Here is a 144,179-nt window from a genome sequence, read left to right on the forward strand (position 1 = left end):
GAAGTGGGAAGAGAAAAAGGACAGAGGTACTGTACAGGTATGGAACTGTACTGCAGTACAGTCCTGAACATAAAGTCCCGGTGAGCTAGGCCAGATACCACCGCAGTTGGGAGATACAGAGGTAAAATATATTGATGAGCCTACCACAGCTTCTGGAAAGAGGGATGTCTGCTGAACTTGCTGTTCCCAGCAGAGTACTCTAGGCAATGTCCTGATTTACCTTGAGCCCATTTGCTTCTCAGTGATTATTCTGACTCTGTGGGTTCTAACATTTGCTTCCCGCTTTGTCTTGTAGCACACGGTGCAGACATACCATGAAAGTTATAATATGTGGCATGATCAGCATTGAGTCACTGGCTTCCTTAGCTTATTCTATGACCTGCAAAGTTTCTCAGGATTTCTGCAGAGCTTTGCCCTGAAATAGTAGCATCAGTGCATTTCTTATGCTCAGAACCTGGAAAGAATTTTTCAGACAGCAATTAAACTGTGGTCTTGTCTGGAACACTTCACTAAATACCCCACCAACCATTAAAACTTGTAGCCTATGGATTAAGGGGCAGTTTACCCAGTTTTGAGGGATCAGAAAAGGGGTGAAAGTCTCACCAGATTCTCCGTAACTGACACAGCTAAGCATAAAAGGCCAGCCTCATTAAAAGCATGACACACAAATATTTAGAAAAGAATTAACAGAAATAAACAATAAGACATCCACCTATCTCTGCCATTTTATTTTGTATACAATCCTAAACTAGGGCCAACAGATAGCATTAACTTCTGCTCTTTGAGAACAGAAACAGATAAAAATGTGTGGAGTGTTTGAGTTCATGCTGCTTTTTCCCCATCATTTAACTCTACAGTTCAGCGTTGTATTGACTTGTAATTGTGTCAGTGTACCCCTTACAAATCCTTCTCAGTCAACATATTGAATAAAACCTGGAGGACCTGGTACCATTATTAACCTTGCCAGAACCTTTCATCTTTCATGACCATAGAGGTTTGCATGAGTAGTGAGAAGATTATTAATCAGAGTGCCTCTAACATCTTGCCCCCCAACCCTGATCAGATCAGCAAGGACAACTACTCAGCACTGATTTTTTTCTATTTCAGCTATTTTACAGACACTTTTCAGAAGTCACAGGTGTGACAATACCAGTCTTTAAGATGGAAAGAAGTCTTAAAGTTTATTAAAATAATATTTCTATATTTTCTACTTACAAGTGAACTTAATACTAAGAACTGTACCAAAACAAATCACTTTCACTAACATATCTCATGTGTGACCTCTACAGCAGTTCCATAATTCAAGTCATGCATCTCCCTGAAGCACAATTTGTTCACCATGCTTATTCTGAACCAAGATCATATATTTATTGATCGCCAGCTCCAATTCCTAGGTGAAATGATCAAAGCCTATTTAACATCGTGGCAGTGAGGAAAAATTAATAAAATAGCATGGAGTTTCATGGATTCTTTTGAAGACTATTAATCCAGGATAATTAAAATGGTTTTTTACATGGATTCTTTTGAAGACTATTAATCCAGGATAATTAAAATAGCCTAAAACATTATCTCACTCCATAGAAAAATCAAACCCCGAAAGCTTTCACAGAGTCCTCAATAGAGACATTCAACAACTTAGATTGTCTTCTAGTAGTGTGTATGTGGATGTATGTACTCATGCACAGGTGAAGAGGAAGAAGTTTTGTTTGACAAAGCTCTTAGCAGACCATTTAGATAGTAAATACATGTAATAGGGATGAATAGAATTTTTAGGAATATATTTCGAAAACCATTTTCTTAGAAGAGAATTATTATAGTAGGGTTTGAATTTCTTGCTGTTTTAATATTCATACCATAAAATTTGTTTTTAAAATGCATCGACATTTACAGCTCTGCTGCCTACTGGAACAATACCTGCAGGAAATAGACCTTTATGAATGATCACTGTCATATGTTCATGTTTTTAGTGATATTGATTAGTTTCAGCAATCAGATAGGTTGGCTTCAGAACTCAAAAAAGATCATTTAGTCTAGCCAAACAATGCTCATCAATTATAAAGATAAATAAATGTACATTGATTGCAAACCTTAGTGTATTGTGGATGCGTTATTTTACAATGTGTATTTTTCTGTGTTGAGTTAATATAGTAACATTCTCCCTTTGGGAATCAAATAGTAAGAATGAGTTACATCCTGCACCTACCATGCAGTAAAAGATAACGAAGCCAGCCAGTAGTCACTCACCAACATATATCCATCTCCTTACTGTTTTATACTCTCATGTAAGACATGCTGCATGACAGCAGTCCAAGAAGAGTCTGCCCTCCTCCTTCCTCCAGTGATGAACATCAGTTTAAAAAAACAATTTAAACCCCCCCCCACTATAAGTAAGGAGACTCTTTGGCTATAGATTCACACACACTTTAAAGGCAGCACTGCCCTCACAAAAAGCAGTCTTACTCAAGAGCTGCTTCTTCCTGTCCTTCACCACCCCATTTCTCATCCCAGCAAAATCATTTGTACAGCACCATGGCAAAACAGACTGGGTAACAGATGCAGAATAAGAACTGACCAGTCAAAAAGAGCACTTAATTTTAACTTAGACTAGGTTCCACTAGTAAACTCCAGCTAAGAGTGCATATGAAATGACAGCCTCAGTCTTCTCCTAGCTAAATCATATCAAGAAGACACAGACAGTTCTTACAAGCATTTCTCATGAGCTAAGGCTTTTAAGGGAAGGAAGCAGACAAGGAATAGAGAAAAAATGATGCTGATTCTGTTCATTAGAGTGGTCCCTGTCCCCTGTACTGAATCTAAGTTATATCCCTAAAGCTGTACAGAAGAGATCACTTCCAGCTCCATGCTCTGAGGACACTGCATCTCATGACCTGGGGATTTTACACTAAGGTAACTGATTTCAGTGCCAGAGTTAAGAGCTTAAACCCCCCAAGCTGTTCGTAAGCCTCCAAAGTTATTTCAGGGAACATGAATACATGAGTATACAATGAGCTCTTGAGATTCTGTACCTATATAGAATAGGTAGGCTCCCAACTCAGGCCCCAAAGTCAGAGTTGTAAGGAATATGCATGTACATCCATCCAAGTTAACACGCACAGACTAGAGACTATATATAGCTTGAAAAAACACCTTGGACAATCCCAAAAGAAAAGCCAGCTTGTCTAGAGGGCAATTCAAAGCTCAATTGAAAGATTTGCCCTGCCACACTGGTGTCACTTAGAAGTTTCCTTCAAGCCTTTTCGTATAAACCATTGCTGTCTTTCTCCTTTCCTTAATTGCTCTGTAACATTCTCCTGGAAAGGGTCATCTCACTATAATGTTTACCAGCCTAGCCGTGAATGCCTTTGTTTTTTGAACCCTTTAATCTTTATATCCCCTCACTCTCCCTCTTTATAATACTTTGGAACATTTATTAATACCCTAAATGCACTTGGTTCTGCTGTTTGCTTGCCCAATCTCCCATCTATCAGCTCACACATTCTTTAATTCAGCTACACATTCTCTCATCATTCATCAGTCCATTTACACATTCTTCTATCCATCCTCACGTTCTCTCTCTTCTTCTCACTTGCCATTCTGTCATCTCTGTCATTTTTACAGAGCTCTACTGCCTGTCTCCTGTGGGCTCTGCAACCCTGGCTCTACCAGAGTATGAAACAGTGTGTCATTGTATACCATCTTGCACTCAAAATTACCATGAAGCATTTCACAGCTAATCATACCTGCAAATCCAAGTATGTTTTATACATTCAGTGGTCCTGATTCTGATTTCATTCACTTAACAGTAAATTAAAGCAATGCTAGTGGGAATATACAGGTGTAAAATTAGTTTAAGTAAGATGAAAAAGAACTCATATTTTCTACCAACATCATCAGTATTAAAGGGCTAAAAAAGGAAGTTGGATAAGTCAAAATCCAGCAACTGATCTTTTGAGAAGAATGAAAGTACTGGAAAATTGGAGGATTGTTGTGTTCTTAGCAGAAGTGTCATAAAGAAACACTCCCTGAGCTCATGTTATTTAGTCCCAGAGACTATAATACAATGGAATATGTCTTGCTGAGTATAAAAGACATGAGAAAAACACATTAAAAATTTGTACAAAATCCAGCACAAATACAATTGACTCCACAGAGATCCCTCTCAAGGTTCACACACGAACACCCTAACTAATGGAACTAACAGGCAGTAGCAGTGCTTGTAACAAACATGAGAATCCATGGAAACAATGAAAAAACAGAAGCAACATGGACAACTTCAGTTACCTGCACAGGCCTTGCTTTGTTAGCAGTCAGGCAAGGCATAAAAAGGTGAGGCAGATTCTTCCCACATACAAACACAGATAAGAGCTCTTGAGACTGAGTTGATGGACTTAAGGTATCCACAAGATGTAAGAGACCAGATGAAGATTTAATTTGGACCTATGGAATCAGATTTGAAATGGGCCGATCTAACAGTCTTCAGCAGAGATAGTCACTCAACTCTGTTTGTACCAATAAAATTAACCAGGGACAAGATGATTCACTGAAAAGGTGAAAAGAAAAGAGAGGGTTCTGCATGTCACCATCAGACAGGACAAAGAAATATCTTTTAAAGAGGCGGCTAGAGACGTAGCTGGAGTGCAACAACGAGACAGTCACCAGACAATATGGCACAAATGGGAATGATGGCAAATGAAAATCCAAGAAGGAGGAGAATGAAATGCCTACACACAGAGACTAACAACACACAGGAGGAGGACCGAGAGATTAAAACCACAACACAGTCTTAGTTTAAGAAAATGACCAAGGAACAGGGTGAGAGAAAGACATGAAAAACCCATTCAGTTCCAATTCCCAAATGTAGAAAGGAAGAAAATCCCTCAAACTACCAGGAAACAAAAATTTCTTATTAAAAAGCCATGGAATATACAAGATGGTCATGGAAAAAAGGAGATAGATCTAGAGGTAATGTCAACACTACATAATCACTTATCATCAGCTTAAGAAAAGAGTATGATGAATGGATATTGCAAATCAAACTCCAAACACTGACCATAACATCATGCAGAAGTTCTGTCTGTCATCTTCTGTTTTACTTGTGTCAATAGTTTCACTGAATTGAACAGAATTTGGCAAGACAGAAAAATAAAATCAAAGCGGTTCTTTCATATAAAGAATTGAAAAAAGAAACTCATCAATACCAGGAAAACTGAATGAGGAAAATCAAGACTACAGACAGACTAAAAGACCTGACAGAAAACACTCAAGAAGCCAGCCATTATCACAAAAGAAGAAATAGCATGATTTCGCTTCCACAAATAGCTACCACATCTTGGAGAGTTTGAAATTCATTGAAGTGGAACCCAGTGGAGGCCACAGAGAGGAAGAGAGGGCAGTGGAGGTTATTTGAACCCAGAAATATGCATCTTAACTGAGATACAGTCATGTTGAGCAAATGTTTTGGAGGTAATGGAATGCAGATTTAAAGATCATAGAAGTAGTAAAGGGCAAATGAGTTCAAAGAGACCTCATTGACTCTGCCATTCATTCTTGACCTCTGAAATACTTGCAGCTTATGATGAAAGCAGTGACACAGGCTTTGTCATAGCCTTGTTAATTAACTAATTATCTAAGTCCACAATCATAATGAGAGCTACACAAACAGCATTCAGAACACATCGTCATTCACCAGATCAAGTTACAGTTAAGGAAAACTATTTTTGTGGTTTATTTTCTCCCTTTCAGACTCCTACAGAATTATGATGATGTGTTAATGGCTTAAAAGTATCTTTAGCAAGTTGGTACAAGGCTCAGCTTTCACTGATAATCAGCATTTTGAATGAGCCCATAATGATGCTTTAAATTCAGTTCTGAGTGGCTTAGTGCCTTTCCCCTCTTCAGAGCATTCATATGGTTTTGATCTTGTTGCCTTCTCCAGAGGAGACTACCAATAGTTTGCAGGAATGGGGGAGAAGGGGTTTAAGAGTGTCATTTACATTTCTGGGGGGTAGTTTTCTGAACTGAATGTTTTAGAAGCCTGCACTTGCCTAATGCAGTTCAACATGTGAACAGAAATTACTGGGGTTTAAAGTAACTGTAACCACTCAGGAAGGAAACAAAAATCAAACACCGATGTATTGATGGATACCTCTGCAATGTGCATGAGTGTTTCAGAAAGCAAACTTGAGGCTGGCTAAGGGATGGTAGGGATATGAGTACTAAAAATATTGCAAATTGCATCAGTTACCATTAACTTTTACTGTGGAATACTCAGATATGTTCTGATTATGCTATGGAATAAACAGAAATAAAAGTATTGCAAAGACAGTGATGGGCATAACCACAGATATGAACAGGTTTCTAAAAGATCAAAGCAACTGGAGCTACCCATATCCATCCCTCCAGTGCAGCTGTTTCCTATTGCATTGCCAGACAAAAGCTGTATGAAGGCCCACAGGGTGAGAATCCCTTCTCCATGAGCATCCTACCAGCTCAGACACCACTTACACAGCACAACAGACACTTAGCCATGTCCTTGTGGACTGCTGAGTGAAAAAGTCACAGCACTGAGCTGGAAAGCTTAAACTCAAACAGGGAGCAAATAAATGCGCACTGAAAGAAATGAAGAAATAATTAATAAACCTGAGAGACCAAGGGGGACTGGTAGAGAGGTTTTTTGCCGTCTACAAAACAACTGAAATGAGTTAAAATAAGCATAGAAGCAAGGATCTACCTTCCACCACCATGGCAGAAGTGGAAAGGGGCAAGGAGTGAAGAACATGACTGTTTAAACAAACCTCTTTTATTTACATCCTGGCTGACTTGGACATTATGATTTTTTTTTATTTTAAAAGTATCCTAGCTTATTTTGTAATAGAAATTGGGGTTTTTTTGTTGTTAGCCTTTGTTTTTGTTTGGGAAGAGAAGATTATGAGAGAAGGTCCTGGCACGTTGCTCTCAAAGCTTTTGCCAACTTGGGGTCTTGTCTCTTCCCTTTAAGAGACAAGGGAACTTCCCTTTAAGTAACAGGATGTCTGCAAGCCCACTCCATAAGGTCTATGGTATTTCATTTTCTGCACCTATTCTATAATTGATGTCTCATTAAAAATGTTCTTTTGTGCTGTATTTCATGGCACAGGCTAAAGGGGCGACATTTTCCTAGAATTATGTTTGAAAACCAGTCTCAGATTTCTATTGCTGCATGTGACAGACGGAATAACAGAGATGAAAGGAGACCATGGAAATTTTGACTAATGAGGAGAACATGAAATGTAGTTAGCCTTTGGAAATACCTTAAAGCAGTAAGTCTATATATTACCTTGTGTACTTTCCTAGTTACACACACAGTTTTTATATAGGATTTACCACTGAATTACCTAAGCATTTCAAATACATCATTTCCACAGCGCTTTTCTGGGCACACCTCACTTTATTTGTCCATGCACACCTTGGACATGGGCGTGTTCTAGAAACAGAGTTTGGTCAATGTTTCTGAAGAAAAGTCCACAACTGCTCCATTGATTCCCACTGGAACACCATCAGGGTGCTGCAGAGCATTGCTCACAATGCCTCTCTCCAAGAGACCCACATACTTGCTTTGGGACACATAGCAAGTACAAAGCAATGCTAGAAATAAAACTCCAACAGATTTAATTAGAGGCTGATGTTTTAACTCCTTTTTTCCTACCATCTTCCCTGACCAAAGGCTGAAATCTGGCACTGGCAGAGCTTGAAACTGGTTGCAGGAGACAATTAACAAACTATCACACTGCTATCTCTCTGCATGGCTAAACAGACATATCAGCAACATAAAGCTATCCAGATCTCAGGCTCTGTTTATGAAACAACTTGCCTTAAGCTACTCAAGTCACCTTAGGAAGAAGGCATGTTTTTTAAAAAAAAAAAAAAAAAAAAAAGGCGGCCAGACAAAATCCTCAGTTGCTTTCTACACTCTACATCCAAGAACATTAATACTAAATTTCACGTTTCTCCTCACACAGGCCACTCCTTATATGACTAGCAGCATGACACATAAAACAAGGAGTAATTTAACAATGTCCACTTCTGAAAAGAAGAAAAACTTTCATCATTTTTTCCTCACACTGTTGGTAGAAACTTAAAGGAATAGCTAGAATTTTCTCTCCAAGATGAGAACTCCTTCAGGAGAGTCAGCAAAAACATGGACTGTTTGAGGGGAACAAGTAGTTTCTCACTCTATTGCTTTACTTTTCTAATTGACTTCCAGAATCTTTCTCATCGTGACTGTTCTTCTAGGCTACCAAAAGGTGTGTTTCATCTCTGTCACACACTTCTTTCGTTTCTGAAAGAGAGCACTGTATGTGCACCCTGTACTGCCACGATTAAACATGAATCTTTCACATCTGGAGACCTGTGATGTGACTTTGAATCCTTGCCACACCAACTGAGAATACAGAGCCAAAATTATACAAAAATATTAAGCATGCAGACAACGAGAGATAACACTCACAATGTGGGTATAATACAACAACAACTGAACTGGTCTCTACGAACATTTTTCTTTCATTTGTTCTGTTGTGAAATTTGTATTTTTGTCACTCAACTTCCTTGACAGATTTGGGGACTGCATGTTAGTTGTACTGAATTTCCAGCTCCCACAGCTCAACCCAGGGCTGTTGCATGTCAGAGTTTAGAATTAAACATGCAGAATGCAGAGAACAGTTACAATACATCCCCTATGATGAGAATGAAAACGTAAATAAGGAAATTAAAAATCCCACGTCTAAAATAAAAATAGCAGTCACCACCATAGAGACTGTATGAGGCAAAATGAGAACTACATTTCAGCAAAACTGCACACACTCCTGTAGCCAGAAAAGAAAAACCTTCTCCTTTTCTCAGTGGGATATTAAAGTTTATAGCTGTACTTCTTATTTTTAGATAGTTCTTTGAATGCATAGCTTCTGGCTTCCTTAATTTCTTTTGTATGTAATATGTTTTGATTTTTTTTTTTTTTTTTTTTTTAGAGCTGAACAGATGTAAATCAGTGCAGGCTGTGGAGGTCTTAAAAAGTGTAACAGTCAAAACCGTAACATTCATAAATACTTTTATTATCCTTTGTGGAATGGCTTGACATTCATGTCTCCAACTTGGCACAATAACCAGCATAATTTTGGACATGAGCAAACACACTAACACCATCTCATTTCAGGCTGTTTAAGAAAGTAGAAGAGCCTATGCACACTCCTTATGTGCAGCAAGGGTTGTTAGTGCTATAAAGTGTGTGTGACATAAAGCAGTAAAGGAATCTCACACTCATTTTTCACAGAGAAGAATCACAATTGTTAAAGACTGATTCATGTTGCTGACAGACATACACTGCACAGCTACGTGCAATCTGGTTGCTACTTCCAAAGAGTACAGGCATGCTGGGGAACCTTGCTGAGTGAGTGCTAATGAACCTCTAGAAGAGGCACCATCACGATTCTCATAATGAGTTGGCTGATCATCTTTCAGTTCCACCAACCAAAGAAATTAAAATAAGTCCAAGTACAGGAGCTGTGATCCATATCCAAAGATCCAAGTGGGGGGCAGAGGGAACGACCAGTTGTCTGAAGACGTAGCATTATAATTGATGGCTCTGTTTTAGCTGTGAATGAAGATCTGAATCATTGTAATACACAGGATTTGCAAGTCATTCTCAGAAAACTGGTACTAAGCCCCCTTAGGAAATTTCACTGAGTGCAGCCATTGGTTTTTCTCAAATGTCATCTTCTCCATTGGACACATGTAAGCACAGGAATGTGTTTATACCACAGCAAGGTGAGTATCTCAGCCATGCTTTCTATTAAATGTTAACCTTCAGATGTAAAACAGGCTCATGCCACAAACCCACATGTAGTTCTAATCCTTATTTAGATTAGACAATTATCCTTTTATTGCTTCTAAACTAAACATCGCGCTAGATTTCAATCAAGTTCATTTGGTTCAAATGAATGCTCTCCAGTTGTGAGAAATATCTGAAAGAATTAGTGGTTGTTTTGTAGGAAGAACAACTCAGAAGAAACATTATGCATGTGGTCCTTTGAGGCTGTCACACAGCAAAGGCTGGGGGGGGGGGGGGGGGGGAAACCACAATAAAAAACCCCACAAAAACAGAAAAGAAAAGTCTGTGTTCACACATGATGCAAGGTGTGTTGGCTACTTCAAGACGGGGGGGGGGGGGGGGCAACAATCAGGTCTAGCAAACAGAGCTAGGATTAGCCAGAGAAAAAACCAAACACTACATACAACATTTGGAGAAACAACTGAAACACAGTTCCCAAGTACACAATGTAGAAATTGAACATGACACATACATTGCCACCAGCTATCCCTTTAAATCAAAAGAGTTGAAGATCTAAGTCTGGATTTGATTGCAGCTACAGTTCCTGAGCCAATTCAGGGCTAGTGCTTTGATTCAGTTCTAATAATACCAATTTAAGTTACTTCCGTGACATTTGAGCACCAAAGAACAGAAGTCTTGATATTATCTATTCTTATGAGCTGACTCAATTAATTACAGAAGACATCCTTGATTTAGAGCTTATGTGGATTCCCCCAAAATTAACATTTCCTACTGCAAAAGTTGTAAATGCCACTGAGGAGGCATGAGACACTTAACTATCCTGAGAATGCTTTTGCAACATAATACCAATTATATCAAGACTCCTATGACACAAGTGGTGTTAGTGCATATAAGACATTCTAAAAAAGAATGATATAGAATCAGGAAAAAAAAAAATTAGATTACAGTTCCCAGTCTTCGCTGTATTTGCAATCGTGCCAAATATGTTCACTGTCAAGCTGTCATTTTATATTAGAAGTTAATTTTCTGCTATCGATCCTCTCTCTGCTTATTCTTCTTCTCATTCTTCAGCTGCCAGGATTTTAGAAGAGCAATAACAACCAAAACTATAACAAAGGACTTGAAGTCCCAAATAAATTTAGCACACAATCATTCCATAACCATCACCTAGACTGACTACTACAGCCTCATGCAAATTTTCATTAAAGCTGCCATGCATTTGAATAATGAGTCACTGTTTAAAGAGAAAAGAGTAGAAAAGGCATCTTGCTTTCATCTTGAAGAGAAAGCTAAAATCAAATAAAGGTACTTCACAGCGTAGGTGTATATAATATAGTAGTTGCTACACAGAACACACCTTGTTTCTGAAAACAAAATCAGACAAGGACAGAAACACAGCCCACAAATCAGGTGTTAGATTTCAGTAAGAAATTAATGAAATATACCATGTAGGATAGATTGTTACATAAACAGAAAAGGATAAATAATTGTGATAGGTACAATTGCCCCAGTGCACTCAAGCTGCATTCTATGCTCATTAACAGGTCTTGTCAGTATGGATATTCCTGAAAGTTAAGTGAAAGAGCCATACATATAGTCTTTCCATCAGCCTTTTCAAACACATTGCTCTTTCATTAAGATTTACTGTCTTTGCACTTCTCCAAGCTGTTTTTAGCTGAGAGATAATATGGGAAAAAGTAGACCAAAGTATGTATACGCCCTGAGCATGTAAGATCTTTCTGGCCCGCAGTGATGGGACACCCTCTCCTGGAGAAACAGAAACACTTTCCCCGCTCTATTGGTTTAAGAATAGGAAAGTAGTGATATTCCTGGCGTCTGGAGCCAAACAGCCACAACAAATCTTGATATAATGACAATAACTAGGAATGTTTCCCCTTGATATACATAAGATTCTTCCCAGGACTGGCAAAGACACTGTTAGATTCAGTAGTCTTCAGAAAAATCACTCATTCACATTTAAACAATTAACAGTGTTAGGCTATAATAGAATCTCAGCAGAAGAGAAGACTCACTAGATGAAATCAGTCATGAAATCAATTGGCTCAAATTCAGATCTTCCACAAGAGGGATCCCATTGGTTGACCAACTCTCTACATTTCAAAATATGTCACTTTGAACCTGGCAGCATATCACCCTTCAGGTGGTTAAGTCCTAAAGTTAAAAATTAAGACAGCTCAGACTGAAACACAGGGTCATTGTGTTTGGCTAGAAGTCTGAGTCCTCACTTCTTTAAAATGACATGGTTTCACACCTTTATGGATTATGGTAATTCTCACTGATCCATTCATATTTGCTTAGAATGTCATCTGAAACTTCCGTGAAACTTCTTAAAGGGATGCCTGCAAGAGGCAACCTGAAAATAATAATCAATATGCCTGTGGATGAATTGTCTTTTAAAAGGTGGCGAATAGAGCAGGGATTTGTGGTGCCAGTAACCAGGACTAACTGTGACAGAACGTAAGTTCCTGACTGATTGTAGCCTTCAAAAATGAAAGAACTGTACAAGTACATGGCTACCAGACGAGCAGCCTGGCCTCCAACATGGCATATTTACATTGGCAGCAATATCTTATATGATACTCTGGAACAAACACTTAGGCGATTAATTTTTGCACCCTGAGGTGGCTGGCTGCTAATCTGTATGCAGAAAGTGGGACAGCACTCTCAGTGAAGTTTCTGACCTGGACACTGCTGATTTTTATCTTATTTAGAGGTAAGAAAGATTGGGAGAAGGAAGACAAGATGTCACAGCTCAGTGTGGCCACTGATGTGAATTTTGAATTTCATTTGACATTGGTAACATATTTCTCTCATTTGGAGAGCATCTAACCACAGCCTCCTGTGCTATGTCAAGTTTTTAATAAAAAACAAATGATCAAACTCCAGGTACCTCTCAGTTTACAGCTCAATTTAGAAACAGTCAGCAGAAGAACAGAGAAGTAGCACACTGCTCAGGCTATGTCTGATCAAAGGGGAATTATTCCTCACAGTTTAAGGAGCACTCACTTACTGTTTACCTCACGGCAGGAATGAATAGCAAGGGTAAGGCATTGCAGCCCCTAGGAAGTCCCTGCAGCCCTTAGAAAGTCTGCAGAGAGAATTTCTAAGATGCTTTAAAGCACAAAGGTTCTCAGTGCCCACGGCAAACTGGAAGAATATTCCTCCCCTCAAGTTACTTCAACACTAAATCATCACCTGCAGGCTGAAGCTGTCATTTCATGCTGAATAGCATCTTACAGTGTCAGGACTTCTACTCAAATCATTTACTCTCCCCCTCCCCACCCCAAAACACATAGTGGTTTCTTACACAAGCATTAACAGAATACTGAATTACTTTCAGGAAGGAGTGAGTTTTACATTAATATGTAACATACGTTAAAGTCCTGATTAAATTCAGCAGCTGCCATCCAGTCACTTCAAACAGTTCTACATTCAATTACAGTTTGGGGTTTATAAAAAAAATAATAAAGATCTTAGCATTTCCTTGCGTAAGTGCTAGCTTAAGAGTAAGTGGTTTGGTCTATAAACAGTAAGAATGGAGCTTAATGACGAGATACCACTGGTGCAAGAATCAGAGAGGCAAGATGCAAATTAAATACAACCATTTCAAAGATGCTGCTGTACTGTAGACTTTATAGCACCAAACTGTCACTAGGGGAAATGGCTGAGGTTCTGGTGAGGATCAGACAGACAAGACGTTTTTCATTCACTGTCTAGTCAAAGCACTTTGTCCATTCATTTTGGTAAAAGGGTCATCTCTCAGAGTATACGCACTGGCATTATGGCAGTGGGATCTAATTTCATCTGCCAGTCTCATGACTAAAACTAAAAGTACGTATATTTAAAAAGGCAATCATAAGTAGGAAACTCAAATTACCATTCTTAAGACATGCGAGTTGGATTAATGGAGAAGAACCAACAGAATAAACCACTATCAGTCTAGGGCAACAGGAAATTTTTTCAGTTACACACAAGAATTTAATGCAGTCTGTAATGTTTTACATAAAGCCAAAACTCGGGCTATAGATGTTGGAAGTCCCGTGCATCTCTGTGTTAGGAGCAGTGTTCAATTTGTAAATCCCTATGCACAGAACAGTGCACACTTACTTAAAAGGAAAGTAATGCAAATCTTTTAACTCTGCTGCACCATAAATCACAAACTGGCTCCTTGAATACAAATCCTCCAAAAACACCTGTAAAGAGCTGGTAAAGCCAAACAGCCTTTCAGCAATCCCCCATGCAGACCAGCCCTCTTATACCACAACCTACAGAACTGTAGATACTGAGTAATGCCTTCATTTACAAAAATACTAATGAGAGATGGCACATGCTTGACATTACCCAACTGCACATTACCTCTTTTTTCACTGTCTTTTCTCAAAATAGAGGATTAAAGCCTTTCTATTCAAGATAATTGTACAATGGGAACACATCCTTTCAGAGCTCATACACACCCAACCAGCAAACAGAACTCAGCAATCGCTCCTAAACGAGTAGCACAGATTCTTTGTTCAATCAATAAGACTTTTACAAGGAGAGTCAACCTAAATTCTGGGACACTGAACTGAAGCATGTATATACCTATCATATGTATAGTGTATTTATGGTTTTATTTTTAGCAAAACACACAATTCAGCACAAAAATTTATCATCCTCAAAAAGTTAACTCATCAACCAGGTTGCTAAAAAGTCTCTCTTCAAATAATATCTCATTTCTGCTGTGTATTTCATCCTAAGGAATCTTGAAGGGGCTTTGAAAAATGCAACAAAGCACTGTATAAGTGATATACATTATGTTATCATTTTCCTCTCCAATGAACTCTAGCACCTGTTTGACACTGAGCAGCATAGCTGCACAGCAGGCTACAGCTTGAAGCAAAACAGCTTTTTATATTAAAACTGCAGGTGGAGTTCAGAGCCAATGTAATTACAGAGTCTGGAATTTCATCAGAACGCTAAGGTTAAAACTCCTTTCACTACTTCTTGTAAAAGTCTGTAGAACTTGAATTAATAAAAAGATTTCCCTCTAGCTACTCTTATTTTGAATTGACACCTCTTCACTCAACTGGCAACTTCAGTGGTCAGTAAAATCACAGAGGAATCTCAGTTAGAGCTTCCCAACAGATATTGTATGTTGGAATGAGTTCAGGATTTTCAACTGGGGTGCAGGTGAGCCTTTTCAAAGTTTGGTTCACAGCTGTGAAGGGGCCATGCTCTTTTGTCTATACTGTTAGTGTCCATCAGGTAGACGGCATGTACCAATTTTTAATGCAAACACCATGCTAATGCTTCCAGCAAGATTTGTCTGAAATTGCTTCTTTTCTTGACACCAAGAAAGCAGACTGGCATGTCAAAAAAATAATTTGGAACTTACCCACCTGCTCTCTCTACAGACTCTCTTCAGAGCAGATCAGCTATCTGAGACTACAGGCACAAATCTGGAAAAGCTTAATTGCACTACCTTTATGGACAAATGTCTATTGATAGAGAACCATGAAGAAAAAAGTAGGTTCAGTATTTAAGAAGCCTGGAGCCTGTGCATTTTTATCTAATCTCTGATCAACTTCAGTGTCTTCAGAACACGCTTTAACTTTCCCTACAGATGGAGCAATTGGAGGACTTCTTTCCTCTGCCTGGTCATATATTGTCACAAAATCTGTAGAACTTGGCAACTTCTACATTTCTGTCAAATGTTAAAATCAACCCAGGTTCAAAAGTTACCAAGGGGAGACCTCTCCCTAAACCAGTGCCGGGTGTGATTACAAAAAAAAAAAAAAAAGCCCTCACATTTAGAAGGGCCTGAGGAAAGAGAACAGTACATGCAGAGCAAAGTGTACCATTCAAGCCTGATTCTGACTTGACAGACTTGAGAGCCGGAGACAAAGCTTTTTCCCCCATGTACTTAATAAGAATCCCCTATAAAAATCTATTTATATGCAGACACACAAGCAAATGCACATGAACTCACAGGCACCATTTGGATTCTGGAAAATCCAAACTTTGCAACAAGTATAAATACAAAGTTTAAAATAAGAAGTTTAAAAATTTCTAAAAACAGTGGATCAGACATGCAATAAGTCTTTGTAAATTCTGTGTATGGAAAAGAAGCCCCCATACACACGCCAATATTCCGAAGTTGCCTGAGCTGTCACTGATTTAACAGAAAAATATTTCAACTTCTTTAGAAAGAGAGAAAATGGGGGGCAAGGGTGAAAGAGTAATGAAAGGTAACAGGTTAAGATGATACGAATTTGTCCCTGAAGAGGTTTTTGGCAGGAACTCAAGAACGAAATCTATATTTGCAAACACCAGTGGGAACTGAGAGAAACCCCAGCCCTGCCAAATTCTGTGGCTTCATTTTGATGGATGAGAAGTCATCATATAGCTAGCCATATATGACTTGAAGACTTTGAAGAAATGTACAACTTCCAAATGTCCAAATTCATGAGTAGTTTGCCAGGAGACTACCTTGAATAGATGCCAGCAGTATTTTATGTGGTGGACATAAGGAACATATTTCCATAGAAGCAAAGAAAAATAAAGGATGAAAGAGCCTTGGAAGTCACCTGTTCATCTAGTTGCAAAAGAAAATCAACACACACTCCCAGGGAGATGTTTGTATCTCCTGTTCCTAAAGACAGTGAAGGCCTGTGACTTCAGTCCCACTCCCACCAGTTCATTCCACCATTCCTTTAGGCTTACTCCTACAATTTTTTTCTTAGATGTCCAACTTCAGTCTTTTTTACTACAATTACTTCTTGTCCTAGCCATAAGGAAGAAGAGATTATTTCCTTCCATTTCACAGTAACCATATTTGCATTTGATTAAATCCTCTCCCCCTTCAGTTTTTGTCTTCTGGAGCCTCTCTCACTCTAAGTAGTTCAACCATATTTTTGAGCTCTCTCATTGTTCTTGCGCTTCTGTGTCCAAAACTGAACATGCCACTTGAGTTAAGTGCTTCACCAGCACTGAAAAAGTGGAAGGGTTACTCCATGCATTTTGTAGGCCATACTACTTCTTTAGTATACCATCCTTTGCTCCTTAGACTCTCCCTCATGCAGTTCAGAGACAGTAACATCACTTGGCTCTGGTTCTCCTTCTCTCACACAACTCTCATGGTCCTCAATGCAGCCCCATCCCTGCTCTGCTAAAGACCCCCCTTCCTCCCAAACTGTCCTTGTCAATTTTATTGCTGAAGATTCGTATTTTGGCTTAATTAGTATCATCTGCAGAGCACTTAGTCCAAGGTAGCCTTAGAGTTATTTTTAATATAAATGAGAGAAATTTTCAAAAATTGCACCACCTATTTTAACACCATTTCATGCTGATAAAATAATACATTTAAATATGCTCAGGAGCTTCGAGAGGGAAGAGGAATTGTGACTGTTTCCATGACAAATTGAAAGCTTATGAGAATGAGGATGAAACTACAGCCATGTTTCATCCTATCTATATTCATTATTTAAAAGCACATAGGACTGAGAAAACATGAGCTGGATTCTCTACTGATGAAACAGAATGTCATTTTAAAAAGAAAATAAAGCAACATTACATCTCCTATTCCAGAGTAGTAAGTAGATTGCTCATAGTATATTCGTGGTCAGAAGCATTCACAGTGAACAAATTTATTAACCCATCATCTTTCCATCCACAAATTAACCACAATCCAACTTCGTATTTTAATTTGCGTGCAACAACCAGAAGTATTCAAAGAAATTTCATGACATATTTCAGTTTTGAGCTTTCATGCAAACTGTTCCCTGCACCTGCTGTTTCCAGTTTTTAATATATGACATTCTCTAGCTTTCTCATCCCATTCACATGCTAATGGTATTTCTGTTCCCTGATCAGACAGGTTTCAAGCCTTCCATACAACTACCAAAATACCTTCATGATGGCCCAAGTTGGATGAAATCTATACCCATATTTACAGGGAAATATGCATTTGTACAAAAGCTGATGACCTTCTGTCAAAGCGTGCCAGTGCTGGTTTAATCCCTCTACAGATACAGCGTAAATACTCTCCAGCAATACAAAAAACACATTTGAAGTTGGGGTACAACATCAGCATAGACACAAACTCAAACTGCATCCAGATTTTTTGGATGAAGCAAAAGGTTGATTGGGGTAGCATTCAAGTTACTTGGAAGAAATATTTTCTGGGGATTTGCTGATAGGGAGAGGAGATCCTCTCTCACCAGATAAATCCCTGGTTTATCCACTTCATCACAAATTATTGCTGCTAAGATTTTGCTCGCACAGTAAGTGAGCAAACGCAAATACACAGGACTGCAAATACACCCGAAAGGAACACACATCTTAGTCCATCATTCACTCACACAATCACATTCCATGATTTCTTTACTGTCACAACTTTGCTAGCAACTTTTTAATGTGCTCTATCAAGACATTGTTTCACTACCATTTTCATACCTAAAACTTAAACACTTGTTGACCTTTGCTTTTTTGCCAATTAGTTTTTTTGGCAAAGCTGTGTCAATCTCTACAGTGGTACTCAAAGCCCCATGCCAATCTCTAAGTGATGCTCAAAGCCCAGAGGAGAGGCAGGAGCAGACCAGGGGGTCTCACAGCTCACCTTGGCCCATGGCAGCAGCGCTGGGGGCTGGCACCGCCAGGCACAGTGAGGACTTGCACATCTGCCCAGGCCCACCTCCCACTTCACTCTCTCACATTTTAGCAACAACTGGCCATGCTCCCCGTGACTTTGCCTTTTGAGTGGCCATCATCCTATTATATGTCCTTATCAAAAACATAGCAGGAGGAAGGACTTCATTTTATTCTCATACTTACTTTCTCCACATATTCTCCATGCCAAGTAACTGCCGTCTCCTCGCAGACGGAGCTCCCTGCCCAGCAGACATGGCACTGCAGTGGTGGGCAGGTGCCAGTAGCTGTGGTTCACCAGGGGGTTGCCACCTTCCTGCTCTCTCCTCTCCAATTTCCTCAGGACTTTCAAGTCAGCACCTGCAGGGCCTGAGGTACTGGCTGGGAGACATGGATCATGACAACCAAGGTGGTGACAGCCAGCAGTGGGGCCGTGTTATGGAGGCTCTCAAATAAACCACCAACCAACCACCAAAAATTAAAAATTTATTATTAACACAATTAACTAGCTCTATGTAAATTACAGGTTCGAATGTCTGTGAGAGGAGAACAGAACTTCCTAGGGTTTAAGGACAACCCAAAATGCAAAACAAAGCACAACTCCTTACGGTTTAACGACAACCCAAAACACAGAACAAAGCCCCACTCCCTAGGGTTTAGCGACAACCCAAAACGCTCTATCACTCACCTAATAAGTGAGGACTCTCAACCTCGAGGACCTGCTCAGGGCAGCATCCCGACCCAAGTCACCTTGAGGAGTTTCCTTGGGCAGCGTCCCGACCCAAGGGGAGAGTCCTCAACCGCAGTGTGCTGCTCCAGGGGACGAGCTCAAAATGGCTGCCCAGGGGGCTCCATTTATACCCGGGCCAAATCTGACCTGTAGTCAACAGCGGCTCCCATTGGCCAAAGGTCCCAACTGCTGTGAAGCCCTGAAAACTACACTTCAGCTGCCAAGAAGCCCTATTTTCATTGGGCGGGTGCACCTGCCACAGGCCGGGCAGGCACCGCAAGGGCCCTGCAGTCAAGAGGCCTCTGTCCTGCTCTGGCGGTGCCTGCCATGTCCCCTCACAGCACTGCTGGCAAGCTGTCCCGTGAGGCAGAAATTCCTCACCCCTGCCAGCCAAGGGGCACAGAGCAAAGCCTCCCAACCGAACAGCTCTGGGGCTGCCTTTGTTTGAATGGAAAATCTCAGTTTTAAAAGACAGAAGCAGCCAGCATCTGCTGCAATTACAAAGTCCACAGGTAGCATTTTTCAAGCACCCACGCAAACATCAGAGAATGACAGAAATGGAAAGAACAGTTACAAAAATAAGCAGGAGCAAATAAGCTGGATTTTAACTTGTCACCAGCAGGAGCGTGGCAACAGGAACGCAGGGACTCAGCAGGGTAAATGCAGGGCTAGATCCCCAGCAGCTGCTGCAGATTACAGCTCCAGTGGCTTCAGCAGCAGATCAGACCTGTGGCATGGAAAACCACCCTGCCAAAGAGTGATCAAGAACAGAAAAATGCTGTTTTCCCTCCTGCCACGTGATTCCAGGAATTGCAGCAATTTTTCCTCCTAGCAGGCTGCTGGCCCAACATACAGAAATGAAGGTCTGCATCCCAACGGAGTGCTCTACAAAAATTAAGGATGGCAAGCAGTCAGTCCTTCACAAATAGGCAAGATTCAATCAAATCCTGCAGTTTCACATGGATATCAGGACACATGGATACTGCCGTGACAATTAACTCCCATTCTATGCCAGTCAGAATAAGCACTGTCAGAAGTAGCACAGACACAAACAAGCCCTTACAGTTAATGAGACCCTGTCTATTTCTATGTGTTTAAGCTGGCTGCCTTCCTCCTTATAACCACCACTTCAGAGCATGACTGGCTGACTCCAGTCCCCTATTAAAAGCAAAAATATTTTTATCACTCCTCTGCAAGCTGATGCATTTCAGTGTTCCTTCTTACCAAAAACCCAATTACCACATCACAGACTGAAGTAGTAGGTAATTATTAACAGGTAAAACTTTCCATAAACCTACTTAACTGTGGGTTCACATATAAAGGATTAGGAATACAGCTGAGAGCACAATAATTGGTGACAAATGTCATCTTACACCAGCTCTATTACATAGTAATGGACATCATTTAAACCTCTATGGAAGAGCTTTAAAGCAAAAAGATACTTTTCTGGCACTTGAGATAGGAATAAGAACACTCTCAAGACATTATTGTTGCCCACTTGACAGCTAGTCACGTTAGTAGCCATTAATTATCCTTCTGATGTCTGAACTATGCGTGTATGAATGTAGCAGAAAAGCACTATAGCCTGTTATTTACAAAGGTTTTTTAGTTTATTTTTTTTAATGAAAAAGAGACACTGAATTGGTCAAAAGCCTGTTATAACAAGCATTGTCAAAGGAGAACATTAAGTATGTGACCAGTTCAAAAAGAAGAATGAAATTAGCAACCAGTGGGCCAATAGCAGTTCATCAGAAATTCTCTGTTGCTCACCATTTTTGGGGTGGACAAACTTTTTCAAGGAAGATACAGTTTTACCCATATTACAGTTATCCCTCCCATCATCTAAATCTGCAGAACCCACTTTTAGATCAGTCTGTTTCTGATGACAGAGTTGTCTTGAGCTGCCAAATCCAGCAGCCCTACAGAAGCAAGACTGCTGCAGTTCTGTCTGGTCCAGCCAGCCACAAGACAGCACTCAATCTATGCAGTAGCTGGCCCTGGACCCTTTAATCTTCCAGTTACCTCACACACTCACGCGTACCTGCCAGCACTCACACACACACACACACACTACAGATACCTCTGCAACTGCCCTTAGACATTCATTCTCTCCCGTAGCTAGTCCTGGATCCTCAGTCTCCTGACTAGTATGCTTAAACAGCTGTCTCTTTGTACCTGCTCCAGGGAAGATTCATGCAAGAATTTGCAGAGGCCACATTTTCTATTTCTGTTATCTACTTTTCTTCTTTCATCTTGTGTGCTGCTTTGCAAGGACCTTCAACAGCAACAACTTCAGCTCATAACCTTTTCCTCCTCACATTCTCCAATAACCATTTTTCTATGGCATATTAAAGACTGATGAACAGGTGGTGTTTTTTTATCCTCTACCATAAAGACTTTACTTAAGAATGAGATCTGGACTACTTTACATTTCCAATTACATCACTCTTTTCTCACCTTTCTTTTTTACTTTCAATAGAACAAAAACTTTTTATGTTGATTTTTTGTTAGAGGATCCTAAAGGAATAGCGTAAGAGTAGTTCTAAATCACTTTTGAAAATGGTTATCCATTAGGACTTTTGGAAACAAAGGGCTTAATGGTACTTGTTTTCAATTTGAGGGAACTTTGCAAATTTCAGAGCCTGTCCTATACCAGCTACTTGAATGACAACATAGTACACACATGTGGCATAGCTCCTTCAAGTGGAAAAGGGAAAGAAACCAAACCACAAGGCAAGCGAACTACCTAAGGCCAAACCAACAAACTGACAAGGAAATAAATACTCTGCTTTATAATTCCATATACTATAGGATTTAGCTTCAAAAATTGTTCTGTTGAAAAGAGTACGACTGAATTAAGTACAGAGGATAGGAAAGTTGTAGTGACCTGGATAATACACCTGTCTTCAGCAATATGAACAACTTGCTTCAAAATAACCATCACAGGTATCATTATTCCTACTTCACCCCACAAGGTTTTGAGCATCTTCTAAAAATAAACAACCACTCAGTTAAACCAGGGAGAATGAGGCCTCTTTTTGAGACTGCAGGATGAAATCCATCTACAACTTACCTGGTTTTAACTCTACACACAGTGTCACAATTTCAGAGCAAAGGCATGTATTTTTACAGTTTAATTCACACAAACCCACTTTTGTACAAAAGAAAACCGCCACGAGAGGGCATCATTCCTTCTGTCTTTAAATCTCTTACTCCCAGAATTGCCAGAGAACCTTCTTTTCTGTATACTTTGCATGTGAATATTTTGCATATAGATGCCTTCTCAACCACTCCCAAATACAAAAATAGAATAGGACAGCTCAAACCAAGCCATTTGGCATTCATAATGATCAAGGAGCATTTGAAACTAAAGCTATTGTAACTATCAGAACTGAAACAAATGGGGAGTGGGGGGGAGAGAGACTGCACATCAGCACTGCGCTGCAAAATAAACTGAATTTTATGAGGAAACATTTCACTCGCACTACAAGTACTCAACATGTTTAAACATCTGTTTCTAAATCCTGTTTTTAGCACACAAACAAAACATCTCACTCCTACATCAATTTCAAGGCAACAAGATCTCAAAACAGCATTCCTTAAAACAGAAGCTTTTATTTCTGCTCTATCATTTGATTGAACTGTGCAACTGCACCAGTCAATGTTTCCCAGATGGTAGGTCTAATTCATCAGTGCATCCATATAAAAAGAGTATTCATCAATTCTAGGAAAATTCCCACCACTTCCTCTTTCCATTGTTCAGGTGGTTAAATTTATTAGTTTAGTCCAAATATAAATCCATTCACAATTGCAAATTGAATCACAAATTAGGTAAAACTTTAAAACCCAATAATTACTCAAATTTGATAATGCAGTTTGCTTATCATTTTGTCTCCATAGCCAAGTCAGAGGTTTGCAAGAAGGATCTCAGCCCTGCAGCTCTTTATCTCTTAAGAGTGACACTGGAGATGTATTAAGTCTTTCATCGCTGCAGATCCTCCGAGTATGTAGCTTAGAAGAGATGAGCACACCTTAATGAACTATGCATATACAGAAGAACAATCAGCTTTGCTTTTTCTTTTTCGTACCTTAGAGATTTGGTAATGCACATCCACTGACCCTCAGATATACAGGTAAGCAGGTGCTACCAACACGGTAAATTAGTTCTCCACACTGACTGGTAGAGGAAAAAAGGAACGTGATTTATGACATTAGCCTGAACACATGAAAAGACAGGGAAAAATACCTTTTGCTGTAGCCGATTTGCATCTTCAGCCATCTAAATGATATGAAGAATCTGACCCTTCTGCACCTTTGAAAATTTTGTTCCAGATTCTCCTTTAACTCCCCAATCCAGGTTTTTTACCACTGCCCTGACCATAGTGGAAGGCTATTTTGGCTTAAACAGTTATCATGCTCTTTATCGTGCCCAGTACAAGAGAGATGGAGCTACTGTAGAGTCCCCGCTGAAGGGCCGTGATGATTAAGGGACAGGAGAATCTCTTATGTGAGGTAGGCTGGGAGAGCTGGGACTGATTAGCCCAGACAAGAGAAGACTCAGGGGGACTCTCATCAACGCATACAAGTATCTGAAGGAAGGATGTAAACAAAAGGGATATTTTCAGTGGTGCCCAGTGACAGGACAAGAGGCAGTGGGCACAAACAGAAACACAGGAGATTCCACCCGAACATAAAGGAATTTTTTTTTTTTTTTTTTTTTTTTTAACACTATGAGGGTCACTGAGTACTGGCACAGGTTGCCAAGGGAGGTTGTGGGGTCTCTATCTTTGGAGATACACAAAAGCTGTCTGGACACCCAAGATACTGGAATATTATAAAGGTATTAATTCTTGTTGGAGTTCTGGAGAAGTTTCATTAACAGCAAAGCGTAAATATGTTTAATGTAAGCAAACCATAAGAATACACCACAGTTATCTGCATTTCTCCTAGAAACAGGAAAAGTTACTTGTTAATTTTCACATAACCTTTTTTCTTCTTCAAAGAAGGGACAAAAGCATGCAGGAAGAGCAATGACTGGAAACAGTCAAAATAACGTAGGTGCCTTGTCACTATACTGCATGCCCATGGCCCTGATTATACAAACTGCTATAGACTAGATGCCACAAGAAAAAGTGACGAAGACAAGACATCAACAACTATTATGTGCACTCCTTTCACCTTGTTACATTCCCTTATGGCCACACACCTCTCTTCTTACACATTTCTCTATACAAAAGGGTTATATTCAGCCTGTGCTCCTCCATTTATATACTGTATACTTGTTTGTTCTTTGTAAGTCACTCAACACCACACTGACTTTCTTAAAAACATTATATTAAGGATCATTCCTTTATTCAGAGACTGTGCAGTAAGGAGTGACAACAGGGGGAGTGGTTGGCACAAACAGTGCTGGAAAGACCATGAAGTACTCCCACACCCACATTTCCACCCTCCTTAAACACAACAGAAGTTTACAGGTAACGGTGAAGCAAAGGCTGAGGAAGACAGAACAGAAATGAGAAATGAAATACCAGTTCCCGTACCTCTCTAAGCATAAAAAGAACTCTGGCTAGAGAACAGCAATACTTCGCATTCACCATTATCACCACTATTAGGGACAGCCTTCAACATAGCAACACTGATTGAGATTAGATACCCAGAAGGGACAAACATTTGACATGTAGAGCAATTTGAGGAACTGCAGCTACTAATAGAATCTGATCTTTCTGCATCTGTTTCACTTTTTCTTCATGTATGACCACACATATGAACACATTTCCTGGCATGCAATTTAACTGATTTACCTAGGGGGATTAAGCCTGAGGTCTACTTGAGACTTCAAGCAGAATGCTTATTAGTTGACCAGCCACCAAAGGTCCATAAAATCAGTACATTTTTACTGCTTTACAAAAAACTTAAGCTGTAAGTTTGGAATACCCGCTGCAATACCCATTAATATCTGAGATCTCAATGCTTCTTTGAGCCCAACAAATGAGAAATCCATCCCAATTCACAACTCCTCAAATTCATGGCTGCATCTCAAAACCCCTACGACAGACAAAGCGGGTCTTTCTGTACAAGCAAATCAAAACAAAACAATTCTATGGTCTGTCTTCAGAAGAAGATGCAAGGTTAGATGCGATTTCTAGCACAGGCTTTTGAAGACTGGCATTTGCAGAAGCTGTTAAGGGTTCAAAGTTTCTAAATAACACACTTGAAACACCAATAATACGCCCATGGTAATGTTTTCTGCACTTCAGCATCATTCCTGCAAATGGTCACCAAACAGTATCATAGCTCTGACAGATAACACTCTGAAGAGCTATAGCTTCCTTTTGCTGATAGCTCAGCAGCTCTTTGGAATATTTGGTACTTACATTGGACAAACGGTCCAGTTCTCATAATTTATACAAAGTGAGCTCAGCGTTCAGATTCTCTCTTCCTGTTTGCCCTCCAGCACAAAAACATGTATGATGACTAACAGAGCTAGTCTCTTAGAAAGAAAACATTTCCAAAAGTTACACATTCTAATGTGTAAAGCCCCAAATTTTCTATCATGATTTCTGCTTGAAATGTTTACCCGCTCCTTGTCAGATAGGAAACCAGAACATATTAACTGCAGAAATTACTAATGCAACAAGCAGCTTAACAATACACACTTACCTTGTTACTGCAAACAGCTAAGGAAGTCAGAATAAACATAACACACAAGTATACAAAGAGTCCCCAAAATTTTATTTAAAGAAACATGTTCAAATGCAGCATTGAAAGCAGAGAGAGTGGAATGCCAATAGTCAGAGAACTTATGCTGAGTTACGTTTTCTTTGATAAACTAGCACCATTGAATCACAAGTCACAGACTAAATTATTTCTAGAGGTATAAAAAGCCTCCACCATTATAAAATTTCTGTGAGTTCTATTAAAAATTTGTTCTCAATGTACTACTCCTAAAGAGATGAAAGCAGTTTGAAGTACAAGTTTTCAAATCTACTCATTGTTCATGTTACCCATAAAAGAGTTTATTCTTAAGTCTAAACATCCTGATCAAGGGGAAAAAATGTCTAAAAGTGAGCTTCACAAGTCTTTACAAACTAAACAAGTAAGAAAGATCTACTGTGTTATAAATACACACAGTACGATATGTACAAGTCTGATCTTACAAAATAAGACCTTCCTAATCGATAAAAACACTAACTTAACTACAAAATTTTCTTAGTGTTTAGTCAAGCTGTCTCAGGCAATCACTCTATCAAATTCCTATAACACTGATCTGTTCCGTAGCACAGCAGCTTGAACACATTCACAATGGGAAAAAGCCCAACAGTTCACCATAAAACTGATTTCTAATCCTAATTTCTCACTCAAGTTTAGTGGTAATGTTAGTGTTTGCTATCTATTTTAACGTCAACAGACCTTTACATATTTCTAGACTGTGTCTGAACTATTCAAAGTGCTGAAAGTGCAATCAAAGAATAGAGTTTTGTATCCATTTTCCAGTACACCCTTCTCCGGCACTGGCAACAATAGCAGAGTATTTATAGGTCTGTGAGGTCAATAAAGGCACACGCTCATTCGTACATGCTCAGGTAAGTATGCACAGATACACACATGCACTTTGCTTTAAAGACCAGCCCCTAAACATTAAAAGGCTTCTTTTTGAGTAAGGAGCTTCAAGAATTCCTTAGAAATGTTTTAATGCAGATGCCTGGAATTCATAAAGACCTTGATACAAACTGCTTTAAATGACTGTGAAATGATTTTGGTTTTAAACTTATGGTATCCAAGTATTGCTCTGGAATACAGAGAAACAAAGTGTATTCTCAGTCTTTATCAAGCGATGTCCAGGTTACAGTAGCCCATGTGATTTATCATTACAGTTAACACGGCATACATGAGCATACACATACACATAACACTCCCTCAGTATTTGTTCTTCTATTGGAGATCATCTGCAGCCTGAATGAAAATAAAACTATTTCAAGAATGTTCCAAGCAATACCCTTTTGTACTTACACATACAAGTACAAGAAATAACAAAACTGAACTGCACCTCAACCAGAATACAGACTTTCAGTGATACACAAGTTAACACGGCTTCCTTTTCAATTTCCTTCCCTACAGTGGTCTTCTACGACATGCATCATAATAACTAGTGCTGTTAAAAATTAAGAACATATCCCTCTTGACAAAGTTGACAAATTTTTCTAGTGGGCACATTGGCTTGATGGAACGTTTATAATAATCCTTGCAAAATGAGGTCTGGAATGTGACATCAGCGCCATTATACAGGATGCGGATAAAGTGTTCTTTGGGTCTCTTCCCATCCTGCCACAGCTCAAAAACTAATCTGGCAGCAAATCTAGGAAATCTGGCCTCTGTAATGCCCAAGGCACTAAGAACAGGTGACAACGTGACATCATGCGCAGAGTAAAGAACAAATACTTCTTCTTTCTTGCCTTCTGCAATACGCTGCAGCCGATTAACAGTCTGGTTGAGGAGAGGATGAGTAGCCAGCAGTGCATACAAGAAATAAAGTTTCTTTTCCTGCCTTTCTCTCTCATCCTCCAACTGATGTCTTTTGATTACTTTGAAGTGTTCCATACCAATGCAGCCAGTTTTGGTACATGGAAAACTCACATTGTGGCAAAAATAGCACAGGAGAGAATCTATTGGGTTAGAAGCTCTCAATTGCCTGGTGGGAATGCCTACAATCTTTGCCATATCCACATATATTTTCTCCAAATCGTTGTTTTTCACCCGTAAACTGTACTGTCTGCGCTGTTCCTCTTCTAGGTAGTGGTTTCGCATAGGACAGTCACAGCTTCCAGAGCAAAAAATGGTGCTCCACTGATGCCTCATGTTAATTTTCTTCCAGTCAAAATCTGGCAAAAAGGTGTAGAGCAGTGCCAATGCACTCTGCAGGGTTCGGCTTTTTCCTGTTGTCTCCAAGTAGAGCTGTTTTGCTGTCCAGTCACTCAGAAGCAATTTATGCTTGTTTATATAAATTTCTCGTAATAGTTGTCCATTTCGCAAGTGTTGTACAACCCCTGAAAAGAGAATTTTTAAAGAAATTACAATACATGATTAGAATCTTCGTAAGTTTGGAGAAAAACTCAAAACCAGCTAGCAGTCTTACTGATAAATGAAGAATTACTTAAAAGGTTATGAACTTCAAAACTGAACTTCACCTATGCTAACTATTAAGAAAATTGCAGGACATGAGAGATATTTGCTATTCTTCAGTATCTCTCAGATTCTAAGAGCTAAACTGAGATATAGCTAGTAAAAGCTGGTTCCATAAAATTTGTTTAAAACCTTAGTGGTTCAGTATTAGTTCTTTGGACTAGAGACACAGACTGAACGAGTATAACATGACTATAAAAGTAAGGTGGTTACGAAGATGGATCTAGACTGCACCTGAGTCAGGTTTTCAGACAGTGAATGCTGTGCTTCATGCAAATTTATGGCAGCCAGTAAAACTACCAGCAGTCAGGAAATGAATACACAGAATGTAAACTAGTGTGTAAACTCACAAAACAGAGTGGTAGGGCGATTGCATCAAACTTCCTTCTCCATCTTCCTTCAGTAAGTGCTCAAACTGCTTGGTAATTCTACACTAATGTTCTGCCTTTATCAGGTTGGAAAGGAAGAGAGTGAATATCCTTCTCACACACCAAAACCTTTACTCCAGAATCCACCTTACTTGTGTAACCCTCCCACAGCAGCAAAGCAACAGTCATGAACCCTTTACGCACTAGAACATCTATATAACTTGCTACAGGCAATAGGAGTCAGTCACAAGCTGTGTGCAATGACGAACCCAGTTTCACACACAGCATGCTGTGTTAGGAAGAGTTCCTTGGTAACTTGACTAGATTTCTCCTGATGTCACTTGGCAAGACTTGACCTGCCTAACACAAATATTTCTTCTGATGGGATTCCAAAACATACATGAATTTGACTGGCAAGTTTTGGACTGAAAAACACAGGAGATTCCTTGAAAGACAGTTGGCAAGAGGAAATTGGTGCTAACTCCCCAAATGTTCAACACTCTTCATTCTCTCCAGTCAGTCTCCAAACCTACTCAGATCCACTACTACTCAGATTCACTGTGATATGCTCTTTCAGTCATTAGTATTTAAGATAAAAAGAACAACACAGTTAAAAGCAAGGTGTGGGAATAAAACGGAATGGATCAGTGTTAACATTTGAGAAGACACAGAACAGAAAAATATCATTAATGTGAATTTTCAAAATAAATTTATGGATGTTGAAGTGAAAAATCCACATGTGACTAACCCTTTTCACAATCACATTTCTACCCAGTTGTGCAACAGCATGTTTCCACATGTTTGTGAGAAAGAAGTTCTGTATTTTTGTTTTTGACGCACTGACATGAACACACACAGATAAGTAAGTGCAGCAAGCACAGTCTTCAGTTCATATCACTTCAGCTGGCTATTCTGGGTGGAGAACACAATTCCAAGAGCTATGGAATCAGCAAAATCTGCTTCTTCAAATTGGCAACTTGTTCTATACTTCTGTCTTCTTACCATTTGTCCCCTCATATTTTCTATTGCCTGCTGACAGCAGTCCCAGATCTTTTCCAAATGGCCCTTTTATCACTGCTCTGATTCAGCACTACCTCCAGTCTCCCTCTCCAATCCCAAACCCTTTGTCTCTTTCTAATATTCCCAATGACCCCAGCAGCACAATACTCCCAGCTCCCCACGTACTTTCTTCTACATAGTCAAATCCCTGACCTCAATACTTCCAGTTACCTCCTGTCTCCCCTACTCTTTTGGTACAGATAAACTAAACAATGCGTTCACTAGCAGAGTTCAGCAGCCCTTCTCTCAGTGGTAGCATCAATGAAGTCTCAAAACTTCATTTTTTAAAAAAGTTGTTTGGAATTTAATTGCTGATATTTCCACCTTTTCTCCCAATAACTAGCTCAGCAGAACTGATGGATGAAATAAGAACATAAACTTGTCTCCCTGTAGTGGAAATATACATAAATATGCCATGAAGCATGCTCTTGGAACTTCATTACAAAGCAGGGGGAAAGAGGGGGGGAAGCACCAGATGTACACAGTTTTTCTATTTCCATAATAGAAGCATCAAACGTGTCTGTTGCATGTGAATCTCTTGCAGACGACACAGTAGTTACACCACAGGTAAAAAGCGGTAACTAAGTGCTCCTCAGTTCCAGGGCCATTCTGAATTACAAACCAATCAGTAACAGAGTACCAGATCTTCTTCAGGAGGAATTCAGCAATGTTGTTTTTCACAAGGGTGACAAAGCAGTTTTGTGGTGTAGAGCAACATCAAGGAAAGGTGCTTTGACTTGTTACAAAGAAAGTTGAAAGAGATGCCTAACATGATCAATCTGTAACAGAACTGACAAGCATGGTTTCTAGAACTGTTACCACTTTTACGGTAGTCTAATACTTTAGTCATATCCCAGCATAACCTCGGCTATGACCAACATTATAAGCTTCCCATAAAAAAGCATTTATTTCAATATAAAGAAAAATAGAAGATCCCTTTTCATGCAGACTGTATTTAACAGAGCAGCAGAAAAGATAAAGCTGCTAAGGAAACTCACCTGTCTGTGTAAGCTCACCCATTTCGCACAAAGAATGACTAGGGTAACGAGCCAGGCTGCTTAGGGAACCATCCATTTGGGCTGCAGAGCCTTTGGACATATGTTTAATGAAAGCTTCAAGCTGAGGATGAGACGGTTTCCTAGAGAGGTAAACCAAAATGTGAAAACTTCCAAAAGCATATGAGAAAACAGCTCAAGAGAGTCAAATATTCTAAGTATGTCAGCTCAGAAATTTCATGGTGTGAGGTTATTTCCCACTGAGACAACATCTGCTCTTACTCAGGACTTCTACAAGTATGCAAAAGAAATCTAACTACTTACTAACTACCAAAGAGCTGTAGGGAAACTGATGTCTTCTCGTGTTAAGATTATGATACCTTTTGGTACGTAATTTGAAAATATTTTTGTTTATTTGAATGCAGTCACTAATACTGTTGTGAATTTAAGAAAAAAAAAATCCTTACCAAAAAAATACTCTTCAGTTTCTGAAATACCATTGCACTTTAACACCACAGCCAAAGGCACTGACTATCTAAAGGCATTCAAATCACCAGTATTTTAAGTAGATGATCTTGAAGGAATTCTCACGTTTTGTAATGTACAATACTGACTACAATCTTGGCCTTTATTTCTAATTACTTCAGGCTTCAAATCAAATAGCTCATGTAGCCTCAATTAAGAGGTACCCCAAAAGTAGTATTCAGTGGCCCCATTAAAATTGGAAGTCATTGGTTTGGGTATTGTACTATTACCCAGGAAGAAAGAGTCCAACACTGCTGGACACTTAAACAGGTAAGATACCTCCACAATGCAAGTAATTAATACAACTGTAAGAGATATACACAAAAAAGTCTAGGTTAACTCACTGAAGTAAAATTCAAGTCAGTGAAAGAATGCTTAGATCTTCTAAAGTGTTCTGCAGATTGCAAATACACTATACAATCACAGTCCACTGTTGTACTGCTGTGCTGAAAACTACATATACAAAAAAAGTCCACAATGTAATCAAAAGGGATTTAAACTTTAAAAAAAAAAAAAAAAAACTATGATCACAATTCTACAACAGAAATACATTACCTAAGTAGGGATTTATTTGTTAAATGTCAACATTCAACAAATGTCACCTCACTACTTTTGTGCAGAACTAAGTCAAAAACTGTTTGGCAACCCACTCTGCCCCGGATGGTCCTCATTTTAACTGGACTTTCAGCCTGAATACGTTGGGGTTTTTTTATGTTGCTCACATAAAAAAAAAAAAAATATAAAAAAGATAAATTTCTTCTGAGAACTTTCACAGAAGTCTGAGTTTTGGGTTTATTGTTCATATTTACACTTTAGAATCATCAACTGTTTAGATACAAAAACCTCAGGTCTAAAAAAACCTTCCAGAGTTGCAGGAACCACAAGAGGGAGCAATAACACTACTCAAGTATGAGTAAGTGCCTGCGATCGAAGTTTGCTAGGACAAAGACATTCGTGCTTACACAGAAGAGCTAAAGCACCTCTTGCAGAGCTAAGCAGGAGCTCTCATAAGAATCAGTGTCTCCGTCAACAGAAAGGGAGCTCATTGTCATATCATTTTATAAAACTTGAATTTTCCAGTATTTGATTCAAAAGAAAAAAATCTTGGGAGGAAAATGTTATGATAAATTATTGTACAACTGCCAGTAAGAAAAAATGCAAAATGAGACAAAAAGCAAAGTAAGAGAAAAATATCAAAAGAATTTTTTCATTTTTACTTCAAATTGAAAGGAAAACGAGCTAATTTTTGACATTCTACATCCACAGCTGCTTCTGTATATTAGAATTTTAACAATGCAAATGAAGATTAGTATTTGAGAAGCAGAGGTACATAAAAAAGGCTTTGTTCCTTTAAGCAGTGGAGGTTTCCTGTTGTACTACGCATACATTAGAAAGCTTAATCCAGCTCCAGATGTTAATTTCAAATAGAACTTTTCCTATGTTTCACTATTTTCACAGCCCAGCAGTGCAATCTAAAAATGGAAGAATTCAGTTGAAAATTAAACCCATTAGCAAATAGCTTTTTAAGCTTATTACAGATGAAGGAGGCTGAACTACCAATTTTCTAAATTTTGCACTTTATGACTGACAATTTATTCATATTTAGAGCTTTTCAATTTTCCTTAAACCTTGTTTATTTAATTAGCAAGTTCTGAAAATATATGTTCAAGAAAACTAAAAGAACTGCATTATCCATTCTGCTTCTTTTGCTGTTTTGCTTACAATATCTGAATTCTAATGGAATCAAACTTATACTGAAAAAACTGTCAGCAATCACTTGCAGGAAGGAAGAAAATAAGACAGACAAGGATCTATCAGTGCTTTGTAAAAAGATTTATCTAAAAAATGTCTGGCAAGATAAACTAACATCCAAGATGAAATAATAAAATTTATGATAATTGATAAAATTATACTCCAATGTATTGATAAAGCTTTTCATACACATATATAGATGCAAGTTACTTAACTTTGGATTACATTCATTTTTCAAGTGAGCACAAGTTAAACACATGCTTGCAGAAGGGAATTATGAAATATGACTGTTAGACATATTTCTAAATATGAATTCAAATCTCACTGTTCGTTAAATATATTCCAGGGGAAGAAAAAAATAAAAATCAAACAATAGAAATAAGAGTCATTCGGCCTGAAGGGGACAGACAGCTCAGGCTACAATATACTCTTATCCTGGATGTAATCCTCATGTACGCAACCAAATTCTGAACATACCAGCAATTCTCCTGATTAACCCCGTAGAACTGAGCAAATAAAAACTTATTTTTCTCAACCGAAAAATTTACAGCACCACTCAGGCTACTAGCTAACAAATGATTCTCCCTCCCTGCCCCAAGATTTCTCTTTTATTTAGAATATGAATCCTCCTGTTGAATTGGCCAATTTACAGATGCCGCAGGAGATTGAGTATCTAGGCAACAGAGCTAAGACTGCTGGGACTGTCTGAGCAGGAAGCAAAGAAAATTACTCAGTTGTATAGTTGAAAAGACAGAAATATCCTTAATATTTCCCTAAGAGTAACAAGAAAATATAAATGGACTAAAGAGATATCCTTCCATAATTTGCTGGACATCATGATGGTTAGCTACCAACATTTGTGAAATGTATTAACACAATAAATTTCAAGTCAGAACGTGGAGTGGTAACACCACTAGTAATAGCCATTCTTTCTCCTAATTTTGAACATTTATTTCCCATTTTTAATGTCTGTTAATTTGCTTTTAATGACTTGATTTTTGTAAAATAAAATAACTTTTATCTGTAACAAAACTGAGGATGCCTCTTTTCCCTCAAGCTTATCTTTTTGTTATTTACAAACTAAACACTGGGATAATAGATCCCTAGATTTAATAGTGTAGTTTTCATGTACTAGCATTAAAATGGACCAACATTTAAACCATTATTCAATATTTAAATATCTTATTTCTAAAGGTCTTGAAAAGCTTTAATACCAAAATGTCATCTCTCTGTTGCTACACTGTAACCAGCGTATAAAGAAATCTGTGCAACCATTTCAACTATATGTTTATTTCTGCCAGCAACTGAGCTGATATCCTTCAATAAAAATTTCCTTTTTTTTTTTAGGAGTTTAGATACAAAAAACTAGAGGTTAGTTTGGTTGTTTTTTTTTTTTTTTTTTTTTTTTTTTTTATGAGAAGCAAACATTAACTTGCTGGTTGTTCTGAATTAGCACAGCAAAGTGAGAAATACAGTTAGTACCTGAGTGAGCATATGCACATGACACCTCAGAAAACCTGCTGATAGGTTTTGGATGGTTTAGCTGTCGTGGCACAAAATACTGCGTCAGAAACATGCATGAATGTACATTTATTGAATCTATTACATATATGCAAAAGTATAAAATATAACTCATGCAGCCTAACATTAAGTTCAAACATCTTATACAACAAAGCCTCAAATCTTGCGCAGCAGCACAGAAACTGTTACAGGACATTTTTGCACCACACCCCCTGTGAGACTAACTGAATTCAAGACTTCAGTGTCAGTATTTAGGAACTGCTATGGGAGACAGTGGGGCTCTCCACCCCCGGGTAAAGTGATGCTCAGACTGTTTGAGTGCATGAAAGCCTCTTTTGGTAAGAGGCTCGCTCTTTGAGCTAATTGCCTTTGTTTAAAAAAAAAAATTAGTAATAATAGTAATAATAAAGAATCACAGCATGAAGACCATTGCTAGACTTGATAGCTAATTTACAAAGCAAGAAGAAAATCATCTTTATTTCTCAGGGCTACTTGTCTCAGGATCACTCAGGAAAATATTACTATGATTTATACTGTCTACTTGTGAAACATTTTCTTCCCTAGTGATCCCTGCGAGCAGGAATTGTTTCTATTAAAGAATTAAAACATAAATAGAAATCAGATCTAGAGCAGTGTTTTGTTCCTCCTTTATACCTTAGCTGTAAATCAGACCCAACAAGGTCAATTTTGGTAAAAATTCCCCATCCCTTAATCTTTATATTTATTAATTTTATGACTACTTTTGACCAAAATTAATTTCTTGATAGGAACAGGCCAAGATTCCCTTAACATTCTTTCCTACCAAAGCTACTGGACCACTGAACTACTGCATTATTTCTACTATGTATACTGTAACATGAAGTACAGTGTAAGCCTTGTTTCGTCAACAAACCTGATGGTCAACAAATCACCACATTCAATCTGTCCGCCAACTCATTAAACTGAACGCTCTTTTGAACCACCTACAAATTTGAGACTACATACCTATAAAAATTGCAAAGTTAATCTAATTAAGATGAAGTACGGAATTTAAGAAACAGATGTGGAAAGCCATTATCTTGACAAGACTACATGCAACTACAGTTTATTTAATGATTTACATGTTCATAAAAATTCAGGAGTGGCATAAATAACATACCTTCACCACCACATAAGATGCTGCAGACAAAAGATATGTTGGTCAAGGTTATGATTAAAAAAGAAACTGTGATGGAAGAAATACTTTAATTATTGAGATGAATTACTAAGAGTCATTTATTTAAAGGCTAGAACTGAATAGTTAATCAAGTAGAAAACTAACAGCAGATTATAGTTGCTTCTCAGAATTAAGGAGGGGTAAACTTTTTACTCATCTTACCTCTGTTACTGCACAGTGCTGTCCTCTCACAGCACTATACTCCAGAGTTCTGCAGGAGATCTATATGCCTCAAGAAAGAATTTGGAGGCAGACATTGATACAAATGAGATATTGATTTTTTTTTTTCCTTCCCAAAAAGCATTTATCTATGCAAATGTCACTTCTGTTAGTAAATGCAGAATTTGCAAAAGCCAAGAGGTCCAAACTTCTTACAAGGAAATGCAGAACCCTCAGCACGTCACTCCGCAAGTAAACATGACCACGCCAGACACACACCAAAGTTCTGACAAATGAACATTACTTTTTTGTAATTGTGTAACATCAGATTCTGTCTGTTAACTGCACCAAAAGCAAGTCCCTTTTCTCTTTACTTAAAATGCTAAAAATGATTTTATAACTTCAAGCAAAAATAACATTTGTTTTCTGTAAAGTTTCAAGAAGACAAAAAGTGTTAGATCAAAGGACTAGACTGTTTCTTTTTTAGAACACAAATAAATGGAAAGAGCTACTAAAAACAATAGAATATTGTAGTCTACAAAATAGATTCTTAAAACAACATTAGTACTGTTGATGCTTATTTATTCATAAAGGTCTTACAGCTTTTACATTTTTATAACAATCTCTATAGTGATCCAGTCCACTGTTCTTCTGAGTCTTTAGAGAAGTCAAAAGAGGCCTCAAGAGACCTTTCTTCAACTAATTCTGATCTGGATCATGCATTGACCTCACTCCAAGTCAAATCCACACCTCCTTTAGCTCAGTATGACACTTGCCTCTCCCACAGTTTTCTCTCTCATTTTTCTGGCAGTTTCAAGACATGTGCATATTGAACCCAAAATTCAAATATTTGTTACTAAACTGCTTAGGATTAACATCAACACCTCTCAAATGCCTTAAAGCATATGCTAATTAACTCAGTGTACTATCAAACTATAGCAGTCTCTGAAATCATTGTAGCATCTTCCAAAAAGTCTTTCTTCTCTATCTCGCATACAAACTCAATGAAGAAATATTGCATATTTATTTACTTTTGACACTATAAATGTAAGATACAAAGGGAAAAAGAAGTGGGAGATGAATTTATTCCACCCATAAACAAACACCACAATAAAAGGATTTTTATAACAACATTCAATTAATTTTCTTGAGGGGAAAAAAGTATGTATTATTCAGTTCCCTTTGGAAATTTGCATCCAGCAATGAAAACAATAATAATATTAATTGAAGTTTTAGATTCTTATATTCATTCCACATTTATATGTCACAGTCCATAATTCACAAAACCGAAGCATGACCTCAAGGCTATTTCACATACCCATTACAAGTCCACAGGACTGTAGCTTAATTAATGAATTCCATCAGCTGAATGCCAATCAAATAAAGAACAGACTGAATATGAGCATCATACTTATCTGAAACTAAAGTCCAGAAAGCTTAAACAAGCCAAACTTTCAATCAGGTATCTCAGCTTATTTATACATCATCAACAAACTTCCAGTTCAAAGGTAGCAATTATATACCTTGTAATACTCTCAATATCAACGTTTACGATTGAGCACCAAACTTACATCACAAAGGAATACAAGCCTGACAGTCAATTGCAGCAAATGGCTTCCTGATGTTAAAGTAATAAATGTTCCGTTCAAAACAATGGCAGAAACAGTAACAATTCTAGCTTTGTTCAGAAAGGCCAGCTTTAACACATGTGGACAGAAGGGAACAGAGCCAACTCCTTTAATTCTTTCTGCTGCCCTTTCAAAGTTGGCCAGGAGATTCTATTTTACATGAACTTTGTTCTCAAGGAGACAAGGTCTTTTTGGTTCTCCTTTTATTTTTAGTAGCTGTGAATGGTAACGGATGTATCATCTACACACTGATGTTCTAATGCTTCACAGATCAGTAACAGCCAAGGGTATCTAAACTGCTGGCCTCCTCACATCCTGACACTATGCCCTCTCAACTGCTTGACTTGGTCATTCTGTTGGCAGTGTCAAAAGCTGCACTACCTCCTCGCTTTTTATGGATAGTTTTCCTGACTCCAGGGCCTTCATGTTGCATTCCCTGTCTGAAACTGAAGTGGTATTAGCTATAAAAGCTTCTCTGACAAATACAAAACTAAGGCCTCACGTGGTGCTGTTAATACTGAGAAATACAGCTACTCATCCAACACTGTCACTTGCAGTTAACATCTTTGCAATAAAGTTCTCTCACATACATTCCAACGTGACAGATATTGAGCAAGATCAGCAGAACGGAGCCTTTAAGAACTCCAAAAGGAACCTGGATCATATTTCTTTACTTAGTATATCATGCTGAAAATAATTTCACCCTTTAAATGCAGGTCATTAAAAATGTTATCATAGCTATTAGCAAATGATTCATTTTTCATCTTGTTAAAGAAATTAATTGCCCACTCAACTCTACGGCAGAGATATCTGGAGTTTGATCTCCTGTCTGCAATCTCAGGGCTGCATATCTAATTTCAGAAATCCAGACAGCTTGCAGCAGGCACAGAACACAATTGGGGTTGGGCACCTCTCAAAAGTATTCAAAATTCTCTTGGAGGATGTCAGATAAGACCACTGAATGCCACTTCTTGACAAAACAAGCGTTTTGGTAGAAGTTGAAGTATGACAAAGAAAAGAAGCAGCCAACATGAGAACAAAGGAAAGTGGTTTTTTTTAAAAAAACTGCACTATCTAAAAGGTCCCAGACCACTATCACTTATTTGTTCAGTATAGTCAGAAAATCAGGTATTTTGGCTTGTATTCATAGACAGGCATTTCAGAAGAGTAGACTCCTTTCAATAAAGGAGGATATGGTTTTGTTCAATTTCTGATTTTGATACTTCTAGCAAGCAGCTAAGAAAGATGTAAGTACACTATAAAACCAGTGAAATTCGAAGCAATTTCAATCTTCTAAATTCCAATGCCATGTTAGCTATAAAAAGCAGATTTCTCATGTATATTTTTCCTCCCATTTTACTCTTAAAAAATGCATACCCACATTTTTGTAGGTATACTTGTATATATTCTAGACAAAACTGTATATATGTGGAATATTGTATTTTTCCTCTATTTAGAGGAAGAAAAATTGTGAATTTTCCTCTGGTTAGATTCTCATACAAAATGTAGGAAGATAGATAGGATAGCCTAAATATAACTTACAAGCCCTGAATCTCTTTCCTACAAACACACAGACACACAGATGGGCTAAAACTGATGATGGTTTCAAACTTTCATAGGGTTATCCCATAGCAGTAGCTTGATTCAGCAATAACTGTTACTTTTCAATTACTTATGCCAGAAGAGTATTACAACACTGACTACAGCTGAAGACAGCGTTGCAAACCTTGAGAATTTCAGGACAATAACAAGGGCAATTTCTTTTATGCAGCCAGATATCTTAAAAGAAAAGCAACATATTTCAACTTTTTCCAAAGAAAAATCCAATTCGCTGATCTTTTTCTGCCAACCTTTGTGTCCACTACTGTATGTATCTAGTTAGCAAGCCTCTTCAATCAAGCTTCCCATCACCTTTATAAGCATGAGATGAAGCTATACCTAATAATTAGTTTCCGGTATTCTTTCATGTCACTTCAGCATATTTTAGCAACATTCCTACTGTGTAATATTACTACTATAATTACTACTGTGTTTGGTTTCCAATATACTTAAGCCAGAAACTGACAGAAGACCAGATATGAAAACCGGTTCATTTTCTTAAGTGTAAGTGCCATAGAGTAGCTAATCACAAACCTAGGAGTGTACCATAACCCATCTTCTCCTTCAGACAGATTCTTTTGTTAAAAGCTCACTGAAGAAAAGCTGAAAGGACAGAGTATTTCAGATATAAAAGATAAAATCATAAATGCTGCTGATGACAGGAAGCTACTAAAATTTTAAGGAACACAGCCATCAATCTATCAAAACAAGAAACACACGTTTGATGTATCTAAATCAGAAATGCACTTTCAGAGTGTCGTTAACACTTTCAGCATGACAGTTTAAAGTCAGTTCTGAATAATTCTACACCAGAAAAGCAAGAACAGTATTTCCTTAAAGACAGAAGATTCCATGCTGTTCTGGAAAAAGGTATTTCTGGTATACCTATAATATTTTGTATACCAGTAGATCAGGAGACCTATTATGCCTCTTTTCCTGAGTAACGTATGCAGGTACACAAAGCAGATGCAGCTGCCAGTCACTGAAATCTCCACACCAGCCACTGCTGACTGCACAGCAGCACAGAGGTACAGATTAGCCTCGAGGTTTTGCCAACATATCTGATAGTTTGCCTTGATCCTTTTCTTTTAACTGTAAGAATTCAGTAGGTGCACTGGGAAGTCCTCAGTTGGAAAAAAAAACCAAATACCACAGATCCTACTTAAAAGGAGAAAAAACGCTTGTAATCAAGCAAGCTAAGACCAAGGGTGGCGATTTACACCATCACGGTTTGTTTATACTGCTATACACTATATTTCATCTTTATCAATGAGTAAACTAAACAAGGAAGAAAGGTTCTTCCACAAGGAAGAGAAGTAATTCAGACCATATCTACAGCTCAAACTGGTTCAGGTATGAAGGCAAGCATCAGCAACCTACAAAGACAAGATGTTAGACAGAAGCACACTATACTGAAACAGAAACGTAAATGACATCTTAATGGCAGTCAGACATAAATAACTTATGTGTCACAGTTTTAACAGCAAGCGTAACTACAGGAAAATGGTAGTTTTCAAGCAGCAAACAAGTGCACTTGGTTTAACTGGTATTTTAATAGTTAAATGTACAACCACCTTTTTTCTTAACTTTGACACAAATCATTAATCTAAGAGAACTCTGATAGCCTATATTTCTGAAAAGTAAAAATAATAATATAAAATACAAGTGTTAATTTTCCTATGGTAGTGACCTTTTTGTATTCACACAATGTACTTCAAGCTGCAAAAGTTATTTCCTGAAGAGGAACAACATAATTATGAAGCACAACACACACTTAGTAACAACAAAAGCCAAGAATTTTACCTGCTAGGCAGCAACATACAGTCAATATCAGGTCTCTTTGTCTTGGGAATGGCATATAGCGGGTACCTGTCACCATGTCGAATCAACACTTGAACTGACACTAGCTTAAAATAATGAGGTGCATGTCCTAAAGTAAAAGACAAACAAACAAAAAAAAAAACAAGAGGGAAAAAAAATGTAAAGAGTTAAGTATATGTTACCTTAATCTTTCCCCTGCACATCTTTTCTTTAAGAAAAAAGAACAGGTACAATTAGCTGGATAGCTTTGATATTTCAATGAAAGAAAACCCTCATAAGAAATGATAACTTACCATCCCAAGGAAGATTTCACTTTCAATTGCAAGACAACTTATACAAGTTGCAGATGCTTCGCACATTTTCCATAGTACATCTACAGTCCAACAACCATACAAGACATTATTCAAGCACTGAACTCTGCCACCACAATAAGATTACCACGCTTTTATGATGCCTCTCTTCCAGACCCCTATCACAATAACAGATTTTGCAGTATGCCTAATTTGAAGCTTTTTGACAGTTTGTGGTTGCACTGGGTTTGTGTGGCAAGGTTTGGTAGTGGGGAAGCTACAGGGGTGGCTTCTGTGAGAAGCTGCTGGAAGCTTCCCCCATGTCCCACAGAGCCAATGCCAGCCGGCTCCAGGACGGACCCGCCGCTGGCCCAGGCCGAGCCCATCAGCCACCGTGGTAGCGTCTCTGGGATAATGTATTTAAGGAGAGCAAAAAAAACAACTGAGCAATTGCAGCCAGGAGAGAGGAGTCAGAATATGTGAGAAACAACTCTGCAGACCCCAAGGGCAGTGCAGCAGGAGGAGCAGGAGGTGCTCCAGGTGCTGGAGCAGAGATTCCGGTGCAGCCCATGGTGCAGCCCATGGTGCAGCCCATGGTGCAGCCCATGGTGCAGCCCATGGTGCAGCCCATGGTGCAGCCCATGGTGCAGCCCATGGTGCAGCCCATGGTGCAGCCCATGGTGCAGCCCATGGTGCAGCCCATGGTGCAGCCCATGGTGCAGCCCATGGTGCAGCCCATGGTGCAGCCCATGGTGCAGCCCATGGTGCAGCCCATGGTGCAGCCCATGGTGCAGCCCATGGTGCAGCCCATGGTGCAGCCCATGGTGCAGCCCATGGTGCAGCCCATGGTGCAGCCCATGGTGCAGCCCATGGTGCAGCCCATGGTGCAGCCCATGGTGCAGCCCATGGTGCAGCCCATGGTGCAGCCCATGGTGCAGCCCATGGTGCAGCCCATGGTGCAGCCCATGGTGCAGCCCATGGTGCAGCCCATGGTGCAGCCCATGGTGCAGCCCATGGTGCAGCCCATGGTGCAGCCCATGGTGCAGCCCATGGTGCAGCCCATGGTGCAGCCCATGGTGCAGCCCATGGTGCAGCCCATGGTGCAGCCCATGGTGCAGCCCATGGTGCAGCCCATGGTGCAGCCCATGGTGCAGCCCATGGTGCAGCCCATGGTGCAGCCCATGGTGCAGCCCATGGTGCAGCCCATGGTGCGGCAGCTGTGCCCTGCACCCAGGGAGGTCCACGGGGGAGCAGAGACCCACCTGCAGCCCCTGGAGGACCCCACACCAGAGCAGGTGGGTGCCCAAAGGAGGCTGTGACCCTGTGGGAAGCCCGCAGTGGAGCAGACTCCTGGCAGGACCTGTGGCCCCGTGGAGAGAGGAGCCCACGCTGGATCAGGTTTGCTGGCAGGACTGGTGACCCCGGGGGGGACCCACGCTGGAGCAGTCTGTGCCTCAAGGGCTGCACCCCATGGGAGGGACCCACGCTGGAGCAGTTCATGAAGAGCCTTCTGTGGGAAGGACTCACATTGGAGAAGTTTGTGGAGGACTGTCTCCCGTGGGAGGGACCCCACGCTGGAACAGGGGAAGGGTGTGAGGAGTCCTCCCCCTGAGGAAGAAGCAGCAGCAGAGACAAAGGGTGATGAACTGACCTCAACACCCATCCTTCATTCTCCTGTGCTGCTGGGGGCGAGAAGGTGGAAAAATTGTGAGTGAAGTTAAGTCAGGGAAGAAGGGAGGGGTAGGGGGAAGGTGTTTTAAGATTTAGTTTTTATTTCTAATTATTCTAGTCTGATCTGATTGGTAATAAATTAAACTAATTTCCCCAAGTTGAGTCTGGTTTGCCCATGACGGTAACCAGTGAGTGATCTCTCCCTGTCCTTATCTTGACCCACAAGACTTGTGTCATATTTTCTCTCCCCTGTCCAGCTGAGAAGTGATAGAGCAACTTTGGCAGGCACCTAGCGTCCAGCCAGGGTCGACCCACCACAGTGGTTTATTTTATATGCGTTAGTGGGATATGCTGATGAAAGAATTCATTCAGGCTAACTTGCTGGTGCAGCTGCTATAGACTGAAGAATGCAACTGTGCCTTCTATCTGACTACATCTAATGGTTTGGAGTTCCAAAATTAATTACTTCTGGGGTTTTTTTTCAGAACTCCAAGTCAACTGTTTTTCTGATGTTAATAATAGTCTGCAATACAGCTCACTTGTAATAAGAATTACAATTTAAATATTAAATATCTGCATCACTCCCATCCCTTACAGTTTTAGGCTTTCAATTGACCACTGACTGGAAACAGAACCACTTCCAAAAAATCAAGACAACAGAGAGGAAACAAAGGGAAGGAAAGAACAGCATATTTTGTATAATTTAACATCATTCAGCAACGAGATGGCACTTGCTGCACCTTCTCCAAGCACCAAAGAATTGACAATGCACAGAGTTATAATTTCCAGTGACAGCACGTAGAAACAAGCAGCTAAACTATTGTTTGCGTTCACAAAGCTTACCTTCCATGCTGCGTTCAGCAATGGTGGGAATATTGCAGTAAACATGAGCTTCATAAACAGGATCTATTGCAGGAGGCTCAGTCAGCAAATCAGGCATTATTCTCTTTCGGCTCTTAGGATTCAACCCATCTTCCCTGACAGGGTTTACTGGGATTAAATGCACTGAAAGATACAAAACATACACCACATACATTTAAGAGGTTTTAAGAACATGTAGGACTATGGTGGTTTGGGGAGGTTTTTAAAAGCAATTATACACAAGACTATGGTTTCCACAAAAGGATGCCACTCTACAGTACAGATCTTTGTTGTGAATTTTTCATGATTTACAGAGTCAAGAAGGCAAGCCCAGGATACTCTTTAGGAAAGTCAATGCTTGGCTAAGACTGCAGAAATACAGGTGGATGTAGAACAGCTCTGCTTTTTGCACTCTTCTTGAAGCTGCTTTTCCTGTCAGTCTCTCATTAAGCTCTAAGAGCACAAATAGGAAGAAAAGGGCCATAACGTGCCCAGCTGTCTCTCATCATTTTAACTTAACTACTGACATTGAAGGAAATCAGCAAAAGACAGCACAGTTATGATGATGGTACTACAAACTACTGGGAAAACAAAGCAGTCAAGATTTCAAGGCACTGGATTGTTCATCATTTTCCCTACTAATCCCTGCCTTACATGGCTACCTTACCAGCATTAAATAGTCTGACTTATCTAAAGAAAACACACAAAAATATATTTGTTGGAATGTAACTGAGACTACCACAAAAAAATGTTAAATACAAAGAAGTGCAGTTAGTGCTTACACACAGCAGGGAAATTAACAGAAATACCACCACTAAGTCTTCCAACATGTATGTTAACATCTTTCTTATTAGAGCTTCTCAGGCTGCGCAGTTAACATACACATATAACGCAGAAGCATGTTGAAGCATATCTGAATTTAAGACCAGAGTTGTACTGACAAGTTGTATTGACCTTGTCTTGATGTGAAAGCACTAGTTAATTTATAAGCCTTCAAAGACTACACTTGTGATAACAAATGCACTTTTTTTTCCCCCATTAGTATTTTCTGGTATTTGAACGAGAAGATTTAGAGGTGAAAACGAGGAGGTAAAGTGTTCATATTTTTACCCCTATTAGTCTTCTGTGGTGAGAGAAAAAAAGCAAAAAAAGAATGAAAGAAAAGACGAGAGAACAAATTTCAAAGCAAAACTTTACTAATTCTTCTGGTTAGTTCCTCAGTTTCATCTCGATTCCCAGTCCTAATTTTATTGCGGATTAAATTCACCTCTAGAGTTGTGCAGACAGAGAAAAGCAATGAAGACAGTAAACTGATGTGAAACACACCAAGATTTTAAGAGCACATAGCCATTAATGTAACACAGACTCTTCATTCTTACACTACAATACACTACACTTGAAATAATTTTATGTGGTTTCCTCTTTGCCTGCCAAAACCAGAATTCAAGCATTTTCCATACCCTTGCTAGAGCTGTTGACATGGCTAATACCCACAAAGTGCAGCGATTTTAAACTTTTTCTTAAGCTGTTTCAGATTTTGCATGCGACTGCCCACAGGACTGTGCTTGGAAAGAATATTAAACTCTGACTTTGGCCACATAAACTGCAGAGCTCAGCTGCCATTCCAGCATTTATCTATCAGATTCATTTTTCAGCTCCTTCCCTGCTAAGGCTCACATTACTGTGAGTCATTGCAAACCACTGACCAAGAAACTCTAGCAGTAACACAGAACATTGGCACTATCAGTTGACAACTCTGGCTTGAACGGGCGCTTGCAGCAAATTTGTATTTGGTATATAAATCCCAAACCTCTGAATGTGTTACAACAGTTGCTGGTCTTTGCAAATAAGCAGCATTACAAGACAGTAATTGCCTGAAGAGTATAAACGGGAAGTTACAACAGTTACATTGTTCAAGTTTCCTAGTCAGAAAAGGTTAGGAGTAACAGCTTTCTGTTAACAATTTTCTTCAGAGCAACCCACATCGCTACTGCTCACTTAATGTCACAAAAAACATACAGATTTGGCTTAAGTACTCAGGGAGGTAATGTAACTCAATTCAGCTTTGACCCATGAGTGTTTCAGAAGACGGGGGAAACTGTACCTCAACAGCAATAGCTACACACTCTGGTGCTAAAATTTAGTTAGGAAATTAAGGCAAATAGGTCAAAAAATCAGGTTCCTTATTTTGCTTAAGACAGTTTTAATTGCAGAAAACAACCTGAACAGATCACATGTTTGTATTGAGACTATTAACCCTATTCACAGATGCATACATAATCTTATTAAGATCAACTGCCTATGATTCATGGGGCCAAACACTTTATTTACAGATACCAAGTCTCATTTCTAATCAAAGTAGTTGAAGAAATACTTTAACACTGCCAGACAAATTTAAGAACAAGGAAAAGCACTAAATCTTTAAGAGAAGAATCTACTCTATTTAAAATATTAAAAATAAAATTGAATATTAAAAATAGCACCTAGATGACATGGTTGAAGTTTACAAAAGCCATTTTCAAAACACCCTTAAAGAAGACTCTTCAGTCAACACAGCATTTATAAGTACAACATAAGGCTATCTTGTGAACTGGAAATCGACTCCGAGATTAGAAATAACACTAGTTCACATCATTAATTTAAGAAAGGTTATTAAAACCTATCCTAGATTTCTAAATGCTGCTAACTATATTTAGTAATAGCTGGTCAATATTGCCGTTATCATATCGTGAATAAGGCTTGCCTTATACCAGAGAAGAAGGGACACAGCATTTCCATGCTAAACTGCTATCACCCTGTCCACTTCTAAGTATCTCTGATAGGGACTGGGCTAAAGGAGCTTTTAACTTTGAACCCATCTGGGACATAACCATGTTGTCTGGATTTCTGAACATATTTGAGCAACCTGATCTAGTGAAAAATGTCCCTGCCTATGGCAGGGGAATTGGACTAGATATTCTTTAAAAAGTCTCTTCCAACCCAAACCATTCTATGATTTAACTTAAATGATTCAAATTGTTTGTAGGGTTGCCAAACAAAATTACCAAGGTCAAAAAACCTCCAGTCACCTAAATAAACACTGTCACAAATAAGCACTTTAACCAACGCAAAATGACACATATGGGGGGAAAAAAAGCAAACAAATGAACAACAAACCACCACCGAACTATCTATGCAAATACCTGGGTCTTCATAACATAGTTAAGTAGAAAAAGCAAAAAAATCATATGATCTGGGCACCAGTCTAGGCAGTACACTGAATTTATACATATAAAAATAGCAAGTATTTCAGAAGAGGGGGGAAACATGACCAAAGAGAGATGAATTTCAGTTGGAAAGCTGCCTTCTGTTTGCTTAGCCTTATCAGCACAAGGAATGTCAAGGGCCAGTCCAGCAAGACTGGTGTCTCCTCTTGTTAAGGCTCCTCACAACCTGTAATAATCCTGCAGTTTTTGTGCTCTGAGATGAGGACCCCAAGTAACAGCGCCTCAATTTGTACTTCTGCCTGGTCCAAATAATGACCCATACCAACAGCTAAAGTCTCAGTTATCTCACAACTGTTTTCTCATGACCACTCCCTGGACACTGTTAGTACCTCATGTATTTATGTTTTCTCCTTTCTCCCTGCCTTTTCAAGTACTTGGGCTTCATGCTCCCTTGCTGTCTTCATTTATCTTTTTTACTTGCTGCTGAGCCCTTCTTTGAATGCCTCATACTGTACAGGGGGCTCAATTTGTTTCTCCATTTTGGTACCCTTTATGCCACATGGAGCAATTTTAAAGCTCTCTGAAGAGCTGAATATGTCTCTGTATCCAAGTATTTAACTATTGAAAGTCCACCTCTGCAGTGTCAGTTACACTTTTGTCTCCCAAGTGGGGTTTCTGGTCCATATGTAACCAGCAAACCTACAAAAAGAATTGGACAGACACAGCTCAGAGAAAGAAAGGAAAAAAGAAAAAAAAGTCCCTCATATGGAGTTCAAATTAATCTTCTTACCCAAACTCTGTTCTGCTCTTTCCTCTGTAAATCATTATAAGATCTGAATTCTATTACATAGTTTTCACATGACTTCTTATAGCTTCACACTATTTTATATGACTTGTTCTATTAGTTCACAGTAACATGCACTTGCCCAAAACAGAAGTCTGCCAGTGTATATACAGTCATACTTAAATCGTTGATTAAGGGAGTCTTTGAACAAGATTTCCACACTGCTGTGCCTTTCAAAGCTCATTTTTTACTATGACTGGAATACAACAATTGAAAACAGAAATTAAATAGATGATTTTGATGTGCCTATCCCACAGCCAGGGCTGTTAATACAATAGATCTGAAACATATTTGGTGATCTAACTAGAAACTTTGCCAACACTGGAAATGTAAAGAATACATACATCTTATTAGAGAAGTAGTTTGACAACAAAAAGGGAAAGAAAGTATATTTTCTCTCCCAACATTCATAAACTTATTTTTTAAACTGAAGAAGGTATATAGAAACTACTTTGAAACACTAATTTTGAAAAATCTATGTCTAGGTAAAAAAGTAGAAGGCTTACAGAAACAATAAAATGAAAGAGACCTCAGTGAAACACTGCTCAGTATCCCACCAAGTTAAAATTGTTTGAAACATGAAGTAACTAAACACATGGGCTTGTATCAGACAAAAGTAAGACCTGACCAAAGAATCAAACAGCAAATTGTGTCCTGTGAGAGACAGAGGGGCACTGGTCACACAGTAGAATAGCTAAATATTGCTGTAAAAATCATTCCTTCGAGAATTTTTGCAGGTCCAAACTGAGCTATGATTTTAAGTCGACAAAACTCAGATGACCTAAAATCCAAACTCAGATACTAAGTTTAATTAAACCAAAAATTAACAAAAATTAAACAAAAAAACCCCAGTAATTTTTTTTTTTAAATCAAACCACAAAACCTGAAGACCAAATTTTAAAATGAAGTTAACAGCTTAAGAAATGTCTTTATGAACAAAACCAATGGCATCTGAAATATGATGGTTTTATTCTCAGTGTACTTTAAATGACCTATTTAAAGAGCAACAAGCTAATTCCATCTGAATTCCATACCCCTCCCAGTTCCTGAATGCCAGAAAATATACCAAAAAAGACAAATATTAGACAAGTAGTTTCTAAGAGAGAGAGACAATCATTCAAAAGTGCTTTCAGTATGATTGTAACAATTACTACATAGCAACTAATCCTCTCTGAAAGAATGTCAAGTTTATCAAATCAACTATTGTACTCAGAAGCCCAAGCAGGGAGCCAGTGTGATATGAATTAGGACTACAAAACTGACATGAATTTGACAGAATTCAGTACAGCAGAAAAACAAACACAAAGAAAAGTGTAGTTCATGTAGAAGAAACACCAAATTAAATTCTAAATTACTCCATTACCAGTCTCTCTCCCTCCTGCAGTCCTAGTTTCAGCTTGAAAAACAAAAGGATTTTCTGTTTACCAAGAAGAAAACGGTTTATCCATTAAAAAAATTTACCTAAAACCAGAAAGGTAGGCAATAAAACCATTTTCCACATCTGTTTTCCCTTGTAGCTCCAACCAGCCTGAGAAGCAGCAGCCCAAGTAGCCATGTTAGTCTCAATTTTCTGACTAAACAGAGACCTGAAGTTTTCATCTTTTATAAAACAGAAGGTTCTTTCAGCCCCATGCAAACATACTATTTAGAACAGTCACATGGAAATTAAGCCACACAGCAGAAATACAAATAAAAAACCAACCCACTCTAGGTAACCTTATGCCAATGGCTAAAGAAAAGCAAACGCGCATGTCAGAGAGCACAAGAAGTTATTTATCCCTCTTCCACCTTCCCCCCCCCCCCCTTTTTCTGCTTCTAGCAGGGCACTAACAAGGCTGCCTAGCACTGAGGAGAACACTTGGGCTTCTGAAATTCTGTTGATGAACACATACTTCTCTCCTAGTTGCTCTCTCTCTGAAAAAAATGGAAGCTAGAGAAGGAGCAATGTAGGGAAGAACAACCAGAAAGAGGCAGGAATGCTTCAAAACAAGTGAGATCGGGGAGGGGGGCGGGGGGGGGGGGAAGGTGAAGATGTGTGCAGCAAGAAAACCAATCTGGAAATAATAGGTAAGGTGCACATGGGCTGAAGAGCCTGAAGGCGCCCACTGCCCGTTTGGAAGGGAGGCAGCCTGGGCACAGCACTGCTGAGTGCCACGTCCTGCTGCCCCCGGCCTGAGCCCCGCCACCCCGCACCCACACCTCAGGAGAACATCCCTGGGGTCACTTTAGAGCTCTGCTTGGGACTACAGATGTAAAATGAGAAATTCAAACGTGTGACACACAATCCACTCTTATCACTTGATTCTTTCATACAGCTAAATCAAGGCTTTGCAAGTCTCAAAGGTAAGATCCGTATGAACAGTGAGGGGCTTCGTCCATAATGCCCAGTGCCACAACGCGCTGTAGTTGCATGCTGAGTAATCGCACAAACAGAAAAGACTTACTAGCCTCGCACTGGTCAAACTATCAAGTACTATTAAGAAAAACAACCATGAAATTCTATAAAAAGGATTTCTAAGCCTGTGAACATAAGCTTCTAAGCTTCAGATTTTATATTTATAGAAAACATAAATGGAGCTACTAAACATTTACATAAGTTTGTCTTGACTTTTCACTGTCTTTATTAAGAATGTGCAGTTTAACTAAAAAACCCGCAGTCATTTTTATTTTAAATCAAAAAATTTTCACTGTCTTTTAATTTATTAAGAACATGCAGTTTAATTAAACAAAAAAGCTGCAGTAATTTTTATTTTTAGTCAAATCACTTGCCCTACGGAACCTGATGATAAATTTTATATTTATATAAAATCTGTCCACACTGAACATATGAAGAAGTGACCATCCTCAGGATCTCTGCAGTCTCTATCCCTTAACCATCCACATCTGAACCTACTTCTTTCACCACATCCCCGCTTCCCCTAGCCTTTGCCCTGCCATTTTCTCCATGCCTGCCATGCTTTCTGCCTGTCCAGGAGCAAGTGGTGCAGGGGGCTCCTGAAGCCTGGATGTACTCCCCACAGACAGCTCCCTAAGCAACTGCTGCCCTTTCTACTGCAGAGCAGGCTCCGAGCGTCCCTTCCCACTGTGCTGCTAACTTCTCTGAGCACCACTCCAAAGAAAAAAAAAAAAAGAGTGAAGGGAGCTATGAGGGCGGTGGATAACAGAAAAAAACAACAGCGGGGGGCTGGGGAGGACACACCTAAATTTAACCTAGAATAGCAACAACTCCGACTTGACAAGTCCCTGACAAGCTAAAGAGGTTCCTTGGATTGTAATTTCTACACAGTACCTCAACCTAGCAATACTATTGTGCTTCAAGGTCACACAGGTACAGCTTTCAGACTGCAAATGTAGCTGGGCAGCAGAGGTAAGCACTTGTCTTCTTACTTACAAATGTTATCAAACCAAAGGTCTGAAAATGGATGACCCAAAGTGCAAATTCATCAACCTCATTACAGAAGCTGACAGGAATTTCCAACCTCCTGGTATTCACTGAGCAGTCAAATGGGAGCAAACAGTGAATAGAAACTACAGATCCCTTTCTCGGAGTTTCCAAGAATTTGCAAACATTCAGCACTAGTGGTGAGTTATGAACTGAGACGTGCCCAGACACATACACTTATTTGACATACATTCAGTTTCTGGATTGCTGCTGTTGCTCTTCCTCATGTAAGAGAGATCAGAGCAGTTTAGAGAATGTTCAAGGAGTCTGTTGACTTACAGCACAATTTTATTGCCAGCACCCTATGTTTTAAGTTCTAAGACTGACTTTAAAAAAAAAAAAAAATCATGAAAATTATAAGTGTGGTAACCAAGTAGTAGGTGAGATGGAATAAGTGTTCTTTTCAAGCCAGTGCTTTAATCAAAAGCGCTTGCTATGGCAGCCTTGAATACATGCACGAACCACAGATTTCTGCAATAGCCTTCATTACAGCATATTTTGACACCAGAAATTAAAGCCCTCTAGAATAGTTCTATTGATCCTACGAGGTAAACATAGACATCTCCCTTCCTACAGTAAAAATATCAATTACTTTTGAAGACAATGAGGAATGCTGCTGGAACAGAACATCACATTTTGAATTCTTACATATAAACACTAGTCTGCCAAAAGAAATTGATTAAATTCACAAAGTTGGGGTTTTTTTCCATTTTGATGCACTGATCCTTGTAGGGTCAATTTTTGCATTACCTGGGTCAGTATTAGAAAAGCGTTGCTTTTAAAATTCTGTTCTTTAGTGCTATGTTTGTATTTCCTCATGTTCCTTAAACTACATCTTCTGTTTCAAAGTGACAACACAGAAGTTATAGTCCCATTGACTTCCCAAATTACTTCTTGTGATTTAATAGAAGACAAGAGGTGGATTTCCTTTTTCTTTTACTCTTGCAGACTCAGTCATCACAGAGCCTGAAGCACCAGTTCCCTCGCTGCCCTCCCTCCACCTGGAGAACTCAGCCACAGTCAGTCTTAAACCCCCAAACCTGGTGGGGAAGGGAGCAGGGCAGGCAATGTGAGGAGCCACTCTCCTCCAACTGGAAAAACACTCATGGGAAATGCAAATTTAGGATAAACAGATATTGGTTTTTCATGGCCAAATAAAGAACTTCAGTGTTGCCTCAACTGTTCTTCAGCAAAAAAAGCATTCTGCAGCCCCTGGCTGTTCCCCCAACTGTTCCCCAAAACTTCACCTGAAGCCTTCCTTCTTATTTTAATGAAGCAAGACACAAGTAGCAGTCATAGTCCTCCCTTGGGCAGTCTCACTACGGAAGCACAGTATGCACTCCAGGAATGGCAAAACCTAGACAGCAGCTTGTCCAATTCTGCGCTGCCCACTGGAGTGAGTGCATTATTACTGTGCTAACAGTACTCAACTTCAGCATTAACTTATCATCAAGTTGACCGCTAGAAAAAAAATGAGCCCAAGCCACCTTTGCTGTCAATAAGTACTTAAAAGATGTTTCAGCTATCTTTTAAAGACTGTCAAAGACATCATTAGAAGAAAAATTGCATCAGACAATACAACTAACAAGACCAACAGCTATAGCAACGCCCTATTACTCAACTCACAGTGAAAACAAAACAAACCCCTCTTTTTGGTTTGCCTGCTATATTTTGATTTGTAACCCAAGGAAAACCACCCATCCAAGGCTGAGATGGACCTATCTAGTGGAAATAAGAAATTTAAAGAAATGCTACCTAAAGTTTTCTATTTTCGATTACTTTTTTCTAGTTCCTTAAACTTTTTTTTTTTTTTGCAATAACTTACCTGTACTACAGGGCAATTTTCCCCCTAGAAGTCTGAGCCACTTTTAATTATTTAAGTCAATAAAAATAGTGTTTCCCTGTTTAAAATGTAGAAAAAATAAGTTTTCAGAAGCATCCTGTATATCACAGGTTTACTGACAGAAAAGGGAAACTCAAGAAGGCTAGGAGGTTACAGATGTACCTCAGCTAATCTAGTGGAAATCAGATCTGATTGAGGGAGAACAAGTATGAGCACTGAAGTGTTTAGTTTTTTTAATGTGCATGTTTTTAAGAAAACCTCATTTATACTAGGCTATGAGGAAAAAAACTAAAGACTTCACAATGGTCTCCTGCCATGCACAAGCTCAAATACAAGATAAGCTAAATTTTAGCTGAGCAAAATGGAAGTTTATACATACGCTCCAGCACAAGCTTTCACACCACAGTCCCTTCTTTATCCCTGAAACAATCATAATATGATTGTAGCTGCAACTTGCAAGTGCATCTTAAGTTTCTTTATCAATATTGACATAATTTTACTGCAAGAAATGCAACCAAAAGCTTATTCTTCAGCGTAACACTAGATGAGTTTTCAGCTTTCTTGGTTTTCAGATCCCTAGAGTTTTCCACTGGAGATGCAAATCTCCCTATGGACAATTGCGAACTCCTATAAATCGGCTGCTTTTCTTAGCTGTTTTTCACAGACTTGGACAGAAATAGCCAGATCCCCTCCCCCTTTCCAGAAGTGGGTCAAGGCCTATTTGTCTGCCTATTTTCTGGGTCACAAGTTGCGAACTTCTTCAAAGTTCTTCCTCATCTTGGGGCAGTTGCCTAACATAGCCTTCTGTCCACAGAGCCACAGCTCACAGGTATTGACACAGGGCCTTATCCCTTATCAGACTCAAGGGAAAGGCCAGATTGCCTTGTCTGTGTATTCATGTTCAAAAATAAATAGAACAATTATACATGACCACCATGCACAGTAACTCTACCAGCTTTACACAACTCACACCAGGATTTCTGAGAACACGTTCCTTATTTCCAGCTGCATTAGCTGCATGCTTTGTTGATTTTTTTACAGGGTCCCAATCTGACTTACACAAGGAAAATAAATATGTTAAGAAAATCTTTTTTGCACCAAAGCACAATATGGCAGGCCTTGTAGTGTTATGCTTTTGAGACCAAATTTAATCAGACATGTTAAATTATACAATGGGTGCTTGTATTTATTGAGTCCAGATGTGGCTTGGAAAAGAGCTTTGTAGTTTTAGGGGTTTCCCCCCCCCCCTCCAATTGTTTTTCAATCGGCAATTCAGAAGGGCATATGGCACTGCTTAAAGAGCTTCCAGGATTTTCAGTTTGACAGCAATAACACAGCAATGCTGACTGCAAATCCAATCCTTTTCAAGTTCTAGAGAAGACAGTCATTTTCCACTTCTCCCAAAGTGAAAAATTACTCTCTATATTTTATTCTATTTTCCTACTACACTGAAACATTACACTGTTTAACAGGGAAAAGATTTATATTTCCATCAATTAAATGTACTCCTTTTTTTTAAATAAATATATATACATAACAAAGCTCTTCCTTACCAGCTTCTCACTAATTACCTCACTGCTTGGCTCTCCAGTCGATTTGAAGGGAGTGGGGGAAGTTCCTACAAGACATTAGACAAGCAGACAGATTTCCTGCTCTATAAACACATTACTCAACTCGGATATTGCTCATGCTCCAGGTTATTTAGTGACAAGATGCAAAAAAAGCCCTACTACTGCTTAAGATGAAGCAGTTATGTTGGTCCCTTGCCTACCACAGGCTCGTTAGGATTCACGAATGAGAAGTGTTACATAAACTGCACCACAATGCTATAAATTAAGCCACTCCTATCGATGTATCTGCATAGCTGTCACACCTTACCAGGTTGTGAAATTATTTCAACTACACCAAACCAGTGTCCTGAGGGCCACCACAAAAATCTTAAGTATACAAAGACTAAGTGGGTTTTTTTTATGGCCTGAAAGCATGATTTTTATAAACACAGTAGATCCAGCCATTGTTACTTATCTAACAAGATTCATGAGCACTACAGTAGGATTTTAAAGCTCTGTCCTGCTTCTGTCTACAGAACTCTGAGACTGGTAAATGAACTAATCCAGTGGAATCATCCTGGAAAAGATTTTCAAAGCAGCTTCATCAGCTGTGTTTAGAAACTGTTGGCAACTATTGCCATTTCCATAGTATTGTCTTAAAATAAATGTCAACATGAAAGAGTAGCTGCAGGACACAATATATGAATGCTACTGCCACAATTTACCTGTGGGGGGGTGACCTTTGTTTTTTTCTTTTTGTCCTATATATTTTTTGAATCTCACAAATACTGGAGTGGGAAGCTGTGCAGCAGTGATTACATCACAGCTGAAAAAGATGCTTGGCAGATTTCACATTGTGAACTGAACGCAAACATAGAGGCCAACTACACTAACTGTTCAACATAGCAGAAGAAAACATGGCAAAAAGTATTTTCTCAGGAACATAGACTGCAAATCCTCTGGCTTCAGTGATCTTCTCAACCACAGCAGCTGAGAACGCTACAAAAATATGCCCCATAGAGTTCAAGATGGTTCAGCAGTTGCTCCTGTTCTGTTATCCAGCAACCTGTCATTAACAATTTCCAACTTTGACACCAGCTCTCTGCTGCTGAAACACATATGCCCCCCCACACTTACTCTTTAAGGAATTGACTAACTCTTGCTACTAAGCTCTCACTCCTCACATGGATATGAAAAGGAAGTGCGCACGATTGTTTTCTGTCATCCTAGATGAAATGTGGTTTTCCCCCATTTAAAAGATCAAATGATAGGAGCACATATTCATCTAGAGCTTCAAGTGCACATCGTTGCCTCTTTTCCTTAGGGCTCTCCTTAGATGGCATCCCAAAATACTCAGCATGGCCTCTGAAATTCAAGTCAACTTTTATTAGGGCGTACACTGGAACATCCAGCTATTGAAATAGAAATCACAAAATACATAGGTAAAACCAAATAAATAAAAGGACTTAAAAGCACGACTTTGCTCTGCCTGTTACATCTTTACAAGCATTGCTCCCCTGGTTTCAGAACACCAAGTCAGCGGCTTTTTGGGCTGCAACAAATTCTGTATTATCTGCTCACTGGTAAAAGCATCTTTCTGTCACCTCTCAACAGAGCTGCTTTTCGCGCTTCTCAGCAGTATCTCTGTGTCTGCACACCTGGGTCAGATACAGCAATCTCTCTTTCTCTCAAAGGGCTACCACCCAAAACGCAGGAAAACCCACCATGTCCACAGTTCAGCCAGAGCCTCTGCAAAGGCACAGGACGCAAACTGTTTAATATGTTAATGTCATCAGTCAAACACAATCCACAGACATCTGGCACTTCCCTACATCAGTGTCCTTCCAAGATAAAAAGCCTTACTCATTCAAATCAATATTTTAACTACTGCATTAAATTAGCACCTTTCTGTTTCACATCTAATCCCAACTGTTTTCCACCCATGAACTGACCTGCTTAGGAAAGTGATCTCAACACCATATGCCACCGCTTACCCAAGCCAAGCCAGCTCACTTGTTTGGCCTTGTCAACAACAGGGCACAGAAAGCTGCCATGGATTTGCTTGCAGCAAACCCCAAAACAACATATTTAATACAGTAGAGCCTGACAGATTTTTGTGCTGGGGAAGCCTGTAACGACAGACGTAGTCATTTATCTCAGAAATTTGTAACAGTGTTCTCTGGATCAGAGAATTATTGATATCTTTAGGACATTTGCCGTAAACCACCTTAAAGGAAGATGGTGAATCTTATTTCTTGTCTTCATCTAGTATTAATGTGCATAGTTGGTAAACCCAAAGTTACACCACATACCTAGGGTTTCCAGCTTTTTTAATCCAATCATCTCACAAAAATTGAAAAGGGAGATCTCTTCCACTTTCCAAGACTTCATATTTCACTGCAGCAAGTCCGCAAAAGCCTCAGTCTTTTAAATACAAACTACTTAGACCCCACCTCATTAACAAATAAACCACAACACCATTTAGTATGTGCAAGCACTGCATTTGTCTCAGTGAGTGAGCTCTGAAGGTTTAAAAGGGAAGTTACTTCAGGAACAGAGATTAATCTTATTTTTAAAAAAATAAAAGCAATAAAAAACTACCTGCAGGCATTAGAATCTTCAAAATCAGTACAGCTTAATAAACCTTATTAATCACAGAAGATACACAAGCCCAGGAACACACAATAAGTTTTTCAAAAATCTTCACAGTCAAATGACGAAATGCCTTGGATTGAGTAAGTCACTATCTTTTCAGCAATGAAAGCACAGATAAAAGACAAAACTGCCTGGAAGACAAATTGCAAGAGGAAAATTAAGAGGACTAAGAAGAAACATGAACAACAACTATCTGAAGAATATTAAGTATATCTGAAACAGATACATGAAGAACTACTAGCACATCCATAAAACCGATGGTTTTCAACTCAATTTGCAGCAGCACAGGGGGCACAATCTGCAGGCATAAAGGACAGCTCAGAAAAACCAAGGCATCATCAAATCTAAAGTTTAAATAGTCACTCATGCTTTCCTGAAGACTGCACATAGCCTATAAACAAGGGGAACACAACTGCATTATACCCACTGATGTTAGGATTATTTTCCTGGTACTCTCCAATTCAGACTCTGTGTCTACACTCGAAACAAGGTGGGAAGGGAGTTTTGGGTCAGAACATTCCTCTGATGAAGAGACAGAACACAAATCTCAAAGGACAGCAAACAATTAATGTATGAGAAATCCATTTGCGATTAATAGATAGCATTGTCCTAAAAGCTCTGATAAAAGTGAAGAGGAATAAAGCTAATAGACTGTGAATTGATTATGATTTCTCAGAAAACTGGTCTAACATCAGAGTGGTCAACAAAAGATTAACAAAGTGCTTATACTAAAATAAAGCAGAGTGACAAGGCTGTCTTTACCTGCTTAGTTTAAGACACACAGGTTTTGTTTTGATGCCATCATCTCTGTAATGAAACATGAAAAAAACAAAGGTACAAAGGAAGGCAGCCTGTAGCAAGGGGATGAGCAGCTGAGAAATTGCACATGGAAAAGAAAAAACCCTCAGGGATAAGAATCCTTTCCCAGTGCCCAGCCAGCCAAAACAGGAGAGCACAGCAGGGAGAGCAGAAGAGTGTGGCAGAATCAGACACGGGCAATCTCTGCCTCCACCACCTTGCCCACAGGTGAGCGAAGACTAAAACTGCCCAAAGCACATCTCCCAGCCAGCCCTGGCTGCCAGCAGCTGTGGGGACTAGATCCGCACAGCTCCCGCTGCAACACTGAAATCTGTTGTCCTGAAAGTCCCAAGCAAGAGCTTGAATGCAAACCCCATGCAGAGAGGCCGTATTCTTGTGAGAATCGAGGGCTTCTGTTGTGCAGACTTCACCTCCTTGAACAAACCTTAATCACCAAACCAAATTTAACATTTACAAGAATATAACATCTGCACATTAGAAACAAAACCCTCTCTCTTTACTATTTCTACAAACAAAATAAGGTGTATTTCAGAATTTAAAAACTGTTACAGGTGTTAAAACACAGTTCAGGTCAGTACACAACTAACCTATGGAAAAATCCTAGGAGCAATTTTTTTGGCTTTAAAAGACAAGACATGCCAATCCAAACACATCTGCAGTGATCTGTAAGGCAGCCTGACTCAGCATTAGCAAGCTACGAAAAACGAACAGCAGAGAAATGGATTAATGAGCGTTTGTTGAGCTGAGAAGGGTAACATCCTGAAATTTTAAACAACAAAAAAGAATTTGCTAAAAATAAGTAAATAATTCACCTGATCTACTGCTACAGATTTGTCCTGGTTTTAGTTGGGATAGAGCTAATTTTCTTTTAGTAGCTGATACAGTGTGTTTTGGATTTAGTGTGGGAGTAACGCTGATAACACACTGATGTTTTAGTTGTTGCTAAGTAGCACTTATCCTAAATTGAGGATTTTTCAGTTTCCCATGCTCTGCCAGCAAGCAGGTGCACGAGAAGCTGGAGGGAGCATGACCAGGACAGCTGACCCAAGCCAGCCAAAGGGATAGTGCATAGCAGAGGACCTCATGCTCAGTACATAAACTGGGGAGTTGACTGGCAGGGCAAATTGCTGCTTGGGGTCTGGCGGGGCATCAGTCAGCAGGTCGTGAGCAACTGCACTGTGCATCACCTGGGGTTTTTTTCCCTTTGGTTTTATTTCTCTCTCTTTTGAGTCTACCCCTTTTCATTTGAATTATTATTATTATATTTTATTATTACTATTGTTATTATATTTTATTTTAGTGCAAGGTCCTGCACACAGGTCAGGGCAATCCCAACCACAAACACAAGCTGGGTGATGAGTGGATTGAGAGCAGCCCTGAGGAGAAGCACTTGGGGGTATTAGTGGATGGAAAACTGACTATGAGCCAGCAATGTGTGCTCGCAGCCCAGAAAGCCAACTGTGTCCTGGGCTGCATCAAGTGTGGCCAGCAGGGTGAGGGAGGGGATTCTCCCCCTCTACTCTGCTCTCGTGAGACCGTAGAAGGAAAAAAAAGAAGAAAAAGTGGCATAGGAATAAGAGAACAAGAGGTATACTCTATATATTTTTTAAAAAGTGTTTCTTAAAGCTCTACAGAAATTTTGAGCTAAATAATTTATGTACTGTATCTCAAACTGTCTGCAACTGCAATGCCAGACAGTCCCAAGCAATGGTTCCAAAAAAACCACTACTGAATTCATAATAGACTAATACAACGTAAACAAGCTCACAGGACTGTAAAATGACTGCAATATCTGAAGAGGTAGGAAAAAACCCACAGAAAATTGTGAGTCACCAGAAGAAAACACTGCACAATCATCTTCAATTAGCTCCCCCAACAGTCTTCCACAGACTTTCATGCAGGGAAACTATCTACACACATGGTTATAAGAGTTCAACTGCAACAGAGCTGCTAGCAGTCACACTGGCACATCACTGATTGCAAAAACCCAAATAGTTCTGGTCACTAAGGAATACACCCACTCCTTGGCGAGCCTCTTGGTCTAGAGATAATTCCACCTTCTGGGCCTCCACAAGAACAAGATACAAGGGGAGGACTGGTGTCTGAAGAGTGCTTAAGAGTTGCTTCTCCTTTGTGGCCTGACACATCTTCACAGAACAAACCTATAGGTCTCTCTCACACAGTCACAATGAATAAAGTTTAAATCCTTCCTCATTTAATATTTTAACCTCATTTACTTTTACAGCCCCATTCTGGTGATAAACCCAAGTATCTCAAGATAGCAGGACTCCATGGTATGTAGAAAGACAGAGGCATTACCCACATTCTTGAAAGAAACGTAGGTCAAATTTGTTTAAATAACATATCACTATATATAACATACAAGTCATGTTCTGGAGGAACCTATTTGTGGCATTATTTGCAACTAGTGCAAGAGTCCACTTTGGCCAGAAGCAGGACCAGGAAGGATTTACCTACAGCGCAGGTATTCCAGCAAAGATAGCTTAACTATTAGCAACAAAACAGAGTTTACTCCTAAATTAAATATAGAGAGAGGGAATTAAGATCAATGCATTAGTCTAGGTAAAGACTGACAGAAATATTAATTACTGCAAGCATAACCTTTTCCCTCTTACTGAGAATATTAATTTTCCTTTGCCGTTTACCATCCATTCAAAACTCAAACAATTAAGGACAGGTACATACCTATAAGACTGTCCCTACAAAGAGTCACTGACCCTTGAACATGTTTAAAATAATTGCAATATGTATCACTGTAATTATTAAAAGACTGAAGCACAAATTTCAACACTTTCAAACTTTCTTGCAGGTATTAGGACCAAAGATTTTAGTTGGATTTTGAGAGAAATTATGTTAAAATGCTTACTATTTTCTAGTCATTTCCTTCTCTCTAGAATTTAACCCAACACTGTAGTATAGTAAGGATTTGTAGAAGCCTAAATAATAACTTGCTGTTAGTTTTTGCAGAGTATCAGGCTTTATTTACAGTAGCCTTCAATCATATATTTTAACAGCTCTCACTAATCTCTGCTTAAATACAGTTCAACTAACCATCACAGATGAAACCAAAGTACATACTTAAAGGAGATTTATGAAGTTCTGTAGCCTGCCAAGTAACTTCTACTGGTCAAATCCTGCCTGAAACAAGTTAACCTGACCTATATTTAAAACAGATATTAAAAATGATTGCTCTATTTTTGTGTGAGAAAATAAGACTGTCCCATAGTATCATTCTCAGGTATTCATCATGTCTCCTCCCCCTTCAAGGGTTCATTTCTGGACCGGTACATTACACCACCACTTTCAAGAATCACAAAAAGTTATTTAAATCTCCAATAACAACATAAAAAGCATCTTTAACAAGTATATTTACAAGTAAACTGTATATTTACAGTTAGTTTTCTTCATTCACCACTAAAATGTACACAGCCTTGGATATATTATTTGTGGGTTGTTTTTCCCTTTAATCCTAAATTCAGATCAAATTAGTACTTTCAAAAAACCCAGAGAGACTTCTCATTAGTGGAAAATCTGACATGCTTATGAGCTTGAAGGCAAAATTCAGGAAGGTCTCCTTTTGATTTTGTATGCTGGTAACACATGACAAAAACAAGCTCTGCATCAAGAATTCTAAAGTTGCGTCTTTTCGCATATAGTTAGTTGTATAAATCAGAAAAATGCAGTACTCTAATTTTTTTTTTCTTCCACTGAAGAAATTATATTCTTAAAATATGAAACATGAGCAGTTACTGTTTGTTGGTAAGGAACAGTAAGAGATGGTAAGGAATTCCGAGAGATGGTAAGGGTATGTATTCTGTCCAGAAACAGCCAGAAGCTTATATTATCTTTTCACTGAATAACCTGGGGTTTTTTCCTGCTTCTCTTCAGAAATTAAGTTCTGGAAAAACCAAACTCGCCCATTTTTTCCAAAGACTTCACATATCCCAGCTCCTCTCAACATCCCACTGGCAGTCTCTGGGCAAGGGGCTGCGGGTGCAGCTCACCCCCAGTTCTGCTTCGCGGTGGAGACAGGGGGACGGTGGCAGCTCTGTGCTGCCACAGCTACAGCATTGTAAGTTGAGGAAGCACATCCTGCTGCGCAAGTGGAAGGGCTGAACAGGGATGCTACACCCTCGTGGCTCCCACCTCTGTTCCACCTGCACATCCCTGCTGAGCATTCAGCACTGGCACAAGGTCCCTGGAGACCCCTCCCCGACCAACCCAGCACCCACAGCACTGCAGCTTGTCTGGAGCGAGGGGCCGAAGCCAGCGGTGGCAAGGATACCGAGCTAAACCCCAGACACTTGTACAGCTGTATTGGGCCACCAAGCAGGGATGCAAACAGCAGCAACCACACCAGAGGGGCTGGCATTATTAAAGCAAACAGGCTTCCAAGAGGGGCTATGCAGCAACACCGCAATCACCTCCTGCAGGCCATCCTCATAAAATAAGAGCTGCCCATGGCACTCAAGCCAATAAAATAAAACTCTACTGATTTGCCTTGTGGAGAATCCTGACTTCTGTTTCCTGTGACTCATCTGTAAAACCAAAAGCTCCAGTGCAAAACAAGATGACAGAAAGCAGAAGGAAATTATTACTGGAAAAGCGAAATGTCATCTCCAGACATGCTGAAATACCAACACCCAAGCCTGAACCATGAAGGCAGAGAAAGTATTTAAGAGGAAAAAAAAAAACAACTCCCCACACCTTACACAGAACCAGCACCCTGCCAGGAGAGCAGCTGACATCCTAAAAAGCAGTGGCAGATATCAAAATTATTTTTATTGAAAGACAAGCCTGAGGCACTGACCAAAGTATCAAAGTATTTAGGGAGGGAAACTTCAAACCAGAAGAGAAGCTCTGTGTTCAGGGTCTGCCTGAGAGCCAGGGACTTCATGATTCTGCAAAATGCCTGAAACAGGCAGGCTCAAAAGAAAGTCTGTAATTTATGCTTGCCACAGGGTTAAACAGCCAGTAGAAAGAGATGCTTTCCCACTGTAGTTTTAGTCCTCTTCTGTTGACTGTTTCTTTCCTTAGGCTTTCAATAAACAGAAACAAAAATAAAATGAAATAAAGGTATTTAATTTGTTGAAAAAAAATTATTGTTCACATGCATTCAATTAAAAAATAAAAGCCCACAGTTATTGTTAAGTAAACTTTACAGAGATTACACATGGCATCTTAACTGCCAACTTTTAAATCTCCTTTTAATTTAGTTTATTCAAGGTAATTTCAAAAGATAAATCCTTGAGGCACCCTGGGGAGTCCCACCTTCAGGCTTCTGCAGTCAGACACAGCGGTTCTAACACACTGGAAATCCTGTGCTTGCCCAGTAATTGGGTTCTCATGTATTACACCAATTTTCCGGGAAAAAAAGAAAGAAGTTCTTCAGGCATACTTGCAATCTCCTGTTCCTGAGCTGACCTAAGGGCTAAGCAAGATAATTAACTTTGACAAGGTCCTAAATTATGCCTTTTCCCCTCAGTGTGAGACTGCAGGACCACAGCTAGATTCTGACACATCCGCTACAACACGCTTCAACCTAGCTGCAGTGACATCCTCCGCCTCTGTACTACAGGAACTCCCCCAACCACTGCATTTACAATCCCTTTGCACTGCTCTGGGCATTTTACACCGCACATAGTAAGAAGGAAGACCCCAACCACTGCAATCTTCTCCCCTGTCAAAAAAGAATAAAGTATCCCAACTTGCATTCACTCTGTTTGTACAGAAGTAAACTGTCTAGTTTTAGTCAACAGCATTACAGATAATATTTACAGAGACCAGAAATAGAGTCCACAATCTAGTACAGGTCATTTTTCCATTCTGCGGTTTTTCTGACAAAGCAAAACACTGAAGTCTTTTAAGAGGAAAACCAACATAATTCCATTTTAGAACACTTGAACTGAAGTCTATCAAAACCAGTTCTCCTTTTGTCCCTAGTTCTTAAGTTTTAAATTGTTTTAGAACCATGACCATTTACATAAACAGACAAAGAGGGGAGAAATAAAAACATGTGTGGAGTGATAAATACTATAAGGAAAACACTTCTTCACTCTTTTGCATAGATCTGGCCCCAAACATGAAACAAGAGGGAAACAATGACAATTCCCAATAAAACTTAAAGCTGCCAGTCATATCTGGTTTGGAAATCAACCACTCACCCTACCCGATGAGCTTCCCAAACAAAAACTCTCTTCACTATAATTATCCACCAGAGACATCGTAGTATGCTTTTAGTAAGCAATGGAACATTTCTGGAGTTTTAATTTTTAGCGCTGTTTTCTATACTATTTAAAAATTAAAACACATAAAACATTTGAAGGCATTTGCCATTGAAGAGTTTCTCTCTATTGCTGATCTGGTTCAGGTTTCAAACTGTACAATTTATCAATAGCTAAACTGAATTTGAGAACACAGCTGGCTCCCAGTCTTTTGCTTCAAAGTCCAGACCACACAGTTATATAAAAGATACCTAGAACAATTAAGACTTGCACTTTTTCATCAAGTATAAACTTCTTTTAAAATGTCTTCTACGTGCCTGTTAGAAATGGTAAACAACCCTGACAAAACTATGAACAGGTTTTGGAATATTCTAGTAAGTTTTCAAACATGTCTCAAATATCATTCTCCTGTCACCCACCAGGTATGTTCAGAAACAAATCCTGACACATTATTTATGTAAATAAATACCCATAGCTTCAGTAAAGCTTCTTGAAGAAGGTTCCCTTACCCTACTGCTCCAAGTGAAATAGCCAGGCAGCTGGCTGGCACCCCAGGCCAACAAGCCTGGCACCTGAAGCAGTGGGAAGCAGCATAGGAAAAGACCATACTCAGACCCCATGCCTTCTGCTCCTGTACAAGGGCATGAAGAGCAGAACTGGTCAAGTCCCCCATTGCCCAAAACCTACATGACAGAGGACTCCAGCAGCAGGAAGGAAGGTATCTTAACAGATCCACAGCAACTACATCATTTTGAAGAATGACTATTACAATTAAAAAAAGTCCTTTCTCCAACTGTTTGGCAAAGTGCAGACTGCTTATATGTCTCCCTCTTCTCAGGATAAGGAAATGAAGAAGATGCAGCTGGCACCCGATCCAGCAAGCCAATCCAGCACACATTGTTTCACAAACGTACGCTGACTGCTCCACAGAGCTGCCTTCTGTATCTCTGGTACCACGGCACTGCAGACACAAGGCAGAGGGTAGCTTCTGCTCTGGTAAAGTGATCCTTGCCACCAGTCCACGTCCATCCACTGCAACTGTTGGTGGGACAGAATACTTTTAGCACTCAGAGATGTTGGTTACTGCCAAGAGAGATTTTGGGGGAAACTTTCTTAGTGATTTACCCTGTAAGTTAAACAGTGTTAGTATCCATGTAAAGCACCAGCCTTGGGAGGAAAAAACAACACAGGAAAGCAGACTAGTTTAGATCAGAACTCAGAAACCACAACAGAAAAGAAAGGGACCAAGAACAAACATCAAAACAGGACACAGTTTTCTATCGGTCCTGGGTCCATCCCCAGCCTACCAATACTGCAGATTCTGAGGTCCAATACTGGCTGTTTTCCCCCAGCATCTCTGCTTGTGTCTAAACCCAAGATGTGACAACTATTAGCTCTAAAACAATTGCCTTGGGACTTTGTCTTACAGGGAAGGATGTACTTACATTAGGACTGCTGACACTTACAACACCCATCACCTCCACTTCATCGTGGCTGCAGAAATCACTGCTCATAAAGCAGCTGCAGACCCTTTACAGCACAGTCTATTAAAGTAAACCAGCATCGATTTCTGCTTGACTGGGCTGCAAACTCTGCTGCAAGCAATTCCTGAACCTCACAGCTCAAACATGGGACAGACTGTAATCTTGTCAGCCATTCCAGCGTGGGCTGTTTGTAATATGGGGTCAGAACCTACGGAAAACCAGCTGAACTTAGCTTTCACTATTCCATTCACTTCAGAATCAGCTACAACTCACCAGTCTGGCTTCAAACTGCTTCAGTTCCATGTGTGGACAAGAGGGGATAAAATATCAAACATTTACAGAGCGATGTTCTGCCCTAAAGCAGAAGTTTAAAAAAGGAAGATAGGTACCATTATGCATTTCATGCTACTGTTTCACTTTTCTAAACAAATTTAGCACAGAAAGGAAAACACATTTTCAGCATTCACTGCTTAGACAAGCAGTAGTATGTTTTAAAATGACCAGCCATCCTCCAAAACTGTGTGCTGCTTGCTAACAGAAAATCAATCTCACAACAGCATAAAACATCCACTTCCACTCCAAATGCTTCAAGAGGTAACTCCCATCAAACAAAACAAAAAACAAAAAAAAAAATGAAAAGAAAAAACCAACTCAGTGGCTTGGGCATTTTCCTGAGTCTAAATGTATAAACTCTCATTTTCATATTGCATGATCTGACACAAATTAGAAAGCAGTGTAAACAAAATTTTTCTCCAGGCAGCTCAGAAGGGATCAAAATTGGAAACCAAGTTTTACAGTCTGAAGGAAAAGAGAAGCAGCATATTGCTCTCAGAAAAAAGCTTTATACATGAAACAAGACAACATCACTACCACTTTGTGCAATGGTGAGAATAAAATCGCAAGGGATGTGTGCCTCTGAACTATGTCATGTGCTAAAAGGAACAGATTCAGTTCAAGGAAGGACCTTCAACACAGCAACAGGAAACAGTAAATAGAGATCTACTAAGTACATAGTGTCTATCTCCTGGGGAGATGGACACTTAAATTTTCTGTTCTTCAATGCTCTATGCAGTACAGTGCTCCATATCATGCAGTATCAGAGGGGCTCACAGACCTTTTCTGAAGGATGTTCTGTAATTCCTCAAGTGGGGGTTACTGCCTTACTGAGTCAGCTTGTGGTTCACCATGTGCTAGTACTTGGTCCACTTTTATCAAAACAGCATTTTTATGTATTTATATTACTCATGGACACTGACCAAAGATTCTGCTCTAAGACAGTACTGAAACTACACTCCCATTGACACTGCATTGCAAATATATCTTTAAATTTTTGCATGCTTGTTTCATTAAAAGCTCAAGTTCAGAACCAAGTGTTTTCTTAGTTTAACGTTAAGCTAGTCAGGAGAAGACTAAAAATTTACACCTGTGTTTAATTTGAAAGCATCTCATCAAGCACTTGTAGACTCAGGTAGCAGATTGTTTTGCAGATAGAGGGGAAAAATTGGTTTTGGCTTTTAGACTTTGGTTTGGTTTTTAAATTCTTCAAACTCCAGCTGGTTTCCATAATAGTTTTATATGGTGATAGAAAAGAGTTTTGTCTTTGCTTTGGAGATGGTCTTCGGTCTGAGTTTGAACTAGGCTGTCTACAAGCTGAAGCTGGTAGTTGTTAAAATATCAGGCTTCCTGTATGTCAAACTCCTCAGTTCCTGCTAGCCTGTATTGCAGTTCTCATTATGTAAAAATTTTTATATGTATTTTGGTATTGGCACTAAGTTTCATGATGGCTACTTGCTGCAGCTTAAGTGCTTTTTAAAACACCCCCTCAAGCATCTTTACCTCCCGGAATTCCTCTTGCACAAATGTTATCTTCTAATTAAGTGGAAAATAACTTCCTCTTCTGATGAAATGTGATTCACTCTCCTGTATGCCTACCTCCTCATCTCTAAATAAAGCTCATTTTTGTTAACAACTCCGTTTCATATTTCTGCTGAAGTTCCTCTAGGACCTTAACCCTATACACAATTCATAACCAACCATGTAACGTCAAGGGCAGAGACATAAAGAGCCTAACAGGCAAAACAAGCTGCAGTCAGACCCACTGGCATGTACCCATAGGAGACTGAGAAAGCAGTTCAGAGCCACAGGTCCATGTATTACATGAACATGAGTTTAAACACACAAAAAATAACAACACAGAACCACAAAGTTTCTTTTCCCTTTCTCCTCCCCCCCTCATTTTAAGTTGTCCATCATATGAAAAAGACACATTCTAAATCTAAAGTAATTCTCTGGTTTTGGTGTTTTCTTTTTTTTTTAACTATGCAAAAAAAGCACAGATCGGAAGGGCCACACTCTTACATTAAAACGTGATGCAAGACAACAACAACAAAGAATGTTATCCTATACTACGGATAGGCATTTTTCCCTGCCGTCTAACAGCAACTAATTACATCCGTGTGTATCAATACGTATTAGATTTACCCAAAACATCACTTTACCTAGCAAATGTTATCATTGATGAACCAGGTGATACCATCATGTGGCACAATGCTCATTTGTCAACACACACTAACCTGCATTCAGCACCACCTTCCTGCTTCGTCATCAGTAAATTATGGCCCTCTGGATTAACCCATGAAGCACAACCTAATTTATCTTTTCCTAAACAAACCAGCCACTTGTGATGAGCAAATTCAACTGTTTAAAATTTCCTCATGTGCAGGTACAAATAAGGAGAAGTGCCAACACTCAACTCTCTCACAGCAGTTTTCTCAATCCCGTCTGGTCTGGTCTGATGCAGTGTAAAATACCAATTGCAGCAGTTTTTACTCAAATGTGTTTTGTCTGCTTTCATGGAAGGATTCAATCACATTCAATTACTTAACTGTGCTACAAAATTAAGATTTTTTTTCTGAGATAGCCTGATTTGAAAAGTCTCTAGATTGTATAAATCCCTATATGGCACACAAAACTATTTTTATTTTTACATTTATTTTCCTATTTTTGAAAAGGAAACACCACACACCAAAAAACCCAACAAATATTTAAATACAGAAAGAATGCTTAAACAACATGCAAGCATGGCCATTTTTAAACACACCTATAGACTACTATACATAGAAAACAAAGGGGGAGGACACTTACAGAATTGTAGACTGAGGCTCAAAAAGGCTAATAAGGCTGCCAAAGCCAGCAAGAACAGAAAACGGTTTCGGAAAAGCATTATTATTCGTTCTGCTTTCTCTTCATGGTTTCATCTTCATATATCAATGGTTCCTGAAAACAACAAAACATTGGCAAATACATTTCAGAGGTGGCAGCATCAGCTATAGCAAAGAAAATTCAACTACCCTTTTGACAGTGTCAAGTTATTTTTTAAGGGCAAGCATAGGCAATTCAAATTGGCAACAACAGTAACAATAAACTGTCCTCATGCTAGTTACGAAATTAACTGTATTTCCACAAGACAGAACTTTCAAGTAAATAAAAAAAATGCGATTTCCCATAAAATTTTCTCCTGCTAACACAGGGTTAATGATCACGTCATAACATGGTCAATAGTTCTTTAACAAAAGTCTCTTGCCCCTGTGCAAAGGAAATCACAAGATTATTACTACTTAAAGGCTCTCAAGAGCAATTTAGGAAATCAACCCTAGAAACAAAATGATCCTGTAACATGTTAAAAAGGTACACACACACACTTAAACCCGTGTTAAAAAATAGTTTCTCTAATTGGTAAAACTAAAGAACTGGTAGTCCTTTTACTGATACAAAGTTCACAAGTCTTATTTAAGAGAGTAAAGCGTAAGAAAAACTACCAATACCACTGCAGAGAATGGAAAAGTATATTGATTTAAGATTAACACCTGGAATAATTCTGTGTAACAATATTTTTAAACAACTCTTGATGAGGATCAGAACAATATATTTCAAATCAATAGCATTTAATAAAACGTCAGAACTCAAGTAACTCATTGCAAAAGTTTAAAAAAAAAAACCAACAAAAAGACAAAAAAAATCCCCAGCCCTCTCCTGAAAATACCCAAAACAAGAAGCATGCTGTTAGTAAAAACCACACTTTTCCTTGCAAAATGACATTCCGAAGTGTATAGAATTTTCTCAAGTGCCCTGTTTTCACAGATGTGCATTTCCCATTGGAAAATGGCTCTATATAAGGGATGGGGAGAATATTCTCCCCCAACACTTTTTTTTTTTTTTAACCACCAGCTGCTCTTATGTGCAAGAGATGCCTTTTCCCAGCACTGACAGCATGTTGCAGGAAATTGGTTAGTCTTGAAAGAAATCTTCTGAGATTCCCAGATCCTTTGAACTGAGCTCTGACAGCCTATCTAAACATGTTGACTGAATAACTTTTTTCCCCACCAATGTGTCTTTTTGCCCCAGTGCTTATTTGCTATTTCCACTCAGGAAAAAAGATCTCTCTTGCTTCTTTCCCGATTTTAAGAAATAAAAGTCTTACATTTACATGTAATTAATACATACCTGTTTATCAAAACTCTTCTGTGCTAAAAGACTAACCATCTTAGCAAGATTTTAATCTCTATCTCTGAGCGCTGACAAAAGAAATAAAATCACTATCTCAAAATTTAGATTTTTTTCCCCCAATTAATTTTCTCATTAGTATTTGAAAGTCTCATGAATCACTGAATTTCTTATTTTATCTACTGCATTTAGTCTTAAGAAGAGTGGTAGGATAGACCAATTGGCCCAAGGTGACTTCCATAGTACGAAGCAGTGGGACTCAGAGCATAAGTGCTGATCTTCCAGAAACAAAAGCAGTGGGGCTTGCAGTAAGTGAAATGTATTATGCATCTACATTTTGCAGGTCTTTCCATCTCATTTTACTTACAAAATTACCTTTACAGCTTTTGGAAACTGTGGAAAAATGGAAAGAACGGGAGAATCTGAGAAGCAAGAAGCCAGAGCTATTACAGTATTTTTCCAAAATGCCAGTAGCACCATAAATGGCATGTGCAAGCAGTAATCGGGTTAAATAAAGAGACAGAAGAAACGATTTTAACAGTCTTAGTTTCACAAAATCACAGCTCATCCTGGAACATTTTAGTGAAATGTATGCTGAAAGGAAACTGAATTAAACCACTGAAACTAAACAAAGCTCTGAAGGGTAGAAGGTATAAGGATTAGTGTACACAAAACACCAGGAGAGAGTAAAGCAGTTAAACCAAACAGATGGAAGAACAGAAGGGGAACCACAGGAAAAAGCAAAATTAGACTTAGCAGGGAGAAGAAGGTAAAATCTATTAAAAAGCTCTCAGGAACAAGAGGTCTTGTGCACAGTCTACAATCATTAATACTGTTGCTGTATAAAAAAAGAAATGCCACAAAAAAGGAAAAATTACAGGACTGGAAAAAAGATCATACGCACCTCATATTAGCAAAATGTTTTAGAGAAAAATCTTAATTAGCTTTAAACCTTAATTGCAAGATCAGAAGTTTTATAACATTTAGTTTTAAATGTAACATTCAAGAAATTATAAACAAGGTGGATTTTTCTTTTAAATATACTTTGGCCTGTTAACAAATCAAAAGTTGCTGTGTTACAACTTATGAGGCACAGGAATAGCTCCTGTTGAGTAGCTGTTACAGCAAAGCCTCTCAATACAATTTGTCACCAGCTCCCACTGGACACCAGGCTGCCAGGAATCAGGTGAACGTCTGCAGGATGGAGTAGGGGAGTCTCTGCTCCTCTGTGCTGGCACACGAGGTACGCCCAGGGAAAAGCAGCACTTTGCCAGCACATATTAAGTGAAGACAGGACAATAAGCATTGTGAGCACTCACTGAAGTGAGCATTTGTAAGCTAAAAACGATAAAACTGAGCCGGGGAGGGGGGAAATAAAAAGCTAACCAACCTTATCTCCCCACAAATCTATTTTTATATGCAGACGGATCATAAATCAAACCACACAGCAAAACACATTTTGGGTGTTCAGAATATACCACCACACAGCAAAAGGCTGCAGGGTTGCAGAGCGTCTGCTGCTAACATGACATTTAGAGAATATCGAGCTTTATCTATTTACTCTGCGGATGGGCCAGAGTGCAGGTCATGCCCCAGCCTCGTCACCTCCACGCTGTAAGCTCTCAGTACTCAAAGGTCAATCCTATCAACAGCTGACCACACCACGTCACTAGTCTCCAGGTATGGGCCTTAGTTCTTTGCTTCAGAAATAAGTAAGTAGTTATTGCTTTTAAAGGTGAGTAAGCACCACACCACTGCAGAAGAGGCAGAACTCAGCCCTGGGAGCAGCAGTGTTTTGGCAGCAGCTCCTGACGTGTGCCAGAAAAGCAGTGATTTATGCTCATCCCTGAGAACAGGGCTTTTGCTCAAGACCGAAATGGGCTCAAGTTGTGCCAAAGGAGGTTAGATTGGATTGTTAGGAAAAATTTATTCACTGAAACGGTTGTCAAGCATTGGAACAGGCTGCCCAGGGAAGTGGTGGAGTCACCGTCCCTGGAGATATTTAAAAGACATGTAGATGTGGCACTTAGGGACATGGGTTAGTAGCAGGCTTGGCAGTGCTAGGTTAACAGTTGGACTCAATGATTCTAAAGGTCTTTTCCAGCCTAAATGATTCTATGATTCTAAGCTTCTATGAATGCAGGACTTGATAAAGACAATGTACAGAACCCCTAAACTTATTTCAGCAACACTAATTATAAGCATAACACACATAAGCAGTCTAGGTATTCTGAAGGATAGTGAATAAAGCACCCTATATCGAAATGCAGATAATTGAAAGGCTACGTGAGCCACCTTTTGCAGCATACCCACCTACCGACTCACTGAACATCTTTTTCTTTTAAACGCGACCCAAATGTCTCAACTCATCAAAACACACCAGAATGACTCACAACATTTAGAGCACCCTCAGCTCTTACCTGATCTCACAAGACAGTGACAACACCTGCCAGTGTAAGGTGCTAGGCTACTGCATGCTCACACAAGGGTAAAAACAGTCTTAACGACTGCAGGCCAGGCGAGGGAGTCAGGAGACTAGCCAAGCCTCTGCTAGGCTCTTGGAAAAATTTGGTCAAGTCACATTCTCTGCTTTAGGCCATTTCACTGGAAAAGTTAGTAATTACCTGGAAATGCTGGGAGCGCGGCATGTCTGCTAGGAGCCTAGGCTAAGCACGCAGCTCCCAGCAGACCAGCTGGCATGACTAACCTACTTTTTGTTCCACACTAGCTGGGTATTGCCAGTTAGTGCTCCACATGGAACCTCTCCCCCAGCAACCCCTCCTCCTGTGCAAAACAAAGACGACATTTTTTGCAGGGTTGACTAACTAAACTATTTCTTTTCATTATTTTAAGTCAGGCCCTGAAAATAACTTGACATCAATGCTTTCAAAGCACTTGTGAGGTTAAACTTGACACTAAACCACAACTGCCAAATTTCTGTGCCAATTGACTGATACTGTTATATCCTCTAAATCACCCATATCCATCTAGAATACAGACCTACTATCTAGCATGAAGCGTAAGCACATTATTACACTTACCATGACAGCTTAAATGAATTTACTTGATTAAAATAGCACGTCTCCATAAATAATCAATAGTACTCTTCAAAGTCTGCCTTAATAAAATTACTGTATTTATCTGGTTTGGTACATCAAAATGACATTGTCTACTGAAATACAAGCGAGCAAAAGTGGTCGCAATGAAACAAAGAAAAAATGGTGACTCTGCTCAAAAAGGAAGGTAGAACTAAGTCTGTACTTAACTATAGGCCAAAAACTGATAGAAGTATATTTTGTAGCAAGCTTATAGAGCCCAGAGCAAAAAGCCTACAGACAACATAAGGTTGATTTGGAGTAACATTCATATTTCAGAAAAAGTCATGGAAGAACACAGGGACCGACTTACTAGTCTGATGTCTCTACACTGCAGAATAGAGGTTTTAATTGTAATTGCTTTTTGATGCATCTTTTATCTTTCATCTATATCTGAGGGCTTATTTCTGACAAAACCAGTTTTGAAGACATCTGAAATGAAGGTGACAGCTCCTGATACAATTATAATGAAGACTTCTGTCTTTACTTGCATTTTAACTCATGATGCTCTATCAATCATTCCCCAGCCATTTGGCAAGAGACTACCAGGCAGTACATTTTTCATCTACTAAAACCCACCATTCCAGCATCCAGACATCCTCAGACAGCTGAAGAACTTCATACTCTTGAATTGGAAATTACAGAAAATAGTTGTGTCAGGAAGTCATGCAAGCCAAACCTTTTCTTTGGTGCTTCAAAGGATTTGCTTTTTTTCCTGCACAAATGAAAAATAGTGGCTGGGATCTTGTGGTTTTGACCAAATCGATCAGTGCTACAAAGGTCTATGGCAAGCACTAGAGCAGAGAGGAAAGAGGAGCACTCAGCAGAACCAATTCTCTGGTCAGCATGACCTGCTTAGTTACTCATGCCTGTAATCGTTACGTTGAGGAAACCCTCACAAAACCCCTGCAGCTCACTGTAATGTCAGCAATTTAAACTGGACATATTATTCCTGCAACACTAAAGTTGCATCTTGCATGGCATCACAAAGTAACAAAGCTAGCATCTGCAATATTGTTAATCATAATTCTTCATTTTCCCATCAGAAACAAGCTTTCTTTTTTTTTTAAAAAAAAGCATTTATGAGAAATAGGTCACATCACTTGGCATAAAAAACAGCATTTCTAAAAAACTAAAACCAGCTCATCATTGAAAACATTAAATAAAACCTGTTCAGTAATGTTACTCCTGTTAGCTCACCCCATGACTTATGCTGGAAGTTCGTAACCACAGGAAACACAGAAGCTGACTGACAGTATAAACAGGTCAGCAGCCTCATTAAAAAAAAAGTGAAGATTAGGAAAGCCATGGTTAAAAAAGGCAACGTGTACCACTCCATGGTAATCATGCATGGAAACAGCAGGAAGCAGCACCTACCCAGTAGGGCATAGCTACATGTTGCTATGTAAAAACTAGTAATAAAGCTGGTGAAGGGTCTGGAGCACAGGTCTTATGAGGAACGGCTGAGGGAACTGGGGTTGTTTAGTCTGGAGAAGAGGAGGCTGAGGGGAGACCTCATCGCCCTTTACCTGAAAGGAAGCTGCAAAGAGCTTGGGATGAGTCTCTTTAACAAAGTAAGAAGGGATAGGACAATGGGTAATGGCCACAAGTTGCACCAGGGAAGGTTTAGACTAGATATTAGGAAGCATTTCTTTACAGAACGAGTTGTTAGGCGTTGGAATGGGCTGCCCAGGGAGGTGGTGGAGTCCCCATCCCTGGGGGTGTTTAAGAGTCAGGCTGACATAGAGTTGAGGGATAGGGTGGAGTTGGGAACTGTCAGTGCCAGGTTGATGGTTGGACTAGGTGATCTTCAATGTCTTTTCCAACCTAGATGATTCTGTGATTCTGTAATAGCTACTTACAAGATAATTTTATTTTCGAATTACTTAACATTTTAGCAGCAAGCATCTGATTTTTAAAAAAATACCAAAAACCTAACAGCTAAGTTACTAGAGTTAGTATTTAGAACATTAAAATATCTACATCTAAATTTCTCTTGTCTCCTATTCCAAGTTTCTTCCTTATCTAGTCAGTTCTAAAATCCTCATACTGGCATAGCTGGTCTTGAGATGTGCAAAAGCTATTGAAAATGCCACAGCAGTATTGCCTAGTCTGCCAAAGCAACCAACACAAGCTCTCACTTCATTAAAGCTAAGAGAATAAACGGAGCTCTTAAACAATTTTGTCCCTCTTTACAGCACTCATTATTTTCACTGTGCAGCAAACTTAGCACTAGATTTAATAAGTAAAGGTGAAGAGTTGCTTAGCAGCCAGAAGTGATGAAGGGACCATTAGCCGTACTGAAATCTGACCACACCTTGAAGATAATCTGCTGTTCTCAAAATAAAACCTCTGCTTGACTCTGAGATCTTAGCTTTTAAATCTCAAGGTGGGCAAGCAGATAACATGGTGAATATTTTAAATATCTTTCTCCTAACCAGCTTTCAGGTTTGAGCAGCACTGTCATACAGTTTTATGCTGGAAATTCTAGGAAAGCAGTCTTCAGCTTACAACTTCAGCTTACTTCCTTCAAGGGACAGTTTCCAGCTTTTCCATTCTGTCCTACTCAAATCATCGTTATGAGTTGCTGTCTTTCCGAGATCAGCAGCTAAGGGACACAAGCAGAACAAGTTTTTACACAGTTAGGTTTGCATTTGATTTTTGTCAGTCCAAGTCCTTTAGAGTATATTTCTTTTATTTAAATTAGAACCTACAAGTCTATGAATCTTTTAAAATTGGTCAATAAACAGTCATGCAGAGACATCTAGATTAAAGTTATGTTTAGTGCATTAATGTTGTAGTTAATGTAATGTAACATTATAACATTACAACTACCCTGTATGGGTTTCCCAGCATTGGAAGTTGGCTTATTTTGCAGCCAGAGATCTCCCTGTTTCTGGATTTTCCTTGGACTTACATCAGTTTTCTGATTAAATTATACCCATGTTTTCTTGAATAAAGATAAGGGGGGGGGGGGGGGGGGGGAACACAGGACAGGACCAGAGGTGTGGGAGCTGTTAAAAAGCATGAAAAGATCATTAAATGTTTGAATCTTTAATCTTTTTCACGCTTCCACAGAACACCATTTAGGTGTATTAGCTTACCCCCCCCGTACTCTGACCACTAATCACCTGTCAAGGAACCACTTCTAAATGCAAATGCTTCTGACAATTCAAACAAGAACTTTTGAAAGAAATACCATAATTGTGACCTCTAAATATCCTTTTTATTCATAACATTTCAAAAGCAGACTTAAACACTTGAACACCAAACCAGTATTTTTTTAGAGACGAAGCACAGTAATTTTGACGTCTAGTCATTAAAGGGTATCAGTACCGTAGTTATTTCTACATAATCAATAGTTCCTAGGACTATAAGAGAATCACAAGTAAGTGCATGAACTAACTTAGAGATGAAGGAAACTATAGTGCCAAAACATAAGGTACTGCAAACATCTGCTTCCTTTGGGACGATGCCATTGCCCTAGACCCCTTTTCCATCTCCAGTCTCTCTGCTATTCCTGAAATTATCAGTACATGCAAGACAAGTTGTGAATAGCTGCAATTCAAATATAACTTCTACGTCCTGCACATCCTTCCCGTAAAGATAAATAAATAAATAAAAACATTTTAAATTTCATCTCCTTTCCCTTTCTTCCCACAGCACCTTCCCCTTTAGAGATTCACCCTGGAGACAGATTGCTGCCTTCATGCCCAGGCTCTGGCACCATTCTGACAGCAGAGGCATTTTTCTTCCTACCAGCTTCACCAGTCTATTTATAAAGAACAAGTGTTCCCATCAGCCAGGACACAGAGACGACATGCCCCTGCCCTGCAAGAGTCTAAATTAGCTCTGACTGCAAAGAGGAAAAGCAGGATTGCACATAGAAACAATTATGAAATGTTTAACGCAATCCATCTGTAGTCTCCTTTATGTTCTACTTGGTGCCAGACATCTGTTTAGACCAGAGGACAGAGTGATGGTCAGCATCAAAATACACATTTGCTAGCTCATGCATTCTCTCTTTTGTTTAGTACTTTTAGTCATACTTGTTAGTCACTGATGCTCTGCCATATCACTTCACTCCGCAGGACTCAGAGCCAAGGCAAGAACTTCTGCTGAATTCTGCTCCACATTAAGGGAAACACCCAGGTAAAGCTCCACACTGCACCCACGGGAACCTGTACACCCCAGTCCTTCAGCAGAGATCTACGTTGGCAAGGACTGACTGAGTACTGACTTCTCCAATGACAAACGTTTGCCCTTCCACAAGGCTTCTGGGTTCCAAAGGGCAGCTGGTCCCGCTTGCCATCAGCTGTAGAGAAGTATTCCTTTACTTTTAATAGGTGCCACACAGTGCTTCCCCTCGTTGCTGTTTTCCAGTGGAAAAGAGGATGACTTACTCTGTTATCTGTCACTGCAAGCCATCTCCACCCTTTAATCTGGTCCCTTTTACAGAGTCTTTACCTCTACGTATTTTCAAGTTCCACCTACTCAACTGATTACTTTTTCTCACCCTTCCTAGTAGGTCTTGGATGATCTTAATTCTGTCAGTAAGTGTATATTTAAAAAAAAAAAAAAAACACACCACAAAAAAACCCCAAAACCTCTACATAATTCATATATACAAGTTCCTATGCCAAAGGTATGTATAACACACACAGTATTTCTCTTTCCTTGGTTATTCGCCAAAATTGCTGTAGGTGCACAAGTTGGAAACAAATCTTAATCTCTTTTGGTCAGCAAAATATTTTTATTTAAGTCTGTATTTATGTCACTGCTTGCAAGCATTAAATATGACCCAAGTTTTAATTCTGCTAGTGCTAGTTGCATCCAGCATAGGATCCATAGTATTGCATTTATAGGATGCAGCCAGGGGAGGAATGGCAACGGATGCTGTGATGCCACTCAGTGTATCTGGGTTATCTTGCTGGGCTTGTTTCTAAACCAGTCTGTTGCCCAGGAAGCCACCAAAGCATAGGAACGAAGACACACTAGAGCAAATTTCCATTGGGTTTTCCTGCTTCAGAGTTTACAGAGATCAAGTGTAATGCCCAAACACACCCTCACTACAGCTCTTGTTACAATCAGTTTACACTGCTGCTGTTATTTTTTTAAGTTGTAATGGATGTATAATCAATTTCTACAAACATGAGAGCACAACATGAGCCTTCATACACCCTTGGGTTTCATACCTGTGCACTTTAACAGAAACAAAAATCTAGACTCGATGTGCAGTACCTTTCAGTTTTTCTAATTATGAATACATAATAAAGATTTGTTATACTCCTATTAGATAAAAAAAGAACATAAAGTCTACCAAATAATAGGAAAAGGCATCACTGAAAGCTGATTAATGGCATCCCCTTGTATAGCAAACAAAAAAAACCAACTGGAAACAAATTGGAGTATTTTGAACAAGTATTTTTGTTTTGTCTGACAATACAGAGAAGCTGCATGTAAAATACAAAATTTTGCATTTTCTAGGTAGCACATTAGTCTACCTTTGACCACTGCTTTGAGAACAGAGTTTCTGCAGAAACATATTTGCTGCAGATTGATTCTCTGCTATAGGTAAAATGTGTCCTTGCACCTCACTAAGAAAAAAAGCCCCATGAAAGTTCTACTACCAATAGCATTAACAACAAGCACATGCTGCTGCCATGTGCATTTTTGTAACGTTTAAAAGAACCAAAGTTTCTCTCGCTGTTCCCTTCCCAAACACCTTTTCCCTCATACTGCGCCTGCTACAAACACACTCAAATGCATCAAAAAGCTAAAAAAAGAGTCCCCAACTCTAAGGAACCTACACATTTTAGATTACCAAAATGAAGACTGAGAAGGACCACTTCATTCAGCAGGAAGAAACCCACAGATCTACCACTGCTGTAAGGTCTCTCAGAGCGCAGCAGATACTCTGAAGATGGATGCGGTTTTGAACCTGAAGCTGCATTTTGAACAGAACATGATATAGCATTGACTACTTCCTTTCAAACCACAGACAAGCTTCACTGTTGTGTTAAGTCTGACAATAAAATCCAGTTTATAACAAAATCTGTCAAATTACAAAGCTTTAGACAGTCTTTAGGTAACTTTGGATCACAAGCCAGTCCCCTCATGGCATACTCAAATCATAAGTACTGAAAAGACTACCACAATTCCTTTGCTACCTTAATATCTCTTCCTTAATTTTCATATTCCTTTTAGGAATTGTTGAAAGCTTCCATGCTTTGGACTTTGGTTTTCCAACTATGATGATTTTATAGGTCTCATTAGGTTTACTTGTTTGAACAGCAAATGTACGAGAGGATGAAATATTTTAAGGGGTAGGTGTCCTTAACTTTGGTTTCTTTTGGTCTATTTAAATCCTCAGTTGAAGAGATCCTTCCATTCAGACAAACTTCTCAGTAAGTGCTTTGATCTGCCCGTGACTACCTCTTTTTAGTTGGAAATAAGGTTACTCTGTAGAAATTTGAAAAAAGTCGAAATCTGTAACAACTCACCAGTCCCGCATGTCATTTTGGTGGCCCTGTGGAAAGAAAATGTTAATATCTAGGAAAATCTGTTACGAGCCCAACTCTTTGTCACCCACTTCAGGAACGTCACCATATTCCTACTCCTTTTCCTATGCAATGATCCGTCACACACAGCTCTGAACTGCAGGGAAAGTAAAAACAAAAACAAAGGAAGTGCTTTTACTTCCTTAAAGGAAACTGAGCAACTCTTTTTTAACATTATTAAGAAACTTGAAAGAAACCTTATGATTTGATGGCTCCAGGCCAGAACTGAATCTCAATTGGCAGCAAAACCATCCCAGAACATACAGACAATTAAATAATTCTTAAAAAACAGCACCAGAATGTAATTATTTTAAACTTAGCATTTTAAAACGGTATACCATATGCTCGTAACTGTATGAGCACAGATCCTAATCACACACAGGTCACAGCCACTGGTTGATCAGATAACATCACAGCTCCAAAAAGCATGCAAAGGCAAAGCAGTTAATGTGCTTGAATTGTTACACTTTTTTTATAGTTAAGCTTTTACTTTTTACAGTTTTAATTGTTTGAATGACTCCCTCTCCTACTCTAACACTCCCCACTGCATGCATTTCCAATACAGACCTGCCTCCCTCTGCTCCACTGTCAAGGGGTGTATTCACCGGCAAATACCTTCTTCTGGCACTAACTTTGAAAGCAAACATTGTAGGGATGCACTAAAAGCTAGCTGCGATCAACCAGATCAGTAAAGAAAGCTCATAAATGCAGGAAAACGTCTATTTCTCACACCAGGTCTAATTTATCCTATCCGATGTCTGAGATTATGTTAGTATGAAGAACAGTTATTTTCCTCTGCACAGCTGCCCTTCCACTCAGGTTAGATGAATTTGAGAACAGGACCTGAGCTCCCAAATCTGTCCTTACTCTTTTCATTCCAGATGATCCTATACCAGGTCTGTTTATAACCTGACTGCACACGTGTATGTTCTAATGCGGAAAGGTCACACACCCACAGTTCTCAGGGATTCACACAGTGAGGTTGATTTGCTCACAGGATTCAGACTGAATGGATTTGGGGAGATTCTAGTTAAGTCGTAACAGCTCACTGACTTCATTACTCCAAGCTCTTTAGCCTACTTGCCATCCCACCTTGCAACTCCTCTTCAGCTAGTCCTTTATCCCTCACCCTCTGGAAAACTGCTAGAATCTGAATCCACCAAGTTCTCCTGGCAACTCACCCGCAACTCCACCTTAACCATTAGCTAGACATGCCTTCAGCTTACCCTAAAACATAGCATTTTACATCTGGTGATTTGGCCATTACTGAAAGCTCCCCATGAAGTAAAACACAATTTTACTAACTTATCTAAATTATACCTGTGAAAAATGGCAGTGCAACAGCCTGATGTTAGAAGTGTTTGTGCAAGAGGGATGGAAGAGCTGACATTTCATTCTATCCTTGTGCTCAAGCTGTATTTTGACCCTCATTCCAAAATATTTTTTCTCCTGACTATGGCCCTGCTATGAGATCTGTTCCATCTTATCCTCATATGCCAAGTCACCCAACACTTCCATATTCAACCACCTCTATACAATCACGAGGATTCAAAATTAAGGGGTAGACACACACTTCCATTTCCTGTCTTCCAAATGGAGAACTTCTGTTTCTCTCTGCAGGTTATGCTATTACCCATTGCATCACCAACAGCTGGCAGCTCATACTGGAGTGGGGAAGGAAAGGAAAAAAAAAAAAGGCTAAAAAGACTGTATCAGCAATTTTGTCATCTTCCTGCAATCTAACCCCAGAATGGTGATTACACAGATGGATTAGCAGACAGTCAGCATTTTCTACTGCCCTTTCCTTCCCACAACACTTCATACAACTGCCAACTTGCCTGGCTGCTGAATGGGGAATAAGAGGCAACATACTGGGAGAACTGCCCTGCTGCTGGCAAAAAGTCATGCCTGGTTTTTTCCTTGATCCTCACGGCAGCAGTACAAGGTAACCTCTAGAAACATGCCGTCTTACAGACAACCTGACCACAAAGGTGCAAGCAGTCAAGTTACTTCTTCAAAAGGAAAAATAAAAATAGGTTTAGGTAAACAGCGCTGGCATTAAACACGATGTCCTGGCATTTCATTTGAAAGGCCTATTGCCCACATTTTTGTTGCTTAGTTCCACAAAGTTGCTTTCACAATTTATTGGCCCAACAGAAGCTCCTCACGAAGGTACCCAAAAGTCTTCATAGACAGAAATGCAAGCCTGTGTTCAGACTTCTACTTCAGGGGCAATCAGTAAACGAACATCATCACCATAGGCGTGAGGAAGATGAACAAAGCATGAAAAATATGGCAAAGATCAGGTGTCAGCATTGCTTCGTCCTTTCAAAATCATCATTAACAACAGAGTGTACCAGGTATTCACAGGGCCTCCCTTTATCAGCAGAGACTATCAGCATTAGGAAAACATAGTACGGTTATTATAGAATTTATAGCAGGCATTGAGACAAAGTTATGGTGTTTATTTTTTCATTTTCACAAGGGAAGCCATGAATCCTGTGACAACTTTCCAGGGGAAACAGACTTCATTCTTGGTACATGAGTTTAAGGTGGCAGTAGAAACTATGGATGAAACTGCTGGAAAACAGTCACTGACTAGTATTTCCAAACAGCATTTCTGAGCAATGTCTTTACACAAACAACTAAGCCTAATTATTTCAGCTTACAAAAATGTTGTTTTTAAGAAATATGCCAGCTATCTAGCTTTTCAATGCCCCGTGTACCTCTAATCAATATGAAATAGCCTGTCAATCTTGCTCTGAACCCCTTGCCTGTCACAACCACTTAGCACATAATCGCACAGTTACCATCCACCTTTGTAGCCCTCCTGACAAATGTTCCTATTATCATCTTCCACAATGAAAAAAATGCTCTTTCTTGCTGTTTAGGATGAACCATTACATTTACGATTCAGGTATTATTTGAACACAGTGAGACGACATTATTTGATTTTTTTAAAAGAATCATAAACACTGTCACAGTGTACTCTTCATTTCTTAACTGAGTAAGAAAATCTCTCAACCTGCTGTAATCAGAGACCACCTAATAGTTTCAAGACAAACAAGATAGTAATTCTGAATTCTAACCTAAATCCAATGTGACAAAGCAAGCGTGCTCCTGCGAAGACATAAGTCAAGACTCATGTATCCTCCGCTACAATTTTTAGACAATAAAATCCCCAAAACTGTCTGCCCTAAATGGTTTGCAAAACCAAATGCTTGCTTAAGGGGACTCCATTTGGGATTCACCAAAGTGCAGTCTGATTTTAACAGAATATGAAGCGTGTCATGGTCTGTGCAACATTTCTAGTATCCTTCTGGAAAGCTGCTACATAAACCTTCAGTCTTCATCATCCTATATGTAGCTTTATGATCAACTGTTCCATTTCTATTTCTATGTAATTTATACCACACATTGGCCTGCATTCGTTATGGAAAGCATTCTGGAAAGCATTTCAAAGAAGAAAAAAAAGATGTATTTTAAAACACAATCTTTTTATCGGTACTGCAATATTTTAGTACAATTCCAGTAAAATTACCGTGACACTAAAACCCGTGTAAGTAGAAATCTTGCATGAAATTTCAAGTCTCCTCCAAGGCATTTAGCATTTCTTCCCTTTTTGCTACACAAATTAAGTTCTTATTTTTATATATAATTTCCCACCGAAGCTAGAGTATTTTTAAGTACAACCTTCTGAATGTGAATCAATGCATAGCTCGCTTACGGACTCCCTCTCCCAGCGAGTCAAGATTAAAGGCTATGTTCAAACACTTCCCAACTGCGATCCACCACTTGAACAGCTCTGCCCCAAAGCAAATCTTTCCTCGCCCTTCAGGCTGCTGTCTAGCAGCATTTGTGTGTGCTAGTCCAGTGCTTGCCAGCACAGCTGAGCTGCCATGTTGTCTTTTCGGGCACCTTATCAGTAACTCCCCAAAACTTCCTGTAGTACCTATAACAAATTCCACCTTCTTTAATCCTCTCATACTTCCTTCACCAAATGATTCCTTTAACACCTAAGGCAACAGCTGCATGTTTTGTGTGCACTTCGCCATAGTCCTGGAGAGCACCTTCAGCATTTCGGTCGAGTCAGACTTGAAGACTCCACCCTCTTGAACAATTAAGGTACCACCACCTCCTTTGTAGCATCCCTTATAAACCATAAACTTAATCATATCTAAATCATAAAGCATATGTTAGTAGGTGGCGTAACATTTAATTCCTACACTCATTTGACGTATGTTTGTAAGCAACACAAGTCTCACAGTGGGTTTTTTGCATATTAATTGCCAAATTTTTTTTATTAGTTAAAAGAGAATAAAAACCTTGGGGAGGAGAAGAAGAGAATATACAACTAGAACTGACCATAAATCCAGATAAAAGCCACACTTAAGACCACATGAATTCATCATTCATCTTTCAGGCAATAATATGTAAATACACCTAAGATACAACTCTTTTATAACTAAAAAAATAAATACATTTTTAAAATAATCTGCAACTTCAGTAGAAAAAGCATCCAGAAAAATTCAACTGAAGTCTAGTTTCAAAGGTCTCCTGTGAGATTATGGAAATGAACAAAGACCTACATAAGAAACCTCACAGGACACTTAAGGTTTCATCTAAGGAGATCACGATGAAAGATAATATGTAAAAATACACACCCCATCGTAAAACCGCTTGGAGGAAACAGACTTCACGGGGGACAGTAGCTTTGCACACCCTGAAGCATTGCTTTTTGTGTGCGTTCATTCCAAGACACCCGCTTTTTAAACTAAAAAAGCCCAAAAGCAAATGAAGGCTGTTAAAGAAAAGCAAGTTCACAATTCTAAAACTGAAATATGTAACACGAGGCCTGAAGTCCAACCAGAGGTACACCTCTGTTGGGGTACATCGGTACAGATACATAGGGTTAGTCACACCAGTGCAGTTTTATAGCTCTGTTTTTGTCAGACCTTCACACGAGACCCTGCTATTCCTCAGTACTTCCTTTTTTTGCAGAACAGGGAGCTTGTTTAGCATGTATTGAATCTTATAAAAATTAATGTTTCAGCACTACTGAGTTTACATAAAATATTTAAGAGACTACAATTAAAAGCCATTAGAGAGAAGAACATATGTGTTTGAACCATGTGCTCTACTTTTAGTTACCTTTTTGAGAAGATTAAAATTAAGCAGCTTTTGCTTTCATCCCACTCACACCCTCCCACTACAAATTCTGTCTGAGCTAATCCTCCTTCTACAGACGTCAAAACAGGGCATAAGTATTACAGCTACTTACTGCCAAAATGTGTTGGTTTAATATCCCATTACTATTGTAATACTGGCACAATAACTTATCATATGTGACAGCTTTTGCAGTTAGTCAAGGATAGAGCCACTTACTCTGTAGTTTTTTTTCACACACATGAAACTATATTTGTAAAACTTGTAAAAGAGAACATTTAAGGTCTGAACTAGATGCTCATCTCAGACTATAATGCCAGACAAAATAAAAGGCTTATAAGGTCACTGCACACACTCTCCCCACTCTGTCATTTCCATGGTGCCAGCTTTTATGTCAAGGGATCTGTCCAGAAATTCAGGTTACAGTATTTACAAACACATTGATAAGTCCCTTACTTCCTTCCATTTAAAAAAACACTTTCATAGGCTTGGGTTTTTTTAAGGGCAACTTTCTGCATGAAGGCCCAGACGATCTCCATGCCAGAGCACAGGTCTGATGAAAAGTCCGTGCTTGTCAAAAGATTCAGGCTCAATCTTCAGGAACCCACAGCGCAGAAATACACCAAGAAGTCCGTTCAAGACTCCAAAAATATTTAGGTTAAAGTATACACAATGAAAGGGACTGCTAGCAGACACGCTAAAGGCAACAGGCATCAAAAAGAAAGATAAATTCAAGTTCCGCCACTGCAGCCACCGTGTACCAGCCCGGGGCAGAGGAGCGGGTACCAGCCCACCGGAGCGCCCCGCGGCGTTCCCAGCCAAGGCGGCACGTACCGGCTCTGTCACCCCGGGGGCTCGGGGGGCCCGGCGGCCCCTCTCGGGCTCCTGCCCCGCACGGCGGGGCACGCGCCCACGGCCCGAAGCCGCGGAACTGCGCGGACCGCTCACACACGCGGAACGAAGCCTGAGAGCACCGAGACCCGGGTGTCCGCCTCGCGGGTCCCGTCCCGGCGGCAAAGTTCGCCCCGCCGAGGCGGCCAGGCGGGGCGCGGGGGCGGCCCCCCCTCCCCGCCCGCCGGGCCGGTTCCGGCAGTCCGGCCGAGGCCGCCACCGCCCCCCGGCTGCCCCAGGACTGACTCCCCGGAGCGCGGGACCGGCGGGGCCGCAGCCCCGCTCCTACCCGCCCCTCGCAGCCGGGCGCGGGGCAGCCGCTCCCGCCGCGCCCGCTTTCTCCCCGGGCGCCGGCAGCGACCGCCCGCGGGTGTTTACCGGGGGCAGGGCAGCACCGCGGACGCAGCCGGCTGTACCGGGGCACCAAGCCCGAGCGCTGCCCGGCGGCGCACGCCGGGCGCCGTCCCACCTGCCCGCCCGCAGCGCCGCCCCGCCCTGCCCTACCGTGCCGTGCTCGGCGCCCCGGCCGGAGCTGGAGCCGCTGCCCGCCGCCACGCCACGGCCACGGCTGCGGCTCGGCCGCCCGCCCCGCGCCCGGCTCGGCCAGCGCCGCCCCCCTGCCGGCCGCCACGGCGCCCCCTGCCGGCCGCCGCCCGCCCCGCCCCGCCCCCGGCTGCCCGCGCGCGGCCCGCGGTCCCCCCAGCCCGGCGGGGGGGGCGGGTCCCCCGGTGCTGCCCGCGGCACAGGCCGTCCCCGGCCGCCCGCCCCCAGCCCGCCCGGGGCGGCGGCAGAGGCTGCGGGACCCCCGGCGGGCGCTGGTCGGCGTTGGCCCGCATCAGAGCGCGGCTCTTGGTGCTCCCCGCGTTGGAGGAGATGGCCGTGAATCCCGGGAGACACGGCACGGACAGCTAACGCAGCTGAGCGAAATGGTTACTGCGGGTGACCCCGGGCGAATTCTTCTCCTAGTTAACTTACCGGGAAGCACCGCTGCGAGTTGTCGTGGCCCTAAGGAACGCCAATTTCAAGTCCTTGTCTGAGGACAATCCCACGAATTTCAATAAAAAGAGAAACCAAACATACTGTATAGCTGATGCAAGCGAAGTCATTTCATAACTCGCAAAGTATTCGCCAGGATTTGTTGCCAACAAAGAAGCTCCCGGCTCATCAGCCAGATTTCCCCTCCCAGGGGCTCATGCTGCTCTACCAGCGGGAGTGCTTGTTTCATCCTACCAGCTGATCAGCTCCCAAATACACCGGTTTTTCCATGTGTCCCTAAAACAGGTTCTAAAATTAATTCTGCAGATTTGGGGAATGCCTTCATTCCCTTCACACACCTACTTTGACATGTCTAGGCAGAACCTGTGCAAATACTGGGTGATCAAAGTCGATGCACTGACACTAAACATTTGGCGCTAGTGTTTATGGCAAAAGGCTCTAGGGGGTTTTGTTGCAGTCTGGAGGCACCTCAAAGAGCATGTGTGGTTCACGTACTCCTGCAGTTCCATTTGCAATCCCGGATGCTTCTGCCAGCATCCAACTGCCTTGGCACGCTGCTCTGCAGGCCAAGCTCCTTATCTGCGTGGCATCTACTCCGGGGTCATGGTGACCGGTGGTCACTGCCCCGTAAATAGCAGCACGGAGCCAGATTTGCTTGCTTTGATACTGCACATCCACAGAGTCAACATACCTACCAAAAAGACTGGGCATGTTTTTCTAGCTAGACTAGTACTTTTGCCTGACTGGTATGATCTCACCTGGAAATGTGCTGAGGTTCTCAGTCTTCTTTCCTTTTGGGATAAGAAGTAGGAATTAATCTATTGTTAACCAACAGACTGCACAGTGGTGTGGTTGTCCAGCTGCAGATCAGAAGGCTGGAGCCTTTACCAACTGCTGATCTTTAAAAACCGTACCCAGAGATGCTCAGCAGCACGGTGCTTGGCCTGCCAGCTGACGGCTGCACATCAAATACACAGAAGCTGCTGTTCTTCCCACCTACCAGCATCATAGATTAGAGGTAATCAATCTTAATGATTTTCTTATTTATTAGAAAAGCAGTGCTGACCATCTGAAAAAGAATGGTTTGCAGAAGGGTAAGAGACAAATTATGAGACCCTACATGTGGAACAGTGTAGATTTCTGACTGCCATTCACTAGATCACTTTAGGGCATTTTAGGCTTACATAATGCCCGACATCAACACAAAGAAATCTGGCCTTTCCCTACCCAGAAAACAGAATACACACTTTACAGAAAAATCATCTCCATATGGAAACAATGATTTACCATGACAGCAAATGCTTGCCAGGGCAGTTACATTTCTACCTCCATCCAGAACAAAGTGCAATTCACGAAGGACTTGGGATTCAGAAACTGTCAGTCTGTTCTCCATGTAATGAAAGGATTTAATTTTCTTCACAGAATGTTTTTGCTTTCGAGAATAAAACACGGTTGTCTATACACACAAAAGAAATCAACTTTGTTAAAGTTGTTATGATATTTATAATCCAAAAGACTATGTACTCAGAAGTTGCTAATAGACTGAAAACGTCTCTGCAGAAACCCCGTGCACTTGGATTTTAAAGATTAAATTAGAGGAAACAAACTGAATACTTGCAGGGCAGAGCAACTGCAGCTACTGTCTTTGGAGAAGACTTGGAGTTATGCACCGTCCCCCTATATCACCTCACTTGGTATTCTTGTCAATTGGATCTACTTTCTCCTATATCTACTCTTATGCATCCAATGAACTTCTCATAGTGCAAATACTACTTCGTATGATCAGAATGTTCTCTTCCAGCAAGTATTGTAAGGATGTCCTTACGGCAGAGTGAATTAGCTATAAACTAACAGAAATTCTATTGCATTAACCAAACAGTAGCCAGGAGCATGTATGGACACTAAAACTGTGAGCTCACTCACTAGCATTCACCAGCTGCTACTGAGACAATCCACGATTATATGTGGTCAAAACACTGTAGGTTCCTCTGTCTGACCTCAATCCCAAGAGCTAAACTGACAAACTGAATTGTAGAGGATAGGTCATGGTGAAACGCATCCCCGTCATCCAGGGAGGACAGTTTTAATTTTATAGTTTACTTAGATTTCCAAGCTCCTGGTCCTAATCCTGTTTGAGTTTTAGGTTTGGTTTGTTGGTTTGGTTTTTTTTTTTTTTTCATTTTCCCCATCCTGCCTTTTTTTTTTTTTTAAAAAGGAAAAAACCCTAACATTTCCAATTGGGTGGTGGTGGTTTTTTTCCTCCCCCTCCTTCGTTTCTAGTCACAGAGTCGGAGCAACTACACACCCTTCTGTTTGACAGTTTTTGAATAGAAGATTCTTGGGAGAAGGTAAGGGTTGGATCAGGACTCTCCTGCAGACAAATTCTAACACGTTGTACAAGATCAGCTACGTTTTACAGTACAAATTAATTCAATTTTCTGTATAATCCAACACCTAATACTTTTGCAAGAAAGGAGAATCAGGAAGTAAACCAAAAGACTTTACCCAAAATACCAGCTAGATCCCAGCTACTGCTCCTAAAAGCCATGACAGCAATGGAGTGCAGCACATAGCACAAGTGAGTGGGAAGAGAGAAGCGAGTCACTGCTCTACAGACAAGTTTACAGTAAGTTTTGCTCATAAGGGAGGGTTTCAGGCACTTCTAAGCATTGTACATTTGAACTATGTGAGTATTTTATACGAAGTAATATTTGAATAAGGTATTTCCATTCTAGGGTTACTTCTTCACTCTAACAGTTTCAGGCCCTAGACGTTTGTAGGGGATTTTTTTTTCTTCTTTTAAGAACACATGAGTTTCAGCGGTCTGAATCGTTCTTTCACTTCCATTGCTTGACTTCAGCTGGATTTCTCAGCTACATGCCTGAATGCTTTAGAGAGTCCTTACTCTTTATCTAGCAAAAGGTCACTTCTGACAACACCCCATTCTTAGCAAGCACTTTTTCAGTTTGTTAATTACTGACTGAGATGCTTTGTGTCTCAGTCCTACTGCTTTTAAGTATTTAAAGAAACTGATGACAGTTCCAGAAGGAAACCCCTTTGAAAACAGTTATTTATGCCTGCTTTTGCCACCACATACCTGAAGTCTGATGTCACCTCTTTCAGTTGCTTTGTGCCTGTTGCATTGCTGCGTCATTCCAAGTGTCATGTGGCGTATCTATCCAATGTCTGACAAAGTTAGCCCTGGTTTTATAGCTTTGAGTGCCGTGATGACTCATGTATATTTCAAGATTATATTCCTATAATGTCCTATAGTGCCACAGCCACTCACCCAGATTTCTGTAACTCCACTATTGTATTACAGCCACTTCTGTTTTCTTCAGACGCTGCCTGTTAATCTTATTCTGTAGCATTTCTACATATATGGCTTTACAGCATTTAAATTATCTCTGCAGGGAGTCACACAACTCAACCCTCAAACATGCTATTTTGCAGTATATCATGTTCACGTTAAATGTTATGTTTTCATCTCTTGCTCTCAGGCTTAGCTTCCTGATAATATCATCACACTCGGCCTCATCAGTTTCAGCAGTAATCAAGCAATCAGCAATTAAAGTACATACTAGGAATATTACCACATATTTCATTATTTTCCTCTACCCTTTCATGGGTTGATTAAATCCCAAATAATAATTACAAATTCTACATTGTTTCTAGGTGGTATTAGACACAGCAGAAGATGCCTTATCTGGCTGTACTTGCCAATATTACCCTTTCTTCTAGATAGCATCATAGAAAACCCTGGTTATTTTTCAGACTGAACAGAAGACTGCTGTTTGTACATGACTCTGTCCTGCGATATAAACAGGTATATAATACTCCTTCATTTGGAAAATCATCTGATTTAGTTGCAAGATTTTCAAAAATAGATTAGGACCTCTGAATAAATGTAACTTGAACAGTTAGTTTGGCCCATTACTTCCTCCTCCTTCCTTTTTGAAGCTGCGCTGTGGTGCAGCTGGATGCATACCAACCCTGGGATTAAAATACAGGCATCTCATCCCAGTAGGTCCACATTTTAAACCAGCAGGACGCTACATGGTCACAAGAGGATTGCCAGTGCATGTCAGAATAACAAAGACCAGTTAATCAAGTCATTCAACAGCAATGCAGTCAGCTACCTACAAAGGTAGTTTTAATGGGGTAGGTAGCACCAAACGGCAATATTGCACATCACATTCCAATTGGGCTTTTTCTAAATGTGAAAACGGGGTGTCATATTTTGAAGAAAAGAGCTTGTTGTCACTTCTTTATGGAGAAATTACTGCAAGCAGCAGAAACCACAAACTAAATTTCAGGCTGAAGTTTTTGAAAGAGGAAGTCAGTGTGGGACCACACTCATGGAGGCACGTGTGCAATATAAATAGACTTTATAAGTCTATGCTAAGAAAATACCTGTATCATGCATTGCTGATTTTCCCCAACAGAAAACCAAACACCTGTTTCCACTTTGCAAAGGTTCAGCAGTAGTCTTTGTAGCCAACTTTCTTCAGCACGGACATGCTAGCATAAGACACAGCATGGGAACCATAGCTCTCATTTTGCTCAGTGCCGCTGGAAAGGAAGCTTAAGTGACTTCTTTTTTCTGGCATAATGCCTTATGACACATCATACATCAGTTCTGATCAAAGAGCTCCTGTTCATAATTCAGACTCCAAAGCACTTTTAAATAAGATTCTACACTCATTTGAGAGCATAAACAAGTGACTCAAACTCTAGCTTTTGTTACCATCTAAGATCTCTTTTAATGAGTATTGGTTACACTGATAATCAGTTACTCTATTCATAGATTTTTATCCAGCTGTTATTCTGAACACCTATCTAAGTTTGAACAGCACATATAATGAGATGTGACAGACAGCTTCTTGAACAACAGGCTTAAACCAGAATTAAATGTTAAGGAACTTTGCTCTTAAATCACCTCGCTTCGCCTCTCCAAATACTCGTCAGCAATGTAGGGCTATGACATGGAAACCGACCTGGAGAGATCACCAACCTTTGCCACTCTAATAGGTGCACTGTTTGGCTAGCTTATTATTTCACCTATTTAAAGCTCCATTTGGTAATTTTCCACTAGGATTAGCTTGTGAAAAGGAACTCCACAAAGGGTTTCGCATAGTCCTTGGAAACACAGGTCTCAGATTGTCTGAATATGTATTATTGCTTTTATTTGCATTTCAAACAACTCAGATGAAAGTACAAATGCCCAAAAAGGCAGCAGGTGCTTAGAAAAAGCCTCAAAAACAACCCTTAAAATAACTGCATACATACACAACTACTCTCCAGTGTCATTTAGGATCCCAAACAGCTCCTTCTGTCTCCCGAGTATAAGGCAAGTCATTCTTACAGCACATAATTCGTTCTAGGGGTAACCAAGTCCAGCTGCTCTGTCTAGCAAAGCAGCACAGCTGCCTTCTCTCAGTCCAGAGGAGCTGAGGAGAGGGGAAAAAATGGAAAGTACCCACCACTTCAAGAGCTCCATTCCCAGGGTCTCATAAACCTGACTAGAATCTGGATCAGAATTTTAAACAGATCCCTTAGGAGCAGCAATCAGCTTCCTAGGCAACCAGGGTGGCCGCATTGCTGCGCTGCTTACATGGAGATAGGAAGAAGGGGAGGGGATGTGGAAATATATATATAATTGCCCTTGTACGCTCACAGGAGGGTTTCCTAGTTCATAAATATTCTTGCTGCAAGCTGCGATTTTAGTTAAATTCAGACTTGACTTGCCAAAGTGGTAGGCAGTAAAGTTATTCAGAGTGACAGCTTTTAGCCCTTCTGTTGCTGGGTGAGTTGGGACCAGATGGTTGGATGCCAGCAAAACTATCTTTAGAGTATCTGAGTGCTTCCTGGTGCCTGAGGAATGCCCAGGTACCTTGCTGGGGAAGATTCTGACCCTTCTAGTGGGAGGAACTCAAGAGTTGTCCATGAAGCTAGGTGTATTTTAAGCACATTACATTATTTCCCTGTTGTATTTAGTTCTCAGGGAAACTGCCAACTTTAAAAGTCTAATTAGGGAAACCTACATAGAAAAAAAGCCCTCAGACCTGACATTATCCCTGCCAGCTTCCGTATTACCCCATTCTCTGATACTCTTCAAACCCACTTATGAGGGACCCCAGCCAGACATGAAAAGGGATGTTTGCTCCTCCTTAGTCATTGTCCTTCTATTAAAATCAATACCAAGGGTGCCCACATAGCAAATGTATGTCCCACACTGCTGTCCAAAACCTGAAAATGGGAAAAGCCTTGGAATACTTAATGGAGACACACACAGAAGCTCATGTTGACATACAAATATTGTTCATACTGTACCCTTCGTCACCAGGGAGGCAAAAAATTCCTATGGAACAGGACATCCCAGTCTCCTTAGCCTATAATCAGTAACGTTAGTTTGCATTAAAGGCAGCAGGTACAGCTGCAATTTGGCATACTGACCTGATATTCCCTCAGGAAAGAATGTATACATGAATACAGATAACATCGGTGGGTGTAGCAGAAACAAGATTCAAATAAGAATATTAAGTCATTGCTACTTGAAATACAAATAACACCAAACAGTTTAAGTATCTGAGTATCTTAGCTTCCTATTTCTGTGAACAAATCCATTGGCTGAGAATGCAAGACGTGTAGTCTGGAGCCGTGTCCTAGTTTAAGTAAAGATAAATAGTACTGCAAGACCAACCTTCCCAAACTTTTAATCCTTACTGCCTAAAATTAACACTGACTGATATATTGTGAATCAGCAGAAGGCTTCTTCTACCACATACATGCACATACTGCTCTATCAGATGAGCTTCCAGTATGAACACATACAATTGCTCCAAGGCAGGAAGAGTAATGTACTAAGCAGATATCAAGCCAGACACTCCAATATAATTTATTTCTAACTGTATTTAATATTCATGTCAGGACTATACCTCATTTTTAGGGCTCAATTCTTCTGCATTAACATACAGAAGGCACTTCCCCAGTGCTGTAGGAGTAAATAAGAAAGTGGGTAGGACACAGAGAGTGAATGAGTTGTGTAGTGTTTTCTCAGCATGACAGAGGAAAAGCAGTCAGTGTGGCTAAGCTGAGCTTCTCTGTTTCTACGCCCACACAGGGTGAGTATTTCAAGTTTTCATTTCCTCCTCACTAAGGTTTGTCAAATGAACAAATCCAGTAACCTTAAGTGAGGCTCCAACCCTAGGAGAACTTGCTTCCAGACAAGGAAGAGAAAAAGCCATATTTTACTATTTGGTTCAGCCTGGATGAGCCTACTGTGAACATCAGCAATAAGCAGGCAAGAGAGTATTCTGAGAAGATCTAGATAAGGAAACTGCAATTGTAGCACTGCCTGATTCCTTTCAAGTCATTTAAGCTTCTCCTATTCTTACAGATCTTTGCCTAGGACATTCGGGGGGTGGGGTGGAAATCCCCATTCTACTTTACACCTATGGACTCTTCAGCCAATTCATTCCTAATCTTTCCCCTGCCTTTTTTAAGGGACCAGAATACTTTGCTTTTCCACTTACAGTTTTCAGATACAGCACAGCTGAAGCTTCAAGGATCAAAGTCAGAGTTTCATCAGAATTAGATTTTGACAATACAACTGAAATAAAACAGAAACTGGGAAATAAATAGCAGCTGAAAATAAACAGGCACACAGTCAGATGCATGGACTTTCAGGAAAGAACTTCTAGATCACAATAAGCTTACTTAAATACTGAGGGCTAGGGTGTTCTGCGCTGCTTAAGCATCTCAGCACAGCTGAGAAACCATCACTCTCGACATGTGAATTCGTAAGCCCGTTTCTAACATCATTTTTCCTAGCAGAAAAAGAAAAAGCATATCAGCTCCAATCATGGCTAGTAAAGCCCTAGACAGATCTTTATTTTTGCTAGAATGTGAAGCAGAATTGGCAGGTCCAAGAATCATGATTTGGAAAGGCGTTTGCAGTTTGTTACCATTCAAATTTTGTTAATGAATTAGTAATACATTAATACATCCTTATAGGTCATAAGTGTCCTTACTTTCCTGAATTCTAGGGCTATTTCTTAAAGCTGTCTCCATACTCCTTTTTTAAGGCTCTCCTTCTTTCCCCTGAAAATAGAATTTAGTAGCACTTCTTACATAGGGGGATAGTTCAACTGCCTGCATAGCAGAGTTACTGCTGACTTAAAACCATACAAATGATATCAGAAAAAGACCTACTTACCTCAGGCTTTTGAAATCCTGGAGTCAAGTACCTTTGATACTGATTACTTCATCTGGTGCGTACCCCATTCACACTGCTTCTAAACTGCAGCTGCGTACTGGGGACAGGCCCCTCGCCACCCAGAGCAGCCCCGCCGCACCCAAGCAAAGGGAGCCGGGCGGACCTGGAGATGGGGGCCAGGTTCAAGCAAGAGCCCAGATCCTCTGGTGAGTTCACAGTGAGGAAGCAGGTCCCAGGTCAAGTCAGGAAATAAATCCACAGGTCAGAATAAGACCAAGTGATTGACAGGCAGGTCCATAGTGACAAAACATGCCCAATGTCAAAGCAGGGTCCAGATCAGTGTGGTCCATAGCAAAGCAGAGCTATAGCTGAACTAGGGACCAGCACCCCAACAACATAGTTCACACCAGGACTGAATGTCCCAGACTGAGTTTAAATGGGCTCCTGTGCCCACAGGCAGGGGTTTGGATGGGGCACCAGGTGACGCTGGTCTGGTCCATTAAGGCCTGTTAGTGCCCTCAGGGCCATAAAACATATTTCCTTCCCATAGGAGCCTCTGGCAACATTTCTTGTTGAAAGCTCTGCCCAGTGACACCTTCCTCAGAATTGTGTTGTGTATTAATCAGTTCTTTTAATATTCTATAAATAGCATCACTGGCTCACAACAATCGGCTCTTACAAGATATCCACTATCAGTTCAGATGCATGTGAAGTGTGGCAAACCCAAAAGAGGCAAAGGGCCAGGATACTAAGCTGAAATGTGATAGCAGGTCAGGAGAGTGATGCCTTCCCACAACTGAAGATCCACTACATGCAACAGAACAACAACAAAATCTACTTCAGTGGGTCTGACAAATGCTTGAAAAAAAACCTGCAACTTTTGAAGCGCTCTGCAAAATTATAGATGCTGAAAAGGCTACATGGAGATTATTTTTATTGCATATGTCATAAGGGAAAACCTTTATTTTTAGTATGTTAAAAAGAGCATAATTTTTTTAGGTTAAACGAACCAATACCAGGCCAAATTATGACCTTAGAGGTCACCCCCATCTAGCATGAATACCGACTGTCAGCATTCAGTGTTCATGAAGAGTGCCTGCCAGTATAAATCATTTGTCATTGTCACTGAGAACTCATGGGGGTTTTTTTCAGAAAAACTGCGACTTCTCTGTCTTGTTAGTTTTTGCATACAGCTAACGAGCATGTTTCAAGGGCAGGACAAGATCAAGAAAAGATGGGAGGGTATTGAGTCTGGAATGTGAGAGAGACAAATGAGTTGTGCAGTGTGATGATAAAAAAAGACCATGTGATAATAGTCACTGCAGAGAATAGCTAAATAACACAAATTGTATGCATGAGCATCATATTGCCCATAATGAAAAGAATCAACCAAGCAACGGCCCAAATGCTTATTAGCTCAAGTACGTGTCTGAAAACAAACATATTCATATGAATGGAGCTGTCAGTAAGAAACTGATTAATCCCATGATCCCAAATGAAGAGTGACCCAGCTGTAGCAGTCTTAAGAGCTTCATTTTCAGATATAGGAGAGAAAGGAAGTATTTTACTATTGCTACCCAGAAAAAGCTGCAGGCCCCCTTAAATATGAATTAGGAATCATACCTGAGGGATCACAGGTCCTACTTAGGGATCAAGGCCTGAGGGATCTATCAAACTACTTATTTATGTATAGCATGGTAAGGAATACATGCCATGGACCTCACCAACCAGACAGACAGGCAGAGCATGAATACTCTCAGTCTGTCACTTGTTCAAAGGTCTACAAACATCTCCCAGTTTGGAACCTCCTCTCTATGTCTGTGCTATGGGAGAACTGGGGTTCAGATCTGTATCCCAGCACCAAACATCTATAGACATTGTGAGCTGTAGCCCAAGTGTGGAGAAAATAGAGCAGCTTGCCTCTCTCTCACTGACAGTCATTAAAGTGAGCTCTCACTGCTTTCACAGCTGCAGGAAACCAGGGGGCTATTTTCCTGACAGCGTTCAAGTGAAAAGAGTTTTCTATTTTGAGACTTTCATTACCCTTCCCCACTTCCAGTAGTTTGATATCCTTTTCAGAAGCTTGAAAATAATATTAGCCACTGAAACTTGTCTTTCCTTTTTTTGTAAATACTGATGTTCTAAAATTGAATTTGAAATTGAAACAGCATTTAAGTGATTTTTTTTTTCCTGTATGCAATGGCAGTCTTAGTAGATTCTTAGAGCTTTTAAAGTAACCTGTATTGGTTGTGCTTATTTTGTAGACTGATTTCAGATACAGAAAGAGGACTCCACCATCTCCCCAGTGACCTCAGTGGTGTTATTTCAGGTTAACATCAGCATGACCAAGAGGAGAATTAGCCCTTTTTAAAAGTCAGATAGCAATGAATGCCTCTTGCCCACAGTCAAGTGCAAGTTCTGAATGAGGAAAGCATTCTTACGTTTAATAGATATTTGAGTTCCACTGAACTGCTGTTAATATTAGGTATATGTTTAAAGACTATTTAAAAAAATAAAAACCAAACAAATTTCCTTTAAATTGGCACAGATACAAAGCAAGCTGCCTTTACATTCTGCTCTGAGCTATGCTGGTGTCAGGTTTACTTCACCTCCCTGCATGAGAAGTAAAACCAAGCCTGATGGGAATTATGAAGATGAGCTGAGGTGTCTCAAAGGACCAATCTAAACCAGACAGGCCAACTATGCCAGGTAACTCAGGTAAATCCTTCTGAGGTTTTATGGCCCTTTAGGGGGGACCATGTGCAACTGGGAAAAAGGACAACTAAAACGAGACCTACACAGGCTGTGCTATGAAATGTAAATGTCTCTTTTTCTGGCTGCCTGTACTTAGAACCGCAAAACCACTGTACAAGTCTCAGTCAGGTTTATGGGTTAAAACTTCTGTGAGTGAAGTGAGATTGTACTGTTTGTATGGGTTTATTTGATATTTTGTACATGAGGAGTAAATGCTTGTTTCTTAACAGATTATACAACAACCCGTGTTTCTTTAAGTCTAACATTTAGAGTCCCCTATTTATAATGCATTGAAAGTATGTTTTCTTTTGGATTTTTCTACTCTGGGAAATTAGAATTCCTCTGCAAAGGGGAAAATATCTAACTGTAGACTTTTAGTAAGCCTTCAAACCCTTACACTGAATAGTTTGTTGATTAAATGTAGTAGCCTTCAGCCTCTTAACAGGTTTTTCATTGAAAATGGTAAGTAGGCAGAAGAATTGGTAAAAGATATATTTTCCCCAAAATTATAGCACCAGCAGTCTTGGGCATATTTTTTCCCCTCTCTCATGTACGTAAGTACATATTAGGCCCTTATGATACTGTCTCTCATAATATGATCTTTTAAGATCTAATTCATCACAGCACTTGTCACAGCAGGCAATACTGTGGTAAGGCCTTTTTGTTCTCAGACGATAGATGGGTGGGGTATTAAACCAATGTAGATGAGAAAGCTAATTTAACACCCTGGATGCTTAAACAAATAAGCTTATTATAAGAAACAGTGATTTCATGTGGCTTTCCTACCACTGATTTAAAAAAAAATGTCAGTTTTCCTCTATGATTTTCAAGCTAAACATTTCAGTTCTGAACAAAGGAGGTAGGTAAACAAGTGGCTTTGAGGATAGGAGGGAAACATTGCTATTCTTTGCAATGAATGCCCTAAAGCATGAAAGCAGAATACTCTGCATTGTATCTATGATACCGCTGTCTCCCTAATGCACAAAGGGATGGCACATGGGCTCACACAACTTTGACTGCAGCAAAGTAGCAGGGATCCCAATGGTGTTCCCATGGAGCTTTCATTAGAAATGGAAACTCATGGTGTGTTTAATCTCATTCCCTGAAAGACTTTGCTATGTGTCAGTTGGCAGCAACGCATAAAGATTAGAATAGCAGTCTGGCGAAGTGGGTTGAAAGTTGCACAATTTAGTGTAAACTGGCACCCCCCAAAAAAAAAAAAAATCCTAAGAGAAATGGAAGAAGGATCAAACTTCAGTCCACCAAATATAAAGAGTCACAATTATGATGCCTCTGCCTTTCCTCAGCATATCATTGTTCTTGGAGGACAAACTCCTGTTGGAGTTGCAGCCTGTATGTCACATGTGATTATGTACTGTTCTCGCCCTCAAAGTCAACAGAACGTAAGCGCAAAGGCATTCATTAGTGAGCACCCTGGTAAAACACAGATGAAACTTCAGCCTCGAATGAGCTGAAACAGTAGTTGTATGTCAAGGAATTTCTTGCCTGAAGAGGAAGAGACAACTTCAATGACTGTCTGCTCTAAAAATCTGAAAATGATCAGGTCAGACAGATCTTCCCACAAGGTTATTGTTTTACCTTTTATGATTCCAGGTAGTGCCCCTGAAACAGCTGTTCTACAAATTTTCTCTCCAAAAAGGCAGTGTAACAAAAGAGTCCATTTAGTATCTCAGCCTTGCCTCTAATTATTTCAGTTTTTCTCTGTATGTTTCTCTCTTCTGATACAGCTTACAGGTATAGCTGACAAAGTATTTTGTTAACCCAGAATCCTACAGGGTTAGCAAACTCCCCATACCTGTGTCATCTTGCAGAATTTTATCTACAGGTAATTTGTGAATGGATGAAGAGCAGAAATATTACTTAACATCAAATATGGATTAGTTTAACTACTTCTTGAAGTTAAAGACTATTATAAGAAAAGAATTGAACTTAGTCTTTATTCCTGTACATTTTTAACATCTTTTAACACGTTACCTGGTCTAGTGCCATACAGACTTTTAACTTGAAGGCTTTTCAAATACAAGTGATAGCAAACATGTTTCAGCTTTATAAGTGCTTTCGCTTCTCTGCCAAAACTAGTGACAGAACACAAGTCCCATATCCTATAATGCTGATATTAAAATGTGCTGTAAAAAAACTTTTTTTAGGCTAGTGATTCTTGTTACTCTGGCAAGTGAATATTTCAGCATCAACCAGTTATTCTGGTTGCGAGAATAACTCTCAAAAGTTCCCTAAGTGTCCACAATGGTATAACATTCTCTGCTTTCAGTTTTGCTTCTGCTTTTTATCTCTTGGTTTTCCTTCATGAGACATGGTAAAAAGGATCATTTAGAGTTAACAATTACAAAAATATTTTGTTTTCAGTCAATTGTTTTATTTTATTTTGATAATCTTTTCAATTATCTCCAAATGTTAAAATGTTTTTAATTGTACGTAATTTGTTTGAAAAAAAACATTAATATGTGGAATATGAGAAATCATTATTGGAAAGAGTTCTTCAGTCTTGAGGTAAGTTTCTTCAGTTGTAGCCAATGTTTTATATTTCCAATGTACTTAAATTTTATAACCTGGATGCTGTTCCCAGAACTTTGTACTCAAAGTAAGCTCCACTGGGAAACTGCTATTAAACTAATCAGTGCTTTTTGTAGACTGTATCTGTCTTGTCCACTGGCGATCTCATTACAAGTCTGAATAAGATACACGAATCTCTCTCAGATCTGCTGGCTGCTGGCATGTTGAGAGAGAAATCAGAAGAGCTAAGTAATACCTGAGGTAATAAAATGGACTGTTCTGTGATGTAAATAAGTGAGGTATATGACAGAAGCTCTGCTCACAACTTGAAGCAAGCAGATCAAAAACACAACCACACCAAAGATTTTTTCCAGTGCTTCCATTGGTTGATTTTGTTTGTTTTCTGCTGATTGATTTAAACTTCTTGTACTATTAGTCTTTATCCATTATGGATATAATAGGAATTAAAAGAAATTGGTAATTTGATCAGCAGCTGTTAGGTTTCAGCAGCCATTGTGTTTACTGTTTTACTTCTGAGAAAAGAAGCAGAATTGCATTGTCCTACTTCCCAAAAGTGACAAAATACTAGGTAAAACTCCTTAATACCAGGCATGTGTAGGCTGGCAACAGACAGAAGCAGCCAAGATATGTCTACACAGCAAAATAGGGATATCATTACAATGGCACTTAACCTTGCTGGCTCCACTACTGCTTGCCATGAAAATGTGGCAGCCAGCTCTGACAATAGCAAGCTCTAATATGGCTGCTATTCTGTGCTGAAGAGCATGCCACCAAGTATCTGCTGCACTCTTACTGCTGCTACCTAAATTAAAGTTATCACGGATACAGCAATCATGCTGTGACCACTGCAATATGTTTTATTACACTCTGAGAGTATGTGCAGAGAGAAATAACCCAGTACAAACAGCCCCTATGCACAGAATACTGCCCTAGACTTGATTTGCCAAAAAACAAACTGAATGCTTTGAATATTATCTGAAAAACCACATGAATACTGCCTCAGCTTTCAGTAATGGCTATAATAAAGGACACAGAGGAAAAGGTAGGATTGATTAGAAGTCCTCTCTGGTAACTGCCAGTTTACACACTTGCTGCGGAATCAAAATTTAAATTGCTCAAAGCACATACAGGGCTTCAATAATACCTATTTCTGCAAAGTCTACCTGGCAGTCAGCAGCTACTGGTATCCCTCAGGGATCAGTGCTGGATCAGCACTAATGGCTTCAATAATGATTTGGATGATGGAACAGAGCACACTGTCAGCAAGGTTGCAGACAACACAAAATTGGGAAGAACTGTCAACATGCTGGATGGCAGGGCTGCTCACCTGAACAGACTAGAGAAATGGGCTGACAGGAACTTTGGGGAGTACAACAAAAGCAAATGCAAATTCCTGCATCTGGGATGGAATGACCCCTTTCAACTCAGACTGACTGCGGCCAACTATCTGGGAAGCAGCTCTGAAGAAAAAGATCTGAAGGTCCAGGTAGACAAATTCACATGAATCAGCAGTGTGCCCTTGGATCAAAGAAGTCTAGCTTCAACCTGGGCTGTATTAGTGTAGCCAGCAGGACGAGGGAAGTGATCATTTCATCTGTTTGGCACTTGTGAGACCTCACTGGAATACAACATCCAGTATTGGGCTCTCCAGTACAAGAAAGACATGGACATACTGGAGTGAGTCCAGTAGGTAGCCACCAAGACGGTTAGGGAGCTGGCAAACATGACATAAGAGAGAAGTGGGTCTGTTCAACCTAGAAAAGAAAACACTTTCAGGGAGTCCTTACTGCTGTCTACAGCTACCTGACTGGAGGGTACAGAGAAGATGGATCTAGATTCTTCTTGAAGGTCCACAGTGGTAGGACAATAGGCAACAGACACAAGTTGAAGCATGGGAAAGTGATTAGATATAAATAAAATATTTTTACCATGAAAGTAGTCAAATGCTGGTGCAGGCTGCCCAGGAGGTTGTGGAATCTCCCTCCCTCCTTGGAGGTGTTTTGGAGTCAACTGGACATGTGCCAGCACAACCTGATCTCATTAGACATGCTTTAAGCAGGGAACTGGACTAGATGAGCTCTGGACGTCCCATCCAACCCAAATTATTCTATGATGCTATGATTCCTAGATACAGAAAGAAATGCTACACACAGCTGCTGACAACTAACCTACTCATGGCTGGAAAATAACAGGAAGAAAAGCAATCTAAGCAACTATGAGCCGGTTGGTCTATCTTCAACAGGTTTTAAGACTTTAGGATACATTTTAAAGGCAAGAAATACTGGAGACCAAGTGATGAACGGACACTGAGATAATATCCCATATAAGATTACCAACAGTAGATCCTTCAGATCATCCTAATATCTTCTTTGATAAGAAATTCCAGATAGTTTAGACCTGCTGTGTTTAAATAGAACTTTAAGTCTTTCAGTCTGAGGAAAACATTTAGTGCAGTAACCATAAACCAGCAAGGGATATGATTAAACTAAGGAACTGATAATTTGTGCCCAAAAGAGAAGGCTGAAAATTGGTTCCTAGCTGGTCTTGTCAAGGTCTGAAATTGGGACTACCTCTCTCTTTAATACTTAATTTTGCCATTGCCATTAAAAAGGTGTGGGAGGTAATACTTGTCAATGTCAAAGATGATATCAATATCAGAGAGGGCTGAAATAACCTACAGAATGAATGAAAGATCTTGGGGATGACAGCATAGGAACTGGATGATATTTAATTGCACAGCATGCAAAGCCATGTATTTAAGGATTTGCTGCCAGCTGGAAATGACTAGGGAAAAAGATCTGGACATGCTGGCAAATCACCCGCACTCTGTGTGGTGAGTCAAAGGGGTATGATGCAGCTGCACAAGAAACACAACTCAACAAAAGGCTGTAATTTTTACTGATTCTTTTGATGCTTCTAGATTTCCTACCAGAGAGCGACCCTGAATATTGTACAGTTTTTCAGAACCAGCTTTTAAATTTTCAGAAACCTTTTGGTTTCCTGTACAGAGAACAGCAAATGAAAAGTGTGTGTGTGTGCACAGAGAGATGAAAAAAAGAGGAAAGACAGGGAAAACACTGAAGGAAAAATATAATTTTTAGGTGTTGTGATTTTCTGTTTGAATAAAAAACCCATTAATTCCAGAAATATGTCCAAAGACAGCTCTGAAAGCTTTTGGCAGCATCAGTTCCACTAAGTAAAGTACTACTACAGTAAGTGATTTTAGAAGGTATGAATAAAATCATAGCAGGTGATGTCTTAGCAGCTTCTCTTCTGGCAATGTTGTTATTTCTATGCTAGACCTATAGCAAAGATTCTGTATGCTTGAAGTACTCAGACAATGTTGTTCATAGGCTGTGAAAGCCAGAAGTAACAATTTTCTTAAATTGAATCATATTAATAAGTTCTCTTATTCTGCTCTGATAGTTTCTTATTTTATTATTATATACATTATTAACTATGCTAGCAGCAGGACATAACAAATGTCGTTCAAGAACACTACTGTTTTCAGCAGGGAATAATTAAGAATACATTTCAATAACATTTAGGATTCTAATGAATAAAAGATAACTCATGCAGGCAACTCGGAGGCCTGCATAATTTTCTCCGAGAAGGTTAAAATGCATGATGAGTGCCTAATTCACAGGGAGGCACTTTTAGGTCATATATTTCAATAGCAGACAAGATGTGATCAAGGTTCAGGTAACACATAGGTTTGAAATGTCATCTTTCCTGCAGGAAGCCTTCAAAAGGATGTCAGAACTCTTCAGTGTAATTCACCTGAAAAGCAGAAAATACCTCTGAGAGGTGAAATTTTAGAGCTTCAGCGCTTTGCAAACAGGACATGTATCAAAAGTGGAAACTTTACTTCCCATTGATGGAAGCACTGATTGCATTTTCCCAGCTGGATCTTAGTTGGTAAACAAGCACTAAACACAACTGTGCTCCTATCTCTGTAACAGCGACATAATGAAAGCAGTAAAGAATACAACCATCAAACTGGCTTTCTTTCAGACCCTCCACCATTCCTCTAATTCTCCTAATTGCCAGATGCAGCTATTTAGTCTTGTATCCCAAAATGGCCTTGATTTTACTTTTTCTAGAAAAATAACAAAGAAGGACAAAATGTGTTTATGTATGTGGCTCAGTCCATTCAGACTGCCTGTCTAATTTGGTTTAAACTTTGCTGTCTACAGCAAGTGTAGGCTGTGGCAGCATTGTCTTAATCCTCTTGGATTCTACACCACAATAATGCAACAGCCCAACTAGAAACGACTCCTACCTCTTTATTACTCTTCATTTCAATGCATTTTGGGGGAAGGGGGCGAGATGGGGATTGGAGAGAGAAAATAAGAAAGAAAGCAAGTGGAAGGGCTGTGATTATACAGAACAGAGGCTTTAGATAACCAAGACTAAAAAGACAGGCATTTGTACATGAATCCACACACAGTGCTGCCCTTAAAACAGCAGATCTGAAAATTATCAGAAATTACTAACAAACAAAGCACAAAGAAGATTAGTTTGTTAGGTTTGGATTTTTAGATGCCTCTTAGTCACTTTGTCTGATAAAAGCAAATGCTCAAGTTCAGTTGCTGTCTTTGCTCTTAGCATAGCCTTCTCCCTTACACAACTCCAACCAAATGGTTTTTCCAATTTTTCAAAAGTCCCTCTTAAAGTTTGAACCAAAACTAGAGAATACAATTTTTTGTGGACATGTTACAACTGCCCATCCCTACCAAGTGAGCAGACAGTAGCTAGGCTCCCTGCGAGGCACTCTGGGGTTTTCAGACTGACGTGAGCATCTGGGAGGTAACCAGGCACAGCCAGGCCGCTGGTGCAGACTGACGCTGTTCAGGGCTGGTGCAAGCAAGGCACGCAGAGGAAATAAGAGGCTTTGTGTGGCCCATTTTATTACCTACAGAATGAGAACAAGGATTTTTCTGCCACTTTTTGTCAGTGTTGTTCAAAATGCTTTTCAACTCATAAATCTTCTTGCCTGGCAGCCTGCTTTGTCTATATACATGCAGAGACTGCAACCAACAAGTTCCGTTCCTATTCCAAGTTGGGATAAACTACAACAGAGCTAGATTTAAGGCCGCTTTATCCTTCTACCTCTGTGCTGTTGCCAGGACTACAGAAGACAGATTGGGTTTTGGCTAGGTTGGTTCCTATGATGGATGGGCACAATGAAAGCTCTTCTGCCCCTCTGGGTGCTTCTTTTCCTTCCAGCATAGTTTCCTTCCTAAAGCAAGCCCTTTCCCTTAGCCCTCTACCATGTCACTTGTAATTCTCTGGTTTTCCTTTTTTCATTCTTGCTACCCCATTTTTTCTCTTTCAACCCAATTTCTTCTTCCTGTTATAAGGAAGACTAAATTTCTGTGTTCAATTCTGCAAGCTGTGTTTTTCTAAAAGATGATGACTATTTCATCCGTGGGCAGTGATGTGAATTTAAGCTGCTGGTCTCCTGATTCCAGGGGCCTCCAGATTTCTAGAGGTAGGTGATACATTTCTGAACTTATCAAGCTTTCGTGGATTTAGAGCAAAACTTGGAAACGTTATCAGAGCAAATCCTATGCTTCAGAGCCAGAAAGCAAGCCAAAATGGACATATAAGCATTAGGTTTAAACCCTCAGTTGACACATTTGTTTAAAGTCAGTATTCCAGGTGCTACTGGGCCTCAGGAGATGTAATTAAAATGTTGATTGTGACAAGAAAAACAAAACCCTAGAAGCTGGTCTCCCTTAGCCATGCTCTCTAACTGCAATGATTTAGCCCAAGAATATGTGGTGATGCTTTTACATCAGAGCTTTTGAGGGTATTCTTAAATGAGCAGGCATGTGGTGGAGGCATATCAGGCCATTCAATGCTGTAATATTGTCTGATCTCCACCAGCCAGCGTCTGCAACCAGCAGCGGGAAACAGGGCATCAGCTGGCAGCTCTAAGTTCATATTCAAAAGGCTGAGGTACGTCTTGCAAGCCATCTGTGGCCTGGTCTCGGGGGGACAGAAAGCACACAGGAGTGCTTTGAATTCTGATGTATGCATTGACTTCTCAGTGCCCTCTGCACTGGCACCCTATTTCCTTTCGCACTCAGTGTCATTTACCTCGTACTTGCAAATACAGCTAAGGATCTATGCTAAGTCATGGCAGTTCAGCTGAGGCGCTGTGCTTTGTAATAACCTGCTTATATATCTGCAATTCTCCCTTTCCTCCCATTCTCTGAGCAGACAGGTTTCCTTGCTTGGAAATAAGAATCTAATGAGCATGAGGAAAGAGCCTCTTTGCTAAAAATAGAGTTAGGTAGGTGCCAGATAATATTTATCTAGTTTCTGAGAAATGCTACACAGCACAGATCTTGAGACATTGGATACCAGAGGCCAAGCAATAACTTACTTTATGTATCTGTCTTTTCATTGACCGATCTAGGGAAACCATGTGAGATTTGCCACTCACTGGCCGTTTCCTGGAGATGTTTTCATGGGAAATTGTTACTACTGATAAATATTCTGCAAATCCCAAACAGGGAGAGAATGACAAGAGAGAAGGGTTCCACTACAAGCAGAATAGTTATGTTAGACTTACCGTGGTGCAAATGAAGACAGTATTTGGCCCTAAGCCTCTGTTTTAAGGATGTAAGTCTAAATGTCTTTCTGAAAACAGCAGTTACAGTACTTTCCACCAGATTAGGCAATATTCCAGCGGTATACTTGGGTTTACTGGAAATGATCCTTTAATTCATGGTAAATGAGGGACTAAAAATTATGATTAGGTCAAGAGACAGAAGGTCTGAGGTGCACTTCAGAATGTAGATCAATAGTCAGAAAAATTCAAAATAGACTCCCAGCTAAGTGTCAGTGCAGATTTTCTTCATGAAATGAGTAAAGTGCTTGCTCTATTGGCAACCTCATTATTCACTACTTAGCAGATGCAGTAATGACTTTAGGCAAATGTGAATATTGAACCTGAAAGGTCCTAGTACAATAAGCAGGAAATGAGCATAAATGACAGTTGTGTTATGTCGTGGCCCCTTAGAGGGCCAACAGAGCAGAAAACAGGAACTCAGAATTTGAGCAAATGGTTCTTCTAAAGCAGAGCTGTTCTGAGAGTAGGGGGATGGAAAGTGAAGCAGAAAAATCTCTGTGAAGTTCCTTTCCTTGTTTACTGTGTCTTTCTTTCCTTGAGAGAGTAGGGGCCCTGTGAACATGACACATTTCTAGTAACATGCAGGGGTGGATGGATCGCATAGACATCTACTTCCCTACCACACCACTGATGGGGAAAAACATGAACCATAGCTTCCTCCATAAGAACGCCAAGCTAAGCAAGGAGTATGGGAAACACACATAGAAAGTCTTCATGAAACATGCTATTGTACATAACTGCAAATTGTATTTCATCGGCTGACTACCCCTATTTTGTTTAACAACCTGAATAGCTAGCTAGGCAGAACTGGGTTATTCCAAGAGACAATGTGATGCCCAATCTGGTTCTGACAGGTCAGAGAGGGTTCAAAGCTCCCCAGAAGAACAGATCAGACTAAATTTTGTTGGCTCAAACCCGCTTGAGCAGCAAAACCTCAGTGCTGTGATAAACAGGTTTGGGGTGGCAGTGAGACAAGGCCAAAGGTATCTTGTGGAACAGAAATAGTCAGTATGGTTTCAGAGGAAAGGGAAAATGACAAGGAGTCATTTGGGATCTCAGGATAAGCCTGAGGACAGCTGTGAACCGCTGAATCAGTCAGTAAGGTTTCAGACAAGAGCTCTCATATCAGCAAGCTCTGGGGGCTTTGCGGAAGGCCTTGAAGGACTTCAGTAAAATAACTGCTTCTCCCGGAGACCCAGCTCCTTGCTCTTCATTGCCAGTTCTGCAAGGAGCAACAACTGCTCCTCCACCAGCAATGCCCTGAGAGGAGCTGGGGCTTGCTCTATAGGCTGAGAAAGAAATGGGGCTAGGAGGAAGATATCTGCCCATTTCCCAAAGTACCCTCTCCCTCAGCAGGGGCAAGGACTGTCTCTCTGATTTGTGCTAATCCCAGTCTCCTTCAGTACAGGTACAGGACACAGCCACCCTACAGTGCCAGGTTCTTTGCTAGTACTTTCAACTGTTGAAGTGGTAAATTACTCAGTCTGATAACCTTTCCCCAAAAGTGGAAGCCACTCCGCTGTGTTTCAACCAAGAAAAACATTTCTCAGGAAGATGAATGTAAGTAACAGTTACTCTTTTCAAGACTAGATGAAGGAGGGAGCAGTGTCTTTGTGAGGAAGTGGCTCTGGAAGACAGATATAGAAATGTCCTATTGCACCATGGATATTTTAATGAGCTGTATCACATGTGTATAAAAGAGATGTCAGAATAAATTAGATGGGCCATACTGGCACTTTTTTAAAGAAAACAAAGGTACAATTGTCCTTTTCCTTTAAGAAAAAAGAACAGACAAAGTGATAACTTGCACTTATTTGAGGCAGGTAATGAATATCTCACCCCAACAAGGTAAAGTCTGTTTTAAAGATTATGTACACGGTGCTTTTTCCTGCTCCCAAAAGCTTAGAAAAAGCGAATAAAATTACAGGATGTTGTGAAGCTTAAGTATATCTATGGCTATGGTTAAGGATACTGTTGCTATTTAAAGTGCATGTGTATGATTAAAAACATTTTAGAGGTCCTAGATTCTCAGATCTCTCAGCAGGGTAAATGCCATCTTTGTAGTGATGAAGTGGTAGTTTGCCACCTTGAACAGTTGTCTTGAGGAGTTATTCAGGAAGCCATTTCAATCAGTTGGCTCTAACATTTCAATCACTACCTAAAGTTTTAATAAAATCATCCTTAAAACTTTCCCATAGAAGTGGTAATTTAAAAAGAATGCATAGCTTTTTGGATGTGGCACCTAGTGCAGGCTGTGCTGTAACAGGATAGCAGGCTTCAATTAATTGGTGTTTCTTGTGGTTGCTTGGACCTAAAAAGACTCAACATGATTCTTTTAGAAGATCATCTGAGGGTCCTTACAGTTCTAATACTATCTAGGTGTCTTAAATCCCTCTGGCACGTTTGAAATGAATGTGACTGGAATAAACTGAAATCTCTCTCTATATTTGTTATGCTTAATTGTTGTCTGTCCTTGGAATGCTCTGCAAAGGGCTGGATGAAATGGGAATGTAGTAAGCCAGTCTCTTCCTTAATGAGACCAGTTTGCATAGCTAGTAACCCAGAAAAGGAAGTCTGTCCATTTTTTCTAACTATTTCTCTTCTCTGAAGCAGAAAATCCCTTTTTTTCCAGGAGTTGGAACACCTATTGACACCTAACGGAATTTATAGTCATCAGACAAGGAAAGGTAAGGAAAACCATGTTTTCTGAGGCCCTCTGTAATACACTGCAATTTCATTGTAAAATAAATGTTATTCACAAAAAACCTCTATGTTCAATGTTGTAAGTGAAAATAGCTGTGAAGAAGCATTTCTAGAATTAAATAATGCAGCATGGAAAGGTGTAAAATTACTATTTACTGTAAACGTATATTGAAAAATCTACCAGTCACTGTTTGTAAGAAGTTTTTCAGCTTCTGACAGTTGAATTTTTTTCACAGGGGTAAACAGTCCTCTTCAAAGATGGTAGGTTTGAAGCAGTAGAGTTTTTATTTGGTTTTAGTTAGTTTGTTTTTTGTTTTTTTTTCTAATGCGATTAGGAGGATTCATGCTTCTTCCAAGGTAGCTGAAGTTCGTGAATGAAGATGAGTCACCAACTTGGGGAAAAGAATATAGAAAAAGTGAAATTTCTTTGATTTAACACCAATCCTAGCACCTAAGTCATTCAACTTGGACTTCTGCCATGAAACTTCTTACCAGATTGGAAAGAACTGAGGCCGTGGATCCAAACACTTTTTAAACAACGGTACTCTAATTAGGATCTAGATGTTGTGAAGAGCTCCCTTAACACTGCAGTTTAACACAACACCAGACCTGGAGGATAGTGCTACTGCATAACAGCAATCCTTATGTAACACTTCCCTTAACTTGCCTGAGACAAGTTAAGATGTTAGTGCTCTTACAGAAAAATACTGAACGCTAAGGAATACTGAGCAATTCTTTTAATCCTCTGGTAGAACAAAACTGCCTTTCTACTTGTTCAACATATCCTGCCCTGTTGCTTGAAACTGCATTGGATTCTCTCACATGAACAGTTCATTATTTCCCTGCCATTACTCAGCGTGAGTAAAATCAAATTTCTAATTTATGTATAACATTAACTGACTAGTGAGATTAAAATGTCAGTTCTTCCAAGTGCCACTACTTGAACCTGTTGTATTTCAGGACTTTGAAAAAAGTGAACAACGAATTTCAAGGGCATTAACATAGGCAGAAGGACCTGTCACGGCCACCACCACTGATTCGCAAAAGCAACTTTCCTCTACCAAACACTTAAGTATTCTCAGATCAACAAACAAATTAAAGGGGAAACTGAAGCAGCTGAAGACCACTCCAAATTCTGTCCAATTCTTTTTTGTTTGCAAGTGAAAACTCTTGTCGTAATACGGCACAGAACTGTCCTCAGAAATGTTAGATGGGGGTGTCATTTCACAGTAGATTGAGGGAGGCTGCTCTGGAAGAAGCTGTCATTTTTATGGCATCTGATTTAGTGTCATGAGAGGAATGTGGTGCAGATCTTGGCCTGCGTTCAATTTAAAACTGGAAACACAAGGACTATAACTAATTTAGCTAAGGGGAAGCTATAGTAACTGTAACTTCTAAAAGTAGTTGTTTGTATGATGTGTGAGGGGGAACCTTGCTGTTTGCTTCAAATCTACTGAGCAGAGTTTCAAAAATGAGAAAAGTGCACAGGGAGGAACTCCCCCCAACCTCCAGCTCCCTTTGTATTTGCTTATCCTTGCATGGAAATTTTAAATACCTTTTGAAGGTCATGGCATGGAAATTACTAAATGGGGCTGCTTATGTGGTCTCCTAAAAACCACAGTGAACATCACCATTGTTTCTTCTGGGTCATTTCCTTTGCACCCCCGCTACTGTTCAGCTATGCTTAAAAAAATCAAGCAACTCCACGCATCCCTCACTTTTTCAGTGGACATCTGATCACTTGTTTATATCCTTTTTCTGTGTCTTTCTCAAATGCACTAGCAAAATATGCCGTTAATTCTAACAGGGGCAACCTTTAGCGTTTTTAGGATGTGCTAAGTCCAGAAACACTGGGCATTTTGAAAAATTTCCCTAGCTAAAGATTGCCTGCCCTGCCTCCCTGTGGTAAGTGCCAGTCATAGCACATCCCAGGGCTGAAGAGCACAACGTGTCCTGGCCAGGTTCAAAGCAAAACTGCTCCGGCAAGGGTTGCCCGACCACAGCTTTTTTAAAAGGCTGCAGTTTGCTCTGCTCTGCGCAGAGAGCCCGTGATTGCTTTGTGGATTCTCTTTAGGGAGGGCAGGTTTAGCAGGGTCCTGTGCTGGATAGAGAGAACTTGTCCTGAACTAACAGCCTGTACACCCCTTGAAGAGGCAGACACTGAGCACAGCAAACAAGCTGCCAGGCCTGTAAATGGAAATTACTTACGTGACCGCATATGTGGTCCCTGCAAGTACTTCATGCATCACCAATGCTCCATCTGCTCCCTTTCCTTTACACACTAGCTAGTGCTCAGCTGCGCAGAAAAGAAACTATCCCCCCAATTTGTAAAGAGCTCTCTAGACGCAGCTCCTGTCTCTATGCTAGCACGGCCCTACCAAGGGGTTGAGGAGCGAGCAGCTTGCCAGCAGCTCACCAACTCGTTTCTCCAACTTGTTTAAGCCTGAAAATACTTTGGAATAAGCAAAAGGGAATTCTATATGCTGTGGAAGCCAAAACCATCATCACTGGCAAACTAGGATGTCAGTAATCCTGGAGTTTCTCTAATGCCTTTCTAATTATGAAGATATATTTAAAAATACCAAGTAAAGTAAGACACATGCTTGTGTAAATTAGCTGAACTCTGAGCTCAACTAACTGAATTAAAATTATTCTAAATTAATCTCACAGAGTGAAGCTTTTCAAAGGAAGATTTTATAAATCTCTTGGCTTGAATTTGGTTAAACTTCTCTTTTTCCAGTCTAAAGCCTGATTATAACACTGGTGTAGTATGTTTGTTTGCTTTCTGGAATAGGTTAAAGGGCATCTGTTATTATTAGTTTTCCCTTTGTTTTACAACAAAGAACACTTTAATGAAATTACTATCAATAGTATCACTCGGACACTTTAGAACAATTTTCATTATTTGCATAAAATAATCACTTGTATTTAGAAAATTTTCAAAACTCACTAATTCTGTTGGCCCACTGACCCTTGAAGTGTAGCTCACAAAGGGTGATGGTCTATGCAGCTGATCTTTCAGTGTTTCAACACTGCAGATAGCTTTTAATATTTTTAACAGCTCTTAAAAGGTCTGAGCCTAGTCTTACTTCTCTCCACCACTAGAGGGCAAGATCTTTTCATATAACTGCTTAACGAAAGACTAACAGAAAAAACTCTATAAAACGTTAAAAGTACATAAAGTTTCCTGAAAACAAGATTACACAAATAAGAAAAAAATAAATATAGTCCCCAAAACTTAGACAATACTAAAAAGTTAATAGGGGTACATGGAAAAAAAAAAAAAAAAAAAAAGTAATGAAAAGTAATGTATCTTGGGAAACCATATAATCTCTTCTTTAGCCTGAGATCCTATATCTGCATTTTTCAATTCTTAAAGAATCACAGAATCATACAATGGTTTGGGTTGGAAGGGACCTTAAAGATCAACCAACTCCAACTCCCTGCCATGGGCAGGGACACCTTCCACTAGACCAGGTTGCTCAAAGCCCCGTCCAACCTGGCCTTGAACACTGCCAGGGAGGGGGCAGCCACAGCTTCTCTGGGCAACCTGTGCCAGGGCCTCACCACCCTCACAAGAAAGAATTTCTTCCTTGGATCTAATCTAAATCTACCCTCTTCCAGTTTAAAACCACTACCCCTCATCCTATCCCTACACCCCCTGATGAAGAGTCCCTCCCCATCTTTCCTGTAGCCCCCTTTAAGTACTGGGAGGCCGCTATAAGGTCTCCCCGGATCCTTCTCTTCTCCAGGCTGAACACCCCCAACTCTCTCAGCCTGTCCTCACAGGGGAGGTGCTCCAGCCCCTGATCATCTTCGTGGCCTCCTCTGAACCTGCTCAAGCAGGTCCATGTCCTCCTGATGCTGGTGCCCCCAGAGCTGGACACAGCACTGCAGGGGGGGTCTCAGGAGAGCGGAGTAGAGGGGGAGAATCCCCTCCCTCGACCCGCTGGCCACACTTCTCTGGATGCAGCCCAGGACACGGTTGGCCTTCTGGGATGCGAGCACACATTGCTGGCTCATAGTCAGCTTTCCATCCACTAATAGCCACAAGTCCCTCTCCTCAGGGCTGCTCTCAATGGACTCATCGTCCAGCCTGGATTTGTGCTTGGGATTGCTCTGACCCATGTGCAGGATCTTGCACTTGGCCTTGTTGAACTTCATGCAGTTCTCATGGGCCCACCTCTCCAGCCTGTCCAGGTCCCTCTGGATGACATTCCTTCTCTCCAGCATGTCGACCGCATCACACAGCTCGGTGTCATCGGTGAACATGCTGAGGATGCACTCAATCCCACTGTCCATGTCACCAACAAAAATGTTAAACAGCACTGGCCCCAACACCAACCCCTGAGGAACGCCACTCGTCACTGGTCTCCACTGGGACATTGAGACATTGACTCTTTAAGTGCAACCATCCAGCCAATTCCTTATCTACCGAGTGGTCCATCCATCAAATCCACGTCTCTCCAATTTAGAGACAAGGATGTTGTGTGGGATGGTGACAAAAGCTTTGCACAAGTCCAGGTAGATGACATCAGTTGCTCTTCCCTTGTCTTCCAGCGCTGTAACCCCATCATAGAAGGCCACCAAATTTGTCAAGTGTGATTTGCCCTTAGTGAAGCCATGTTGACTGTCACCAATCACCTCCTTAGTTTCCATGTGTCCTAGTAACCAAGTACTATCAAGGGAGTGCTTCAGTGTTTTATATAAGTGCTTGAGGATCCAGTAAAGACATTAAAATATGTATATATGCTCCTTACCCCATTTATATAGCTAGTAGAAAAATAAAACAAATAGACTGTCTATGTAGGATCAGCTATACCTTTAGTACAGATGGTGCAACTGGGAGCAGATACTGGCTTAGATGAATGAGATGGAAAGACAGAAACAAGGATTGGAAGGAATATTCTTTCCCTGCCTTGCCCTTTGGTGACCTGTGACAGCATTTTGTTGAAATCAACAATGGGGCTGAGAGCTTGGCAATGTGGTCAGAAGATAAGTGATAACTGGATGAGGAACAAGACATAAGAATACTGCAGCCAAAACACTTGTCAGCTTGGTTATGTCTCTTCCATCAAGGTGATAAAAGCATTCATGACTTCTAACTCATCTACAAGTCATCCAGGATCCTGAGTATTTTTATGAGGTACATACCATGTTGTAGAGTAAGAAAGATTATTTTATTTGTTCAGTAATAACCCCTGAAGGTAGAAGATTAAATTCTTGCAAACTTATCATCTATTTTTCAAACAAGTTTGTTTTTTGAATTAATGTAACAGAAGCTTTAAATACACACCCATATTTATAAATACAGATATGGCAAAATCTTGTAAACCTTTTATAACTAAAACATGTGGCTATCCTAATTAAAAGAAATTGATACAATAAAGGAGCCAAACAATTAGCTGTTGAGATTCCACATGGAACTGGGAACACAGAGTACTGATTTCACATGGTCTCTCTGCAAACAGCATCCTGGCTTGTATTAGGAATAGTGTGACCAGCAGAAGTAGGGAGGTGATAGTCCCCCTGTACTCTGCACTGGTGAGGCCACACCTTGAGTATTGTGTCCAGTTTTGGGCACCTCAATACAAGAGAGATATCGAGGTGCTGGAGCGACTGCAGAGGAGGGCAACGAAGCTGGTGAAGGGCCTGGAGAACAAATCCTATGAGGAGAGATTGAGGGAGCTGGGACTGTTTAGTTTGAGAAAGAGAAGGCTGAGGGGAGACCTCATCACTCTCTACACCTACCTGAAAGGACATTGTAGAGAGGTTGGTGCTGGTCTCTTCTCACGGGTGATTAGTGACAGAACAAGGGGGAACGGCTTTAAACTCCAACAGGGAAGGTTCAGACTGGACATTAGGAAAAAATTTTTCACAGAAAGAGTGGTCAGACAGTGGAATAGGCTGCCCAGGGAGGTGGTGGAGTCACCATCCCTGGATGTGTTTAAGGGTCGTTTAGATGAGATGTTGGGGGATATGGTGTAGGGGAGAACTTTGTAGAGTAGGCCTGACGGTTGGACTCGATCCCAAGGGTCTTTTCAACCTGAATGATTCTGTGATTCTGTGAAATCTCTACAAAATCAAGAGAGCTCTCTTCTTCCCATGCACACACACACTGGCAATGAAGAAACATATCTCTTCAGTGAAAGTTTAGTACCTATGACAAGCGGAAGGAAGTACGCAACATCTTGTTGCCATGATCTATATCCACCCACCAACTATGCAGATATAAGAAGATATATGGCACACTTCGTAAGAGATAGATGCAAAAACCAGCCTATCTAAAAGCAAATTTTAAATTATAAAAGGCACATGCAATGAATAACATTCAGACATTTCCTGCTGAAGGCCAGAATGTTCTCGATCCTTTTATGGGCAACCCAAAATGCAGAGAATAGCAGGAGCTCTTCTCACAGTCTATCCAAAAGGCCACAGACCTTTCTAGGCCAGTCCCAGGTTTTCTAAAGGCATACAAACCATGTGAGAAGTGGGCTGAAGTCACCTAGCTCACCACAATGCACTGGACCTCTGAGGAGCTCATTTCTTGCCCTTAATTCTGCTGAACTAGAGTGAATTCACACCACTCCACATCACTGCTGCAAATATTGATGTTGAAGGAGCCCAATGGGGTTCAAGGAAGCATGTTACAGAAATTAGCATACAGGCTAATTAAGAGTCATGATTTCTAAATTTGTTTATGCAATCTGAGCAGGCTTTCTAGTCTTGGTTTATTTCTGAATGTGGTTTACTTGTCTTTCTGGCCTTGGTTTAACTTGTCATGCTTCAGATCACCAGTCTGTAAAGCAGATCTTTAAAGTGCATCACAGCAAGGTAGTGGCCCTTTTCAGGGTTTGGTAAGCACCCAGCTACTTTGAGAAAAGTTTGCTCTGTTAATGAAAAGTAGTGTTCTTGTCACATCTTTCTTGGGTATTTAAAGGGTCCATTCTGTCATGGAATTTCTACTGCTGCAAGAGGAAGAAAGGAACCGAAACCACTAAAATAACATTTTCAAATAATATTGAAAATCAGAATTATGAAATCTGGGGCTGATGATTAAAACCTGGATAAACTCGTTCAAGTTCCAAATCCAATTTTCAGGAGACAAATTGCCTCCACTGTAATTAGCATTAATGTGTGGCGTTTTGGCAGTATCCAAAGGTGGACAAATACTTGAGTAAAAAAAAGTGAAGTCACCTATATTTTCACCTCAAAAAGAGCTCTCCCCAGATGAAGATAGGTGAACAAATATTTATGAATAGAAGTGAAGTAGTGACACAATTGGTAATTCAATACATATCACCTGTCCTGGAAATATTTCCTGCAGTGTTACGTAAAAATATTTTTCATGATCTTAAGGCTTGAGTCCTCACTGAGTAGTTTCTTCATTCCTTTCCCATAATCAATGTAAAAACAATACAGAGATTTCAGTCATTAGTCTGAATTTCCTTTCTTAAACTTTTAGTTTCTCTGTGTCTATACATAAAGTTCTACATAGACTTTGAACATGTAAAAGTAAATCCTGAGCTGCAGATTAAGTGCAATCTTTCCTCTTTCTTCATCTTAAAAACTGGAAAAAAGACAGCAGGAAGTATTCTAACATAAATAAATGTATAGCATCTGAAAAAATTATAGAAGAATTGTAAATACATAACAGTAAAAAAACCTGTGTATAGTAGTCATTGGAAGGACCAATGAAGGATCTTAGGGCCAAAGATAAGGAAACATCTACCAGTTTTTACTCAGTCAAACTGTACCATCCATTTTTGAAGTAAAACTTCCAATCCCTTTCAGAGGAAACATTGCTGCAGAAAACTCTCTCTCAGTAAATCACTGGTCTGTAAATGTGGAATCCTTACCGGAATCTGTGTGGGCAGAGTGGAGATGTAGCTCAAACCCTGAAAGATTAAGTTAGCCATGATTTATGTCATTATATGGAACAAGTATCTTTGCAAAGTAGGAAGGCAAGCAATGATTGATCTTCCAGATTTGCATCAAGAACTAGGACGTGAAGCAAGACTTTATTTATCTCTGCTTAATGGAAAGTGGCCTGGAGCTGATATAGATGGTCCCTCATGTCTTCACTGGGCAGTCAGCTTGTGTAAAAGAGTAAGTTAGAACAATGAGTCAGGATGAAATTTTAGGTGTGGGCAATATAGGTAGGAGGAGGACTGGATTGAGATGTCTTATTGAGTCCAACAGTAAAGTTTTCCATTTAAATTGTTTTCCTGTGGTAATGGTAAAGGAAAAATAAAACACACCTGTGACAGTAGGATAGATATATGTTACTCCCATGAATGGGTCAGTTTTCAGAAGCTGCTAAACAACAGACCCTGCTTTGATAAGAACAAATGGGATTTCTTTCTCTTTACAAAACTGTTGCTAGAATAATTCCCCTATTAATGCTTTTGTGAGTGGTGCTCTGAACAAACTGGTCTTAACAGGTTCTTGCTCATACAGATGGCCTACTCTGAGCTTCTCTGGCCATGAGATTGAATGAATCTTTTAATTAAACACTTGTTTTTATAATTCACTGGCAGATTTCTCAGGAACTGCTGGTACTAAGCTCCTTCCTAGTGTATTATTTATACCTAGATCAGAGAGATAATTGATCCACAGCTCCATTAAGACAGACTGTGCAGAGATGACTTGCAGCTTTAGTTGTCCAGAGTCCAGTTTTTTACACTAAGAGTGCTGGATGCTACTTCAACATCACAAAACAGCCATAAACCTAGACACAACAATGCAGCCACTTCATCTCCTCCTACCAATTACTGATGGAAGGGCCTGCAATACATGAGGCATAACTGCTGCCTAGTTCAATCTGAGAAAATCGTTAGATGTTTTTTTGCTTCCTGTATCTGAATTAGAGGAAACAAAGCTGTGTGAAGAATCACTTTTCTAGGACACTGATTTCTGAGCAGAATATAGAGAAATAAGGTGCAAAATATTTTGTTTTGAAAAAAACCCGCAACATTTTGGAATTATCATTTAGCTGCTGTATAAATCCTGGCTTTGCCTACATCTTAAGTACAGCATGCAGTTAGCATCTCTGCATCCCAAAGACATAGATGAATTAAGAGAAGGTAAATAAAAGGGAAACTAAACAGATCAGAAGGATGTGCAGTACTGTTTCCTAGATGTAGATAATATCCCAGAGCTACATTGTTCATGTACAGGTTTTACAACCAGTACCAGAGCCCTCTGTTCTTTAACAAGGCAGGGAGGATTGTTTACTAATTTACTTGATAAGAGGAAAGTATTCCCATGAGCATAAGATTGACTTCATATTTTAAATTGGGTAATTCCTTCCTTTTCTCTGTCCTATGTGTTTTTATGTGGTTTTCCTAATGTAGCGTATCTCCAGGAAAGGTGACTGACAAATGTGTGCCTGTGAGCAATTCAAACTAGTATGGTTGTTTCATGAAAATTACATTTTATTAGCTCAAATCAATTTAAAAGAGCAGGGTGTTCTAAAACTCTTCCCATTCAGTCTCCCTGAGGGTGTCTTCTCTTCTGGGGAAGTTGAGGAGTACATGCCTCAAACTTTACTTCCTCCATGTTTCTTTGTGGAGAGAAATCTAAGCAAAATGAATGGAAGTTGTCTATACACAATTCTTTGAAACATGAAAAATAAACAGAAATCTTCGATTGTTTGTTCTAATCCATATAATCTACTCTACCTTCATAGAGGGGTAACAAAAATGTCAAAGTGATTTTTTCCCCTGAACCAACACTGTCCCTTTTGTTTCTATTTCCAAATAAATTACAGTATTTAATATTAATGACTCAGATCAAAAAAGAACAGAAGAATACAACTGGTTGGACTGAGAGCAACTCCCATGGAAGTGACACTGAGTGTCACTGATTTGATTTTGAATAGACTTGATCTCACTTTCTCTAGTGTTTCTTATGTTTCTGCATATTTGAGGAAATCGGACTCTGATTTCAAGAAGCCAGATATAAGAAATCAAAGATTCACCTGCACAGAAGTGAATATTCTCTAGATAAGCTTGAGATCCAGTTCCAAGACTTTTTCAATGCCCTGCACTTGCAGCACTACCAGCTGCTGTTTCCATTCTTCCACACTGCACCCAAGTGTATGACTTTTCTCAGAGCTGGCATGAACCCTTCACTGATTAATGTTTTTCACAGAAAGGAACTGTTTTGCCAAAGTTATAACCTTTCTTAAAGACATATCTATTTTACTTTAAGAAAAAAAAAAAATAGCAAGAAAGTTTCTGAGATCCAAGATAGGCCTGATTACTTCTGAAGGTCACGTAACTGATTTTCTTGAGCCAAAACTGATGGCTACAATAAATCAAAATACCTGTAAAATTTTAGGGTCTGTATCAATGAAGCAGGAAAACATAATGCTGGAAAGCTGTCAAGTGAATTGTGCATAGATTCTCCAGCCAGGACTGAATTTATGAACACTAGAGGAAATTCTGCTGTCCCTTAGGCAACAGCTCAGGTGCAAGAAGTGAAGCATGAAATCTAATTCCCCTGAGCTTGCAGGGCCCATAGCATCAGTCATAAAGTTATCCTGCCTTTTTGAATATTCATCCTCCTAACTGGATTGACTAATTCCAGTGACTTCATTTTTAAGCCACCCTTCAACAGTACCCAGATTCATATGCACAACTATGTGTTATACAAGCAGGTCAAATTCACCACTGCAAACCGGGCATAATGTCCAAAGTTAGTAGAGATCTGCAAAAGCTGAAAATGTGGCTCACTATCTGCCCTCCACTAATTTAAAGTAGCGTTAAAAAACACATATAACAATATTGAAAAAGTAACTTCATTTTTGGGGTTTGTTTGGTTTGTGGGGTTTTTTCCTAATGTATTAGCTTTCTCTACCTCACAGGAAGAGGATCAACACTAGTCCTACTCCGAGATGAAAGTGTTCGACACAAAGAACTGGGTATCACCCCTGAATTAAGCAAGTCTCTTAAATAAGCATCACTGCACAGAGTGCAAAAGACACACTGTCTACTGTGGTGTGTATTGCAACTGCGGGGTCTATTAAACAACAGCTGAACATCACCACCTCAGCATCTGGGGATGCTGGAAACTCTTGCAAAGGAAGTTAAGAAGGTTCAGGAGTTGCACACACACCTTGTTTATTTCAAAGTCCAAAGTTCGGTAGTTGTTTTCATTAGTACCATTTATGCCACTGTATATATCCTGGAATGAAACTTATTGATCAGAGCAAGTGAAAAGAGAACCTGTCTCAAAATTAAACATACTTTCTGATTTCTAGCAGAACATAGCAGGGAATTAGAGTAGCAAAAATGTAACCGACATAATACCATTCCTCCCATACCTACTTTCTATAAAGTGTTGCTTTCTTTCCCAATCTGGTGGCCAGCTAATGCCATCACAGCAGCACATTTTGTGCAAAAAGTACCTTTGTGATGTAAATAAAACCAGGTATCAGTGAGCAGATTATACCAGAAAGCAGAACTGCTGTTGTCAGAGCAACTTCAGTGTGCCCTTGGGATCAGTGAAGCATGGATCTTATTTTGTTAACACTTTGAGAACCAGCTACACTATTACATTTCCTTCCCTTCTTGGTCAGCAAACACCGCTACCACATACACTGCCTACATATGCCATTACCAACCTATTCCTCTATGCCTATTCCCCGTAGAACTGAAGGGAAATAGCACAAGTTGCTAATCTTTGAATCACCAAAATGAATCTTTTTTCCTTTCCTTGCTATTAACTCATTCCAAGAACTGAACAAGTCAGGTAGATCACAGGCTGAGTCAAGAGAAAGGTTTCAATAAGCAGTTGCATCTGCCTTAGTTCATATGCCTCTGGTTAAACACCTGCAACAACACCTGTCTTGTAAATGCTGGTGTTAAACCAGTGAAGGCAAACTATTTATGTAGTTTTGCTTTATGTTTTTAGACATGTGAAGACCCATGCTGTGAGGCATGTTTTGAGGCAGAAATTGGTCAGTGTAAGCTCTGTGAATATGGATGCCGCATTTCAAATGTTTCTCTAGACTATCCTGTTTTGCAGAAAGGGGAGGGTCAAAGATAAATTGTGAGCAGCTGAAAGCAATTCCATTTATACACTTGCAAATATTTATTCATCCTCCATGACAGGATGAATAACTAGGCTAAGCCTACTTAGTCTTACCAATTACATTTGTTCTAAGGTATTCTTGGTCCATTTAACTGTGACCATGGCTGATCTGCTCAGATATAGTATCGCATAAAGTAGCATAAAGCTGCACCATGAGATTGGCCAGGATGTGGGCACACATATTTCTCTATTTCACCTACTCCTACACAGTGTATGCAGCCCTCTCCAGTGATGGAGCCTCATAAGCTTCAATCCTATCTCCTGCTGAGGTGCAGCAAACATTTACATTAATGTCAGCATTCTCCTAATGCTGGCAGAGTGATTTTTGCTCAGACTACACTGTCCAGAGACTAGAGACTTTTCTGCAGCCCAAATTCTATTGTGAAATGATTCTGTTCTCCATGACCAGTGTAATCCTGTTTTAAAACAGTTCATGAACTTCTATCTCTGATGCAAATGCTTCATGTTTGATGTTGACAACCCTTGGACAGCACTTTTAGATGCACTTTTAACTATTGCAGCTAACTGGAAGGCTCTTGTGACCAACTGTGCACTATTGCATTGGGATCTGAATGCAAAACCTAGCCCATTTCAGTTGTGTTTCACATTCAGACAGGTTTGTTCATTTGTCCCATCTCTCTGAGGAAGTAGAATCCTTCCCTGTCTGCAGAGTTATCCTACAGACTTTTCAAATGGGATGAGGTGATAAAGGAAGAGATCAGAATAGCCACTGAAGTTACACCCAGCATTACCGATCAAATGCTGCCTGCATGCCCCATGTAACCAGGGGATATCTGAGACATTTCACCTGTAGAGGAAAAGAACCAGGCAAACAGGAAGCCTTGTACACACCTAGCATAAAAATCTGTATTTCTCTGAAGTATTGCTAGCTTATGAACTCTCTTTGTGTTTTCCTTCCTAATGACTCAAATAAGCTTGATCAGCAGAAATTATATGGTCCTTTTTTCCTGTGTTGTCATGCACATTTTCAACTCTTCCATTTGAGAAGCACTTGAGAAATCGAGCTCTGTGGTTTAATTAAACAGAACACGAGTGACTACAACTGCTTGGGTGTGTGTAGACTTGGCACCCTGGCAGACAGTGTTACAGACATCTACCCCAGACATCTGTGCCAACACACCTCATTATGAGAATGCAGTAATGCTGCTGCTGTTGTCCTGCTCACTGCTGTGCTGGGGCAAAGACAAGCCAAACAGTGCAATAGTTGGTTGGGACTAGAGTAGGTGAAGTGCTTCAACCCCTGGGAATACAAACCACACCTAGGCTTCAGAAAACCATCCATAAAGCTGCACATCAGTCCTTTTATTTTTTCTTGTTAAAAGATAAATTTAATCTCATCCCAGCTACTACTAAATCTATCTGATGTTTGAACCTCTATGTGACATCTGATTATTCTGATATTAAGTTTACATTGTTTGAGCCAAAAACTGCAGAAAAAAAACATGGGTAGCATATGAATGGAAGCTTTCTAAGCAGCCATTATTTGGAAAATCACATCTCTGATCCAGATTTCTTTATGACTCCCACAAGAGGGGTTACTAATATTAGAAATGAACTGTGGGATTATTTTTTAAAAATGCCTGTTTCCATCTTTACATAAACAATAATCTGTCAGACTAACAGAGGGTGTATATTTTTTCCAATTCCTTACAGAGTTAATTTGGTGCCTAATGCTTATGAAATATTCAAATTCCATTTCATATATACTGTTGTATCAAAGCTCCATGAAGTTAGCAGAAACAATCCTGTTGACTACATGGGCTCCAGAGGGACTTGAGACCACAGCTTTCAAGCCCTTTCAAAGGGACTTTTGCTGGAGCAAAAAAAGAAATATAGATGAAACTAGTGTTTTTCCAGATTATAATGTGCATTATGTCTCAGATTTCATAAAATATGCTGTCAAATAGCTTGCGTCTATCCACATATTTAGTCATCAGTAGAAACAAGTAGCAACTTTCCAAAAGCTACACTGTTGTTAGGCCCTCAAGATTTGCTTAGTGGTGGTCGTAGTAGCAATAATATAGTAGTAGTAAATTTTTAGTTACCTGATACATATTGAGTAGCTAGAAGGCACCATTACAATGCTTTTGTAGCTATCTGCCCAATATGTGCCTTACACACCAATCTCAGGGGTGGTGATGTTTCTGGTTGTTTTACTCACCCCAGTGTTGAGGAGCCTTGAAACATACCATCTTGTGCTTTCGCAGTGCCTTCCCCAGCTCTGCTGCTAATAACAGAACTGGCTGTTTAAAGCATTTATAAAAAACATAATTGTATTACTGCTTTTAAAAGGGCTACAGTTTTCATCTCTGCCTTGCTGGAAGGCAGCATGAAAGCCTAACGCTTAATAAAGCACGTCCTTGTTTGCTTCTAGTCAAATACATCTCTGCTACAACAAATTAGTTTTAGGCCCTTTCTACCACAGGTTGGGCCTGCTTCCAGCTGAAGTTGGTTCAAAGGGAGTTGGTAAGCACAATTCAAAGCTTGGCAGATAGTAACTTGAAAGCAAGATGGAAGTCAAGGAAGTGAAACAGGTGGAGGGTGGAAAATGTACATTACAATGAAATAACAGCTATCATCAGCCAAAGCGATTATGTGGGTGTCTCTATGCTGGTTGGTTTTTAAACATTCAGGATCAACTACCATGTTCAATACATGTTGTTGTGGATTCGCTTGTTTTGACGGGAAGCTGGAAGGACTTTGATAACTGACTGAAAAGAGAATGTTTCCAGTACAAGTTCTGCTTTGCCTTATCATGAGTTGTCAACACAGAGCTGTTGCATGTCAGATAGAAGGCAGAACACAAAGGCCAAATCCAAATCCTGCTATGTGTTAAAAGTAAGAGAAGCCTACATCACAGCTTTAATATTATTTCTGGCCTAAACGCAGACTTCTGGATTTCCATTTTGTAATTTTTGAAGAACTGATTATTCCCCATAACCTCTATGTGCTTCTCCTAGATAAGCTCAAAGATCTATCTCCTGATGAGAAATGCACAATCCAACTTCAGAATGAAATATAAACTTTACATAAAGATGCAGTCAAACTGAGGGAACCCATCATACCACAGGACAATCAAATTTAAGTGCTCAGTCTTAATCTTAACTTCATCCATATCAGATTCAGAACACTGCTTCCTTTATCTCTGTTATTTTTCTATGCAGACCATACAACAACTCTTTCTCTCTCCTCTTTTATTCACAGCAGTCATATTTTCAGCAAAGCTTTTGCCAATGCAGATGAAAGCACTGGGCTTGTTTTGCACTGCTACCAAGGATTTTCCTCTCAAGGATATCAGCAGGCTGCTAGTATTAGCAAATCCAAAACTCAGACAACTGTCTCCATAGCATTATAGTTCTCCATAAATTCCTTTTTATTCTTGAAATCAAACAGCTAACCAAAACAAGGCCTCTAGCCACTCATTGCATTGAAGGCTTCTCCATTTTCTCTGAGTTTCACTTGTTCTCAGCATTTTCAGCTAAGGAAAACACTTCAATATCTCTCGTATTGGCCATAGCTCCCCAAAACAAGTTCTCTTTGTTTTAAAATTTTTAAGTTCTTCCACTGCTTTCCATTAAAAAAAAAAAAATTATCTCACATAAAAAGCAAACAATGCAAGAATCATTTGCCAACAAAAAATAAACCACTGGAAGAAAGTACTCGATGCTCATGAAAAAAGAACCCAAGCAATAACACAGCATTTTGAGATTCAAGATATCTGACTTTCTGTCCATCCGCTACTTGACATTTTCTCTCTCCCTGCTTATGTTATAAAGGTTATAACCAGAGGCTACTGAAATTTAGCCAGGCTAGCCTCTTCATTGTCACAGGTTCTGGCAATTCTGTCACCTAGAAATGACTACAAACTATAAAGGCTTAGGGTTCTCATCAGAGGTAGCACTTGCAGAGAAAAACTACCTTTTAGAAAAGTGTTGCAGCACAGACAGTACATAACAAATACTCTGTGACATCATGGCAATGACTGAGGTTAGGAGAAAGGGTGGGGAAAAAATCTGGAAGAGCAAAGCAATCTTTTACCAACATCCTGTTGAAAAACCTAACAAGTTTGGTATCTTCTTTACCTGAATTATTACAGGGCTGAAATGTAACTACTCCACCTGTCCAGCAGAACCGTGCAGTGACTGTTCCCATGTTGCTGTGCACTCTTACCCCAAAGCAAGGAAGAAACGGACTGGCGAGTGTGGGCACAGAGTCTCCAGCCACCCACCTTCCTCTTCTCACTTCCAGCTCAGATGCTCCCCATGCAGAATGGCTGGTGAGTCATACCACAGCCAGTCAGAAGCCAAGGAGGAGAACAAAAAAACAGGGAGGGGAGAAGTCTTAGCTCATCTGTCTTACCTTCTTGGAAGTGCAACCTGGGTCCCTGTGTTTAATAGTGTTTTAAATATTCCTTGGGAAAGCAGAACATTTTAACTGAACTTAAACCTTAGGGATTTTGCTGATAACACAAATAGTTTTTCACATTCTTAATTCTTCAAAGTACATCTCAACGTAACTAATAGTACAGCACTAATCCTCCTCTCCCTACCCATCAGAGACTTGTTGACAGTGTATTTACATTCAGTACTGCACAACAACTTAGCCACATTTGGACTTAACGCTTTACTATTCCTTACTATTCCATAAGAATTATAATAAGAATATCTGCTTTTAGATTTAAATTTCCAAATATCAGACTGGCAGTTTTAATAGCTCAAATGCAGATCACTAAGGCTTTGTTCAGCTAGATTTATATATATCACAAATTCAGGCATACCAGATGCAAATGCAAGCCTGCAAAAATAAAAGTTTATCACAACCTAGTCAAAAAGCTAATCTTGGATATGTTGATGAAAGTTTGGAAATATACTTTTAATGCTGATCAGTGTACATGTCTGATTGTGTAAGTGCTCATTGTATGTCTCATTCAAAATGCATGTTTTACAGGACTTCATAAAAACGGCATCACGCGATAGAAGCAAAGGTGGAAACTCGCTGCCTTTGCTCTGAACCTTCTGGAATAACTCATCAAGCCTTCCCCAAAAGCATCTGCATAGTTATGGCTTTGGTGTCAGCAGGTGTGTTTGAACCACTTTCTTAACACTTACTAGTAGGAAAGTTTTAAAAAGGAAAATGGGAAAAATATCCTACGCACTGAGCTAGTCTCTTCCAATATAGTCACACATTGATACTGCTTTTGAAACACTCAGGTATCTACTTCCACTACAGGCAGTAACTTAAGTAAATTAATATTACAATAAAAACAAAAGTTCATGCAGCTATTGAACTGTAACTGCAGAGAGCAGCCACTTCACAGTTTCACTGCAGTTTTCTCCATGGTCTGGAGTGTCGTTAGCATAGAGTTAAAAACAAGGAGTGGGGACAGAGCTCCAAGCACTAGAAATCCATTTTGTATTGCTAATTCATTCAGGGACTCCAAAGGAACAGTTCCATCCTCTGCTATAATATGTTAATATAAATGAATGTGTCAGACATTAACAATAATCTGTGCACTTGCTATAGGCAGTTCCACTTGTGGGGCTCTAACAGAAATGTTATTACAACGGAACTCCATTTGCTCCAAACTTTGCCTCCATCACTGACTAGATATAGGAACAAGAAGCCTTCTTGCTTTGCATACTTGTGAGTTTAGAGGAAGGAACAGACAGCAAGAGAAGAAACATCAGTGCAGAGATAGGAAGGCTTTTATCGGCTTAGCATTTACAAAAATGCAGCCTGTCTCTTTGCTCCTGTCAGGAGGCTGGAACAAGCACTTCTGCCAACCTCTGTACAATCAGTAAGTTTCCACTCTCTAGCAGCATGAACATGCATTTTTGCCTCCAGGAAGAACGTGAGAGCATCATGTGAATAGGAGTGGTGCAGAGTCCAAAGGGCTCCAGCAGACAGTCACTGATATTGATGAGAGCAACATACCTAGATAAGTTGAAAACATCATTGAAAGGAAAAGGATTTTGCTTACCAAGGCAAATATGAGAAAGCGAACTGTTGTCAATTATAACTGATCCAGTTCCAGGTCATGAAAGCACTGAACAACTTTTTTTGATTCCAGATGGTTTTTTCTGAGAGTAAACACCAAGGAAGGAGGACATGGCAGTGTGTCAGGCCTGAGCTTAGCTGTCCCACTTCTCCTTGCATTTTCTGTAAATTTAGAAGCTGTCCTTCACCTCTTGTATAAGACTTAGTAACTTTTTTGCTCTTCGTATGGCAAAAACAAGTTAACTGGTTAGATGCCCACATAACATCTAATTCTCAGTATCATGTTCTCATTTTTTTATGTTACAGCTTCTGAAAATCATACAAAATGGTTATGGCAGCCACTGCAGTCTGTCTTGAACCAGCTATAGCTTTTTAATTTCCTGCACTGTGGTTCCAGCAGGAGCAAGAATTTTTCAGCAATACCAGACACAAAGTCTTGTCCAGCAGAACTGGTCTTAGGGTGGATGGCTCAGCTAAACTACACTATGGCATAGTTAGTATTTCACATACTTTGCCAAATGTATATTTCATGTACAAATGCTTTTTTGGGTGATTTAATTATTCTAAAGGTTATCGCTTGTTTTCTTCTGATGTTCATCTTCAATATTTGACAGGATTAGCAATATCCTTCCAACCTGCTAGTCTGAAGCACTGCTAATGGAAGCAAGTTTTACCTCTATAGGCATTCCCTGATGCCCACAATGAACTGCTACCATAATATTGTACAAAGGTTGTTTTGGCCTTGTTTCTTGAATAACCCCTCAGTAACTAAAGATTAATAACTGGGAATTCTGATGGTGATTTGAGAGCCTCTCATCAGCCTTGAATACTTCACCCCTAATGGTATAACTGACTTGACTAATTGTGGTGAATGTCATCACACTTGACCAAAGACACTCCTGCTTTTAAAGACCCTGGGGTTAAGCTGCTGAGCAAGATTTTTATGGCAGTGCCAACAGTTTCATGTAGGTCCCTCTAACTGAATTTAGATGGTTTAGCATCTCACCAGCACATTAGGACAGGCAGAAAGGTAGCTAAGGTTCAGCTCAGTTGAGATGAAGACACATTGTTTGGTATAATGAAAGCTCTAACATGAATCACAGCGGTGTTCCCTCAGCTACTAGAGTTTACTAACTATCCACAGTACATCTTTCCATCTGTATATAACATGAAGACTGCAAAGGCTTGTTTCTGTTCTGGGCCTTGCCCTAGTTAGCTGTGATTAAAAACTGAAGAGCTACCTCACACTTTATGTGGGGTGATAGTGCATATATTGGAACCTGTGGGTGGCAACAAACTAAGCAGCCAGTCTATGGAGAGGTGTTATGCAGGAGCATGCTACACTGGTGTTACTGGAGTTCTCTGCTGTCAATGTCTGCACACTCACAAAAGGACAGAGTAATTTCTGAAGAGTTAGTTTCTCCCACTGCCTCTACAAAGTTTGATCACTTAGTTGGCCTTCAGAGTATAGTTCTGTCAAACATATTTCTGTTAAGCATTCAGAGAGTACTGCAGATGACATAACTGTTGACTGCGAATCTCCGAGCTGCTTGAATTCAACTACATGCTTAAGCACAATTAAAAACTCCCATTACACTGTGGCAAATCTATTGCAATACATTTAGGCTGAAATATATTGCTCAGTATTTTGAAGATGTTTCTTACTCTGCATCTACTAGCTCTGCTTTTCTTATTCTGGGGAGGCTCCAAGCAGGGGGACTTGCTGCTCGTGCAACAGGTACTCACCTTGGCTACCAGGAAGGCCAGGTGAGAACAAATATGACAGCTTTTCTAGCCCCTACTGTTACCACAGGACCACAGCAGTAACAAAAAGGCAGCCAAAACAGTAGAAAGCAAGAATAGAGATAGGTGCCAAAATATCAGGTGTTCAAATCCCTATTTTTCTGTTACAGGCTGGAGTAAAGGGAATCATATCTTTTGGGTAAGTACCTTTCTACCAGCTCTTCCTGAAGTAGGCAGAACTTCAAGTATCTAGAAAACTTAAAGTGTCTATCTAATATTAGGCAATTTAAACAGTGCTTAACACATCCTGATAGAAGTCAGGTGAGCTCATCTATCACAGGGATAACTCAGCATATGTGGTCTCTTATTCTCAGAAGTACTTAATAAATTATGTTACAAGGATTCAGTGAAAAAAATCTAGCTGGCTGGTTCTTTAGGACAACACTGCAATAGAAGGAAGGACTCCTACACCTCCAAAATCATCTAACACACCCAGTGTGTAATGTCTCATAGCAGAATCTGTATTCACATATTTGTTCACTGGTTGTTATTTCTAGTGGGGCTGTGGCTGGAAAGAAGTACACAGCTAAACTGGAACACCATTACCTAGCTCATCTTCCTGAATTGTGCCTCTACTTTTCAATAACTCACTAATAGGCTAGGTATGCTAATGTTTGCAGCCCACCTCAAATCATTTTCAACCTCTTATCTGGCCAGTAAGTTTTCTTGAAGATCTTTCACAATACAAGCAGAATCCCTCATCCTATAGAATCCCTACTTTCAAGAATTACTTTTGTTGATAGCGTTAATATCTTTCCCTTGCAGAGTAGTCTTAGCCAAGACAATAGGGCCTGCTTTTTAGCAGTGCTAGTTATCTGCAGCTTTTCAATTTCAGCTTGAAGATATTTTAGTATTTCTAAAAACTAACATCTATTCAAGGAAATGCATGTGATACATAATAGAAAAATAAAACCAAATCATAGATCATATGCATGTGAGCTGTTCTAAGGTGAAGTAGAACAGATATGAAACATCTGTCCTCAGATGTTATATTCTTTTAAAAAGTCACTCTGGAAATGACTGAATAGCCTAGGAATGAAAGTTTTACAATTATGATTACTGACAACATTTGGCTTTGTGAACTTTACCGTCTTCTCCCTCATCTGAAATTCTCTGTGCTTGCTTTAATCCCAGCAGTGATTTTTCTTAGTTACAAAAGGAAGATACAGTAGGCTGGTACCTTAGGCTGACTGTAACAGAGGAGGGGGATTTGTTAGGAAGATCCAGATACCTATCTGCAAATTACCTTTGGTGCATTCACTCAGCCCTTGACAGTCCGTAGCCGTATGCACTCTGGGAACACTGTTCCAATTTTATGTTGGCTTAAGAGGCTGTTAATAAGGCTGAAACATGGACAAATCTTTTTACTCCTATTGTCTCCAAAAGGCAAAAGATTCGAGGAAGTTATAACAGCATAACAATCTGAACACTTACTTTTAAAAATCTCCTTTAACTCACACTGAAGAGAACACTCCTTTTAGACATGTTAGTTATGAGATGGCATGTACTCTAGCTGTCCTGGGTAATACTGGCACCCCCTGATCTGCCTGTTATAGCCCTGACCAGTGCCCAGGGATACCGCTGGCTGGAATCAGAGCACTGTTGAATAAAATGTCTTCCCTCTACTTGAGGCTACAGCAATCAATCAGGAGCCTGTCTGGTGACTGTTCTCTGCTTTCCTGCCTCTGCAACTCTTCTATGCTCTCTCAAGGGGAGAAAAGGACGCCACACAAATAAACAATTAATTCATCCTCACATTCAGCCAATCCTGAAGGCTCAGCACAGCAGCAGCTCTAATCTCATTTTGCAGAGCTTTTCAGTGCTGCAGCAAGTAAGAGAGGAAAAGAACATGGCACCTCTTCACACTAGACTTTTCTAGGTGGTGGTGGTGGCAAGGTGCCATTGGTTTGGGGGAGAAGGACCCCAGTGTGGGAAAGAGACCATATGCACAAGTCATACAATATTCTTGAACTGAGACTGCTGACCAAAAAAATCTCCAAGTACTTCTTCACTATTTACTACTTTGTAGATTTCAATGCAAGAAAACCTCTATTATAGCCAGAAAGCTAACACAAACCCAACCAATCACCCATACAATCCAAGTGAATTTATCTACAAATCCAGACATCGCTGTATGAATAACCTTTGGTATCATTCACTCAACCTTATTCCTGACTGTAGCTCTGTACACAAACCTCTCTCTTGGGTGTGGAAACATATGTGGTTCCATCTGTCTCACAGCTGGCCATGCCCTGCTGCACAATAATTGTGCAGTATCAAAAACAATGTAAGAAATCACCATCAACTACCAGAGAGCATTGCACTGGGCTCACTTTCCTAATGAGATGCCTGTAATTTTTCTGAGCTATGGTCAAATGACCACATCTGTTGTGGAACAAACATAACCCCATAAAGCCCCTCATGTACTTCTCTCCCCTCCGCAAGCCCAAGACTACAGGCTGTTAGAGTCAGAGCAGCCAACCCACTTTCTAGATTTGAGGACAAACTCACTGCCAAACCACTTCTCACTGGACATTCTAATTCAGCATACATTTCATCTGTTCAACAACAGCTTCAGTGATGGCACCTCTGACTACCAGAGGCATCATTGTTTGGGGCCTAGAAAACAAGGCTGTGAACCAAAATATCCCCTTTGCTCTGAAAAAAGATACACACAACAAAACCACATCTGAGGAAGATGAAACCGTGGTATTTACCAAATCTGTTGGATTACAAGGCAGTAGAGGAGAAGAAGGATATTTACATGAAACAGCCTGGATAACAAAGTTCAATGGATAAATATTGTCATTTCACCCCATAGAATAAATTATCATTGCTGAAAAAGACATTTAGGAGATAGCACACTTAGGTTCCATTTAGAGCCTGAGGAACTGGAAGTGGCATACCGTTTGTGGTTTGCTCAGTTCTAGTCAAATTGAAGTATTTCCTTCACACATACATGCATCACAAACAACTTTCATGCTAAATTGGAACAAATGCTGGAAAGTGAATGAGGTTGAAAAAACACTGCTTTCTGTACAGCAGGTTTGAACATTGATGTTTTCACTCAAAATGTACACTCTGCTTTCTATAAAACAAGTCTGAACACTGAAGTTTTCACTGGCTATGTCTGATATATTGGATATAAACATAACTAACGATTTGGCAGCTTGTTCTAAAGCTAAATTCACACTCCCATTTAAGAAAGGAAAAGACTATTGCACTGGAAGAAACCTGATGTTTATCCTGCCTTTAATTGATGTCTCCATTATCTGACCTCTCAAAAAGACTACAAAAACAAACATCACAGAACATGTTTCTGACTTGCCTAATCTCTCCCTGTCCAGGCTGATTTATTGATTTCAGTTGAAGATTAGCCAACACTGAACTGTAACTGATTACTTGCAGTGTGAATTAGGTCCTATGCAGAGTCTGAGGAACTGGAAGTGTCATGTTGTTTGAGGATTGCTCAGTTTTATTCAAACTGAAGTATTTCCCTCACACACGCATGCATCACCTCTAATGCAGTGTGAGAAGCCATTTGGCATAGCCAAAATCTGTGGTGTTTAGTGCCTGCCCAAAGATTGTTAAAGTCAATTAAGTCAAGCCTCTATTAAGATCACAACCCAAATTCCATCTATTGAAGTTCTCAGAAACCATAGTCAAAACAGTGGATATGCTTATCTGACATGGTGAAACATAAGCCTGCCTTCTGATCACCTAATAGCTTTTTTTACAGATTGCTGCCCAATTGTATATTGCTGACATGAGGGTACCTGCTCCTTAGCAGCATTATACACTGGTGTTGTTTAAAGATATATAAGCAACATACTGATCAAGCAATAGTTTTGTTTCTTCTAAGCAGTGACAAAAATGAGGAAAAAATTTGATCTATATTTCTAAGTAATTCTTCTATCTATTTCTCTCCAGAACTAGGCTGAGATTGAAAATTAACTTCCACAGCAACCCATTCTGATATCACAAGCAAAACTAAGTATGTTTCTAAAATGACATCAGTAGCTGGCAGTGCTGGAAAATTCTTTGTGTATAAAGGTTTCAGGATATATTTGTCATCTGATTTTAAAAACACAGTTCCTCCTTTTAGAAAATCTTGCTAATAACTACAAGCAGGAACATGCAAAAAGTGCAGAATAGAACAGTTTTCAATGAGTATATGTTAATATTTGCCATGATGTATCAACAATCCTTTGTTAATTCTTCTATATGCTATCTTTTAAAAGAAACAGAATAAATCAAGTCTATCATCTTCATACACTGGCATTCCAGCAGTTTTCATCAGTTATTTTCTACGGTTTTTCATTATGTTTATAGAAGAAAGTTGCACATGCATAGCACAATTTATTTGCTGTTCTATAAAATTCTTAAAGGAAAATTATCAGCATATCCTCCAATCTCCGGTCCTTTCTAATATGTGACTAAGTCACAGAAAAAAAAAAAAAAAAGTGTCTTGGACTCGCTCTAGGATGGAATTCTTAAAGGCAACTCACAGAATTAGGAAACAAAAATCCCATCTGTTCACACTAAATATAAGTTAGATGAAATTGAAAGTCTCACTTTAACATTTAACATATGTTCAGCTCTCAGGATTCCCAACCTCCACCCCCCCAAACAATTTAAATTTATCACTGCAATTAGTTTCAGTAAGTCTCTTGCATAATATGGAATGACTGTTTCCTGTAAATGCCGCACACATTTTTTCTTGTAATGCTCACTAGTATATTTTGAACTGCTTTTCGCACATATATTTCAAAGGCGGTTTGGACCTACACTTTATAAGGGTTACATCAGTAGCTTTTTTATAGAGTCTGAGCCTGATAATCGTAGGGGAGTTGGATTATAACCTAAAGGGTTTGTTTCGATGGTTTTTTTAAAGAACAGGTAATTAGTGTTCTTGTTGTGATAAATTCCTTGTTACTTGCCAAGCTCTGAGAACAATACATTCTTAAATTAACTGTATGTTTACCTTAAGGGAGCAGCAGATAACATAATCTTAGATCCAACTCACCATTAGCTTACTGTTCTGGGAATAATTGTTGCAGAATGGACAATAACTTTTCGTCTAAACACTATGAATTCAGTTTTGTAAGAAGAAAGCCACCTACCTGGGTACTGTCATTCAGTGCTTGTTCCTTAAAAAAAACTAACTAGAAGATCAAGCCATTCAAAAAAGATCTTTACACATTGTTAAAATACAAACTGTCATTTTATTATTAACATTTATCTCAGAATGTCAAAGTGAGAATCCACTGTTAATGTCTCCAGCACCATCCAACAGATACAGGGTCTACATATAAATTTGACTGACAGTTACCTGAACAAAGTTGTATGCTTCCCCCCTCCATCCTCTACACATCAGAACGGACCATATCCATTTCTGAAAATGATCCTAACATCCAGAATGATGACTTTCATCGAGTATTCTTATTATTGACACCATAAAAATCAGTAAAAGACTGTGAAGGACAGCAGGATGGAGCAGTAGGAGCTGGGCTGCTCCCTAAGGGAAGTCTAGGGGGAGCCAAGGATGGCCACAACATCAGCTGGGCAGTGACCTCACCCACAGGGCACAGCACCCAGGGTGGATGATGACAACAGGTCCTGTCAACAGTCCAGTGATCATCAGGCAAAAGCAAGGTAACAAGTCAGATCCAAGGCCAAACTGGGAAATACAAACAATAATTCTTGAACAGGAACAGGTACATCTGTGATATAGCTCAAGCCAGGACTGAAGGCCCGGATCTAAGCTTAGATAAGGCTTTTGGACCCATGGGTGGGTGGTGGATATTTCCTATAGCTGTATCCATGCCATCTCTTCTATGACCTACTGCTGAAAACTCAAACTCATACTAGCTTCTCCAAACTTCAGTCTTTTCTCTCTGACATTCTTTCCCAGCTCTAAAGGAAGCTCGTCTCACCCACTCTCTTCATTAAGTCTGTGCCATTATTACAGTGGGGCTGTCCCTTCCTTTCTTTGCAATGACAGGTGGTGGTTAGTAACTAGAGCTTGATTTATAGTAACTGTTAGTAACTTATAAAAAAAATAAAATTCAAAACATCTACTCTAACAGAAGAAAGACATAAGCCTCAAGTTACACAGCAAACCCCCCATCAGACTCCATTTCATGTAAAAACGTGGCCCAGTATCTCAGAACTTCAACCTTGTGCTCTAGTCTGGATAAAACACAGTAACAGGCAAGTAAACCAGCTTCTACTGATCTGTACTCGGAACTTGAAGGACAACAGGAAACTAAGTCAGCACTGTACTACACAGCTGGATTTAGGAACTTTTAAATTCTGTTTGGAGATACTTGAAGCACATGTGTATTACATAATCACACACAGACTTGGCTTTGTGAACATATAATAGACTGCTGCTTTCCTCACATGGCAAACTAAGATTAGATAAGACTCAAAGATAACTGGAAGAACATTGTGAGAAAGAATAAAGAGTATATTCTTAGCCAGAAATTCTTGTCTTTTGAGAGATGGAAATTTAAAAGATTCTTTTTAAAAAAAGAGAGATGGAAAATTTCATAGTATGATTAAAAACGGGGGGTTTGGAATGTAGATCACCAATCATGCTAGGTTATACAGAATTTCTATTTAATTTATGGGGAGAAATACATCCTGTTAGACATATGTTTTATCACGAAATCAAGATAATCACTGAAATTTCCTCATCACTTTATGTCATAAATAAAAATTAAATATAGTTCTTCCCACCACAGTCACTAACAACCTAACTCCAAATCAGCCAAGACTTGAAAGATGAATTTGTCAAAACTGTCTCCATCAGATCTCACTGGTATCACATCACAAAAACCACTGCTGTTTCCACCAGGCTGATAAGACCAAATTCATCCAAGCTGCAATTTCACCAAGGCTAAGGGACATACAGCATAATAGGAATGAAACTACTTGAGGTTCTTTGTGTCTAAACATACAAAAAATGTGCAAAAGATTTTTCAGAGTGTTTTTAAAGAACTAGGGGAAGATAACCCATTTTATTGGATTGTGTTTGATTAGAGAACAGGTTAAAAAAAAAGTGAGTTTGTGCTCCACAGGAGAGGAAGTAACAACTCTGAGAAAGGAAGAGTTATTTGGGCTTTGTGTCTGGGGCTGTGCTGTATCCCCAGAACTTGCATGAGCCTGTGTGCGCTACATAACCTCCAGAAAAAGTGGAGATTTCATCTGTTTGACCTTATGCCCTATCCCAAAGTTACCATTAATTGCTCATCATAATCTTGTTAAGATGTTCTCAAAGGTCAAGTAAATTCCATGAAGTCTTGAATAAAATAGATCAACTTGTAAATTTCCTTTTCTGCACTGTTAAACATCTTTTAAACTGCCATTGCTTACACTGTATGTAGGTTCTCTTCATTTTGTTTAAGTGCCTTTTCTAGGCAAAGGAATCACCCCCACAGGTTGTTTGGGGGCAGAAAAATCAATTACAACCTGATAACCTATCAACCTTTTTGAAACAAATTTCAGGAAATAAATTAAGAGACTGTCAGAAGAATCTGGAACATGACAATTTCCATAACCTACAGAAAATAATGAAGACTTCTTATATTGAAAATAAAATTTGAAACAGTATTTGCCTCATGAAGATAAACAAGCTATTAAAAATGCTCAACATCATTTGCAGCAGCAGCTAATCTAATAGTTTTCATTTTAGTTATGGCTGCTACACTTCAAAATTGAAGCTCTAACTGAGCTTTGTGTCACATGCATAATATCCAGGGTACAACCCAGGAAACAAAAACTATACTGTATAGTTACGTACCAAAACTTCAAATGCATTATCTCTTGAAAAAAGCAAAGCCTCCTTACAATACTTCCTTAATTGGTTCATTAGCAATAATGAAGCTTAGCTCCCTAATGTACACCTGAGTCAGCAAATTCCTTATCCAGGCTTAGACAAGCTAGAAAAGTAACGTCTCCTCCAGATGGAAATTAATTATTAAGCCACATTTGTCAAGTGAGAGCAGCAAGGCGGCTGAGTCCCTAGGCAACTGCTAGCGGCCTCGGAAACACTTCTATAGCCTTCATGCACATCTAAGATGGTTGGATTTGCTCAGTCATCCAAATCAGGCTGCTTACATTAAACCCTAAAGGTCAGCACACCACAGAGACCAACATGTGCTGCTGTGATTCTCCTCTCCACTTACACCCAGCCTCTTCCAATAAAGACAACAGTGAGGTGCAGTTACTAATCACACTACTACTAAGCTCCCTGGTTTTGCTTATCCAGCTATGTGAAACCTATGCAGTCACACATCCACCTTTTCTAAATGAGTTGTCCTTCCTCCTGCCTTTCGATGAAAAACTGCAGAGGTTCTGCGTCATTCTATTTGGGAGTGAGTACATTTCTCAAATCTTTGAAAATTTTTACATCAGGAAACTCATTTCCAATCCATGGGACATTGTTTACACACCACTCTCAAATTAAGCTAAGGACAGAAGCCCATGCTTTAGAGATGGGCTGAAACAGAATTGCATGATAAATTCACATCTTTCAAAAGAGGGATGCCTTGACAAGGTAACCTACCCATCTTCTCACAACTTGAGAATAGGGTGCATACAGTACTTCAAATCTTGCCTGATAGGCTCCAGGTGCTGTAGAAAAACCACATCACTGACTCTCACTTCTTCTCAACCTGAGTTTACTCATGACCTCTGGTAGCTCTGCTAATATTTACCTTCATTTATGTAGTATTTTCCTTTTCTGGTCCCTGTAGTTTATTCCCTTGACGTATTTATAGGCAGCAATTGTATCTTGTCTTAGCTTTTATTTACCCAATCTAAACAAACCAAGTCTTCTAAGTGTTCTCTGATATGATAAGCCATCCGTTTTCCAGATAACCTGAATAGCACTTCTGTACACCTGATTCAGTTTGAATACACCTGTCTTAAAAACCGACAGCCTGTCATGCAAAGTGTTCTCCACAGGTCTTACAAGGGCCAAGTACAATAGGATGAACTAGTTCCTTGTATCTCCAGTAAGTATCTAGATGGTCCAATTCTAGAATCCTATTTTCAACACAGGGCTTATACCCTCCCTAACAAGTACCTCCAGCTATTGATATGACCTATCCTGTCTTCACTCCTTGTTTGCACATCATCCTGCTTTCTGTTCTCTCCCAGTCCTCATTTTCATGTTATTGATATCCCCACCACTTTTTTTAAAGATCAGCTGCTCCTCTCTTCTTCTTTCCCTATTTATTATCCTTTTTCCCTGTCCCCTTCTGCTTTATCTTCTGGATATTTCCAAAGAGATTCTGTAAGCTACAAACTTCAGATAAACAAGCCACTGAGCAATAGACATTCAAATGTATGTGTCTTGAAGGAACAAAGGCTGCTCCATTCTCAAGAAAAAGAAGGCCTAGACAAAGTATAGAGAAATTTGTTTACCACAGTCTCCCTGCTGGCTTTCTTGATCAAAAGGTTATTTCTAAATCCATCAGTGATCTATCCAATGGTTTCAGTTAAACATCTAACTTGTCTCATTCTGCCTATTTGTGAGAGTTAAAAATATATTCATATACAGATTGATCGAAGAGCATCAATAAAATCACAGCACTTTAATTTCTCAGTGTTAAGTAATCAGCTTTCGCTAGGATGGAGTATACATCCTCCAGCTATTGTACTTTACACCATTACACAAACTCACTTCTACTATTTCAAGAGAGCAGCACAAACACACTCATTTTATACACTTTCAGAATCAGTACACTTTATGAGCTAAAAAACATTCCTTTTAATGTCTTGCCATGATTCCAGATTGACAACTTAAAATATACTCAACTTCTGGCAACAAAAAACATAACCTCATCATTTATGCTGATGGTATTTATCACTCCAGTCTGAGTCGCACAAGTCAGAAAACAAGTTATTTATAGGACAATCTTAAGATTTTGCGTTTTATACGTCTAAAGTTCTTTTTCCTTCATTGAAAAGCTCTCTGAACACATTAGCAGAGAGTAAAAGAACACTGTATGTGAAAGCACAGCCATCATCTCCCTGCATTTTGAACAGTTTATGGAAACACGCTGGATGAAACATCAGGAAAATGGTATGTAAAAGAAAAAAATAAACTCTCTATTTAATATACCAGATACTAAAGAAACCCATACAGTTTCTGCCCAGAGGCTTACTTTACATCTAAATTTAACCCTTCTATCCATGTCTTCATTATCTGTAATGAAGCAGTTCAATTTCTTAGTGTCATTAATAAATAGTAGGTCAAGCCTCATTTCTCAGCCAGACATATAGGGAAATTAATGCTGGCTGCTTAATGAGCTCTACTTCATTCACAAGTGTTAAATCAAATGACTTTCAAAAATGCACTTCATAGAACACAGAAAAGGATATGAAAACAGGAATCCTTAGTTGCCCACCACTCCTTTTCCAAAACACAAATGTTATAATCTAAAATCTCATTTCTGACTTCCTTGTGAGGTCAGCTCACTACTTTCCCCCTTAGAATAACACCCCACTCACACTTTGTTGCTGCCAAGTCCTCAGGTTTTATCTATCTCCTTAGTGTACTTGTAACAAGGCCTCATCTGAGCTGCACCTGACCTTGCAGTACCAAGTACCTTTAGCCATTCCCACTTTTGTTTCCCCTACCAGTTTCCTCATTAGGGTCTTAACTAACTTCTGCTGTTTAGTATTTTACCACACAGAACCATCTATAGTCTGAAACCTTACTTGCTAAACTGTCTCCTGCAACTCTCTCTTCTCTTTGATCACACTCTAAGGCTCCAAGTTCACACTTAGCTTAGGGTGGACCCTTCCTCCACAAAGGAATTACTCAGTATTTAAGTTCTGATACAAAACTGATAAATCCTTTGTAGTTGATGAAAACATGCCTACTGCTCAAAAAAACCTCAGTGGAAAACTCTTGAAAACAATTCTTGTCTTTCATTTTCTTGTAATTAATCTAGCTTGTAATCCTTACCTTGTGCTTTGCAATTCTTCACAGCTGACTACTATTCACTGTAAATGAATTGACACTAAAGCAGAAAGGTAGCTGTCAAACATGCAGGTGATAAACATGAAGGGACCCCATCTGCCCAAGGAACCACTGGAAACTCATCAGGTTGAAAAATCCATTCCTAACTTGCATAAAGGCTGTGCAAGACGACAAATTCTCTGTTATTTTCACCAACAAGGCGGTGAAAATAGACTTGAACGGGTATGAACCTTCAAGCCCATCTTAGTTCTCACTGATACATACTCTCATTCTACAAGATGCAAGCATTTTGCTTTGCCTAGCTGATTTAAAGAGTAGTTGGAGGAGGCAAGTAGCTAAGAAAGGTGCTGGGGAATACCTTTTGGATGTGTCTGCTCTGTGCTATGTATGTTATAGTGAAAAGAAGGAGAATAACTCTGGGCCCAGAAATGCTATACATGACTGACTGAAATTAAAATCTGTTATATTCAGATGAAGAATGAATACATCAGAAATAACATTCCTAATAACATTACTGCTGAAAGCAGTGGAAATTTCAGTCACAGCCTCCTTCTCTGATGACATCCATGAGAGGGGGACATTACGAAAGTTCAGACGGGAGGATTCCCTAACGGGAAGTTGGTTTATTCCATCTCACTACTCAGCACCTCAGGGCCAGCAAGTTGATAACAGCAAGTTGTGCTTCGTGAGGCCTTGAAAGTGTCGCTGGCCTCTGCCTCCGGCTCTCGGGAGCAGCAGAGCCCATACACAGCATGCTTTATTTACGTGGTATTCCCTAAGCCAGGGCCTTAGGTGAGCTCTGTGTCACTATCTTCTGTTCCTCAACCTCAGCTCTCCGCTCATCAACATAAAAGGGTTTTTTTGTTTGTTTTTTTTCATTAACACCAACTTGAGGAATTTGTCAGAAACTGAAGGATCCTACCTACTTTTTGAATCCTCCTAGGATACAAATTTCCCTCTCTCCTGAGCATGTAATACATACATCCATTAGAACATAATACCAATAAATAATTTTATCTCACAGCAGAAGAATTTAATAAAAAGTGGATTAAAATGGTTCAGAATCAAAGTTCCCAACTAAATAAACCTTATTTTCACATTTCTTGAAGGGAGAAAATATACTTCTGTGAGTTTGGTCAGGAAAGGGAATAATGTATCAGATAAACAGAGCATCTAAGAATGTTAAATATCTTAAAACAGGTTGCTTAGTACAAATATTTCATAGGGGAAATGTTTTCTATTGTTTTATGAGAGTTAACCTTGGCACTGGCAAAAGATAGCAAGTGCTTGTTTAAAGAACACTAAAGGGTAAACAAAGCCATGACTACACTAAATCTGTGTTTCAAATGTGGAGTTATTATCTCATTTCCTGCGTATTTTAAACTTGAGTAATGCAGTCATATAAATATTAGAAAAATAGAGGGTCACTATAACCCTAATAGTAAGAGCAAGAATCCAACATGGTAGTTCCAAATAGAAAGGCAAATGCAATTTTTAGAAACCTAATTGAAAAATAGCAGCAGAAATTCTGCTGCATGGGCAAAATACATTATCCCACTTTAAGCTGCGATAAAAGAGCTGGAAAAAATAGCTGTATCAGGAAAGGTAGGGAAGTATTTCTATTGTTCTTTTCTACACAGAAAGCCATTGATAAAATTTAAGAAAGGGTGTTTTCTCTTCAAAGACTACAAGAGGAAAAGTGCCGCACATGCTATGTGGTTGGTATCCTAAGAAAAATTCAGAGCTAGAAAACATAGAAATGAGGGCTTAATTTGTCACACTTTTTCTCCTTATTGCAACTTTGTTGAGTCCTATTACACACCTTAGTTGCACTGAGCAGACAGAAAAAGTAAGTTCAAAAGCCAATAGAACATTTTTAAAAAAAATTATTTCTAAAGAATCAAGAGGTAAAAACGACAGAGTATTCAGTAAAAGAGTTACTCAGGTTTTGCAATAAAATTATGGGAAAAAAGAAGAATCTTACAAAGACTCAGATGAGTAAGATCTTTTGAAAATGGGACCTCATGCAATTTGGATGCTTTAATTTATGTTCTGGGCTCTCAAGTGTGATCCCAGGTGGCATTTCCTCTCTGCACTTACCTCTCACTGATGGATAAAAGGAGAAATGCACTGTAGCATTCCATATCCATCAAACATTATGGGATATGCAGTCCAGCCTAGCAAGGAGAATAGAAGAAAAAGTAGTGTTAGAGACAGGTCTCAAGAAATGCTGCAAAATCATTTCGTACCAGAGTGCTTCAGATACCGAGTAAAAATTAAAAATATTTCAGTTCAGGCCTTTTAAATGTTTCAACGGAATATCTAGAGTTTCTATAAAAAGGTATCATTTTTTAAAATGACAAAGTATATAATAATGCAAATAAAATGTTTTAATAGCTCTACTTAGTCTTACTATTCAATAAGTGTTCAGAAAAATCATCACATTACAGTTTTTCATTTGTCACAGTACAAGCCATAAGTGCCAGTTAATAGCTCCCAGATTTGGAGTTCACCTATACAGAGACAGAATAAAGCAGAGTCTTTGTCTGGTATTTAATCTTCTTTTGAGTTTACTGGGACATGTGCTCACTGGATGGCATCACATGGCCTGCAGAAAACCCATCTTCTGTTCCCTCGTAAGCTACTGAGGGAATTGGAAAAAATTTGGACTCATGACCTCAAACTAAGTATTTGGCATATGACCCTTCATCTTTCATGCAGTATTTAATAAAGTCACTAGTAGGGTTTTGCAGTACTCTCAAAATAATTTATCTGTTTTAACTAATCTGAATATTTTTACTCTTTCCTGTGTGACATCTTGTGCCAAGCTACACAACTCTTTCTCACTTTTTGAACATTAAGTTTAACATGTCTCATGTAACATGTCTTATCTATGTATACTACAGGCTTCTGAAAATCTTGCCTGTCTTTCTGGTTTTGAGCACTGCTCACTCATCTGTTCACTAGTTTCAACTACATGCTATGTAGAGTAGCAATGCAGAATACCAGGTGCAAAATCATTCTCCTACTTTTACTTGTTTTAGTTCAATGTAACCACTTTTTCCTCCACCATATCCACACCTCGCATTTCTCTAAGCCTTCTCCCACCCAACATCCTCCTCAACTCTCACCACTCTTGAAAAATTTCACATTACATTTCTAGCTTATTTGTGTCTTCCACATCAGCTTGCCTTCTCGGAGGAGGGTTTTTTGTTTTAAGAAATGACTGCTTCAAAATGCATGCTTGTTTTGTTAAAGATATTA

At 39.8% G+C, this 144,179-nt stretch overlaps 1 protein-coding gene across 4 annotated transcripts; it reads right to left on the bottom strand.

Moving 5' to 3' along the window:
- Positions 1–25,913: 25,913 nt before the first annotated feature.
- On the bottom strand, positions 25,914–87,241 carry PXYLP1 (2-phosphoxylose phosphatase 1). Of its 4 annotated transcripts, none has more exons than XM_074877720.1 (6): positions 87,105–87,241; positions 69,059–69,190; positions 43,809–43,970; positions 40,987–41,113; positions 30,808–30,947; positions 25,914–28,246 (listed from the first exon to the last, which is right to left on the bottom strand). In XM_074877720.1, exons 2-6 carry the CDS (start codon positions 69,135–69,137, stop codon positions 27,315–27,317), a joined length of 1,440 nt encoding a protein of 479 aa, XP_074733821.1. In that variant the 5' UTR covers positions 69,138–69,190; positions 87,105–87,241; the 3' UTR covers positions 25,914–27,314. The 4 variants fall into 4 exon arrangements, with proteins under 4 accessions (XP_074733821.1, XP_074733820.1, XP_074733822.1 ...); XM_074877719.1 differs by lacking the exon at positions 87,105–87,241 and adding an exon at positions 86,634–86,738; XM_074877721.1 differs by lacking the exon at positions 87,105–87,241 and adding an exon at positions 74,092–74,210.
- Between the last annotated feature and the right edge of the window lie 56,938 nt (positions 87,242–144,179).

Source organism: Strix uralensis, chromosome 9, assembly GCF_047716275.1.
Source record: "Strix uralensis isolate ZFMK-TIS-50842 chromosome 9, bStrUra1, whole genome shotgun sequence".
Taxonomy (NCBI): Eukaryota; Metazoa; Chordata; class Aves; order Strigiformes; family Strigidae; genus Strix; species Strix uralensis.

What these genes read in the sequence shown, in the direction of transcription:
- PXYLP1 (XM_074877720.1), bottom strand. Translation starts at nt 69,137, where the DNA reads ATGCTTTTCCGAAACCGTTTTCTGTTCTTGCTGGCTTTGGCAGCCTTA. An exon ending in GAGCCTCAGTCTACAATTCT is followed by an intron (nt 43,971 to 69,058) that starts GTAAGTGTCCTC and finishes TGTATCTTTCAG; the next exon opens with TGCATTTAATCCCAGTAAAC. An exon ending in GGGTGAGCTTACACAGACAG is followed by an intron (nt 28,247 to 30,807) that starts GTGAGTTTCCTT and finishes TTCTCTTTTCAG; the next exon opens with GGGTTGTACAACACTTGCGA.